This window comes from Stegostoma tigrinum, chromosome 33 (genome assembly GCF_030684315.1).
Source record: "Stegostoma tigrinum isolate sSteTig4 chromosome 33, sSteTig4.hap1, whole genome shotgun sequence".
Classification (NCBI taxonomy): domain Eukaryota; kingdom Metazoa; phylum Chordata; class Chondrichthyes; order Orectolobiformes; family Stegostomatidae; genus Stegostoma; species Stegostoma tigrinum.
This window is the reverse complement of record NC_081386.1, coordinates 32,138,098-32,282,276: the sequence shown is the minus strand read 5'-3', so window position 1 is coordinate 32,282,276 and position 144,179 is coordinate 32,138,098. Positions and strand designations below refer to the sequence as shown.

The 144,179-nt window shown below is 45.4% G+C and overlaps 1 protein-coding gene across 12 annotated transcripts; it reads left to right on the top strand.

The window, feature by feature from the left end:
- The first annotated feature begins 29,773 nt into the window (after positions 1 to 29,773).
- tle3a (TLE family member 3, transcriptional corepressor a) lies at positions 29,774 to 113,816 on the top strand. 12 transcript variants are annotated; one of them, XM_048562730.2, is made up of 21 exons: positions 29,775 to 30,941; positions 31,127 to 31,224; positions 31,570 to 31,633; positions 32,294 to 32,338; positions 56,977 to 57,039; positions 59,319 to 59,393; positions 71,346 to 71,372; positions 73,681 to 73,882; positions 75,516 to 75,532; positions 87,194 to 87,313; positions 88,258 to 88,308; positions 90,531 to 90,683; positions 93,507 to 93,633; positions 96,565 to 96,746; positions 96,880 to 96,956; positions 99,065 to 99,314; positions 102,370 to 102,617; positions 103,505 to 103,652; positions 106,933 to 107,083; positions 110,956 to 111,032; positions 112,005 to 113,816. In XM_048562730.2, exons 1-21 carry the CDS (start codon positions 30,918 to 30,920, stop codon positions 112,110 to 112,112), a joined length of 2,307 nt encoding a protein of 768 aa, XP_048418687.1. In that variant the 5' UTR covers positions 29,775 to 30,917; the 3' UTR covers positions 112,113 to 113,816. The 12 variants fall into 12 exon arrangements, with proteins under 12 accessions (XP_059495304.1, XP_048418687.1, XP_048418686.1 ...); XM_048562729.2 differs by having other exon boundaries at positions 71,343 to 71,372; XM_048562726.2 differs by having other exon boundaries at positions 59,319 to 59,423.
- Positions 113,817 to 144,179: the final 30,363 nt, after the last annotated feature.

Below are 144,179 nucleotides of genomic sequence, written 5' to 3'. Positions count from 1 at the left end.
GGTCTTTTCCCAAGGACAGGGAAGTTTAAAACTAGAGGGTATCGGTCTAAGGTGAGGGGGGAAAGATTTAAAAGGACCTAAGATGCAATTTTTTCACACAGAGGGTGGTGCGTGTATGGAATGAGCTGCCAGAGGAAGTGGTGGAGGCTGGTACAGTTACAACATTTAAAAGGCATCTGGATGAGTAGATGAATAGGAAGCGTTTAGAGAAATATGGGACAAATGCTGGCAAATGGGACTCAATCAATTTGGGATACCTGGTCAGTGTGGGTGATTTGGGCTGAAGGGCCTATTGTATATGCATGAGCATGCAGTGTTTTAGCTTTTATTAATAGAGGGATGAGTTCCGGAACCAAGAGGTTATGGTGAAGCTGTACAAAACTCTGGTGCGGCCACACTTGGAGTATTGCGTACAGTTCTGGTCACCGCATTGTAAGAAGGATGTGGAAGCTTTGGAAAGGGTGCAGAGGAGATTTACGAGGATGTTGCCTGGTATGGAGGGAAGGTCTTACGAGGAAAGGCTGAGGGACTTGAGGCTGTTTTCGATAGCGAGAAGAAGGTTGACAGGTGACTTAACTGAGACATATAAAATAATCAGAGGGTTAGATAGGGTGGATAGGGAGAGCCTTTTTCCTAGGATGGTGACGGCGAGCACGAGGGGGCATAGCATTAAATTGAGGGGTGAAAGATATAGGACAGATGTCAGAGGTAGTTTCTTTACTGAGAGAGTAGTAAGGGAATGGAACGCTTTGCCTGCAACGGTAGTAGATTCGCCAACTTTAAGTACGTTTAAGCCGTCATTGGACAAGCATATGGACGTACATGGAATAGTGTAGGTTAGATGGGCTTGAGATCGGTATGACAGGTCGGCACAACATCGAGGGCCGAAGAGCCTGTACTGTGCTGTAATGTTCTATGTTCTATGTTCTATGTCTGTTTATATGCTGTGTGACTCTATGACTCTAGAACTGACAACTGGTGGAGACCAAGCTCTGATCTGGGATCTCTTAGTCATCCTGAAGAGAATACAGGGTACATGGCCACTCTTGTGATGGTTCACCCAGCCCTACTGCAGGACCAAATCAAGGGCGACAGAGACAGTTCCAGCCCCTGGCCTGCTGCGTTGGATTCACCTGATCTCGATAGCATTTTGCCAGTGAGGATGAAGGAGGCCGGATTAACCAGGATTAGTGATTACCAAACAAATCAGGCATTGCACTGTGAATTGTCTCTATGGCTTCCACTGCAGACAAGACAACTGTGCAACAGGGTTGTGAAGCCTCCCATGGTCATTCAGCCTGTCAGCATTTGGCTGCATGTGGGCTGAATCACAAGAGTGAACTGAAGCTGTATGGTCATCTTTACACTAAACACGAGTCAGTTCCAGCACACCAGGGGTTACAGATAACTGTACAAAGTCCCATGGCCAGCCTTAGAGTGAGCTCAGTATGATTCAACTACATGTGGATTAACAGGAGGAGATGGGTTGCACATACACTCCCACTGCACACGGAACATGTTGGATGGATAACAGACAGACTCAGAATCCAAACAAAACATGAGTTCGTTCACCACTAAATAACCACCAAACTGAGAATGTGCACTGTCTGGATTGCATTTGGGAGAGATTTGATCTCTGTAGCATCGATCTCTAATGTGACACATACAATCTTAACACTGCAAGAAAATACGGCTGTATGCATCATGTAAACAAACTCTATTCAGCTCATCGGAGGAGCGGGGTCAGGACCCTTCATCAGAAATTGAGAGGGGGAAGGAGCTGGGAAATAAACAGAGGGAGGAGGCGTGGGGTGAGGGCGGGTAGATGGGATGGTGATAGGTGAGTGCAGGAAGGCAGTGGTGGGGATTAGTCAGAGGTGGGAGAGCGGATAGGTGGGAGAGAAGGCGGACAGGTCAAGGAGGTGGGGATGAGAGGGAGGGTTTGTCATGGTGAGGACAGGGGTGGGGAGATTTTAAAACAGCTGAATCCCACATTTAGGCCACTGGGCTGTCAGCCCTCCCGACCTGCACTCACCTTTCACCATCCCACCTACCTTCCCCAGCCCCACCCCTTCTCTGTCTGTTATTTCTGACCTCCCTTCCCCCTCCCCCATTTGTGAAGAAGGGTCCCAACCCAAAACATCAGCTTTCCTGCTCCTCTGATGCTGCCTGTCCTGTTATGTTCCTCCAGCTCCACACTGCATTATCTCTGAATCCAGCATCGGCAGTTCTCACTGTCTCTATTCAACTCATCTCAGTTCATCCAGCATCGGCAGTTCTCACTGTCTCTATTCAACTCATCTCAGTTCATTCATCCAGACAGACCTTACAGCAGCAGTAGGAATTTTTAGAGCAGATTTTTATGTGATCGAGCATCCGAAGGTGATTCCTTGGGCTGTATTCAGTGAAAGTCTGACGCTGATACCAAGCGGGAGTAGAGGTGTGAGAAGGAGCTGAAGCAGCATCACAGAGGAGCGATGTTTGTGTGAGTTGGAGATACTTGTGGAGGGAACATCTGAGTTCAGTGCCTAGGGACAAGTACAAATCAACTTCACACAGCCTGCCTTTCAGGCATTCTTGTAGCAAAGTGGAAGTGTCCCTACCTCTGAAGCAGGAGGCCAACATTCAGGACCTACCTGTTCCAGAGCTGTGTAATAATATATCTGAGCAGGACAATTAGAAAATACCTACATAACCAGCCCTCACAATTTAACCCATTAGACTGTGAGGGGTTCAGCTCAATGGGTAACAACCATTCAGAGTTTGACAACTCTTAGATATTTATCTGTAGCTTCCATCACACAACCTCCTGCGCTCATCTGTTTCTTTATGAAGAGGGATTGGATAGACTGCGGTTGTTAACTTTGGAGCAGAGGAAATGTGATTGAGTTCATGAAGGGCACAGACAGGGTTAGACAGGAAGAAATGGATCAAAGTGGCCCAGTGGCGAGCACTACTGCCTCACAGGGTCAGGGACCTGGGTTCAATTCCACCCTCAGCTGACTATCCATGCAGAGATTGTATGTTCTCCTTGCTTCTGTGGAGGCTTCCCCCCATCATCCAAAGATGTGCAGGCTAGGTGGGTTATCCATAGGAAATACAGGGTTACAGACAGAGGGTGGGGGTATTGGTGTGGCTGATATGTGCTTCAGAGAGCCAGGATGGGCCAAATGGCTTGCTTCTACGCCATAGTGACTCTATGATCAATGATTGGGGGAAGATTTAACCCAAGAGGCAGGGGGATGTGAGGAAGAACCTTTATTTCACCCAGAGGGTGGTGGGAATCTGGAACTCACTGCCCATTAGTTAGGGAGAGGCTGAAACCCTCATCACCTTGAGGGAGTATTTGGATGTGTACTCTTGATGGGCCAATTACTGGAAAATAGAGTTAGAACGGTGACACTCGATGGGCCAAAGGGCCTCTTTTTGTGCCGTAGACCTCCATGACTCTATGACTAACAGCTCCAACACAGTTAAAAACTTATTTTCCTCCAGTACCAAGTATTGTGTTTGGTCAGCTGAAGAAACAAAACTGAGAAAACACGATAAAATGTGAGGCTGGATGAACACAGCAGGCCAAGCAGCATCTCAGGAGCACAAAAGCTGACGTTTCGGGCCTAAACCCTTCATCAGAGAGGGGGATGGGGAGAGGGAACTGGAATAAATAGGGAGACAGGGGGAGGTGGACCGAAGATGGAGAGTAAAGAAGATAGGTGGAGAGAGTATAGGTGGGGAGGTAGGGAGGGGATAGGTCAGTCCAGGGAAGACGGACAGGTCAAGGAGGTGGGATGAGGTTAGTAGGTAGATGGGGGTGCGGCTTGGGGTAGGAGGAAGGGATGGGTGAGAGGAAGAACCGGTTAGGGAGGCAGAGACAGGTTGGACTGATTTTGGGATGCAGTGGGTGGGGGGTGGGAAGAGCTGGGCTGGTTGTGTGGTGCAGTGGGGGGAGGGGACAAACTGGGCTGGTTTAGGGATGCAGTTGGGGAAGGGGAGATTTTGAAACTGGTGAAGTCCACATTGATACCATTAGGCTGCAGGGTTCCCAGGCAGAATATGAGTTGCTGTTCCTGCAACCTTCGGGTGGCATCATTGTGGCACTGCAGGAGGCCCATGATGGACATGTCATCTAAAGAATGGGAGGGGGAGTGGAAATGGTTTGCGACAGGGCGGTGCAGTTGTTTGTTGCGAACTGAGCGGAGGTGTTCGGCAAAGCGGTCTCCAAGCCTCCGCATGGTTTCCCCAATGTAGAGGAAGCCACACCGGGTACAGTGGATGCAGTATACCACATTGGCAGATGTGCAGGTGAACCTCTGCTTAATGTGGAATGTCACCTTGGGGCCTGGGATAGGGGTGAGGGAGGAGGTGTGGGAGCAAGTGTAGCATTTCCTGCGGTTGCAGGGGAAGGTGCCGGGTGTGGTGGGGTTGGAGGGCAGTGTGGAGCGAACAAGGGAGTCACGGAGAGAGTGGTCTCTCCGGAAAGCAGACAGGGGTGGGGATGGAAAAAGACATTTTTCCATCCCCACCCCTGTCTGCTTTCCGGAGAGACCACTCTCTCCGTGACTCCCTTGTTCGCTCCACACTGCCCTCCAACCCCACCACACCCGGCACCTTCCCCTGCAACCGCAGGCAATGCTACACTTGCCCCCACACCTCCTCCCTCACCCCTATCCCAGGCCCCAAGATGACATTCCACATTAAGCAGAGGTTCACCTGCACATCTGCCAATGTGGTATACTGCATCCACTGTACCCGGTGTGGCTTCCTCTACATTGGGGAAACCATGCGGAGGCTTGGAGACCGCTTTGCAGAACACCTCCGCTCAGTTCGCAACAAACAACTGCACCTCCCTGTCGCAAACCATTTCCACTCCCCCTCCCATTCTTTAGAATGACATGTCCATCATGGGCCTCCTGCAGTGCCACAATGATGCCACCCGAAGGTTGCAGGAACAGCAACTCATATTCTGCCTGGGAACCCTGCAGCCTAATGGTATCAATGTGGACTTCACCAGTTTCAAAATCTCCCCTTCCCCTACTGCATCCCTAAACCAGCCCAGTTCGTCCCCTCCCCCCACTGCACCACACAACCAGCCCAGCTCTTCCCCCCCACCCACTGCATCCCAAAACCAGTCCAACCTGTCTCTGCCTCCCTTGCCGGTTCTTCCTCTCACCCATCCCTTCCTCCCACCCCAAGCCGCACCCCCATCTACCTACTAACCTCATCCCACCTCCTTGACCTGTCCGTCTTCCCTGGACTGACCTATCCCCTCCCTACCTCCCCACCTATACACTCTCCACCTATCTTCTTTTCTCTCCATCTTCGGTCCACCTCCCCCTCTCTCCCTATTTATTCCAGAACCCTCGCCCCACCCCCTCTCTGATGAAGGGTCTAGGCCCGAAACATCAGCTTTTGTGCTCCTGAGATGCTGCTGGGCCTGCTGTGTTCATCCAGCCTCACATTTTATTGTCTTGGATTCTCCAGCATCTGCAGTTCCCATTATCTCTGAGAAAACACAATGTTCTTCTCAACCGTTTGATGATTTCCCTCCTGTTTTGCTCACATGGAATGAACATCCTGAGGGTCCAGTCCACCCCTGCAGATTTGCCAAACCCTCAACTCCCCACGAATTCCACCCCCCTTCCCCCTCACCCCCCACCCCCGGTGTGGTCACCCTGCTTGTTCTGGTAATCAGTGGCCCAGAGTTGGAATGCCACAGATAGGTTAGCGGCAGGGTACTAGGGTGAACCATTAATACAGCTCAGGCAGATTGTTGTGCCACTAATTGGCTTCATCTCTCACACACGAGAGAGAAAAGAAATCTGATGTGACTGATCAGTTTGTTGCCAGCACCCAGTGATTGTTGGTGACACTGGGGAGGGTGAATAGTCATGGTTTCTACATTCATTCATTCTGCCCGCATTGATTCCAGCCAAGAAACGGCTATTCTGAGGCTTTGGAAGGCATCCAACCCCTTCTGTCAAACACTAGACTTCATTAGTTGTTGGAATGCTTTCCTTTTGAGCTGCTAACCCCAAACATGAAAGCTGCCTTATAAGTTTCAAATTATGCACCCTTTGTTTCTTAATTATATTCATTCTGGAAAAGGGTTCTTTTCATCCCACCATTTCATCTCACTACAGCGAGCGAAAGCAAATGTATGAAGTAGACAGGAGCAAAATGACTCTGATTTACACAAGCCATTTAGCCCAGGCATAGAAAATTAGGCTTTAGACAAAGCCTTTGTTCCTTTATTGCTGCTGCCTTCAAAGGCTGCTTTTCTAGTTCAGTTTTATTTTTTTTTCAACAGGGCTATTGATTCTGTCTAAGGTCAAGAAACTCACTTGGGATCATCTCTTATGTAAAGGTAAGGTCACGAGAGTCCTACTGTCTCATTAGATGGAGAAGACTGCTGGTGGTTTAACCCGAGGGTCACAGCACCTCAGGTGAGGGGAAAGGTTGAGAAGGAGACACCCATGGTAACTTCAGCCGGTGTGGCAATTGAACCCATGCTGTTGGCATCAACCAGCAGTCCAGCCTGCTGAACTAACTAACCCCCATCTCTTAGGTACCCCAGCGATAGTACATTTGGCAATTGCAATGAAAGAAAAAATTACATTTAACTGGCATGTTTTAATCAACCCAGGATGTCCCAAAGTGCTGCAAAAACAATGAAAACGTTGTTTGTTTTAATATAACAGTCACTACAGACAAACAGCAAACTCCCACAAACAATAATGTGATAATGATCAGGTCATTATCTTTTTTTCAATGTTATTAATTGAAGAATAAATATTGGACAGGACTCTAGGGAGAACTCCATTCCTTTTCTTTGAGTCAGGATATTTTATATTCCTGAGAAGGCTTTGGTTTAATGTTTTATCTGAAATACAGCATCTGATAGTGCAGTCCTCCCTCAGCACTCACCCTCCGACAGTACGGCATTCCCTCAGCACTGACCCTCCGACAGTGCAGCATTCCCTCAGCACTGACCCTCCGACAGTGCGGCGATCCCTCAGCACTGACCCTCCAACAGTACGGCATTCCCTTAGTACTGACCCTCCGACAGTACGGTGCTCCGTCAGTACTGACCCTCCAACAGTACGGCATTCCCTCAGTACTGACCCTCCGACAGTACGGCATTCCCTCAGCACTGACCCTCCGACAGTACGGCATTCCCTCAGCACTGACCCTCTGACAGTGCGGCAATCCCTCAGCACTGACCCTCTGACAGTGCGGCAATCCCTCAGCACTGACCCTCCGATAGTGCGGCACTCCCTCAGCACTGACCCTCCAACAGTACGGCATTCCCTTAGTACTGACCCTCCGACAGTACGGCATTCCCTCAGCACTGACCCTCCGACAGCGCGGCACTCCCTCAGCACTGACCCTCCGACAGTACGGCGCTCCCTCAGTACTGACCCTCCAACAGTACGGCATTCCCTCAGTACTGACCCTCCGACAGTACGGCATTCCCTCAGCACTGACCCTCCGACAGTACGGCATTCCCTCAGCACTGACCCTCTGACAGTGCGGCAATCCCTCCGTACTGACCCTCTGACAGTGCGGCAATCCCTCCGTACTGACCCTCTGACAGTGCGACACTCCCTCAGCACTGACCCTCTGACAGTGCGGCACTCCCTCAGCACTGACCCTCCGACAGTGCCCACTCCCTCAGGACTGAACCTCTGACAGTGCGGCGCTCCCTCAGTACTGACCCTCCGACAGTGCGACGCTCCCTCAGTACTGACCCTCCGACAGTGCGGCACTCCCTCAGCACTGACCCTCCGACAGTGCGGCGCTCCCTCAGCACTGACCCTCCGACAGTGCGGCGCTCCCTCAGCACTGACCCTCCGATAGTGCGGAGCTCCCTCAGCACTGACCCTCTGACAGTGCGGCGCTCCCTCAGCACTGACCCTCCGATAGTGCGGCACTCCCTCAGCACTGACCCTCCGACAGTGTGGCACTCCCTCAGTGGAGCATCAGCCTTGATTTTTCACTCAAGTGGTGATTAATAAAGTTTGGCCCAACATGGTTCACAAGATCAAAATACAGTTTGTGAATAGCATATTTTTTTGTGCAGATGCTACCAATAATGAGAGTGCGAAACATGAGGCAACGTAAGCAGGGTGTCTGAGGGTGACCACAATCCACTCACAACAATCCCGCTCAGGCATTAATGGAGATATTATCTGAAAGCATGCTGTCACATTACATCTGATTATCTTCAGATCTTTGTCAATGGTCTTTGAGTGCTGTGTTCAAACTCTGGGTTTCTGTGCTTTGTAAAGCTTACAACTCCCAACTAAAGTTGGCAGTGGGTTCTCTCACATTGCCACATCTAGCAGGGGTGGGCAGGGTAGGAGGGGTGGTTGTAGCTTTGAGGAAGACGACAATGGAGAATGGAACCTACTGGAGGCCTGAAGGTGCTGGTTACATTTCCACTTGAACCTGAGTAAGTTTGAGACCTTTCTGCATTTCATACTGACTTGGTCCTTCGCAAGGAGAAAGGAGAATCAAAACTGAAGAGGTTTTTCTTGAATGGAAATTCATTTTTGGTATAATTAGAAATTACTTTGGCATATGGGAGGACACCTGAATTTGACCGTGTCACACTTTCTGAACAATCTTGGCCATTGTGGAATTTTTATGTGGCTTCCAACCAAACATAATAAAACTCGGATGAATAGTCATTGACCTGGAAAAGACTCTGTTTTCCTCTCTTCCCAGACCCGGTATGAGCAGCTGTAGCATTTTCTGTTTCCATTTCAGATTTCCAGCATCGTGTGAAAGCAAAAGTTCTGGAGGCCTTCCCGAAGGAATGATGAACTGGTCTTGAAAGCAGTCCAGAGAAGGTTGCCTGGGTATAGTCCAGTATCGAGGGACTGTCTTAGGAGGAGTGGTTGAAGAGATTGGGTCCATTCCCATTGGAGTTTAGAAGAATGAGAGGTGACCTTATTGAAACACACAAGATTCTTAGCAGCTTTGACAGGGTATGTACAGGGAGGTTGTTTCCCTTTGTGGGAGGCTCTAGGACCAGGCGTAATCTCAGAATAAACAGTTGCTCATCTAAAACAAAGACCAGGAGAATATTTCTCTCTTTCAGATGAATTTATGGATTTCTTTACACCAAAGGTTCCAAAGGCTGAATTGCTAAGTATAATTAAGGCTGAGATATTTCATTAGTGACAGATTCAAGGATTCTAAGGAAAAGGCAGGAAAGTGGGGTTCAGGATTAGCAGATCAGCCATGATTTCATTGAATGGTGGAGCAGACTCGATGGACCGAATGGTCTAAATCTGTTGTTCTGTATTATGGTTGTGTGGGATAGGCTGGAAGGTGACACAAAGGTAGTTTATTAAATGAGGACTCACTGGGATTTCAGGCAAAACTTGGATAAGCCTGGAATGAGATCTGTTCAGTCGCATACTCATTCCCTTGGCATTTTTCCCAGGAATACAGTGGGCCAGCCTGATCAAAGCCAGCTAACACTTGTTTACTATTTTCAAATCAATCATCGGCACAATGTCCTGGTGTTCATTCTGAATGGCTACATGTAGTGGCTCAGAGGGGTTGCACAGATTCCCCAGACTGATACCAGGGCAAAAGGTGTTAAAGAACAAAGTTGCATCAACTGGACTTGTACTGCCTCGAGGGCAGACAATTAAAGGGTGATCTAAAACCAGGCAAAGGGGAGGGTTGGTTGGGGTTTGGTGGGGGACCAGGGAGAGTATGATGATTAAAATTTCTGATACAGTAGATGGGGAGAAACTATGTTTTCCCTTTGTGGGAGGAGGAGTCTGTAACAAAGGGCAGGCAGGTAATGTTAAAATTACAGCCAGACACTTCGTACAAAAGAAACAATTGAAAATCTGGACTTCTCTCCCATTCCCTAACCTGGAAGGGGCTGCTGATTGTGGCATCAGTTTTCAGGCCGGAGTTTAATCGATTTTTTTGTTGGGTGAAGTTCTCAAATGATTAAGAGCAAAGCTGGAAAAATAGAATTGTGTTTCTGTATTCATTCATGGAATGTGGGTGTCGCTGTCTGTGACAACATTCATTGCTCTTGAATTACAAATCAGCTGTAATCCAATTGAACAGCAGTTCAGGTCCAAGGGACTAAATGCCCTCCTGTTTCTGCCTTCATATTATATTCAACCTTAGAGGTTTTTCTGTGTTTAAAATGTTTTCTTGAATACTGGTTTCTCAACTGAAAGAACACAGACTGGACTTCATGTCACTTCCTGTGTGACCTTATCAACAACAGCAACTTGTATTCATAAATCACCTTTAATATAGCATCAAGGCTTTTCGTGGAATAGATATGAAACAAAATTCATCACCAAGCCACATGAAGTGCTACTGGGCCAGTGATCAATTCGAAAGCTTGGGCAGAGGGGTAAATTTTAATGTTGTTTCGACGGAGGAGGAAACAGAGAGAGAGAGAGAGAGAGGTTTTGGGATGGAATTTCAGAGATTAGAACCAAAAGAGTAGGGATGCCAAAGATGGCATGAGGAAAATTGGAAAAGCACAAGAGGCCAGAGTTGGAGCAGCTCAAAGATTTTGGAGAGATGTAAGGCTGGAGGATGTTACAGAAGTAACAGGGGATATGGAGAATGGGGGTGAAATGGAAACAATGGTGAGAATGTTAAAACTGAGCTGTTGCCTTGTGGAAGCCAAAGAGTGAACAAAGGGGCAATAAGTGAGGGGGAGGTGATGGGGAGTTTAAAGTACAGGCAGAGATCAGCATACAAAAGTAATCAAAAAGATGTGGAATTTAAACAAGGAATTCTTTAGAATTCTTTTAGATCTAATTGTAAGTAGAATTTAGAGTACAACAATGTCTCTTTAAGAACCACATGCCTACCCATAACAGCTCCCAATGGTTAAGCAAATACAATATAATCACTAGTAATCATTAGTTGGGACTGTGTTAAGGCCTGGAGATTTGAGTTTGAATAAACTATTGTTATTTGCTGTAGAGGATTGTACATGAGCTGGTTGGATGTTGGAAGGGTTGGAGACTGCTCTAATGTAAAATGTACATGTCAGCTGAGGCATCAGGAATAGTGCTGAATCATGTGATCATACAGTGAGAGGACTGTACCAGCAATAGGCCCACACAAGGACTGAGGGACTCAAGCCATCTGGTGAATTATGTAGAATTGACTGCACAGGAACAGGTGTCTATGACCATTACAATTACTGTGTTTACAGTAGACATGTAGACCATTCGTGCCAGCTGGTCCAAGCAGCTCCGTGCTGACCTTCTCCCACTTTAGTTCACCTTTTTCCTTCAATTCCTTTCTCCCATATTGGTTCTTGACCAGCTCCCCTTAATGGTATCAATACAACTCAGCTCAATGATATAGTGAGTTGGAAGACTGTTGTTCTGAACTCTTCATTTCTCTATTTTCTAATTTATTCCTACGATGAGTAATACTGGAATTTTATTTCTTTATTTTTTTTCTATATTTTCTTACTAAGAACTTGTAATGAAGAATTGGTACCTTTGTAAACTTTTCACTGTGCTCATTTGCATACGTGTGAGTCCCACATTCAAACCACTCTGCAGATGAATACATCTTTCCTGAATTCGTGGGAGCAGGAGTAGATCATTCAGCCCCTTAAGACTGCTCCTTTTGATAAGGCCATTGATGATCTGATTATAGCCTTAATGCCACATTTCTTTTGCCCCCAGTAGCAATGACTCCCCTGTCAGTGTTTCTGGATTTGTTAGTCACTGTCTTGTATTTACAATACCCTCGTTCTGGACTTGCCCATGTGAAGAAACAGTTTCACTCTTTCTAACCTCTCCAAGTCTTTCATAAGCTTAGGGACCATGGAGAGCTTGCCATTCAGTCTTCTCTCTTCAAGAGGGAAGTGTCCCAATCTGTTCTGTCATACTCTAACACCAGAAGGTCACAGTGAAGATGTGACAGATGTGTGACAAGTTTGCTAGAATGCCATGGTCCTTAAAGGATATTCCTGGATTGAGAATACTATGGGATATGAAAAGAACAGGCATGGTGATCAGAATCATTGAATTTGATTTTAACTCATTCAAAACTTATTCACTTAAAATTATTGACACTACAAACTTTTCTCCCGGATTGGTTTTGCACAGTTACTCTTGGGATCTAATTACACTGAAACCAGTCAGTGAGGATAAAGCAGGGGAGTAGGGCTAACTGAGTTTCTCTGACAGCGTGACAGTGAGGAGAAAGTAAAAATTCCATTACTTTAGTACTGTAAATCAATAACCCAAAATTCAAAAAAATGTTACTAAAACTCACAGTTTTCTTTCACTGAGTTTTTACCAATCAGATTTATTGGAACTAAAAGAACCATAAGGTAGAAGTTACATTTATATTTCGCCTTTTATGACTTCAGACATCCTAAAGGGATTTACTGTCAAGGAAGTACTAATTATTAGGACTTCAAAATGTAGGAAATACAGCAGCCAATTTGCACACAGCAGGCTCCAACAAAAGCAATGTGATAATGACCAATAAATGTGTACAAAATCATGAGGAGTTTAGTTTGAGCAAATTAAGGACACACTGTTTCCGGTGGCAGAGAAGGGTTGGTAACTAAATCAAAAGGAAGGTTGTTATTGAACTGCAAAGGGCATTAAATAGATTTACCAGGATGCTAACTGAGACTGGAAGGTTTGAGTATTAAGGAGAGGCTGGAACTCCTTTCCCTGGAGCATTGGAGTTTGATGTTAGTTGAGTGGCAAATATTGACTCAAACTGTGGGGAAACTATCCTACTTTGAATAAAGTCATGATATCCTTTGGATCGCAGATAGTAACAATTTGAATTTTACCCCTTTAATTGCCAGAGACATTTTGCATCGAGAGAACACCGCAACAGATTGTTCCACACACAATGAATTCCTTCAGAAGTATACAGAGCACTGGGTCTATGGGCAAACACATCAGCGACATCCTGCAGACACGGTGAACTAGAAACAGATCAACCAACTTGTTGGATACTAGCCAAGGCAGGAGATAATTCCCTGTTTCACAGATACCACCTTTGGGGAAATCCTTTCATTCCCACCTCCACTACCAAACAGTTTGCGTTGTATTCAGAATAGAGTTCTGTGTTCCGAGGCAAGGTTTCTCTGTCGACAAGATAACACTTTGGCTGTTGAGAAGGAGTGTGTTGACATTATGGAGCTGGAGTTGAACCTGCAACCTTCTGACCCAAAGGCAAGCGAGCTACTAGTTCACCAAGTGAATAACTGAACTCACAACTGAATGTTTTCTAGCACCTATGTGCACACGTAGGACGGTTATAAAAGAGTTTGCATTGTTCCTAACAGTAACAGATGTTAGGAGTAGCCCTAAAATATTATTTCCATGTTTCTCAAGGTTGCTTGTTTTCTAGCTGGGCATTTTTTTTTACATTGTCAAATAATTTATCTTGGTCCCATACAGCCTGTCGAAGCTGGTTAAGTCAGACACTAAGTTTTCACGAGGAGAGGGTGTGTGCCAGCTTGGCAGGCTATGCAGTCTCATTCAAAGATGGAATCTTGTGACAATTTACTTTCGCATTTTTAAGGAGGAGTTCCACTGTCAGACAAATTGTCTTCACCTTGATAAGACTATCTTTGTAAATGAGATGAGCTTTGTAACTCACATACAGCCCATCGAGGACTGAGGTTGCAATCTCTTTTGATCTGCAACTGTCCATTCATTAGTTCTCGTCCTTTCAATTCAGTATGCTGTTATTTGCTGCTCAGAATCTCCTCCTCACTGGGGCAATCAAATGCTTTGCTGAGCACCGTTGTTCAGCCTGCGAGTGTGACCCTGGGATCTCAGTCACTGGCCATTTAATTCTCATCCCACTCCCATTCTGGTCTGGGTCTCTGTTACTATTTCAAATCAAGCTCAAAGATGAACACTTCATCTTTCGATTAGAGCCAACATTGAGGTCACATAATAACCACTGCTCCCATTCCTTTAGACCACTCACTGCTGATGGTAATGTCACTGTTTTTGACAGCTTCCTCAGACCTATTGCCACCCCACTTTGTCATTAAATCTCTCCCAACTTATCGTAGGTGTTCCCTTTGGTTTTTTTCCCTCTCCCTGCCTCTGCACTTGCTCAAACTTTCTCACACCTTGGGCAGATTCCAATATTGTCAAAATGTGACCAATGCAAAAAGCAAATGGCATGACCAATGCAAAAAGCAAATGGCACATGAGAAGATAGTGGAAGCTGTTGGAAATCAGTCATCTCAGCTCTAAGACAACTCTGCAAGAGTTCCGCAGGATAGTGTCCTGGACCCAGCCACTTTTAATTGCTTCATCAAAGACTTTCCCTCCCACATAACAACAGAAGTGGAAATGCTCACCAATGACAATGTTCAGCACTATCCGTGACTCCTCAGATATGAAGCAGTCCAAGATCAAATGCAACAAGGCCTGGATAATGCCCAGGCTTGGGCTGACAAATGGCAAGTAACATTCACACCATCTCCATCTCCAACAAGAGAAAGTCTGACATCACTCCATATCTATTACAGAAGACCAACAATCAGAATTCTGGGGGTTCCCATTGATCAGAAACTGAACTGGACTAGCCATTTAAATATTGCAGCTGCAAGAGCAGGTCAGAGAATACGAATCCTGCAGTAAGTAACTCATGACTCCCCATCATCTTTGAGGTACAAGTTGGGAGTGTGATGGAATACTCCCCACTTGTCTGGATGGGTGCAGCTCCAAAAACACTCAAGAAGTTTGACACACTGAGGACAAAGCAGCTCTGCTTGATTGGCACTACATCCACTCCCTCCACCACCAATGCTCAGTAGCATTTGTATGTACCATCTACAAGATGCATTGCAGAAATTCACCAAGGATCCTTGCACAGCACTTTACAAACCCACTACCATCCTGAAGGATAAGGACAGCAGATACAAGAGTTCACTACCACGCACAAGCTCCCCTCTGAGCTGCTCACTAGCTCAACTTTGAAATGTATCATCATTCCTTTAGTTCCACTGGATTAAAATCCTGGAATTCCCTATACCTTCACGAAGTGCACTGCAGTGATTCATGAAAGTAGCTCATCACCAACCTTCCCAATGATGGACAATAAACGCTGATCCAGCCAGTGATGTCCACATTCCATGAGTGAATTTTTAAAAATCCTGAAATGCTAACTCTACCTCTCTCTCTCTGAAACTGCTGCTAGACCTGCTGAGTTTTCCCATCATTTTCTGTTCCTTCTCATTTCATTTGTTTTTGATGAACTGTGATTAATAAACAGTCACATACATCATGGGCTCTTACTACTTCTGGATCATGTCAGCCATTGTTCAATGTCCTTCTCTGTTCCAATGACAGAAGCTGTTCCAAAGTGCTTTGTAGCCAATTAATAATTTTTGAAAAAAAAAGTCACTGTTGTACTGTGGAAAATATGGCAGCTCATTTGCACAAGTGAGATCCCACAAGCAACAGCGGCTGAATAATCTGCTTTTGCGATGTTGCTCAAGGGATAAACCATCAAGGACATCCTGTATTTCTTTGAAGTAAAGAGAGAGCTCAGACGAGCCAGGAGAAGACATGAGAAGTTGTTGGCGGATAGGATCAGGGTAAACCCTAAGGCTTTCTATAGGTATTTAAGGAATAAAAGAATGATGAAAGTAAGATTAGGCCCAATCAAGGATAGTAGTGGTAAGTTGTGTGTGGAGTCAGATGAGATGGGGAAGCGCTAAATGAATATTTTTCAACAGTATTCACTCTAGAAAATGACAATGTTGTCAAGGAGAATACTGAGATACAGTCTACCAGACTAGGTGGGATTGATGTTCACAAGGAAGAGGTATTAGAAATCCTACAGAGGGTGAAGATAGATGAGTCCCCTGGGCCGGATGGGATTTATCCTCAGATCCTCTGGGAAGTCAGAGAGGAGATTGCTGAGCCTTTGGCATTGATCTTTAACTCGTCATTGTCTACAGGAATAGTGCCAGATGACTGGAGAATAGCAAATGTGGTTCCCCTGTTCAAGAAGGGGAGTAGAGACAACCCTGGTAATTATAGACCAGTGAGCCTTACCTCAGTTGTTGGTAAAGTGTTGGAAAAGGTTATAAGGGATAGGATTTATAATCATCTAGAAAAGAATAAATTGATTAGGGATAGTCAGCACGGTTTTGTGAAGGGAAGGTCGTGCCTCACAAACCTTATTGAGTTCTTTGAGAAGGTGACCAAACAGGTAGATGAGAGTAAACCGTTTGATGTGGTGTATATGGATTTCAGCAAGGCATTTGATAAGGTTCCCCACAATAGGCTATTGTACAAAATGCGGAGGAATGGAATTGTGGGAGATATAGCAGGTTGGATCGGAAATTGGCTTGCTGAAAGAAGACAGACGGTGGTAGTTGATGGGAAATGTTCATCCTGGAGACCAGTTACTAGTGGTGTACCGCAAGGGTCGGTGTTGGGTCGACTGCTGTTTGTCATTTTTATAAATGACCTGGATGAGGGCGTAGAAGGATGGGTTAGTAAATTTGCAGACGACACTAAGGTCAGTGGAGTTGTGGATAGTGACGAAGGATGCTGTAGGTTGCAGAGAGACATAGATAAGCTGCAGAGCTGGGCTGAGAGGTGGCAAATGGAGTTTAATGCAGACAAGTGTCAGGTGATGCACTTTGGTAGGAGTAACCAGAATGCAAAGTACAGGGCTAATGGTAAGATTCTTAGTAGTGTAGATGAGCAGCGAGATCTCGGTGTCCATGTACACAGATCCTTGAAAGTTGCCACCCAGGTTGACAGGGCTGTTAAGAAGGCGTACAGTGTTTTAGCTTTTATTAATAGAGGGATCGAGTTCCAGAACCAAGATGTTATGGTGAAGCTGTACAAAACTCTGGTGCGGCCGCACTTGGAGTATTGTGTACAGTTCTGGTCACCGCATTATAAGAAGGATGTGGAAGCTTTGGAAAGGGTGCAGAGGAGATTTACTAGGATGTTGCCTGCTATGGAGGGAAGGTCTTACGAGGAAAGGCTGAGGGACTTGAGGCTGTTTTCATTAGAGAGAAGAAAGTTGAGAGGTGACTTAATTGAAACATATAAAATAATCAGAGGGTTAGATAGGGTGGATAGGGAGAGCCTTTTTCCTAGGATGGTGACGGTGAGCACGAGGGGGCATAGCTTTAAATTGAGGGGTGAAAGATATAGGACAGATGTCAGAGGTGGTTTCTTTACTCAGAGAGTAGTAAGGGAATGGAACGCTTTGCCTGCAACGCTAGTAGATTCGCCAACTTTAGGTACATTTAAGTCGTCATTGGATAAGCATATGGACGGACATGGAATAGTGTAGGTTAGATGGGCTTGAGATCGGTATGAGAGGTCGGCACAACATAGAGGGCCGAAGGGCCTGTATTGTGTTGTTATGTTCTATGTTCTAAACTTTTACAGGGTAGGGGAGTCCAAAACTAGAGAGCGTACCTTTAAGGTGTGAGGGGAAAGATATAAAAGGGACCTAAGGGGTAGCTTTTTCACACAGAGGTTGGTGCGTGTATGGAACGAGCTGCCAGAGGAAGTGGTGGAGGCTGGTACTAATACAACATTTAAAAGGCATCTGGATGGGTATATGAATAGGAAGGGTTTAGAGGGATATGGGCCAAATGCTGGCAAATGAGACTAGATTTATGTAGGATATCTGGTCAGAATGGAGGAGTTGGAACGAAAGGTCTATTTCCATGCTGTGCAGCTCAATGACACTATGGCTTTACATCCACCGGAGACAGCATGCGCTTTAATACGTCAGCCGAAAGCTGCCATCTCCAACAGTGCAGCACACCCTCGGCACTGGAGCCTCTGCAGTGTCAGCCTTAGCTTTGTGCTCAAGTCCTGAAGTGGGATTTAAACGTGCAATTTTCCGACTCAGAGGCAAAGTGAAGCCCACTGAGTCACAGCTGTCAGGCAACCTATTCCGCCCCACCCCCCACCCTTAAGGCACTCATAAGCCTATGACTACTTAGCCAGCACATGGCTTCTCATTAACTTAGAGGGGTTATTTGGAACGGAACCCAATCCGCCATTGACACATCTGTGTCTCCAGATCATTCAATGAGTCAGGCTTAGAAAGAAAATAAAGTGCTGGCTTTCATAGCAACCTGCCAACTGCTAAACTAGCTGGATAAGTAGAATTATGGACTCCAATTGATTATGTTTAATGAAAGTGGTAACATTGTGAGACTGTGAACCCATGAAATGACTCAGCTGGTGATTGCACTCCAGAAGCTAAAGGTCAAAAACATTCCTATTGTATAGCCATAGTGCAGCGATCACTACTGGCTATTAGTCCCGGCAGCTTGGGGAAAATTTAACTAGTTACCCTCTTTACGGGTGGGGCCTTTCCCAGCTGCTCAGGAGGGCTTTCTAACCCAAATTGTAAATTTAAATCCTGAGACGTGTCTCTCTGGTTCCAAACCTTTTCAAACTCCTCATCTCTTCCCATTCCTTTAATCTCCCCTAGCCCCATAACCCCCTAAAACCTCTGCGCTCCTTTAATTCTGGCTATTTCAGCATTTCCACTTCTAATTGCTCCAACAATGGCAGCCAGCCCTTTAACTGTCTCAACCCTAACCTCTAGAATTACTTTCCTGGATCTTTCTAACTCTTTATTTTCCTTTCCTCTTTGAAGACACTAACTCCTACCTCTTTGAAAAAGATTTTTGGTCATCTGACTAACTATCTGCTTGAGTGACTCAGTATTTTGGTTTGATAATGTTCCTGTGAAACGATGGTTTATTAGTTCAGGTGATACAAAAATGCAAAGTGCTACTGTTGTAAATGCCAACAGCTCTGTGACACCTAATCTTCATGAGTGTGTTGAGAACTTGGTTTCAGGTGTTCAACCTTGAAAAGCATTACAGACGAACTTAAATTTGTCCTCATAAAAAAACAGAAAAGCAGTTGCATTTATATAGCACCTTTTGAAGCTTCAAAATGTCCCAAAAGTACTTTGCAATCAATGATTGTTTATTTTTACTTAAAGTGTAATCATTTCTGTACGGCACCTCATTTACACACAGCAAGCTCCCACAAACAGCCCTGAAGTAAATGGCCCACCAATCTATTTTGTGATATTGGTAGAGGGGTAATTACTGGCCAGAATGCCAGGGAGAACACTCCCATTTACCTTTGAAATAGAGCCAAGGAATCCCTTGTGTCCTCAATAAAAAAGCAAAGGAACTGCTAGACTTCAGAGGAAGGGTCTTTGGACCTGAAACATTAACTCCAATTTCTATCAACAGACCTCCTGAGCTTTTCCAGCAATTTCTGTTTTTAGTCCCTTATGTCTGTCTGAGAGGACAGCTGTAAAGCTGCTAAGCAGCGTTGCCCTTCAATAAAAAGAGTAGTCATTGAACCTGAAATGTTAAATCTGTTTCAGCCTCCACAGATGCTGCCAGACATGCTGAGTTTCTCCTGCAATTTCTGTTTCTGCTTCCCTCCTGAATTTTACTTGTAAGTCAGACCATGAGTCTCCTCCAGTCCATGGGTGGCGTCCATCCTGAGATGCTGCCATTTGAAAGGGCAAGGGCAGAGGGCCCCAGTTTAAAATTTCATCAAAAGATGGCACCTATGACAGTACGGCACTCTCTCAATGCTGCACCAGGACAGAGGGTCTGGACCATGATCTTGAGGCTCCAGAGTAGAACTGGAAACCATAACCGTCTGACTTAGAGAGGGAGATGTCCCCCACTGAACAAAGGCAGACACACAGAAGATACGAGAAGCATACAGAAAGCGTAAATGCTGTGATGCATTCTCTAGTTGAATATCTGGCCAACACTAAATGGACATTGTTGTACTCCAGTGAGATTATTATTGAAAATGCAGTTGATAAATAAATAATGAACTTTCTGCTTTTGATTCACTCAGCGATGCCAGCTCAGTCGATGGATGCCTAGATAGTCTTTATAGCCTTTTAAAAAGATATTTCTCAATTACCGCATCGGTCAATATGCGGAATATGTTGTAAACTGTTGTAGATACATGGACTTCAGTATCTGAGAGTCTTGGAGACAGATGTCTGGCTCCCGTCAGCCACAACTTTTACAAAAGGTTGGAGCTGTGTGTCTCTGCAGAAAAAGGAATGTGTCTTGGCATCATGTCCACATGCATTCCATGCCCACAAAAAAACTTCTTGGGAATTTTTGCTGAATCAGGGCAGCAAACACTTCTCATCAGCTGAGTCAGAAAGTTGTTGCCATAAGCACCCACTCAGTAGACTTCATCATCCATTCCCCCACTGCCCGCTCTGAGAGAGCAGTGCACTGTCAACAGGTCTGGCCTTTGAATGAAACTATGAGACTGAAACCATGACTAACATCCAGTCTAAATGTAAAAGATCCCATGTAACTAGTTAGGAAGGCAGGCAGGTTCTCTCCCAGTGTTGTGGCCTGCAGGGGTACCTAGTAGTATATATATACACATAGTGGTATTATCACTGGACTGTTGATCCAGAGACCCACAATGTTCTGGGGACCCAGGTTCAAATCCCACCATAGCAGATTGTGGAATTAAGAATCTAACGATAACCATGAGCCCACTGCCGATTGTCAGGAAAAACCCACCTAGTTCATCAGGTCTGGCCTTTTATGTGACCCCAGACCCACAGCAATGTGGTTGACTCTTAACTGCCCTCTGGACAATTAGAGATGGGCAATAAATGCTGCCTGGCCAGCTTCACCCTCATCCTGTGAATGAAGAAAGGAAAATTTGTTCCTTAACTGATATCACTAAAGAGATAGGTTATCATATTACTGAGGAAAGGTCACCTGACCTGAAAAGTTAACTCTGATTTCTCTCCACTGATGCTGCTAGACCTGCTAAGCTTTTCCAGAAATTTCTGTTTTTAATCATATGACAGATTGTGGGAGCTTGCTGTGTCAATATTGGTTGCTGTGTCATTCATTCTCATTTTAGTTCATTGATGGGGCTTGGGCATTGCTAGTTAGGCCAGCATTTATTACCTAGAGGGCAGTTAAGAGTCAACCACTTTACTGTGAGTCTGGAGTCAAATGTAGGCCAGACTGGGTGAGATTTCCTTCCCTGAAGGTCATTGGTGAACCAGATAGGATCCTACAACACATGACAATTGTGCTGCTATTAGTTCAGTTTTCCACAATTCCAATTTCATTGTCTGTTACAGTGAGAATCAAACCCACGTTCCCAGATCATTAGCCTGGGTAAACAAACAGAAGGCTGGAAGAACACAGCCAGCCATGCAGCAACTGGAGGAATGAAGTCAATGTTTCAGGTATTACCCTTCTTCAGGCCTGGGTGTGGGGGTAGGGAGAGCTGCAGAAAAATTAGGGGGTTAGCAGAATGGTGATGATTGGTGGACATGGGTAGTAGGTACGACCTGGTTGGCCGATGGGAGTGATGAATCCGGCAGGTAGCTGGAAGGGACAGTCAGTAAGTGGAATGTAAAGGAGAAGGTGGGGCTGGAAAGGGAATCGGGGGATGGGTAGGAAAGTTATTTGAAATTAGATTTTCAGAGCAATTAGTTGAAGCAATAACCATCGCTTCATTAACGTCTCCCATGACCCAGGAACAAAGAACAAAAAACAGCTTGAGAGATAGAGAGAGAAATCAGCATAGCAGTGGCCCATGAGACTCCAGAAACTGAAGGTCAGGACTAATCACTGATAATGGCTGGGAGATGGATGAACATGAGGGTTGGATGTCTTGGAGAGCTGCAGGGTTGGGGAATCACTTCCAAGGATGAGGGAGAAACTCAGTCAACACTTGACTCTGGTTCATGGAGGTGGGTGAAAGGAAGGCTCTGAAGGGATGTGGAAACAGGACAGTTAAATATGATGCAAACTATTTGGTTATGTGAAGCTGAATGGCTGTTTGTACTCTGTAATGTTGAGGCATGCACTGTAATCTTCCTGACGTCATTATGATACCCTTTCAGATAGAAGAGCAAAATATTACATTTGCATCACAATCTGGGTTCCAAATGGACACAAAAATATTATAAAAATGATAAACTTATAACTCAAATGAGAAAATAGGCCGCAGATGATATATGGAAAGTGCTTGTTCAAAATTCATGTGGGAGCTCTCCTCAGAACAAGGAAGGGTTTAAACCTGAGGCATGAACAACAACAACAATGTACATTTATCTAGCATCTTTCTTATCAAAGCAAATTTTACCCCAAGTTAAGAGGGCAAGTGACCAAACACTTGGTCAAGTTAAGGAGTTAAGTTTTTAAAGCTCAGTTCGTAACAAACAACTCCACCTCCCAGTCACGAACCATTTCAACTACCCCCCAACTCCTTGGACGACATGTCCGTCCTGGGCCTCCTGCAGTGCCACGATGACGCCACCCGAAAGATGCAGGAACAGCAACTCATATTCTGCTTGGGAACCCTGCAGCCCAATGGTATCAATGTGGACTTCACCAGCTTCAAAATCTCCCCTCCCCAGACCAAATCCCAAAACGAGCATCGCCAGTCCCCGCCTCCCTAACTATTCCTCCCACCTCAAACCCCATCCCCATCCCCATCTCCTACCCACTAACCTCATCCCGCCTCCTTGACCTGTCCGTCCTCCCCGAACCAACCTATCCCCTCTCTAACTTCCCATCAACATTCACCTTCACTGGCTCTAACCCCGCCTCTTTGACCTGCCTATCTCCTCTCACCCTATCTACTCCTTTATCCATCTTCTATCCGCCTTCCCCCTCTCCCTATTTATTTCAGAATCCCCTTCCCCTCCCCCATTTCTGAAGAAGGGTCCTGACCCGAAACGTCAACTTTCCTGACCGTCTGATGCTGCTTGGCCCGCTGTGTTCATCGAGCTTCACGCCGTGTTATCTCAGATTCTCCAGCATCAGCAGTTCCTACTATCACTGAAACATTTTAAAGCTTGTTCTGCAGAGAATGGAGGTACAGAGATTTGAGGGTAGAATTCCAAAGTTTTGGGCCCAGGTAACTCGAGGGTTAAATCACACTCAGGCTCCCTACGTTATGGAAGTGAGCCATTCGGTCCATTGAGAGCACACTGACCCTCTGGAGAGCATCCTACCCAGTGTCACCCCATTCCCTGAAAGCCTGCATTTCCAACAGTTAATCCATCTAACCTGCACATCTCTGGACTGTGGGAGGAAACCAGAGCACCCGGAGACAACTCTGCACAGACACAGGGAGAATGTACAGGCTCTGCGCAGACACTCGCCCAAGGCTGGAATCAGACGTCGGTCCTTGGCACTGCAAGGCAGCAGTGCCAACTATTGAGCCACTGGGTCAGTTGCTGCTAGTGACAAAGGTGAAGGGAATCAGTGATGTGCAGAAGACACGACCAGATGGATGGAGAAACCTCAGTTGTTTCTGAGGAGGTTTCAGAGACTGGGAAAGTCAAGGCAATTGAATTTTTTTTAAGTCATAATGTGATCCCTTAATTCACCTCATATACATAAAGGCATTTTTCAGTCTTATAAAAACACTCAATTCCTGAAAAAAGACAGACTTTATCAAAAACTTTTCATTGTGTAACACAGCCAAATGTTTTCCAAGAAAACCAATTAAAGAGGAAAACCAGAGATAACACGGTGTGGAGCTGGATGAACACAGCAGGCCAAGCTGCATCAGAGGAGCAGGAAAGCTGACATTTTGGGCCTAGGCCCTTCATCAGAAAGGTGGTTCTGAAATAAATAGGGAGAGAGAAGGAGGTGGACCGAAGATGGATAGAGGAGAGGATAGGTGGAGAGGAGACAGACAGGTCAAAGAGGCGGGAATGGAGCCGGTAAAGGTGAGTGTAGTTGGGGAGGTAGGGAGGAGGTAGGTCAGTCCAGGGAGGGCAGACAGGTCAAGGGGCGGGATGAGGTTGGTAGGTAGGAAATGGGGGAGCGGCTTGAGGTGAGAGGAGGGGATAGGTGAGAGGAAGAACAGGTTAGGGAGGCAGGAATGAGCTGGGCTGGTTTTGGGATGCAGTTGGGGAAGGGGAGATTTTGAAGCTTGTGAAGTCCACATTGATACCATTGGGCTGCAGGGTTCCCAAGTGGAATATGAGTTGCTGTTCCTGCAACCTTCGGGTGGCATCATTGTGGCACTGTAGGACGCCCAGGATTGACATGTCGTCTGAGGAATTGGAGGAGGTGTTGAAACGGTTCGTGACTGGGAGGTGCAGTTGTTTATTGCGAACCGAGCGGAGGTGTTCTGCAAAGCGGTCCTCAAGCCTCTGCTTGGTTTCCCCAATGTAGAGGAGGCCACACTGTGTACAGTGGATACAGTATACCACATTGGCAGATGTGCAGGTGAACATCTGCTTAATATGGAAAGTCATCTTGGGGCCTGGGATGGGGGTGAGGGAGGAGGTGTGGGGGCAAGTGTACCACGTCCTGTGGTTGCAGGGGAAGGTGTCGGGTGTGGTGGGGTTGGAGGGCAGTGTGGAGCGGATAAGGGATTCAAGGAAAGAGTGGTCTCTCTGGAAGGCAGACAAGGGTGGGGAGGGAAAAATGTCTTTGGTGGTGGGGTCAGATTGTAGATGGCGGAAGTGTCGGAGGATGATGCATTGTATTCGGAGGTTGGGGGGTGGTATGTGAGGACGAGGGGGGTTCTCTTAGGGCGGTTATTGTGGGGGCGGGGTGTGAGGGTTGAGTTACGGGAAATGTGGGAGACCCAGTCCAGGGCGTTCTGAACCACTGCTGGGGGGGAAGTTGCGGTCCTTGAAAAATGACAAAATCTGAGATGTACAGGAGTGGAATGCCTCATCCTGGGAGCAGATGCGGTGGAAACAAAGGAATTAGGAATAGGGGTTGGCCTTTTTGCAGGAAGGTGGGTGGGAGGAGGTGTATTCTAGGTAGCTGTGGGAGTCGGTGTGCTTGAAATGGATATTGGTTTCTTGGTGACAGAGATGGAGACAGAGAGGTCCAGGAAGGAGAGAGAGGTATCAGAGATGGTCTAGGTGAACTTAAGGTTGGGGTGGAAGGTGTTGGTGAAGAAGATGAACTGTTCGAGCTCCTCGTGGGAACACGAGGCGGCACCGATACAGTCATCAAGTGACGGAGGAAGAGGTGGGGTTTAGGGCCAGTGTAGGTACAGAAGAGGGATTGTTCCATGTAACCTACAAAGAGGCAGGCATAGCTTGGGCCCATGCGGCTACCCATGGCCACCCCCTTTGTCTGTAGGAAGTGGGAGGATTTGAAAGAGAAGTTGTTGAGGGCAAGGGCGTGTTTGGCTAAGTGGATCAGGGTGTCAGTGGAGGGGGACTGGTCAGGCCTGTGGGACAGGAAGAAATGGAGGGCCTTTAGGCCATCTGCATGAGGAATGCAGGTATATAGGGACTAGACATCCATAGTAAAAATGAGGTGTTGGGGACAGGGCAATTGGAAGTTCTGGAGGAGGTGGAGGGCGTGGATGGTGTCATAGACATAGGTAAGGAGTTCCTGGACCAAGGAGGAGAAAATGGACTTGAGATAGGTGGAGATAAGTTCAGCGGGCAGGAGCAGGCTGAGACAATGGGTTGACGAGGGCTGTCAGGTTTGTGGATTTTGGGAAGGAGATAGAAACGGGTGGTTTTTGGGAAAGAGGAAAACCTGATTCTGGGTGTGTGAGAGTGAGAGAGTGATAACAAGGTGTGGAACTGGATGAACACAGCAGGCCAAGCAGCATCTTAGGAGCAGGAAAGCTGACGTTTCAGGCCCAGGTCATTCATCACAAAGTCTAGGCCTGAAACGTCAGCTTTCCTGCTCGGCCTGCTGTCTTCATCCAGCTCCACACCTTGTTATCTTGGATTCTCCAGCATCTGCAGCTCCCATTATCTCTGTATGAGAGGAGAGTGCTGATTGGTTGGCCTCTGAAATCTTGATTGGTTGAGGTGGTACCATGGAAAATGCAGCAGTTAGTGATGATTGACACCTAATTGTTACACTTTGTTTAAAATTGCAAACCAGGCAGAAAAGGATGAAATAGGCTTGTAATTACTTACAAAAACAGAAGTTGCTGGAAAAGTTCAGCAGTTTTGACAGCATTTGTGAAGAAAAAAAATTAGAGTTAATGTTTCAGGTCTGGTGACCCTTCCTCAGATTTGATGGTAGCTAGGAAAATGTTTCTTTATATGCCGAAGATAGGGGATAGGTGAAGATAGAGTCTAAAGAGTGAGAAAAACAAATAAAAACAAAGAACAATGGATGTTGTAAATCAGGAACAAAAACAAAGTTGCTGGAAAAGCTCACAGGCCTGGCAGCATCTGTGAAGATTAGACAGAGTTAACATTTTGGGTCCAGTGACCTTTCCTCAGAGTGTGAGTGTGAGTGTGAAAGAAAAGCGTTGGATAGACAAAAAAAAGAGTGGATAACGATCTGGCTAGGAAGGCGAATAGCTATTAATGGGGTTTGCTAGTGGCTCACAATAGGTAGTGTGATATGGCAGACTGTGATAACAAGGCCTCGTGTGATGGGTGGGGGGGCTAGGACATGGGAGAGTTTAGGCCCCAAAATTATTGAACTTGATATTGAGTCCAGAGGGCTGCAGGGTCCTGAAGTGGAAAATGAGGCGTGTTTCTTGCAGCTTGCACTGAGATTTACTGGACCACTGCAGCAACAGAGACAGAGATGTTGGTTAGGGTACAGGGTGGTATGTTAAAGTGGCAGGCAACTGGAAGCTCAGTCTTTTTTTGGCAAGCAGAACATAGATGTTCTGTGAAGCAATCACCCAGCCTATGCTTCATTTCCCCAATATAGAGGAGACCACATTGTGAGCAGTAAATGCATTAGACCAGGTTCTGGGAAGTACTGCTTAAGTGTTGCTTCACCTGGAAGATATGTTTAGGGGTAAGAGATAATGGGAACTGCAGATGCTGGAGAATCCAAGATAACAAAGTGTGGAGCTGGATGAACACAGGAGGCCCAGCAGCATCTCAGGAGCACAAAAGCTGACATTTCGGGCCTCGGCCCTGGATACTGGGGATAGAGGAAATAAAGGGGCAGGTGTTGTACTTTTGCTGGTTGCAGCAGAGGGTGTTGTGGGTGTGTCAGGAGTGAAGGAAGAGTGAACCAGGGTTCCCCTTCGGGAATGGTCCCTGTGCAAGGTGGAAAAGGGAAGGGAGGGAATATGCCTGGTGGTGGCATCTTTGCTGAAATAGCATCCGATGGTCTTCTAGATGTGGATGCTGGTGGGATGGTAGCTAATTACATAGGCTCCCATTACAAACTACCTACTAATAGTGACGAACAGTTCCCATTAACAGCTATTCAGCCTCCTAGCCAGATTGTTATCAGCTCCTCTGTCGAGCCAACTGCTGTTCTCTCTCTTCTTGGCTCTATCCCCACATATCACTTACTCCTTACTCCCTCCCCAGCCTCTGCATATAAACTGACATTTTTCCTGGCTACCATCAATTCTGAGAAAGGGTCATTGAACCCGAAAATGTTAGTTTTGGTTTTTCTTCACTGATGCTGCCAGATCTGCTGAGCTTTTCCAGCAACTTGATTTGTTCCTGATTTACAGTTCTTCTGGTTTTTATTTTAAATGTTTATCTCATCAGGAAATGTCAAACTTTGCTACAGTGCAATATATTTTGTGGAAGATACACAAAAAAAATGAAGACTTATTGTAGAACCAGGCTGTTACTTCAGCTCATCATATTCTATTTTAGAGCACCAAGGTGTTTCTACACTGAGTATATTTTAATTTTAGTTGAGGGGAAAATGATGAAGAAAGCTTGCTTTAGTCTTAATCAATAACTTGGGTTAAATACATAACCTCTGCTCTCACTGTTTTAAATCACAATGTTTCCACATCCTTTTTTTTTAAAAGAAAAGGCAAGTTGACTGGTCAAAACATAACCTTGAGAAATGGAGCCATTGAATGGCTGTCACCTGTTTTGACAAATTGAAGAACTGTGGATGTTTGAAATCTGAAACAAAAACAGAAATTGTTGGAGGATCTCAATGAATCTGTTGGGGGGGGGGGTGTAAAAGAGAGAAACAGAGTTAGCATTTAGAGTCCAGTGACCCTTCTTCACATCTGACAAAACATTCTGAGTTCCATTTTTTGTTTGTGGGAGTTTGCCATGTAACGCTTAGATGGTATAGCGGTAGTGTCCTTATATCTGAGCCTGGAGGCTAAGGTTCAACTCCCATCTGCTCTAGAGGTGTGTATTGACCAAAAAAAAGAGCTTGCTGTTCACAAATTGGTTGCCTGCATGAATGAACACGGCAGGCCGAGGAACAGGAAAGCTGACGTTAGGCCCGAAACGTCAGCCTTCCTGCTCCTCTGATGCTGCTGGTCCTGCTGTGTTCATCCAGCTCCACACCTTGTTATCTCAGATTCTCCAGCATCTGCGGTTCCTACTACGTCTGCCTGCACGACTGCTTGGGGAGGTCCGATCGTGAGAGGCGCTACAATAAATATAAGTCTCCGTTAAAACATTGACGAGGCCCCTGTTGTACTTACGTTGTTTTTGACACGTTAACAGCGTGGACTGCAGAGCTAGAAGCTCCGCTCCTGGATTTCTTTCTTACCGTCATATTTCAGCCAAGCCTTTGCCAGTCAGTTTCAGTCCCACGTGGGATGTTTCCAGCGTTCTCAATTAACCGGCCAATGAAAACTAATCTTTTCAGTAGCAAATGACCCTGACACTTCATGTAATATAAACAGTTGAAACGATTCCAATTAGGATTCGAACACTTTAAAAATAATTGTCAAGCGCTTGAGATTTATGCACTAAGGTCATAATTTATTGCATGGAACAGATCACGACAAGATGCAAACAAAATAAGATATTTTTTCGCTGTTTCAGTACTTGCGCTGATCGAGGAGAGTGAATGGGAAACTAAACAATGACAAGAGTTGGGAGAATAAACTTCACCCCGATTAGAACTTGCAGTCTGGCTTTCAAAATGATCACTCTGCTCTAGATATTATGATAACTGGGAAATTTCCCCAATCAGTCTTCCAATTTTTACCATAGGTTCTTCCTGCGTTGCCACAGCTGCCTTCTTTATGGAAGTATTTACGTGGCTCTTATTGCGGGGGCAAAAGTCTTCGTTTGGGTAGTAAGAAACTGCAAATACTCCGTTTTAAGCTTCTGAATCAGAGATAGCGACTTAAATGTTAAATAGCAGCTTAGCCTTTTTGGAGGGGGTGGAGAGTCCTTTTATTTAACCCCTCCACACATAATCATGCAAGGCTTTTGTACAAATTGGCTGCACTCCCTCTCAAAAAGGCATCTTACCATTAACGTTTGCTAAGTATCCTCTGTCACGGGAGTTGATGGGTTTTGCAGTGATGTGATCATCAGATTTTATTAATGTGTTTTGAAAAGCACACACACATTAAAAAGAATTCAGATTTTCTATTCACTCTTCCCCTCACCTCCTCCAACTCCAGAACAAAAAAAAACCCTCACGCACACACACAGATCCTTCTACCACATGGTACTGACAGATTGTTTGAGCTGTTGGGGGAAAAGACATTCAAAACTAATTAAGCAGCATTCCAGTCGCTATTTGCAAGCAGTAGGCAGAATCAAAGGCATTTGTCAGCGCTACAGCCACGGCGGCCCCTCGTGGGTTTGATTGACAGCTCGGCGAGAGCAGACGGGGAGGCGGAGCCCGGGTCCGGCTTTGATTGACAACGACGGGGGTCGCCGGCCAATGGTAGGGCCCGGTGGATCCGATTGGCCGGTGTATCCTCACCCCCCCCTTCCAGGAGGCGGGCGCACCCCACGTGGGCCTCGGGGGCGTCCGATTGGCTAAGCCCCGGCCCCGCGGAACGTTGGTTACTTTCCACCCAAATATGGTCAGGCTCTCGGGGCAGTTTCGGAGGAGAAGAAAGGAAGGAGAAAGAAAGAAAGAGAGAGAGAGAGCAATAGGAAAGCAAAGGAAGGGGAAGCCGCATGGTGTGGATTGTGGCACTGTTTGTGTGTGGCATTCCGTCTGATCGTTCCCAATTTGCAGAGAAAAAAACCGTCTTTTTTTGCTACAAAACAGCAACAGTAACAAATATTGTTGCAAAATAGAATTGCAATTACAAGGTAATCGGTGGAAGGAGAGAAATCGCCTTGGGATCTTGTCAATTGCAACAATTCGCCGCTGAACTTCATTGAAGATTATTGCGATTTCCTCTTCGCCGCTGTTTCGTTTTATTTGTTTTTGTGTGTGTGTGTTCCCTTCCTCCTCGACCCCCACCCACTCCCCCCTTTCCATCACCCGCGGAAGAAGCGATCATGATCTCTCCGTCGAGGCTTGCGGGTCTGGGATTCGCTGTCGCCCCGTAACTCCGAGCCCGTTTCCTCGGCTGCTGAAGCTTCGATCGTCCAGGAGGAGGAGGTGGAGGAGCAGCAGGAAGGAGCCTGGATCCCGGCTCAAACTTCCCGATTGCCCTGCCGCACCTTCCCAAAGTGGACATACTATTCCCCCCCTGTTTCGCTGCCTTCTCCCTCGGGACCTCGCTGCCATTCTTTTTAGGAAACTGAATCGTGACTTTTCTGTCTGTCTGTGAGGAGAAGCGGTCGCTGTTTTTTTAAACATACATTCTGTGTTTCCACACACGCCCCCCCCCCCGCACCACCAAATCTATGGTTCACCGGAGACGCTGCTGACTGTTGTACCATGATCTGCCTTAATCCAGAGTGTGCTGTTGGAGCTCCCCTCCTCTTATAACACAAAGGGACTTCTTTTTTAAAAAAAGACACAACCCCGTCGCCTGCGGCCCGGGAGGACTTGCTGCTTTGTTGTGGAGCATTGGGAGTGGTTCTGATCCTGAGCGGCGTGGCTGTGGACTCTTTACAGCTTTTCTCTTGTATTGTGGGCTTGCATCTTGTTCATCAATCGCTGGAATCGTATCTGTCTTTCTCTCTCCCACCACCCCCCCTGCAGTGGGGTTCCTTTCCCTCCACTCCCTACCCCCTTCCCCTACCGGGGATACGTTGTTTAAAAGATGTATCCTCAAGGCAGGCACCCGGTAAGTGTCTTTCATTCTCTCTTTATTTGGATACAAACAATCCTCTTAAACTTGAACACCGTGAGTTTTGTTGTGTTGCCATTACACGTAACTACCGCCTGATTGCGTCGGCATCGACTAAGTGATGTTTGTTGATTCTGAGGAGAGGAGGTTTTGTTTTTAAAAAGATGCTGTTGTACTTGCAGGCTCCTCATCAACCTGCTCAACCGTTCAAATTCACCGTGGCCGAGTCCTGCGACCGGATCAAGGAAGAATTTCAGTTTTTGCAAGCTCAGTATCACAGGTGGGTCAAGTCGATGGCGTTTAAACTGAGTTGGTTCAATTGAAGGAGCGATCAGAATCCGGTCCGACTCCCTCCATCTCGTCCAGAATCTATTTTTCTGCCTCCACCCCTTCTATTTACAATTCATTAGATAATAAGCAGGCTGTATTTTAAAGTGATAATATTGAGCAATGAAGCAGTGAGCTATTTATTTGCTTTGTTTAGGTTAGTACACGCCGTGTAAACAAGCTTTTAAATTATTCAGAGCGTGTGATGTCAGCTTATTGTTTGGTTAATGTGTTGACATAGTCTCGGTTCCCTGAACCCCTTGAAATTGATCCTTTTTCCTCTACGATTTCTTTTCAGCTTAAAAATGGAATGTGATAAACTGGCAAACGAAAAGACAGAGATGCAGCGTCATTATGTTATGGTAAGTCTTTCTTTCACCACACCCCCTTCTCCAGTCATTGTCTCTTCCCTTTCTCTCCCCCCCCCCCCCCCCACGGGATGTTCCTGCTTTAATCCCTGTGAACATTTGTCAATAAATTTGTTGGCCCTCATTCAGAGCTGATTAAAATAGGATATGACACAGCCATTGACACACACACACCAATTCAATCAAACTTGTTCAATCGTCTGTTACGCTAATTTCCAGAGATTTTTAAATAATCTGTGTGGGGGATTTGTTGCCGAATTTCATCTGTTTGGAAATGCTTTAAATTACAGTTTAGCGTTGAGCTCTGAGAAGTTAATTTTTTTGTGGTGGAATAACATTGGTTGCTGAACATTCAGCTCTCCTTTTACCTCTGAGTGATCAATATTTGCATGACTTTCCTGGTAAAGGTAAACATGCCGTCCACGTGTGGTCTGTGAGTGAACAATTTATCATTTCCATGACCACAGCTGTTTATTAGAAGGAGGCAGTCAGAAATGGAAGCGGGGATCTTAAAAATAAATCAGGTGGAAACAAATTAATAGTACACAAAGAGAAAACAGACAAGTGGCAAATATGAGGAAGTTTTGATTTGCAGGGAGATTTTCAAACATCCCAGAATGTAAATTAATGCAATGACAACTTCTGTTGTTTCAGTATTACGAGATGTCTTATGGCCTGAATATTGAGATGCATAAGCAGGTAAGAACACTTGGGATTTTTTTTAGGAGGGGGAGACGAATTGCTGTAATTCATGGCTTGGCTGTTCTTCTTAAACTGATCCCCTTAATTCTACAGATGGAGGATCTGATTTGGTCTTTGTGTGCGCTGTTTTTGCAGGGTTGGTGAAATTCGGGGCTTGTTTTGAATAGTTTGGATGCAACGTGTGTTTTGTGAGTTGTGGATGGCAGTTCCACTCTGTGCCACAAGTTGGGGCTGCAATCTGCTTCTGACTGGTACAGCTCCACTTCTTAAAGAGAGCTCACTCTGCACTGTTCCAATTTAAACATCTGTCAGTCCTGCTTTCCCAAGTATCTCTGCAGCATTGTGTGTGACTAATTGGAGGTAATGTGAAACTTGGGTAATCTTAAAGGGACGGTGCTCCTTTGTCTCTCCCAAGCAGGCTTTTGAAGGGATCAGCCCCAACTTCATATATTCTTCACAAAAACTCAATCATCCTTTCAATGTCAAAGCCATTTAAAATTAATGAGAGGATGTTTCATGAATAAAAAGATAAACCAGCTCTTTTTTGGGACAATTGTACTTGTCCTTTACTCTCTCCACTTTAAAAAGGGAATTATACTAGCTTGTTTTTATATCTGGCCAGGCAAAGAGAGGAGGCTTATCGGCCAAAAAAAATGAGGGCAGGAATCCAAAATGAGACTCCTCTCAGTTTGCTTTATAGCTGTGTCTTTATGTGGGGTGTGTTCCTCAGTGGCTCTGTCTAAATAGTCAAGCCTCCAGCAATATTCAAGCACTTGTTCAGCTGCTATCGCTCCTGACCTGCTCAGGCTGCTTTCCTGCTCTCTCACATACATAAGACACAAGCACAGACCCTACAGCAGTGAAAAATTTTGTTTTCACCGTGTAGCCATCTGTAACTATAATTGCAGGGCGGTTATTCCATCAGCTCTGAGTTTGGAGAACCCTTGGCTTTGTTGATAAGGATTATTGATGCAGTGTATTTGAAAACTGGTGGACGTCAAATTAATCTGATGTTTTCAATCTTGAGTGTGTTTCCTGCCCCTTTTGTGTGGCACATTTCTCCTTCTCAACTGTGTTTGTCTCCAGCTTTCTCTGGTATCCTTCTCTTCTTTTTAGCTGTGTTTTTCCTTAATGTTTCTCCCTCTGGCACAGATCTGAAATGACTTCAAGGGAAAAATGCGAGGGCTGTGTTGGAATGTGATGTGTTCAGCAGATAAGATTGTATCAGGATGGGGGTATGTGCCTGTTAGAGTGAAGATCATTGGATCAGTCCAGACTCTTGTTTTGGCTACCATTGTTTTTTTTTGCTAGTATTGCTGTGGCCTTTTTTAAAAGCAGTGGTTCAAGAGTTACCTGGAGAAGTGACTGAACTGACCGCTGATCATTCTTTGAACTGTTGGCTGGAATCTGGACCATTTTGCTGCACCGATGGGAATGTTTTGTTTTGAAGGACAGCATAGTTCTCCCCAGAGCTCTATTTTCCTCAATCAACATTTTTTTTGGGATGGGTGGCAGGGCTGAAAGAGCAGATTATCCAGAGTATTATTACATTTCCTGGGAGCTTGCTTCATGTAAATCAGCTCCTGTGTTTTCTACATTGTGACGATGACTACACTTTGCTGGCTTCACAAGGTCACTGCACCGTGGAGACCACCACAAGAATGCAAGTTCTCAATCCCTGCCGAGCTGCCACTCTGTCAAAGTTCCAACGTCTCCTGCTGTTTGACTTCCTGACCCCATGTGCAGCTGCAAAAGGAGCTCGACAGGGAGTGGACGGTGCAGGGCGGCCTGGGATGCTGAGGCGGATTGTTGGATTCCTGATCGAGGCTCTGCCAACTTGGCACACGGTGTGAATTGAGTGGAATTTGTTCACTGATCACTCACTGCAGCTACCACCTTTGCAACTGTGTGACGACAACAACAGGGAGAAGGCACTACACTTTTAAACAATGTTTTCACAGTCTGCAATGAATTATTTACAAAGTAACCAATTGGAGGTGAACAGCAGTGTGATAAATTACTTGTTAATCTGCCTTCACCAACTTTTTTTTTCTTGTGCAGTCAAGAGATAAACATTTACCTGGACGCCAGGAAGAACTCTGCTTCTCTATGAAAGTAGCACCATGGGATCTTACCATTCACTTCAAAGACAAGCAGGGTTTTTGGTTTGACTTTGCGACTGTAAGTTTGGAATACCTAGCAATACTGCAGGCCCTCGGTCCTGAGCCCGAAACCAGTAGAGTGCAGTAGAAACTCCACCTGGTTCACAATCCTCCTTTCAGAAAGATCTCTGTTTGTTGCCTGGTTTGGCCAACACATGACTCCTCCAGACCCACAGCGAACTGATTTAACTCTGGATTCCCCTCTGTAACGGCCAACCAGGCCCCTTGGTTTTAGGCAGCATGAGGACGTTAAGGGGTGGCCTGTAAAATGCTGGCTTTGCTGACCACAGTCCCAAGGATGAAGCTTCAAAAATAAACTTCCAGCTAAGAATCAAGGATGGTGTTGATTTTATTGTTATGAAGTGTGTAGTTTTGAGGTTCAGATTTCTTTCTTGTGGAATTTTTTCAACGGTAGTCACAGTGAGTTGGAGCCTGGTGTACATGTAGCTGCTCTATCCCAGTGTTATCCCTCTGAACAAGCTCAGTTGGAACTTTGTCACTGGTTTCTCAGTGTTTAGTTTTTGATTTGTAGAGGGGTGGAAGGTGTACATTAAGACCAAGCTCTCTGTGTTGTGATAACTTGTGCACTTGTGATCCATTTGGTTGTAATTATAACTGCAGAATAGGAATCATCCCCCTCCACCTCCTTGTCTATTTCCACGAGCTAGCTTCTGTTAGTTCAAGGTTATTTTTGGCAGTTTTGTGTTAATCATAAACAACCCATGAGAAAGGCTCAGTCTGATGGTCCTATTTTCTCTCATCTTCTTCCCCAGTCCTCCCAATGGCCTTGCTCCCTTCCTATCTCTAACCTCCTTCAGCTCCCACAACCTTCCCTGTCTCTGTTACCTCCACCAGCCTTTACAACTCTCTGAGAACTGGTAGCCTTGCCTTGTCTAAACAAAAGAAGCTTTCTCTGTGAAGATCAAGAAAACAATGAAGCAAGAATGACAAGAATTCTGTTCGTCTTGTTTCTTTAACAGAGCTGAAGGATTTGTTTTGAATAATAATAATAGTTGTATGGTATTTTGGCTTTTGCAATGGCCTTCACTGGTGCTGTTTTGTGTTGGAGTGCAGATTAACTGAGCTAATGAGCATTTTTATGGCTGGAATCTCCCAGCCTGCAACTGGCCTTGTAATATGTTGTTTCCCAGCATGTCGCCATGGTTACTGGTGGAGTGTATGATGGGTGTTGTCTAACAGAAACAGTCACTTTTCTCTCTAAATGCTCCTAGCTCAATGTGAAATCCTGTCATTGTACATAAGTGAAGAATTCTTTGTTAAAGGAGGTCTTGTGTGGACAGTTGTTGAAAGGTCCATTGTTCAGTGTCTCTGGAACCATTCCCTTCCTTTGCCTAAAGCTGGTGTACACCGGTTCGGGTACTTGACTGTTGTGTCCATTGGCCCATGTGCTGATATGGAGAAAGGATGGGTTTGTACTGATATTTCTCTTCCTGTTTTCCCCCACAATACTAGCAGTTGTGGAGCACCTTTTCCTGGCCTTTAGGACATCCAGCCATCGTAGTAAGAAAAGAGCAGACGCCCATTTGATCCCTCAAGCTTGCTCTGCCATTCAGTAAGATTAAGGCTAATCTGTTTGTAGTCACTACTTCACATTCACTCCTGTCTGGGGTTACTTTTTGACTTCTTTGTCAAGAATCCAGCTACTTTGGCCTTCTTAAAAATGTTTAAAGATTCTGGCTCTGTTACTGCCTGAGGCTAAGAGACTTGCACAGTCACAACACTGAGAGAAACATAGTTTTGCCTCCTCTCCAGCTTCAGTGAGAGATCCCCCTTCTTAATCTGTGCCTTCCTTGGTTAGAGGCTTTCTCACAAGTGGAAGGCCTGCCTGTCTGTGTTTCACTTTTTTCTTGCCTCAGCTCTCCCAGATTCCAAAAATGATCCATTGTTCTCTGTATTGAAATATCTCCGTATCCACAGCCCTCTGGGGAACAGAAATCAAAAGATTTCCAACTCTCCACATTTGGTCCAAAATGGTTGATTTTTTTTTCATTCTAAGAAGACGTCCCTTTCTCTTTTTTTTTGAAAATGTTTCGAGCATTTTGAAATTTTTAGTTTATGTAAGCTGACCTAAGCCCAGGCTTCAGGACTGTAATGAGTCAGACTTGACAAATCTAATTGTGTGATGTGTGGGAACGATTAACTTTATTGCCTCACTTTTTGAGAATTTTTTAAAAAGTAACTTGTGTTTTCAATTTTATAATGTACGTTTCAAATATAGTCCCTGGATTGCAGGAATTGTGTCACTTATGTCTCCCAGCATTTACTGATCATTGACATTAGACTGACTGACCGAGTTCCAAAACATGGGAGCTGTGAGATCACCTGGAGTGCCCAAGTGAGCGCTCAGTGTTTTATATCATTTCCAATCACTCAAACAACGTTTTGAAGTTCCCTCTGTACACATTCAGTCGCTGTTAGGAAAATGGGGGCTGCAGTGTCTCTCTCAGCAAGATCCCACAAGTAGTTGTGAACTGACTCTGGGGGGGCAGGAACAACTTTGTCCCCGGGAGGAATGGATGAAATTGAGTGTAGGCGAAAATTAACACTGGACTTGTTAAAATCCTTCGCTCTCTGTCCCTGTCTTCTAACCTAGGAGCATTAAACCAATTTAAATCTGGTAATTGATCTGTTGTTAATCCATGACCTCGAGTGTTCAAACCAATATCTCACCCACCGACAGTTACCAGTGCCTTGGTTTTATGTTCCACGGGAGCTGTGTCCCTAGCAATGCGGTATTCCTTCAGTACTGCAAGGCTGGCTCGGTCTTTAGATGTGATGTTCGTGTTGGGTAAGAAAGTTTCATTCCTATGCCTTAACGTGTGGCAAACAGATGAGCGAAGATGAAAGTGCAATTATATTGCTGAGTGCTATTGCATAGGGTGACCCGGGGGTTGGGTGTGTGCTACTGTTTACTCTCTGGTTTGTGTCGTCGGGGTTTGTTTGTGGGGGGGCGGGGGGTGGGGGGTGGTGGGGGGATGGTGTTGATGCAGAAAATCCTAAACTCCCCTTGGGTGCTGTTACTCTTCAGTTGTTCTTGTTAAATTGGTCCCTCCCAGAGGCCTGAATTTGTGAATCCAGCAGGATTTCTCCACCGTTATCATGGGATAAAAATGGCTTATCCTCGTAAACATCAGCAACTTGCATTTCAGTAGCACCTTTTTTTTTAAAAGTAGTAACAAATCCCAAAGCACTTCACCAGAAGTTGAACCACATGAGGCACTAGCGTGCCTGGCCAAAGGTTTGGTGGATTTAAGGGTGCAGGAGGTAATCCTAGGAGCTTGGATGGCTGAAATCAGAGCCTAATGATTGAATGGTGAAAACTGGAGGTGTGAAAGAGGTTAGGATTGGAACAGCACAGAGATTTAAGAGACAGAGAGAGTTTGAGGGTGGGGGTGACGCTCTGGGATGAGGTTTGCAGTCAGTCCCAGAATCGAAGGAGCTCCGTGTCATGGGGAGTGTGCGGGCTGGGGGTGGTGAATATTTCAAATGGTGTGTTATCTTCCAAACCTGTCTGTCTGAATTTGAGCCAAACATTGTTGGAAAAGCTGAGCAAGCCTGGCAGTATCTGTGGAGAGAAATCCGAGTTTAATGTTTCAGGGCAAGTCACCCTTCCTCAGAGCTGTCTGTCTGTGCTCAACCCTGGCTCTGCCAGGGATGTGCAATACTGCCTGTCTGCTCTTTTCTGTCTTGTGGGATTGTTTCAGTCTGAGCTTCAGGTGGGATTTGAGATCCAGGGTCGACAGGGGGTGCATGTTGGTTTGTGTTAATGGCTATGGGAGAGAACATGAGCTGGTAACAAGAACAGCAAGTGTGAGTGAAACTTGAGACTTTCAAGTGAGGTTGTGCCCAATCGGCTGGTGGCCGCCTTGGAAGTGGCCAGGAATAGTCAATGAAAGACTTGGTGTCCCTCATTCAACGCCAGACCTCTGTCAGTTTGTTCTCTGTCTTTTTCCAACCTTTTGGTTCTCCTGTGTTTAAGCAGCAATTGAGATTCTTTGCATTTCTCACATTACATGTGGATGTTGTAAGATAAAACTGCTGGCAAAGTTACTAACTCTTAAAGGCATCCTGCAATGCTTTAAATAGTAATATCTTGTTCCCATTTTTCAATTCCAATCCCGTCCCTATAAAACAGTTTTTAGCACAATACTTGCCTTTTAATTCACCTTTTTTGAATATAGTAGAGTCATACAGCACGGAAACAGACCCTTTGGTCCATCTAGTTCATGCAACCATGTTCCCAAACTAAACTAGTCCCATTTGCCTGCATTTGGCCCATATCCCTCAAACCTTTTCCTATTCACGTACTTATCCAAATGTCTTTTAAATGTTACAACTGTACCTCCTATCCACTACTTTCTTCAGCAGTTCCTTCCACACACTAACTGCTGTCTGTGTTTTTTGGAAAATTAAAGTTGTCCCTCCTGTGCTTTTTTATTTTTAAATCTTTCTCCTCTCTCACCTTAAAACTAGGGGCATAGTTTTGAAGTCCCCCCCACCCCAGAGAAAAAATCTTTTGCCATTTGCCTTATTTATACACTGCATGATTTTATAAGCTTGTATAAGGTCACCCTTCAACCTGCACCCTCATGGGGTTAGGGGAGAGAGAGTCTCGGCATATCCAGCCTCTCCTCCTTATAGCTCCAACCCTCCATTCCCTGCAACATCCTGGTTTTTCTGAAACCTCTCCAGTTTAATATAGCAGGGTGATCAGAACTGGACACAGTACTCCAGAGCAGGCCATCAAACAAACCGTGACATTGATGCCAAGATGTGGGCACAAACAGCCCATAAAACTCATCCAAGTGATGGAGCTTCCAAAAAAAAGTTGTTTTTGGTTTGAGGTGATGCGTGAGTGGATTCCAGATTTTTGTCCCCAGGCAGCTGAATGCATGGCCACCAGTGGAGGGGCACTGAAAATTGAGGGTCATAGGGCTGGATGTGTCGAGAGATCTCAGGGCTGAAGTTGACGTTACACTTGTATATTTTCAAGAGGCCATTTTCTGGCTACACAGGCCACTTTTGGCTAATTGTGTGCAATTCCGGCCTCCCTCCTATAGGAAGAATGTCGTGAAACTTAAAGTTTTCAGGAAAGACTCACCAGGATGTTGCCAGAATTGAAGGGTTTGAGCCATAGAGAGAGGCTGCATAGGCTGGGGCTATTTTCCCTGGAGTGTCAGAGGCTGAGGGGTGACCTTTATAGAGATTTATAAAACCATGAGGGGCATGGATAGGGTGAACAGACAAGGTCTTTTCCCTGGAGTTGAAGAGTCCAAAACTAGAGGGCTTGGGTTTAAGGTGAGAGGGGAAAGATTTTAAAGGCCTGACTGGCAACTTTTCATGCAGAGGGTGGTGTTCATATGGAATGAGCTGCCAGAGGAAGTGGTGGAGGCTGGTGCAATTACAATATTTAAAAGGCATCTGGATGGGTACATGAATAGGAAGGGTTTAGAGGGATATGGGCCAAATTCTGGCAAATGGGACTAGATTAATTTAGGATACCTGGTCAGCAGGGACGAGTTGGATGGAAGATTCTGTTTCCGTGCTGTACATCTCTGATGAGGAAAATTTCTGGCTATGTAAGTGAGAGTAGGCTTCAATCTGAGCTGTCCAGTCCATCAAATGTGGTGGGAATGGGATGGCATTGTTCCAATGTCTATTCTGTAGATTTGGCTCACACAGTAGGATTTTTTTTTTGACTGTTCTCATCTGACTGTGTATGTTTTGTTTAGAACCTAAAAGTTCATGTGCTCCCAGAGAGGGCAGTGACATACTTAAATGGCACCATTTTGAAGAAGAAATTTGATAAATATTTGATTTGGTATGGGGTATAAAATTGAACAGTGATCTGAAGGGGCAGACTGGGGCTCCAAATCTGGATATCTTTAACAGAAAATGGCCTCAATGAGTAGGACGATTTATATGCTGCAGAAATGTGATAACTTGCCTATCTCGGTGATTTCCGTTCTGTCCAGTGGGTGAGTGACAATCTCTTGGGTTTTGTGCCTGTGGCCTTTTACAGATAAAAATAATTCATGGAATTGGGGCATCTCTGGCTGACTCAGGGTTTATTGCCCAGAGTCAACCACATTGCTGTGGGTCTGGAGTCACCTGTAGGCCAGACTGGGTAAGGATGGCAGATGCCTTTCTCTCACGGATATTTAGTGAACCAGACAGAGTGTGAACCATAGTTGACAGTGGTGATGTGGCCAGCATTAAAACAGTTCTGTCTTCCCGATTCTTACTGAGTCCACGTTTCACCCTCTGCTCTGGTGGGATTTAAACCCCTGTCCTCATACGTTAACCTGGATCTCTGGATTCCTGGTCCATTGATGTTACCGAGACACCATTGCCATCCTCTCACCCTCCCTTTCTTTCTAAGATGGAAAGAGTCACAGTTCTGTGTGTGTTTGGTGGGTGGTGCTGTTTATTATTGATCACACATTGTGTGGCTCTTGGTCTCCAAAGTGATTCCTTTCCTAAAAAATATTCTGACCCTCCTGATGAAAATTGATCAATATTATTAAAGGATTTCTCACAAATTAATTAGTTTTTGAATTGATTTCTAGTCACTGCTGTGAGATGGAAAATCAGTAAGTAGTCTGTGCACAGCAAGCTTCCACAAACAGCAACTTGTCCGGATGGTGTGTTTCGGTGACGCAGTTATTAATGGGAATCCAGGAGCAGTGTGTCTGCTGAGATCTGGTGGGATTTGATGGAGACAGAGCCTGACTTTGGCCTGGCCTCTGAAGGAAAATTACTCCGTGAAGAATGGAATCCCTGCGGTGTGGAAGCAGGCCGTTCGGCCCATTGAGTCCACACTGACCCTTCAAAGAACATTCCAGCCAGGCCCCACCCTATCCCTGTAACCTTACAATTCCCACAGCCGATCCACCTAACCTACACATCTTTGGACTGCAGGAGGAAACTGGAGCACCTGGAGGGAAACCTATTCAGACCGTGGGGAGAATGTGCAAACTCCACACAGACAGTCGCCCGAGGGTGGGTCTCTGGCAAGAGAGGTAGCAGTGCTAACCACTGAACCATAATGATCTCCCGTGACTTGTGTACACAAAGTAGATCATTGCACAAAGTACTTTGACATTTTTTCGGCATGAAAGGATATCGTTTATAGATGCGATTTATGGCTATTAATTGAATTGGCTGTTGGAGTCTCCTTAGCTTTAACAAACAGACCGCTCGCTGCTTTGATTCTTCTCCCTAGTGGCATCATAAACGCCAACGACATAAATGACATGTCTGCAAGAATTATTCCAGTGTATATGTTCGCTTGGGTTGGGGGGGAGCGGGAGTTGGAGGCTGGGCTCATCTCATTTTTCTCCACTTTTCCTATCCCTCCCCCACACCTACATATACTCTGGTTCACTTCGCTGTTCTTAATGAGTGTAAGGGCAGATAGGTTTCAGTGTGCTTTTTGACGGGAGCACTGAAGTGAGCACTTGAAATGGTGCTAGACAGTGGAAAGTGCTGATAATTGTGGAGCAGGAGTGTGACCACCAGCGCTCTGGGGCTTGTTTTTATTCACTTAATGGAGGGTGTAGTGTAATGGGCCTTGCCAGCTCACAGGGTGTTTATCCAACTTTATTTTTAAGCCGTGTCATTCTCCTCGTTCATCTTCTCACTCAGACTGATGTGTCTTTCACTGCACGTGTATTTGCATGTCTGCGACTCTAGTTTCTAGTGAAATGCAAAGTAGTGTGGTGATCCAGGGATGCTCCCAAACCCGCAGGAACTGGGTTGTATTTTAATCTGGATATCTTCCTAGTGATCCTGTCAAATGACGACCTCCTCCATCTGGCAAGTCTGTCTCTTTTTACCCCATCCCAATAAAGACAGAAGTCCTTGAAGAGCATTTTAAAGGGGGGGGGGGGGGGGGGGTAAGATACCCGACTCCAATGCTTCTGTTTCTGTTTGTTGCTCTCACAGCCGGAGATTAATAAAGACCAAGAGACTACAGGGTAAAACTGGTGTTTTAGCAACCTACCTTTTGGAGTGCTTACTGACTTTCCTCTGCTGCACCTTCAGTTTTTAGTTGGCAGGTGTTGGGGGTGCGGTTCTGGATTCTAGCAGCACCTTTTGCTGTCGTTTATCCTTCACTTGAATATTTTTTCACAGCCTGTGGAGCTGATGCTGCTTTACAGAGCACCGTGAAAGAGCTAGCTAGGAACAAATTATTGCAGAGGCCGGAATCCAGAGCGAAAACAAAATGCTGCGGATCAAAGTGGGTCAGACATTATCCATGGAGGGGAATCTAGACTCAAAATGTTAGTTTGCTGACTCTTCAGAGCTGATGTTGAGTCCACCAGACTCAACGTTAGCTTCCTCTTTTTTTTTCCAATGATGCTGTCTGACCCACTTGGATCTCCAGCACTCTTCTGTATATTAGCTCGAAAGGGTTAAGTGTTTGCTGGAGCAGATTCTCATCCTTTATTTCCTCCCCCTGGCCCTGACCCTTTTTTGTTGCATACACGGCATTTCTGGCATCACTGGTGTATCAGCCTTTTCACTCCTCCTGTTTCCTTGATGTTTTGACAACAGTCACCGCAACATTTTAGAGAAAAATGTAACAGTTCCCAACCTTATCTCTCACCTGTTGCTGGCATTTACTTGGAAACTGTTGGGGTTTTATCCCCCCAGCCCCCTCCTTTTGACCATCTGCTGGAAATATCCACCACCCTGGGCAAGAAAATCAGCCCATTTTTGAAGCCACTGTCATTGGCCTTGCAGTTTGGGTGGAATGTTGTTTAAAGTTGTTCCCTGTTCCAGTTCTGCTTCCTTCCTGTTCCAATCATCATCTGGGCAAAGATTTGATCAGTAGGGAGGATTGATGTGCACCCCCCAGGGGCAGTTTGTCACATCCAACAGTGGAAGTTCAATCTGGGAAGCTTGTACACTTTTTGCCTGCATTGCAAAATCTGCTACCAATTGCTGCCCTTTCCCTCACTAACCTGATCTGGAACCAATTTGAATTTTGATTGTGATGCTGTCACTGGAATTATTTCCTCTTGGGGGTCCAGGACAAGGCAGGAAAACTTACAATTGCAAAAGGAGGCTAAATCTATACACAGTGCTCCAAATGTGGTGTTACCAAGACTCTGTACCACGGTGCAACCTTCACTGTGCTTGTGTTTCACTCCCTTGGCAATAAACAGCAAAGTTCCACCTGTCTTCCCGGTTGCACGCTGTATTGACGTCTATTTGTGTTTCATGTACCATGACGCTCATCCTCCTGCACGTTGGAATTCTCCTCTCTCTCTCTCGGTCTCTCTGTCTGTCTTTTGCGCGCTGTCTAATTGGCAGGAAGAATAGAAAAACAGTATACAAAGTGGGTAAATTCATGTTTTTCCACATTCTCCCCCCCCCCCCCCCCCCCCCCCCATTATACGCCATCCGTCAACTTTTTGCCCATATACTTAGCCTCTTAAGGCTCCTTGACACCTTTTTCTTTCCCCCACCTCTCTCTTATTGGTTAATGTAGTGACCATGCATTGAGCCCCTTTATCCTAATCGGGGTGGGGATTGCCCCAGTACTGATTTCAGTGACCCTCCCCAGGTGACAGCTTGGGAACCTGAACACTGTCCCATTCTCCTTACTTGGTGCATTGTGTGAACTAACTAAGCCTTTATCCATCAGTTAGAGCCAGGCAGTTATTGTTATGAAGCACTATTTCATCAGAAAGGGGAGTGGGAATTTGGATATCTGTCTTTGTGCAGTTTGACAGCTTTTCTTCTACTGGGGCTGACTATCTGAACAACAGTGTGCCCTGTTCATGGTACATTTTCCTTTTTGAAAGGAACAAAAGAGCTTGTTTTACTAATCTGTGTATCAGAACATACAGGGCCACAGTTAAAAGATGGCATACTTGTGATCTACAAATCTGAGATTCCTGGGATCTGTCCGTGCTGATCCCCCTCAAACAGGGATCACCTTCCATTCCTTTTGAGCAAATCTTCCAGGATTCCTGTTCCTGATAGGAACATTGTCCTCTCATGGAATGGTTGCTATCCGTGCTTTGTGTTGTTCCCTTCTCGAGTCTACATTATTTTTGTAGAAAATATCCACTTGCCAGGCACTGGAGGACTTCTATGGATCTGTATTTGTCTGTGAGTTGTTACAGTCCATGTCAATGGGAGGTGCTGAGGGGAGAGAGAGGGTGGGCAATGTTTACCATGACCCTGTTGTTTCAACTGAAATTTGAAGAAGGATATTTGTAGCAAAAGATAGGTTTTTTTTTGGCTTCAACAACTTGTCCTCACATATTCCTGTCTGGCCTGCTTTATTACCAAGAGCTTGTCCCAGTCACTTATCATGAAATGTCAGATGATGCCAGACAATGTTGCAGGTTACTGAACTTCATTCTCTGATTGTGGCTTTGCTGTCAAGGCTTGTATTTGTCATCAGTCCCTTTAATTTGCCTTGGGATCAATGTATTAGACCTGCGTTTTGATCTGCATGGACTTTTTGGACTGAAGGGTCTGTGTCTATGGTGTGTGACTCCGATGTAGTTGAAGGAGGTTGTTACAATGGGGTAACTCATGAGGCAACTTGTGCCCCAAGTTTCCTCAACCAACCTTTTTGAGGGTTTTGTGACTGTGACAGCTTAATGACCACTGGGTCATCAAACTATTAGCATCATTGTCACCCACAACATTTTTCAATGCATTATGTTCTAATCGACCCTATCCAGAGATTTTATCGCACGTGTTTTGGAGCAGATGAGGCTTGAACCCTGACCACCTAGCTCAGAGATAGGGACACTACCACTCTGCCACAAGGGTCCTACTCTTGCACTTTGATTCTGAAATTTGTCAGACCCAGATTTAAGACTGTAGCTGATTTAACACAGAAAAAGTAACTGCTTCAAGCTTTTTGCCAGCCCCCAGTATCAGCTCAATGGAGCACTGAGAAATTTTAATGTACTGGGACTGTCTTAGTAGGACGCTGAAAACAATTTTGTGAATTTATTTCAAGCTTAATCTTTCTTTTGAAAGACTGCAGTCTTGGATAATACATGCATGTTTTTGTTACTGAGAGTATTGTGGGATACAGCCTCTGGCGCAATATAAAGGTAAGACTATGTTAGTGAAACACTGCAGCGTTTGCACATTTGATAGCAGGACTTTTCACTGCTAGACGCTCGGGGACTGGTTAGGCTGGAAGCCTATTTTTCTTCACAGCAAGTGTGTTTCTAGGCAGTAGCAAGTTGCAGCTTGCATGTGGAAAGGGAAGAAAAGAATGAACTTGCATTTTTATAGATTCCTCCACAACCTTAAGTCATAAAGAAGTTCACAACTGATGGAGCTTCTTCTATTAGTCATCATTTGTAAGAAACAGCAGCCAGTTTGCACACAACATAAACTTACAAACTCGAATGTAGGATGGGCTAGGTCTATTTTAATTGACATGTGCAGTGACGTTCTAACCCACCTCTGGAGCAGATGGGTCTTGAACCTGGACCTACTGGCTCTGAGGTAGGGAGGTCACCATTGCCCCCACAAAAATCCTGAGTAAACTGATTTGTGATGTTAGTTAACGAGCTTCAGGAAAGATTGTTTTAAACCTGGACCTCCCTCTTTCTCCAACTCTAGCGACCACCTCGTTTTCTACACACCCTGGCTTTCCTTCTGCTTCACTGTAGTGAATAAACGTCCTCAAGATGTAAATGAGCTCCATGACCAAGAGCAGAAGGGAAAATGTGGGGTGAAAGGTAGCCACAAGGATCTTAAAACAAAAGCATGAATTTCCTGATGCGTGGAACCCGAAAGAAAAACACCAAAATGCTGGGAGTATTTAGCTGGCCTGAAAACATTCGTGAGGAGAGAAACAGATCACTTTGTGCCCTCGACTTGGGGGGGGGGGGAGAAGAATATTCCCGTTTCTCAGATTATAGTAGGAACTGCCGATGCTGGAGAATCTGAGAGAACAAGGTGTGAAACTGGATGAACACAGCAGGCCAAGCAGCATCAGAGGAGCAGGAAAGCTGACGTTTCGGGTCTGGGCCCTTCTTCAGAAATTTTCTGAAAGAAATGGTGACCAGAGAACGAGAGGTGACAGTAAACTTCTTTTTACACAGCAAGTTATACTAGTGGATGTAGAGGCCATGGTCACTTTCTGAAGAAAATTGAATGGATTATTTCTGAAGGGAGATGTTTCCTGGAGACTGAAAACAATTGGATTGCAGCTTCTAAGAGCTGGCACAGATCTAGCAGGCCGAATGGCAACAGGCGCCCTGTGCTTTTTGATTCAATGACTGTGTCGCCTGGAATAAGTTTCTTGTTGGGATGTTGGATTTTTCTGCTCTTGAAGGAGTTGACTCCTCCTTGGTCTATAGGTGTGAGGCTGGAAAAGCCCAGCAGGTCAGACAACATCCGAGCAGCAGGGAAGTCAATGTTTCAGGTCAAAACCCTTTGTCTGGACTTCAGCCTAAAACATTGACTTACCTGCTGGCTTCCAGCATCTGTGGACCTTACTGCCTCGGAGTCCATTTCTCAGTGGTGTTACTGACCATGCACTGCCTGTTACTGAGGGAGCTTGTCCCGGGGGAGGGTTGTTTAGGTCTGTCTTCTGAGGATGGTGCAGACAGACTTTGTTCATTGTGATCGCAAAGTCTGATCCTGGTCTAAATCCAACTGCACCCCTCCCTCTGGCCGCCTCACTGCTGTGTCATTGATTGAAGCTGGGAGGCTGAACAACACGTAGGATGACCCTCTGGGATGCAGTTGAGTGAACTAACTCCATAGAGGCCCGTACCCTTTCATCAAGTCACCTCCTTGTTTAATCACTGACAGACCTTTAGTTATATCCGTCTTCAAAGTCAGCTGTGAGTGCCAGCGTCTCTGTTCCCTCTTTTTATCTGTCAACCAGGTCTTCCCAACTGCACCAGATTAACAGTCCCAGTCAGGCCACTGGTGTTCTGATGTCCAGCTGGCTGACCTCCTTACAATCACTGCACATAGGATACTTTGGAGACGCTATATAAATGCAGATAGAGTGCTGAGAACATTGCTGTCCTGATTTTAAATTTTGCTTTGCCACTTTTGTAATTCTGCTCTGAATCTAAACTTTGTGAATTGAGATATATGGGGTTAACTGAGAAACTGAAGCAATTGGTTTGGGAGGTTGGGGGGGGGGGGGGAAATGTGTTGAAGAGCGCAGCGAACAGGAGAGAAAGCTGGAGTTTGGGAGCCTGGTTTCCTGTCTGTTAGCCTGCGGCTGCCCCTCTCTTTATCCACACACTTAATTTGCGAAATGGCTCCGATTGGCAACTTGAACTCAATTGAATGACCTGTGTTGGTGCACATTGTGTGGTTTCACAGACTGTGGTCAAAGAATGGCGCAATTTACATAATGATCTCTGGGACTGGTTCTCATGTCACCGTGGTAACAGGAAAGATGGATTGAGAATTATTCTGGACTGAAATTACCCATTCGTCGTTCTGAGAGGTGTGTGCCTGTGTCTGTGTCACTGAGGCCTCTCTGAACAGTATTGAGGGGTGTCTGGCTTAGTAACATCTGCACTCTGCTAATTGGGACTTCTTGTTCTGTCGCAGATGAATAGACTTAGGCAACTGACAGTTTTTAGATGTGTTTTTGGAGCCTGCGCTTACTCTGCGAGTTGGGTTGAGCTGACAAAATCCTGCGGTTCACCACTGTCTAGTTATGGTGTTTGTAGGTGGTGGGGCAGTGCTCGAATCAAACAAGCACATGGGTCCTGTGGCAAAGGGACCAGGCAATTCAACTGCTTCGTAGCCGACTGATCAGAAACATTTGCCCAGCTCGAAACAACTGTGTACGAGACCCATGTCTAACAAAAATCTATCAATCTCAACTTTGAAATTTTCAAGTGATAATGAAGCAAGGCTGGCTTGAACAGATGCTGCAGAATTTGATGACTCTGAAATAGTATTTGCATCTGTGCTGCAGACTCATTCTGCCTGGCAAGGTATCATTCTTCTCATTTTTTTATTTGATTTTTTTTCATCTTGTGTACATATGCTTGCAATCACATCATTTATGAGGTTCCTTTTTTTGATTTTTAACCTGTTGAGTAGAATACCCTTTTCCACAATAAAAAGAAGGGAAGAGTTGTGGTGGGGTGGGGGGGTTTGTTGGTGGGGAAGAGAGAGAGACCGCTGTCCTTCTGTTTCTGGATAAACAAAATGCAGCCTGACAGTTTTTAAGATGTAAACAAAGGTTTCAAGTTTCTGATACACCACACAGAAGTGTTAAAGACAGATGTCTGGCCAATTGAAAGTAGCTGGACTCTGCTGAATAGGGATTAGCTGTAACTGACTAAGACCTACCTTTTTAACAGGCTAATAATTGTTAATTTTTTGTTCCATCCCACTCAGGGCGATGTGAAGGCATTCCTACCTGTGTAGTTTTCATCGGTCTGCAGATGCTGCTGGTTTTTTTTTGTTTGTTTGTTGTTGGATTTTGGCTCCTGCTACAAAGAGGGCTCATGGTCTGCTGACGCCCTGAACAGAGCTGGGGGGGGGGGGGGGAAGGAGGTGACTGACCGGAGTCTTTGCTTGCTGTAGGAAACAGTGTTATGCCAGCAGTTCCTTTTTCAGCTCGACTACACCCTTGTACTTCCCCATTCCCGCTGCTCTCGGAAGAGCAGAACTTTCTCCTGAATTTTCGACTTGACATTTTATTACTGACCAGTGGAGGTGTTGTGCAGAAGGGGAATGAGCTTGTTTTGACAGTATCTCGCTTTGATCAAATTGGCTGCTGGGTTCTGTGCGCTCTGACAGGTACAATAGTGAATGCATTTGGGTCAGCTGTGAAACACTTTGCCACACCTGACATTATGCAAGATACCATGTAACTGCAAGAGTGGATGGTCTGAGTGTAGGGATCCCATTTCAGGTTCATGCTGTGGACTTGGCTTGGCTTGTTTCCTAGTTCTACCAGGTGGGGCATGCTGTTGGTCCATCAGTGTGGCACAGTGACGTTCCCTCTTTGTGTAGCCTCTGTCCCTGTACAGACAAGATATGTTACATTGTTGAATGTTGTACCGTGGATTTTGTTTTGGGGCTGGGGTGGTGGGGTCTTGAATTTTAAACCACTGGGAAAACTGAGGCCTGTGAACGGGAGAGGCTTGTCAACCATCCATCTGTCTGAAAGTGGCTGGTCGCCTTTGGGAATGCCCACCAAGGTACACCAGGGAGAAAAATAATTCAAAGACAATATATATTATTTTCAACTTTAAAAACACCTCTTTAATTGGGAACTGTAGGGCTCTTAACTTGCAGATTGATCAACAGAAAGACTTCGCCCCATCACTTGATATGTTGGGAGTGTACACAATGTAAAAGTGACAACATTCCCAGAGTGCATCAGTAAATATTGCGGCAAAGGTTTACGGTGTAATTATTTGGAAACTTGGCTTTAAAGCAGAGGTGAATGGGTATTGAAGGGTCAGAAACATTTTTCTTTTCATAGTGAGTCTGAATAACCTTTCCAAGTAAATTCCATGATTTTGAGCTAAATGAGTAGACAAAGCTACTAGTGAGGTAATTCTTCAACACTCTGCCAAGTTGGACAATTTACAACAGCAAGTGCAGTCCTGTTGGACAAGATCCATCCTATTAGCTGTGCTGTTTAGCAGCTTCCAAACTAGCAAATCGGATCAGGTCAGATCGGTATGCCTGATTGGCATGGACGAATTAGACTGAAGAGTCTGTTTGCATGCTGTATAACTGTATGACTCTAGTTGAAGTAACTGGTGGGGTGGGGGGGGGGAGAGGAATATTCACTTCTTGCCAAGGCTCAATGAGATGAGTCAGCGAGTTACCTGTGCCTCATCTTGTGAATCCACAGAAATTTGCCAACAGAAAATGCTTATGACCTTGGTTGAGTAAAAAAACCAGAGTGAAGATAGGAGAGAAACTTCAGTGGGGCTCAGTGTCAGTAAACCATCGAAGCTTTATTTTTGCTCTTAAAAGTTTTTTCAAAATTGTCTCAGAGTTTTTGCTTTTTGTGGAATAAACATTTTGTTTTTTTTTGCTAGAAGTGTATTGGCAGCCTCTTGTGAACATACTCAGTGACTGATTTCCATGATAACCAAACGACGAAGGAGAAAAGGTTTTTCATTTGTCAAGTCTGTTTCCACTCTAGAATCTGACTTATCCAGCATTACCCTCAGCTGGGATGGTAATATCCACAGTACATAATCTCAGTGTGAAATGACACGAAGGAGCACGATAGCAAGTAGATCATAGATTCCCAGAATAATATCAGGACATAGAGTTAAACTTCTGACCATGACTAGATACTATTGAGTATAGAAGGCTTAATGGGTTATCTAATCGAGATGATGTTTAAGAAATCTGGATGGATATAGGGAAACTGCACCCCACTGCTGTTGGGATTGGGGGAAATGTAGAAAATGGGGACACAATCTTAAAACCTAGAGGTAAACTGTTCAGAACTGACAACAATAGCTGACGTTTCGGGTCTAGACCCTCCTCTCTGAAGCGTCAGCTTTTGTGCTCCTGAGATGCTGCTTGGCCTGCTGTGTTCATCCAGCCTCACATTTTGTTGTCATGAATTTACACATGTTCTGCCTCCATTCTGTGTCATTTTTAAATCCTTTCTGTTTGGGCTGTTCAGTGATGCATTATTGAGCATCCAAATGAATTTTCTTTATTAAATGCATCTAAATTAGAAGCAAGAAGGAAAATAAGTACTCTAGTTTTGGAAATCTGAAACCATAAGTGGATCATATGCTCAACCAGGTTGGATTAGCATTGGTAGAGAAGAGGAAAGTGGCTCAGATGTCATTAGGGATCCAGTCTTGTTGAATCTGAGCCTGTGAGTCTACCTTCAGAGTTACCTTTGAATTTGTTTTGGTTGTCCTTTTGAACCAGTGTATTCCAGACCTCTGCAAATCATTTGGTGCTTGAGTTTTTTATATTACTGAGCATTGTTTGGTATTCCAACAGGCAACAGTCATTCAGCAGCAAAGGGTCTACATGAATGCAATTTTTAACGATTTTTTAAGAAACATATTGTATGTTATTCTTAGACATTGACTTTTGTCTTAAGCAGATTTTTCATTATGTCCTTAGCAGGACTGATGTGAGAAAGGGAACAGTGACTTATATAACATGGGGAAAGGTTGCCAATCAGATAGCATGGAGATGAATGAAGCCAGGACACACAACTGCCAGTCTGAGCTGTTTCAACTCTGATCCCAGACTGTTAGCTTTAGGTCAGGCTCTTCACTGGTGCCTGTTACATCTCCATGGTGCAACCTCTCTTCCTGATGTATACATTAGCTTCTAGTTCCTTGCCTCCTGGCCTTAATTTGAGTGCATATGGTAAAAGCGTCAACTTTGTCACTTTTTTAATAGTTTTTAAGTTCTGTACTACTAAACAATGAAATTTTCAGAGTCCGACAGTATAAGACAATTGTATGACTGTGATGGTAGAGAGAAGGTGTTGGATGTTTGGGATTAGAATGAGATGTTGTGGTGACACGGCTCAGTGGTTAGCACTGCTGCGTCAGAACATGAGGGACCCAGGTTTGATTCCAGCCTCTGGCAACTGCCTGTGTGGAGTTTGCTCGTTCTCCCTGTGTCTGTGTGGGTTTCGACCCACAATCTGAAGAGTGCAGTCTCGGTGGATTAGCCATGAGATGTGGAGGGTGAAAGGGATAAGGTAGGCTGTGTGGGGGTGAGTGTGTTGCTCCTCAGAAGGGCAATGTGATTTGATGGGATGAATGGCCTGCATCCACACTAGAGATTCTACAATTAAATTCCATCCATCAAATTTGAGCAATTTTGACCTTCCCTACCACAAGCGGCTCTCTTGGGTTGTTTGAGTATGTTTGGCATTGGTTTTGTTTTTACACTGAAGTGACTCAAGGGATTTGGTGGGGGTGGGGAGTGTTGTTGAGGGAGAAGATCACTCTCTCCATTGCATTGACTGGGTGTAGGTTTGAGGGACTAAATGGCCTGCTCCACCTCTTATTTCTGGACTAATTACAGCCCTCCCACATTGCATTGGGTGCCTGTGAAGGCACATGTTTGGAGGAGCAATGGTCAAGAGCTGGGAGATGTAGGTGGCTTTTTAAGGAAGAGTGAGAATTTGGGAAAAACAGCGCTGAATTTATGGAGCATTTTACAGTCCGAGGGTATAGAGTGGAGTGAAGGCAGGGAGATTCACATTGGTGAAATATTATAAAGATTACCCTAAGTCACATGAGTTAGTTTAAGGGGTTACACATGCAAGTTTGTGTCTTGCATGTTCCTTTATGTTTCTTTATAAGAAACAGGCATTGCTTTTAAAGCTGGTGCAGTTAATGTTTGTTTTGAGGATGGGTAGAGATCCTATCTCATGGCATTGCAGCCGGGTGTTCATTGTGTGACCAAGGAAATGTGACCAAGCGTGGAGAACTTCGCGGTGCTCTTTCACACAGTCCTTTGGATTTTCTTTTGATGCGGGCAGCTAGGACCACTGTTTTCCAATGCATCTCTGACGATGCAGAACCCCCTCTGCCCTGGGAGGGTCAGCCTGGATTCTGCTTCACACTGGACTGAGACCTGAATGCTTGGCCTAGTGGAATCAGCAGACCCTGAATTAAACTTGGGAGACTGTGTGTCATTGGTGGCGATCGCTGTCCTGCTCCGTAGTGCTCCTGGATTTTACCAAAATCCCAAACTTAGTCCTCTTCCTGAAGCAATAGAAAATAACAAAGACAAATGGGAAGCAATGGAATGTTCTAGCATTTGATGTTCATTTGCTGCAACTTTGTTGTACTGAGGGAGTCTGACTGAGGTGTCATAAAGCTTCTCAGGTTCACTTGACTGTCTCTGGCCAACTGTCAGCCACTTTATTAAAACTAAACAGCTGAGAAGCTCCGACCAGTTTGAGAGCATCTGTTCTGTTCGCTGTGGGCTACACTGAGACATGGTGCTGAGGGAGCTTCTCAAAATGGGGCATGGGAAGGTGAAGCTCATTGAATAGTTGGTCAGCTGTTCTTTGAGTACAGCTTTGGTCGTAATCTGCACTCGGCCTACTTTAAGATTCATTCTGGGTGACGTCCTGGTGGAGGTTTACTGAAGAGCCTACATGGAGATGGTTAGGGAGTTCAGTGTTAAATCTATCAATGACCTAAGGACTACGACAGTTTTGGTCTAAAGGTGGACTCCTTGCTCGGCCTCCGACATCCTCTTCCTTCATCTCTAGCTTGTGTTTATTTTTCTTTCTGTCTGTTATGTCTCTCTCCTCCATCACCGCCCTTTTCGCATGGAGCCGGTCTTGTGAACTGATATGTTTACATCTTGTATGTTGGTATAGAACATAGAACATAGAACAGTACAGCACAGAACAGGCCCTTCAGCCCACGATGTTGTGCCGACCATTCGTGTATGCACCCTCAAATTTCTGTGACCATATATATGGTATCAACGTGGACTTCACAAGCTTCAAAATCTCCCCGCCCCCAAACGCATCCCAAAACCAGCCCAGCTTGTCCCTACCTCCCTAACCTGTCCGTCCTATCTCCTCCTACCTCCCAGCCTCATCCCCGCTTCCTTGATCATTTTGTCTTCCCCTGACTGGCCAACCACCACCCTAACTCCCACCTACACTCACCTTTACCGGCTCCATCCCCACCTCCTTGACCCGTCCATCTTCTGTCCACCTATCTGCTCCTTTATCCATGTTCCATCCACCTCTCTCCCTCTATTTATTTCAGAATCTCCTTCCCCACCTCCATTTCTGAAGAAGGGACCAAACCCGAAACGTAAGCTTACCTGCTCCTCTGATGCTGCATTGCCTGCTGTGTTCATCTAGCTCTACGCCTTGTTGTCTCTTTTCCCTGATATGTAATGTGGTTTCAGATGAGTGCATATATCACAATGCACAGGGCCTACATGTCTGAAATGAATGGAACCTGTTGCTGTTTTACTGTATGGCTTTTGTTTGTTGAAACCCAGACTCCACTGTACAAAAGCAGACAAATAATGATCCAATCCACCAGGCAGCCAAGGTTAATTGGTATTAGCTGCCACACACCACCACGTGCACAAATTCCAAAAATGCCTGGAGGTTCCCGTTACATGGGGATGGGTGCTGCATGTGGAGCAAATACTGTGAAATTTTAATACTTATTGATGAAGCTCAAAAGCACAAAGAAAATGTTGAATTCTACATTGGTAATACAATCCTGGTATAAAATCAATTCCTGCTACTAGCAGAAGCTGAAAGAAGACCAAATCACGATTCTTGCAGATTTTTTATTACCCTCAGCTCTTGAACTGCATTCTGAACGTATTGTACACCTAACTATCCCCATCTACTCCCCTCGTTGCCTTCAACTCATCCCATGTCCTACCGAGGTATTCCTCCACCTCAATCTGACCATCAGCCCGCTACCGTCATATGCACACTCATGCAGCACGCAAGCACTTCACTCGCGCCACCACCCAACATGGTATGTTCGAACTGTTTTTGATTACAGAAGTCTACTCTACTCCTGAGCTTGACCCTGGAACTCAGAATGCTGAAGTTTGGAGTCAATGCCATTTTGACAGCTGTTAAACTCCAAAGATTACGTGACAAGGTTTAGTGACAAGGGAATGGGAACAGCTACTGTGATGATTGTCTTAATGAAACTTTAGTAGATGCCTCTGAGCTGCAATGTACAAGAATAATTCTTTTTGAACTGTTTAGTCAGATACCATTCCATTTCATTGCACAAGTACTTGTGAAATTTATGGTGTGTAAAGAATGTGTTCAGCAGTGACCATTTCACATGGTCAGGAATAATGTTTTCTAAGCAAAGGAGCTTTGGATTTGTTGAAGTATTTCTGTTCTTGGCCTTGTTTTCTAAGTGAGGGCTGACCATGAGGGAGATTGTTAATAGAGCTGCTTAAGGTACAACCTGTAATTTGTTTGGATGACAGACTGTGTGCTTGATTGGGCAGCATGGAGAGTTGTGTGCTCAATCAAATGGAACAAGAAGAGCAAACCTCTGGTATTTTAGAGCAATTGGGCTACGCCTGGGGTGTTCTCTAGTGTCATGTTAAAGGGTTGGGCTAAAGTACAATCCTGTTTTGAAAGGTCCTAATTGAGTAAAACAATCTTGAATCCTTACTGAAGGATTGTCTCACCTGGGCCAGGAAGTGCCAGGATCCACCTACAATTGGGGATTGGTTCACAAACTTGTCTTGAGTGAACAAGGCAGAGATGCCAAGCGAATTGATTCACACTGTATCTGCAGTGTCTGATTGTTCCCATGGGAACAATGGCCTATTGGGCCACAGTCAAGGATGCAGGCTCAGAATCTCCCTATGGCTCTGATAGAATATCTATCGTGATTTTTCTGGTGGCGATTGGCAATTCCGGATTTTTACCAAGGATTGATCCTGGTGTGATGGTGAGCTGCCAATATTCATAGCCCTCTGGTGGTGAAATCATACAGGAGTGTGCGGGAAGGCAGCTTGGAGGTTAAATGTTATCCGTGATCTTATTGAAATGTAACAAAGGCTGAAGGTATTTGAATGGTCAGCTCTAGTTTCTGTTTGCAGCTTGAGCAGCAGCTCTTTACGAAAACTCGGTATTGCAACTTTCTTGATCTACTTCTTGCAATTTTGTATAATTGAGATTGGATCAGAGAGGGGATGAACTAATCCTCTGTACGGTTCACATTTGAATTGGTCGAGGTTGGGGGTCCTCTATACCAGCTTGAGCTTTCAGGACCTTTTTTTCTTAATAATCTAATCTAATCTAATCTAATCTAATAGATATCCAATTATTAAAATGTGCCTCCGATCTTCCTGTCTCCAAATGGTCAGACACATGCTGAAAGATACACTCTGTGATAAACTTTGAAGTCCCATGTGGTAGTTGTCAGAAGTTTTAAACCCCAGGTGGGCAATGACCTGGCATCTGGGACTGATTTAAGTCTCTAGCTCAGAATTAGAGTCTAAGCTTTCAAACTCACTTAATTGATTCCGGAAATGTTTTAAAAGAATTTTAAAACTAGTTTTAACTCCTAGACGGGTGTAAAACTGACCCTTCTTATTCTGACACCCTTCTCCCAATAATGATTCACTGACTAACATCACCTCCCTCAGTTTTCTCTCTCTCTCTCTCTCTCTCTCTCTCTCTCTCTCTCTCTCTCTCTCTCTCTCTCTCTCTCTCTCTCTCTTTCTCTCTCTCTGCTGTAAAAAAGGGGCATAATTTTATGCCACAAGTTTCTCATGGAGACTGGCACCTGCTTGGCCATTTCTTGTTGGATACAATAGTATTGTGATATTGGTACAATAAATAATAATTAGCCCATTAATGGGGTTATCTCTCCCTCCCTCCGTTTTTGCTTTGCATCATTATCTGACACTGTGTTTCTGCAAAAAGATTTGTTTCAAATACTAACCAAAGTTTTTTTGTTGTTGTTTATTTTCTCTCCTGCTCAGACTGAAATTGCCAAAAGGCTAAACACGATCTTGGCACAAATCATGCCCTTTCTATCACAAGAGGTAAGTGGTCCTGCTTGATCCTCTAGCTACTAGCCGTTTAATGCTTTGTGTGAGAGTGTAGAAGGTGAAATGTAACCTGTTTGCGTTCTCCAAGTGGCCCATGAGAGAAATCCTTCCTGCCTGTTTTGTTCAAACACCATCCCTTTAATATTTCCCGTACTGACCACCTTATTCTGCCATTGCTGCCTACTCTGTGAAAGACTGTTCTGAGCTGGAGTATTCCAAGTCCCAGGACTCGTGTGGTCTGAATGGGTAATGTTTTTTTAACCCACTTAAGTAATGTAGTCTCACTGGAGGAATGATGTGGGCCTCTCTCAGCCAATGTTCCAACTGTAAAGGCACGAGTAAACCTAAACCCTGGCTGTGAACGAGCTGCGGTTGAAATCTGAGGATGCCTCTGGTGTGTCAATGAGAAACGATCCAACCCAGGGTTCCTGCCATTCTCTTATCCCAGTCCCTGCTGTTCCAGACAGATTGGCCAAGGACTTGGACTTGGACTTGGTTCTGATGGCATACCCAGTTTAACAGCCCATCCGTACTTTTTCTTTATTCATTCATGGGATGTGGGCGGCACTGTCCAGGCAGCATTTATTGCCCATCCCTAATTGCCCAGAGGGCAGTCAAGAGTCAACCACATTACTGTGGGTCTGGAGTCCCATGCAGGCCAGACCAGGTAAGGATGGTAGTTTGCTTCCCTAAAGGACATTAGTGAACCAGATGGGTTCTTCTGACAATCAACAGTGGATTCATGGTCATCATTTGACTCTTAATTCCAGATAGTTATTGAATTCACATTCCACCATCTGCCTATACTGTTACAATGCCCACTCCACTTAGCAATGGGAATGGATCATTCAGTTCCTTGAGTCAGTTTTGACCTCCTTCCATCCTGATGGATCACGCCTCACTTTCGTTTGCATACCATATCCCACGCTACTGATATCCTGGCCATACGAAGGTCAGTCTGTTTCGGTCTACATTTACACACGGAGTAACTAATTCCAAGTTGCCTTATTTTTTTCTGGGTTTTAAATGGAGGCTTTGGTTGACCTTCCATGATTGGCAGTTCAGGACCTTTATTCTCTGGACCACTCCCACCTGATTCCTGACCGAGGTTTGTACATTTCTGATTTGGTGGTGTCCCTATTGATTCCTCAACACATTCCGACTCCAGTGTTGGGAGATGAGCACAGAGGGCAGTCAGTCCCATGTGAGATTTCCAACGTCCCAAACCGCTCCCACCTCCGCAGTATGGGCAGCATTGCTGAGAGAACCTGAATGGTACATGGTCTGCATTTCCCAGACTGTAGGCAGGCGCAGGCTATTCTGAACTGGTAGCTACAACCTTAAAGTTGATGAAAGACCCTGTACTGTACTGTGTGAGTATGTGTGTGTGTGGTAGTTTGGAGGGGATGGAGTCTCCAATAATTGATACTCCCTGATATCCCTGGATTGGAGTGGAAACTGGATGATGTAGTGAAATGAATAGTCAACGAGGCTGGAGGGGAGTGAAACTTACCGATTTACAACAAAGTCTCTCAGTTAAAGCAGGATTGTTTCCCAGTGAAAGTGCAGTCAATGGAGGATAGCTGTATGATGTAAACATGTAAAATCAACCCCAGTCATATCTGTCAATGCAATCTTTAGGCATGATGGAGTAGAGAAATTTCTCTTACATCTCTGTTTGATCAGGATTTGAGATGAGCAGCCCTACAGAGCAGGAAATGGCCATTCTGTCCATCAAGAGCATCCCACCCAGACCTACCACCCCTACAACACTGCATTTCTCATGGCTAACCCACCCAGCTTGCAAATCTTTGGGACGAAAGTGGAGCACCCAGAGCAAGCCCACGCAGACAAAGGGAGAATGTGCAAACTCTATGCAGACAGTTGCCCGAGGGTGGAATTGAACCTGGGTCCCTGGCGCTGTGAGGCAGCAGCGTTAACTGCTGAGCCACGGTACAGCACGGTGGGCTAGGCTGTTCTGAATCAGCCTAGCCCATCTCATGCTGGGTGTCCGATCAGTCTAAGCTGAATCGAATTAGCGTTTGCCATACAGTGACGGTTCAGTGCCTGCTGCTGGTCAACATTTTTATTTTGAAAAAGGGGTTTCTCCTTGTTTGTCCCATAGCTGTTAGAAAGTTTTTTTTTTTTTGAAGCTGCACGTTAATTCTCGGGCCATTTTTGAACGTGTTTCTTCTCTCCACACTGCCCCCTTCCCCCCCCCCCCCCCCCCCCCATTCCCACCCTACTCCCCGATTTCCCCCTCAATCTCACAGCATCAGCAGCAAGTTGCACAAGCTGTCGAACGTGCCAAGCAGGTGACTATGACGGAACTAAATTCGATCATCGGGGTACGTGGAGTTCCCAATCTGCCTCTGACAGTGTGTACACCCTCTTTATTATTACTTGACAGTATTGAAGAGTAAACTATACAGTTGGCCTTTTGAAAGGACGGTGGTGCTTTAATAATCCTTAACAAAGACGATCTTTAATGAATCAACAAAAATCAAAAACTGTTTGCCAGAGGTAAATGTTGGCACAGCAAGTCTGCACAACCATAAACTTAAACCTACTGCTAAATTCATTAATTGTCCAATTAAAAACCTCCCTATCATTGAAAGTCCCTACTTAAAGGAATGGACAGGTTAGATGGAGAGATGTTTCCCCTGCTTGTGGTGTTAAGAGCCAAAGGGCACAAGTAGGACTAAGAGAAATTGTTTTCATTCACTTGTGATTGTTGGAATTCTGTACCCCAGAGGGCTGTGGAAACTCAGTTTTTTGGTCCATTTTAAAGTACACGTTGATAGATTTTTGAAGGCCGCAAATGTAATGGAATGTGGAGATAGTGTAGGGGACTAAAGCATTAAGTATGCCCCCAGTCAGCCATTTCAATGGGCTGAATGGCCTACTCCTGCTTCTTTGTTACAAAAAGCCCCCTGTTCTTCCAGCTGCCCCTGCAACTCTCCTCCTCGCTGTCTCTGTCCAGTACACAACATCAGTCAGATTTTTTTTTGTGAATACGTTTTGACAAAACCTGGTTAATTTGTACAAAGTTTCTTTTGAGACATTTGGTGCAAATCTTTGCCTAATACTGGGCAGTATTTTGTAGATTGGCATTTATAAACAAAATGCATTCAGTAGTGGGTTAGAGATCAGAGGCAGTTCTGCTAGCCTGTGGCTTTTGGGGAACTCTCACAGTGATGCTTAAAGCAGCCAGGTCTGAAAAATGTATCCAGACAACCTCGAACAGAGTGACTCGAATTCCAAGGGACAACTAGGCTTGGGCATTAGCCTCTCAAGTTGCTGCCAACTCCCAAGTACATAAAAATCCAAGACATTGTTTCGTAAATGAGGAGGACACTTTGACTATAGACCAAAGTGATAAATGCCACTATTGTGGCCCCAACACACTGCAATAACTTTGGGGAACGTCCCTTTTCTTGGGTGAATAGCAGGTCGTAGCACTTGTCTTGTGTTCAGTATGTAGTTGAGAGACATGCTCGTAGTTTTGACACCATATTGCAGTGTATGACCTAAGGGTGTATAAGCCTCGTACTCTATATTACCTCTAACCAATTGGAGTATAACATACCAGCAGTATCAGACCTGTACTGGCAACTTTGCTATGACTGTTCAATCTAATTCGAGACCAGGCAGATCTGTCTGACGATGTGATATCTGTGTCGATAGGAGAGCTATCCTAAATGCCTGTTTCAATACCATGTTACTTCCAGTTAGAATTTAGAATTCCTACACTGTGGAAACAGGCCCTTTGGCCCAACAAGTCCACACCAAACCTCAGTGCATCCCCTCCAGGCCCATCTCCGTACAACCCACCTCAGCTGCACATCCCTGAACACTACGGGCAATTTGGCATGGCCAATCCACCTAACCTGCACATCTTGGGACTGTGTGAGGAAACCGGAGCACCCGGAGGACAGAGACACGGGGACAATGTACAAACTCCACACAGACAGAAGCCCGAGGCTGGAATCAAACCCGGATCCCTGGTGCTGTGAGGCAGCAGTGCTAACACTGAGACACCATAAGTTAGTTCCTTATGTTGAAAGGGATAACATGAGCATCAGTTAAAGTGACCCACTGGAGGTAAAATTCAAATGATATTGAGGATTGATGGTTGTCTATAAAGAAAAGATTCCAATATTTTGGATGTGACAGTGTTTGTTATCCCTTGTGATATGAGGAGGTGTAGATAATGTGGTATTGAAAGATCCAAAAGGCATTTATTGCAGCTCACTAACATATACAAATAAATCATTCACGGGCACATCAGTGGCTGAGCTATTAAGCAATTTGGTTACAATGGAGCAGCATGCTTTCAGTAAAGGGTTGGAGTTACGATAGAGCCTCTTTCCTTTAAGCAGCCTTGGGCCGCACGTTCTGATAGAGAGCCATGATCATGTCCCTTTTTTAAAGGTGTATTGCCACGCTGTCTTTTAAAGGTATACCCGTTATCCTGACACCAGTGCTGGTAGCGACTGGAGGAGATCACTGCAGAATGTTAGAGAGACAGGAAGTTCCCTCTATGCTAGTCACTGACTGTATGAAATTAAACTGTGTGAGATAGCAGGGTTGCGATTCCATCTTTGACATTTAGCTGAACTCTAACAATTTGCAGAGACTGAAACTGCAGTGTTTCGGTTTGGGCAGCGGGGTTGGGGGAATTCGAATGTTAAAAACATTGCTTGGCAGCTCGAGCTTTGCCTCGAATCCCGTTCCATTTTCTGAAAACCTGGTCACCAGTCTGGTGCCTTCATTAAAGAGTTGCCGCTCACCCTCCTTTCAAGCTGTGACTGCACAATTGGCTCTGACAACGTTGTATTTTGATGCGAGTCGCTATAGAAATTAATTGGGTTAAATTAGTGTTTAGCACGTCTAATTAATGGTTTCGATGGTGTGTGACATTGCTGCAACTGGAGATATTTGACATGAAAGGACTCTGGTGCCTGTCGGTGAATTTGCTAGAGGGGGTGGAAAGGGGTTTAAAACAACATGATCTGCTAAGTGTTGGAGATGAGAGCAAGGGTGTAATCAGGAAGGAGAAGTCCATTGAAGTTGAGCAAAAGCCTCAGACACACCCTTTGTTTTAACCTTTCCTTCAGATGCATAACTTAATAAACTACCTTCAGACTCTCCACCCAATTGCTGAAGATAAATTGATATGGCCTCCTCCTTGGAGTGTTCTTGATGCTTGATAAAAGTTTTTCTCTTTTTTTCAGCAACGGCAAGATGTATAGGAGGCTTCAGAATAAAGAGGCCACAGTGTCATTAGCTGCCTCCTTTTTTTTGTGTGTGGGAGTTGAGAGGCCAGGAGGTGGGTCACAGCAGCTGGAGGCAGATATTGGAATTCAATTAAAGCAAATGAGTTAGGCCTGTGACCCCCATTTTTGAGGTAATTGCTTCCTTGAATCTGGCTGAATACAAGCAGCCAGCCATTCAATCAGCTAGCCTGTTGAACTGTCGCAATGGTGGAATTATGGGCGATCAGGGAGTACCGCTACTGTAGTTCTGTGCTTGTCGCCACGCACTCTCTCAAACACTGCTGCGTCATTCAGGCATGGAGTCTTTTTTAATTGTCTCTCCCAAAAGGACCAAGACTTTAGGGGGAGGGGTTGGAGAGAAGGAGCAGGGGATGTCGGGTAACAGGTCTCTGTCCCCTTTCCACTGCCCCCAACAAAAGGCCACTGGTGGTTTTTACATTAATGACCGGCCAATCCAGTTATTTTACTGCTTCGGATGTGCTTAGTACTGCCAATGACTGTATGAGCAGGATGATTGGGATGCCCCCTTGTTTAACTTTCCTCCTGTGAATTCTTGGATTGAAGCACATTTTGTTGTTAGAAACATAATCTTGCTTTTGTGATTTACTGCTTCTGACTAATATTCTTTCGCTTCCGATGATTAGTCTCCCCATAGTTGCGAGACGTGTCGGCTGCCCATCATCTTTGGGGAAAGAGGGGGAGCAAGGGTTTAATTTTGCTTCACAGCCTTCGCTTGTGAGTTTGAGTCAGAGTGTTACCTTCTGAAATCCCTTATCTCCACTCCTCTTCAACAGTTTATTTTGTCAGTATCTCCTCCTTCCTGATAAAGTATGTAAACAGCTTGGTCTTTGGAATAGTCTGCTCTAACTGTCTGTTCCTAGTTGTGATTAGTAAGTTATAACATAAACGATCCTCTCAGTCTTTGGCAGTGAAGATGGAAAATATTCAGAACTGGGAGGTTTTTATGTAGGCATTTATCATTTATGTAAGGCGTTGCTTTTTGAATGTAGTCTTTATTATTTAAAAAAAGCATTTTGTTGTGTGTGTGTGTGTGTGTGTTTGAAAAGCTCTGACCTATTTGTGTCTGGGTCAGTAATTTTGCATCTCTGTTCTACAAGGCCAGGCACTGCCTCCTGTCTCAGTGAGATGCTACTGTGTGAAGGATTGTCTTTTGTTTCTGGACCTTGTTAACAAATAAAGGCTCCTGGCTGATATGTAACACCAGTGCAGGCATAAACAGTCTGGACAAGTTGTCCTCAGTGTTTTACTTCCCCCCCTCAAATTTAATCTTCAACCAGCAAAATTCACAGCATAATTTTCCAGCAGAATAAACTGGCATGAATTTGCACTCTCTCATCATGGGTCACTTCACAACGATGCTCATTGATGCATGCTGACCTAACTGAGGCCCCAGTCAAAGGCTATGATTGTGTTTTTTCTCTCTCTCTGTTCCCCCGGTTACTGCAGGACCTTCACCTTCCTATACTTTGTCTCTGCCCATCCAAGGCGATCAGTTTGTTGTGTTAGCAAACCTCCTCTCCTTGTACCTTCCAGGGCCTGTGAGAACAGGCTAGTCAGTCCCTCGCACCTCTACTGCCTTTCAGTTCAGTTGTGGCTGATCTTAACTCCCCTCGTTTTGATTCCCCAACTCTTACCTTTTTTAAAAAAAATGTGTTCCTGTTCAGCAAATTCTGATGTACGTTTGAAATTTTCAGCAGACCCTGGCCTCGGCATCTCACGTTGGGGGTGGGACAAGATTTAATAACTTCCACAGCCTCCAAATGAAGACCTGTTTCCCGTTGTGGCCCTTGACTTTTAGCTTGACACTAAATCTCAAAGTTAGCTTGCTACCCAAACCAGAGCCAGTAGAATAGAGAGGGGCACACCATTGGCTCACTTATCAAAAAAGTAGGAATTCTGTTGCTGTTTTAATTTTCCACACTTCCTGTCTGAAACACTGCCTTCTGTTTAACCCTGTCAGCCTTTGCAGTTTTTGTTGAAACCATTCCAAAGTCTAGACAGAGTCCCCTCTGCATTTCAGTGATGTATAAAAGGCAGCTCCAAACTATGATAGTCACCCGATGTCAGCCCGAGTCTAAAACTGACTGACTGCTCCTGCCGAAGGTGACTCAATTTGTGTTCTGGTGGAGGTGAACATGTGGGATCAGGTACTACTCAGGGTGTTCCCCTCTCTTCAGAAGGTTGTGTATTATACTCTCAGCAAACAGACTAGCAGAGAAGTCCAGCCTGAAAGTCTCAGTGCTGCTGCTGCCCTGTTGGAGGAGCTGTGTTGGAGGCATTAAACAAAGATTCTTCTGTATGTGGATACATAAAAGATTTTGAGGCGCAATATCAAAGAAGAGCAAATGAATTTATCCCTGGTGTCCTGGCTAATAGTTACCCCTCGACTCTATTAAAAGAAAGCTGATTATCATCTTGCTGTGCACAGGTTCACTGAGGTTCTGACATTTTACAAAAACCTCACACTACTGCTTTGGAGTTCAGAAGAGGAATCAATACCAGACTCGAAACATTAACACTACTTCTCTCTCCTGAGATGCTGCCAGACCTGCTGAGTTTCTCCGGCAATTTGTTTTTGTTTAAGATTTCCAGCATCTGTAATTCTCTCTTATTTTAGAGGGTTTATTGTTTTTCTCCTAACATTGAAACACAGAGGGGTGGGGTGGGATGATCAGAGGTAGGCCATTCACCCAACTGAGTGTCCTCCACCATTCAATATGATCATGGCTGCTCATCCAACTTGGTTCCCCCTTCCACTTTCTCCTTACACCCTTTGATCTCTCTGGCCCTAAAAGCCATATCTAACTCCTTTGCGAAAACAGCCAATGTTTTAGCCTCCATTATGTTTTGTAGCAGAAGATCTCTCATTTGTTTGGGTTGTGGGGGAACAGCAGTGGGAATGGTTTGGGCAGACAGGGATCTGACAGTGATATTCAGTTTTATGTGAATCCACTGGCCATTGAAAAGTTCATATTTGAAGATTGAATGTTCATTTGCCTGTCCTCCCCAAACCAACCTCCCTTCGTGCCAGCAGCAGGAGGTATCCTGAGCTGGTTCCATGCTGTGGTTGTTTGAGGTGGTCATTTCTAGATGGCGCCCAGAGTGAGCTGGGTGCAGGATGAGTGTGTCCTGGGGGTTGACCCCTTTCCAATGAAGTAGTGAGGGGACTGTTGCAGCAGTGTCTACTACAAGATCCTACCTGAGCCTCCCCTGCCTTTGGTCACCTACCACCTCCACCCTTGTTTTCCACAGTCAATTGGAAAGTGAATGGAAACTGAAAGAACTGTGGACACTGTAAATTAGGGACAAAAACAAAGTTGCTGGAAAAGCTCAGCAGGTCTGGCAACGTCTGAAGGAAGAACAGAGTTAACACTTCGGGTCCGGTGACCCTTCCTTCAGAACTGGTGAAAGTGAATGGACCCTGCCTGGATGGAGTTTGACTTGGATGGAGTTTTGTTTTAATCAGAAGACTGAAAATTATAAAGTGCCTTTGGAGATTTCATTTTCCACCTCCCCAACCCAACCAAACTCCAGCAGCTTTTAATTTCTGGAGGGCGGGTAGTCCAGGCTATGGTTGATTCTCTGTAATCAGACGTTTCTGTAACCAGTTTGCCGTCCTCATACAGAGCATCAAAATTCGGATAAACATAACCAAAACTAAAAGCACTGTAGCTGCTGGAAGTCAGAAACAAAAACTGAAATTGCTGGGAGAAAACGAGGTGGGTCTGGCCACATCTGTGGCGAGAAGTCAGAGTTGATGACTGGTCCAGTGACCATTCTTCAGAATGTTATCTCTGCTTTCTCTCCACAGATGCTGCCAGGACCTGCTGAGTTTTCCCAGCAATTTCTGTTTGTGCGATCTAAACCTGGCTGCTGTCAGGGGCTTGCAGTGTGTTTCTGATCCGAGTGGCTGTTGGGGAGGGTAGGGGTTAAAACAAAATGCTGTCTCCTTTTTTCAAAAAGTGAGAGTTAAAGAGGCTGGTGAGAGAGATTCAGAGGCTGAGAACTGCCAGCAAACCTCAGGCAAAAGGAAGTGCAGACGTTGCAATCTGTGTGTTGGACAATGAACAAATGCAGCAATGTGTGACCAAGGCGCTGCTCCAGACCTGAGTGCTGCCTCTTTCCATGCTGTTTGATTCTACAGACACAGACCCTTCGGTCCAACCTGTCCATGCTGACCAAACTAAACTAGTCTTACCTGCCTGCACTTGGCCCATATCTTTCCAAACCTTTTCTATTCATGTACCTCTCCAAATGTCTATTAAATATTAAAGTGTACCTGCTTTAAAGTTTTTTGGCCAAGATCTGTAGCTCTAAAATGTACCTTTCATTTTGACACACAACCACTAGCCACAGTAACTTTAAAGGGTCAATGCTGAGGAAACCATTGCTTACCATTGAATTTTTGAGAAGTGGTACATTAGAGTAATTGATCTCCTGTAATGACTTTTCCTTTCACACTGTTTGTGTTTTGAATTGTAGTAATTTTTGTTGATACCACCACAGTACAGGGTGGCTCGGTGGTAGTGCACTTGCCTCTGAATCAGGAGGCCCGAGTTCAAGTCGCTCCAGAGGTATGTCATGACATCTCTGCATGAGTTGATTTAGAAAATTATCTAATATCACCACAGTCTTTTACCAAAAAAAATCCCTTTGCTCCTCCCACACCTCTGCTCCCACCAGTGCCTTGTGGTTATGATGACTGCATCTTCCAGACCCAACAGGAGAATGTAACAGATGGCAGCTGGCATAGGCCGTTCGGCCCTGCTCCAACATTCAACAGGATCATGGTTGACCTTCCACCTCCATTGCACTCCCCCTCATCGACCCCCTACACGTTCCCATAAAATGATTTTAGCAATCCGTTGATTCCTGCCTGGAAGATACTCAACAATGGGGCACTCTCTGGGGTAGCACTTTTTCTTTTCGAGAATTTCAATTGAAGAAAAGTTCTCATTTTGGATCAGCTATGCTGACCTCTTGTTCAGTGCCTGTGAACCCATGTTTGACAGTCCCTGGTGGCAGTAAGATCTGCCGCATCTACTTATCAAGTTGCTTTGATAAGTTTGTATAGCTGAGGGGTAAGACCACAGCAGATTCAAGCTGCCTACCACTTGCCTCTAATCTTGATCTCCTTACCCATGAAAGGAGATACTTGCCATGAGATGGAGTTGAATGAAGGTCTGTTAGCTGGCTTCCTGGGATGAGCAGAGTCGGCTGGTACCCTTGAGTTTTAAAAGATGTGATGTGATCTGAAAGAAACCGATCCTCATGGAGGGAGCGACAGGGTGTGGGCTGAGAAGTTGCTTCCGTCTATCCTGGACATCCTGGAGTTAGGGTGGGAGATTGCAGTCTCCAGATAAGAGGGTGCTCCTTTTGGGAGTGGAGTCGTCACTGAGGATTGGGAATCTTTGGAATCCTCTTGGAGGATGACAGCTGCTCTGTCTTTGAGTAGGTTGTAGAATGAGATTGATGGATTGGATTGAGAGAAATGAGGGAGTGAGCGAGAAAGTGGGGCTGATTTTGAAAGTCATGATGTTGAATTGTGGACCCAAGCTGATGGGGATGAATAGCTTGCATCTTCCCGTTAACATCCAACTGCGGGAAGGAGCAATGAGAGCAGCACAACACTGTTTGAACATGCTGCATTGACTGAGACCGGTTAGAAGGGCTGGTCTGATTGTATAGGCTGTTGGCTGTGGGAGAAGAGAACACCAGTTTTTAAAGATCATTCACAAACGCACCAGAGTTGGAGAAGAGAAGTGCTTTAGCCACGGTGTGTTGGCGAAGCCTGGAATGTGCACCCTGAAAGGATGGTGGAAGCTGACATGAGAGTGACTTCTCAAATGGAATTAGGGCACAACCTTAGGGCGAAGAGAAGACCTACTAGATTGGAGATAAGAAGAAACTTCTTCAGCCAGAGAGTGACGAATCTATGGAATCCACTGCCACAGAAGGCTGTGGAGGCCAGGTCATTGAGTACATTTAAGACTGAAGATAGACAGGTTCTTGATGGTCTATCATCAAGAGTTACAGGGAGAAAGCGGGAGAATGGGGCTGAGGAACTTATCAGCCGTGATTGAATGGCAGAGCAGACTAAATGGGCCGAATGGCCTAATTTCTGCCCGTACGTCTTATGGATAGATACTGTTACAGGACTGTGGGAGATGAATTAAAGAGCTGACATAGGGCAGAATGGCCTCAGTTTAATGGATGGTAGGATTGTCAGATTTGTCTCAAGTGAGAACAGCCCTCCACACAATGTGGTTTTATTTATTGCTGGAATGTGGGTATTGTTGGCTAGCTTGCCATCTCTCACCCATTCTTAGTGCATGTGCAATATGTGATGGTGAGCTGCTTCCCTGAGCAGTTACAATTTTGACCCATTGCCAGCGAAGGAACGGTGAGAATCTTTCCAAATCAGGATGGCAAATGTGTGAGTGAACATCATGTTGGTGTTCCTGTCATTTCTGCCTCCTCCACCCCAGCCTGATTGTTTCAACTTTTTTTTACATAAGCAGCTTCCAATCTCAGTTGCTGAAGCCAAGCTCACTGGCTTCTTCTCCTCCCTAAATGCTTGCTAGCTTGCAACGCACGCCCCCCCCCCCCCCCCCCCCGCCCCGGCCCTGGGAAGTGAGGTTAATATCGAACCCCAGCCGTGTTGCTTTTTGTGGTCAAACAAACTGACCGAGGAGTCAACAGCAAAGTCCACCTCTCATTCACAAACTGTGTGGTATGCACTGCCATTTAGTAAGTCAATTGTAGCTTCTAACCTCTAAACAAACCAAGCACATGATAGCTCTCTCACTAATGGGTTGCCATCTGAATGTTTGATTACACTAGAAAATTAGTGCCAAAGTTCAGCTGACACACAGACCAGGTTTTGGAGGAGTATTTGCTCCATCTCCATGTCCCATGCTCTCGGGTCACTTGTTGGTTGCTGTTACATGTTCGGTGTGGGGGGCGGCGGGGGTGGTTTCTAATTCCCCTGGTGTCAGCAGCCCCTACTGCTGTAACTGGCTAAATGTGAGTTTGTGCAGTGAGCATTTCCTAGCTAATCAACTTTGGGGTTCCTCGAAGCGTCTGTAGACTGGCGCTCTCTCTGTCTGTGTGTGTGTGTGTGTGTGTGTGTGTGCACATTTTCAAACAGACCCATGATCCGGAGCAGATTGAACTCCTGAGAATGATACATAGTTTCCTGTCTTTCTCCTTGGACCATTGCCCCACTCCCTTCCCCCTCCCCCTCTCCCTCTCCCTCTCCTCTTTGTTGGTCAGCTACCCCCCACCCTTGGCAAAAGAGAGCTGTGACTCCCTCCCAAAGACAGAGTCCCTGAATTGAACAGTTAGTGTTTAAATGGTTTGTTTTAGTTTGGGGGTGGTGGGCTGATTTTCGATCTGGGTCTATTATTTACCAATGCTGTGGTTTATACATTTTGACCATTTCTGATTTATGGAGTCGGCTGGTGCAAATTCACCAGCGTGAGCATTTTCACAGTGAATTCTCTCAATCTGTGATTTAAGATTCTGCTTTTAAAGTATAAATACAGTATCTAGAACTCTCACAGTGCGGAAGCAGGCCATTTGTCCCATCGGGTCCAGGCTGGCTCTCTGAAGAGCATCTCACCCAGACCTACCCACCCCCCCGCCCTATCCCTGTAACCCTACATCCAGCGATCTAGATAAATGTCCTAAAGTTCAAATCCCACTGTTTCTTGAGGTACCTGAATTTGATCTGATTTATGATTGTCACATGTACCTGGGTACAGTGAAAAGTTTTGTTTTGCATGCAGTACAGGCAGGCGAAACCGTACAAAGTGCATTAGGGTAGTAGAACAGAGTGAGGAATACAGTGTTACAGCTGCAGAGAAGGCGCACAAAGAGCGAGATCAACATTAAGCTTAAATTTGAGACGTCTAAGTCTAATAACAGCGAGGAAGATGCTGTTCTTGAATTTGTAGGAATGTGTGTTTCATCCACTGCTTGACAGAAGAGGTTGGACAAGATTGCAGACTAGGTGGGAGGGCTCTTTGATGTTGGCTACCTGTTTGAGGCAGTGAGTAGTAAAGATGGAGTCAGTAGATGGGAGTTTGGCTTGTGTGGGCTGGGCTGATCTGCCCTCAGTGAGAACAGCAGCTAGCATAGTCCTGGTTTCAGGCAGACCCAATGGTGCTAGCGTGAGGGAATGCCTCACTGGCGGGGCACTGGGATACTTTAATGTGTGGCCCTATGCATAGTGTGGTTTCAAGCAGGTGATCAATGCTAGGTTATTATGAAACTATAAGAGTGGAGCTTGCAGGATCTCTCCCTTCGAAACTGCTTAAGAGGAAAAGTTGGATGTGTATTCACAGGAGTTTAGAGAAGTGGACCTTCTGCAAGTGCACAAGGTCCTGAGGGAGCTGAAGGGACTAGAGGCTGGAGTTTGAACTTTTGGGATCTTCCTCTTAACACAGAGGTGAAAGGAATAGTTTTATTTTTGAAGGCCATGGGTCTTTATAACTGTATTCCCAGAGAGTACTGTAGATCTAGATGCAGGGATTTTAAGATGGAGGTAGATAGCATCTTCATTAGCAGAGGGCTACGGAGTGCCAGAGATGGCCAGGAATGTGGGGTTGAGACCACCACCTGATCAGCCCTGATTTCTTTTCAATGGCTGAGTGGCCTACATCTCGTTCCTATGATAGTACGTGTGCTGGAGGTGGAAGGAAGACTCTTTCTTTGGAAGGAGGTGGAATGATGACGGGAATGGAATGAGGGGTTGGTGTGATATCTTGTCTTTTGCAGCCTCACCTTGATCTATGTTACACCACATCCTGTGAAACTGCTCATTCTCCTTCAGATGAAAAGATCAAACTGAGTGTCGGCTTTTGCATGAAGTCATTTTTGTTTTAAGGGCTTGTTGTGTTTTTGGTTTTAAGAAGTGGGGTCGCTGGGATGCAAACATTGGGAATTGAGTCTTTATAATTTAACATCTAAAATCTATTTTTTTTCATTTCCCAGCAGCACCATGCTATCTACCCTCCTCTCACGGTTAGTCCCTCCCAGTGGAACTGTTTATATCTCTCTTTTTTTTTTCTGTTAATGTGCCTCAAACATGCTCCCATTGTAACTTCTGCTTCTGTGCCAGTTGTGTGTGCACACAGACCTAGCTGCTTCTGCTGGTGTTGTAGTGACCTTAATGCTAACTGGCAGCGCGCCTGAGCTTTTATGGGAACTGTGCTGGCATCAGCTGCTATCCCTAACCTCCTTCCCATTGCTTCCTTGGGCCACATTTAATTGCGTGTTTCACTCTGCTCAGCAGGGAGTACAGAACAGGACCATCCCCAGCTCTGATTCTGCCTCGGGCACCTATAATCAGCTTCTGCCCTCCGTCCAGGCAGGGCTGGGTACCAGGGCTCAACAAGTGTCCAAACGGCAACTGTGGTTGGAGGGTCCTGGGGATTGGCCAGTGAAGCAGAGAAATAGCTGGAGTGCAAGCTTTCAGGCACCTGAGCTACTGAGTCCTCAATATCAGGTCAGACCGTGAGGATAGAAGTGTGTAGGGCTAGGGGGATAGAGCCAGAGAGCACAGAAACAGACATGTTGGTACTACAGTCCATCCTGACTATGTTCCCAAACCAAACTATTCCCACCTGGCTGCGTTTGGCGCATATTCCTCCAAATATTTCCCATCCATGTATGTATCCAAATGCCTTTTAAACACTGTAACTGTACCTGGATCCACCACTTCCTCAATAAGTTCATTCCACACTCAAACCACTCTTAATAAGAAGAAAAGTTGTCCTGTTTTGAAATTTTTTTTCCTCTCACCTTAAAAATATGCTCCCTAGTTTTGAACTCCCCTACCTTTAAGGAAAAGACCTTTGTCATTCACCTTATCTATGTCCTTCATGATTTTATAAAACTTTATCAGATCACCCTTCAACCTCCTCTGCTCCAGTGAAGAATGTCCCAGCCGAATTTCATAACTCTCACCCTCCGTTCCCAGCAATGGCCTGGTAAATCTTAGTAATTGGGTATGTCTCATGACAAAGCTGCCACAGGTGTGTTGGATCGAATGGCCTCCTCCTGTGCTCTATCACTTTGATTTTTTTTTCCCCAAAAGAAAGTACAATGTGGTCAGAATGAGATCCTCTGGTTCACCTCCCCCCTTCTGTACAGTTCAGATGCCAGCTGCCTCCATGCACAGTCGCCCTATTCCGTAGAATGTTCCCTGTTTGTAATGAATTGTATGTTGATCATCAGTGGAATGGGGGGAAAAAAAGCATGAAGATAAAGAGCAACTCCCCCAAGATGAGAGGACACTGACATCTTTACTTTCTGAATGTCTGTGTTATGAATGCCTTGATTTGTTCAAAGCCAGCCATGGGGTTTCAATTGAAAGTTCTGCCAAGGATGAGAATGATAATCGTAGAGCCACAACCGCTATAAAGCTTGCCCTTGAGCTGAAAGTAATGTGGACTAATAATGCTTGTGTTGACCGGAGCTGTGTCCTGCTGGATGCTATATGTGGCTGTTTGTACTGATGGTATCTGTTTTGGGTGATTTTCCTTGTTTTTTGCTGCACTGTTTTCTGGACTATTTGTTTTTGTTTGTGTGCACATGTATACACTGTAAATAAAGTTTGACATAGTAAATCTCTGTGATATGGCAATGTTGGTACCTCTGCACTTGGGGAAAGAGCCATTCGTTAACGAACACTACATGGGTTCATGCTGATTTACCAGATTTTGGCTGGGGAGTGGCGTGGGGTTGGTATTCATGGGGTGCTGCCCTGTGCAGCTAGACAGTGGGGAAGACCTCAGTACATCAGTGTATGTCAGACCAGCTCCTCCTGTATCCTAAGGCCATTGCTGTCCATAAGATAGCTGCTGCCACTGGTGGTCAAGACAATTAGCCGCCCCCACCCGGCCTTGTATCTCGTGAGTAAGACACTGAAGAGTAACGGAGCTCCATTTGGATGATACCCTAACACTTGGAGGGAGAGGGGGTTTTAAATGAAAAGCTAAAGCTCCGTTGTTGTCTGGCTGAAGTATTTTTGTTGTTTTTGTACAAGTTGGGGCTAAATTAACCATTTTGTTTCTAGAATTTTCTCGCTCCTCTTTAGCAGGAAGCTCTTTTTTTTTGTAAATTTTTGTTTCTGTTTTATTCAAAAAATGTTACTCATGAGATTTTTCCATTTTTTCCCTCTGTCCCTCTCTCCGTCCCTGTCTGCCCCTCTCTCTGCTCTCGCTCTCTGCTCTCGCTCTCGCTCTGTCACTTTCCTCAATTGTCCTCACTGCTCTTCTCCATCTCTGTTTCCTTCCAACACATTCTGCCCTTACTTTGTCGTCAGCAGCAGCAGCTCCAGGCCCAGCATCTCTCCCACACCCACCCGCCCGCCGTCCAAATGCCACCCCATCCTTCCAGCCTGCAGCCACCAGGGATTCCCCCAGTTACTGGCAGCACCTCGGGGCTCCTGGCACTTTCCAGCGCTCTGGGAAGCCAGGCTCACCTGTCAGTGAAGGATGAGAAGAACCACCACGAGTTGGATCACAGAGGTGAGGATTGAGCGGGTTCTCGATGGTCAATTTTTCTTTTCTTTTAAAGGTGAAGGGGCCTTACTGGATGGAAACATCCCATTGGAGAACTGAGTCAGTGGTGTTTGAGCCCCATCTTAGAGTTGGCCATTCTCTTTGGGCGAAGACCCCTCCCCACTATGTGTGACTGACCACCTTGGGCTCTGTTTCTTGCCATTCCCAGCATGCTTTAAATTTCAACAGGAAAAGCATGCAACAGGATTTAAAGAGGGTAAATTGACAGGGTTGCAGAGTATAGGATGGGAAATGAAACTAATTGTGTTTTTTGCTCTAAAGAGCTGACCAACACAAAGCACAATGTGCTATAAAATCACAATTATAACCTTGAAATACAAGTCGTGACAAAGGGAACCATCTAATACTTTCACAGATCAGCCACAATCTTATTGAAGATCAAGGGGCTGAATAGTCTACTTCAGCTCCTGTTGCTTTTGTAGTCATAGGCATTTCTACATATTTTCAGTTCCCTCTTGGGATGGAGGTACTGTGGAAAAACAGGTATTTATTGCCCATTCGTTGTTACCCTCCAAAGGGGTATTTAAGCTGCCTTCCTCACCGAAGCCTCTTGCAGGAGTGTCTGACTCAGTGGGATAGCAGCTGATTGGATATAATGTGGTGGAAGCAGTGGGCAGGTTTGAAACTAACAACTGAACCAGTTCGTGTTGAATTCCAGGTGCAGCTGAGCTTGATTTTTTTTTGTATTTTGGTGCCGATGGAGTTAATCACCATCCAGGTTAGAGGTTTACAAACTCTGCAGAGTTCCTGTTAGAGTCTCCAGGACAGCTGTGCATCTTGCAGTTTAGCCAGTAACTGACTCTGGTCTGACTCCGAGTCCTGGGTTCTGTTCCTGCTGTGTGCCCTGAGAGCACAAACCTGGTGCAGTACTGATGGAACACAGCACTGTTGGAGGTGCAGCCTTTCCGAAAAGACTTGAAACTGAGGCCCTGTACCCCTGCTCTGATGGAGGGTGGGATTGACCTGTGACCCTGTCTTAAAGAAAAGCAGTGCTGTCCTCTCTGGTACCCTTGCTAATATTTATCCCTCAATCAACATCGCAGAACAAACATAAGCTGATTATTGCATTGCTAACTCTGGGAGCTTGCTGTGAATAAATTGGCTGCAACGTTTCCTGTGTTGCAACCGCAAGTGCACACAAGTGGGGGATTGGCTGCAAAGTGCTATGAGCCATCTATTGGTGATGAAAGGTGCTATATAAATGCAGTTCCCTTATTGCACTGGGGAAAAAGCCCAGGAGACAGAGCATCGATGCAGTTGATAGAATAGAAACATTTGGTTTGACGTTTTGTGGGAGCCAATAGTTAAGGATGATCCAAGTGGGTCAATGTGATCCATTTGGCTTGAGGGTGGACTAATGGAGGTCAGGACAGTAGCCACCCTAGGCAAGATCTAGTGAGAGTTTGTGACTTGAATCCTGGTTTGCTGTGCATTATTGGAATGTTGGGGTGAAATTTTTAACCAATGTTTGTTGAGAATTTGGACACTAATTGCTTCTCCTTTCCCTTGTTCATCTTTATCTGTCACTACTTGTTCTCTGATGTCGTTGCTCGTTTGACACCCCATCGCCTTTCCCCAGAGAGAGAATCCAGCGTGGTAAGTACACAATTGGTCTCTCATGATCTCTTGGTGTGGCTTTTTTTGACCTCCTTGTTTCCTTCTTGCGAACTTCATAGCCCATCATTCAGCCTGTCATGTCTCTGCAAGGACAAAGGGCTCAGTATCTTTCGTGTGCCTTAATGCTCCATTCCTCTGAAGATAATGATCCAGCTATGTTTGAATCTACCTCCACCACGTACACTTTCTGTCCACATCCTAATCACTTGTGATGTTTGTTTATAAGGGTTTGTTCCTCATGTTGCTATTGGTTCACTCCTGCCCCCTACCTGAAAACACATTGCCCAATGTGATAATTAACTGCAGACCAGTAAACCCCATGTTGCAAGTTTGCAGACTGAATACATACCACATAGATCAGGTACTTGTCACAACTATCCTTATCTTCTTTCTAACCTGGGTATATTTTATAAAATTTATCGCAGAGCTAGACTGCACACTGTCTTGGTCAGTGACCTAAATTGCTCTCTGATGTTGAAAATCTTTATTTTCTGCTCTTCTTGCTTCTTTGTATCTGTCTATCTGTGCTCGCACATTCTTGCTCACTGTCTGTGTTCCTCTCTCTTTCTTGATGTGCAAGTGCTCAATCTCACACTCATGTTTAATGTTGTATATACCTTGTCTTCTCTGTCTGGGTCAGTGACTTGAGGCGATTAGTTTTCATGAGATGAAGTTTGCTTCTATTCATAATACTTCTGTTGTAGAGTAATCAAAATTCAATCTCCAGAAAGCTCAGACCATTGACACATGCATAGGCTCTGGGTTAATGGATTTTAAATGTCGGGAATGTAAGTAAAACTTTTAATGTTATTGCAGATTTTTCTGGTAGATGATGTGCAAATTGATAATGAGATTTGTAAGTGGAGTGTTGTGAAATAATGATTTTGTGAGGCATTGAACGGAGAAGTGTATTGCTCCGCATTGTTTCTGTTTCCCAGTCTATACAGGATGGGTGAAGAGCCAGGTTCTAGCTTGGTAAAGTGGCCTGATTTATAAATTGTCAGGAACCTTTTCAAGATCGTGACTGTGACTGATGTTTTCTAAACAGGAGTAACTCCCTTCATATTAAGAAAAAAACATTCTTCTGCTGTCCAGGAGCTCAGCTCTGTCACAGATATTGTTTTGGGCTTGGCATTAGGGGGTTTATTGTTGCTTTGAGCGGTCTGACTGACCCAGTGTCTATCAGGGCAGATTCCACCCCCACCCCACCGCCAGCCTCGTTCGAACCATGTTCAGGTGTAAGTCCCTTTGCCCTGTATATTGAGAAGAAGTGATCGAGTATTTCAGGCAAATGGCCTTAAAATATGAACACTGGAACTCTGATCGTGAGAGAGCCAGGCTGGAAACATCCAGGAGGCCACCCTGCCCCACACTGTGGGTGTGGAGAGAGAGCACCTGGGTCAAAACCCCTCAATGGGAAGCTGACTGAGTCAGCCCCCCTCTCCCTCGACACGGCCTGACCCACTCAGTGATATCAGCTCAGTGCATTGGCCCTGACCCTTTGGGGGTATTGACTTCAAGCTGGTCGCTGGGTGGAAGAGGGAGGGCTAAGACAGTAGTTAACTCTGTCCCTGACAGTGCTAGTCACTGATAGCGTCTCATCCTCGACTACCTTCCGTTTTCTTGAATTGCACTTTGCTCACTGAAGACAGCCCATTTTTTTTGTGTAGAGTAGCTTCTTTCCCTTTTTACTTTGGAGCTAATGTTATGACTGTACTCCACAGGGAATTAACCTTCAAGTTAAAGGTTGGTTTGTGGTTTATTTTGGTTCCTTTTTCTCCACTATTTTTACTTCCTACCTCCCCCCACTATGTACCCCCGTGTGTCTGTGTGTGTGTCTGTGTGTGTGTGTGTCTGTCTGCCTCCCACCCTTCGTTTTGCCCCCCACCACCACCCCCCACAAACTCGCCTTCCCAATGCTATGAGCCCGTCTGCTACCTTTGCCTTTAATCTCCTTTGTGAAGAAGCCTGCCCCTTTTTAAAGTGAGGTGACACGAGCCGATTAGCAATTCCTTAATTTTTGTCGGAGTGAGTGCCACCTGGCATCTCCACCCACTTGGTCTGGGTTTCTTTTGTCTGAGGGTGACCCAAGACTATGAGTGGGGAGCTGTGTTCACTCAGACAGCTGGGGCTGCAATAAGCCATTTTATTAGTTGAGTTTAAAGCATTCGGATGCTTCGCACTGCCATCGCAAGTTTATGTTTCATGCAAGTGAGTTCTCTGAATAAGTGCAGTCATGTCTGAAGAACTGAAAATACCCCTGTGATTAAGAAACCATTTTATCCTTGATCAGGTTCCTGTATTATTGCCGAGACAGCTCTGCTCTGTATTTGGCCTGAACTCTTAAACTATCAGTTTATCACACTGTTAACTTTTCGGAAACCACAGGCACGCACACTGTTCTCCTGACCCCTTCCCCCTAAGTCTTTGGTTTGCAATCTTCCTGTGATCTCCACGTAGTTATACCCTTGCCAATGAGACCAGCTTGACTTTAGATTTATGCAGCATGGACACAGAGCCTTCTATCCAACCAGTCTATTTTGAACATAATCCCAAACTATACTAGTCCCACCTGCCTGCTCCTGGGCCATATCCCTCCAAACCTTTCCTACTCACGTATCTATCAAAATGCCTTTTAAACATTGTAACCCACGTCCACCACTTCCTCAGAAGTTCATGCCACGTACAAACTACCCTCTGTGGGGGAGAATCATGATTGCCTCTCATGTCTTTTTAGAATCACTCTCCTCTCATCCATTAAAAATGTGCCCCCTAGTCTTGAAATTCCCCAACCTAGTGAAAAGACAAGTACCACTAACTCTATCTATACCCCACATCTTCTGCTCTATTGAAAACAGTTCCAGCCTTTCCTTATAATGCAAACATTCCACACCCAGCAACATGCCGGTAAATCTCTTCTGAATCTGAACTCTTTCCAGCTTGGTAATATCCTTTCTGTAACTGGGCGGCTAGAACTGGACACTGGTGAAGCCTTTTCTGGAATACAATGTCCTGTACAACCTCAACGCAAGATTCCAACTCCTAAACTCAAGGGAATGAGCAATGAAGGCAAATGTGCCAAATGCGCCAACTGCCTTTTTAACCACTCTCTCTATATGTGGTATAATCTTTAAACATCCCTAGGTCTCTCTGTTCTACAATACTACCCAAGGACCTACCATTAATTATATAAGCCCTATCCTAGTTTGTTGTACCAAATAACAATACCGCCCATTTATCCAGATTGAACTCCATCTTCCATTTTTCAACCCATTGACCCATTTGATCAAGATCCCTCTGTAATCTTAGCATCCAGCAGCTTCTTTTAACGGACTGACTTGCTCCAAGGCGTTTCTCGGAGAGAGCCTTCCATAAAGATCTGGCACTGAGCTCCATGAGAAGATTGTTTTGTGTTTGTTAGCCCAGAGTTGGCAAAAAGGGGTCATTTTCAAGTTGGTGGTCAAACTAATGGAGTTGTATAGGGATCAGTGCCAGGGCCGCGACCCCTCTCCAATCTATGTTCATGGTTTGGATGAAGAGACACATGTCCCTGCAGCTAAATTTGTTGACAGTACAAAGATGGGAGAGCAAATTTTGAGGAGGGTACAAGTCTCGAAGATGACAATAGACACTGCAGATGATGACCATCTTGAAAGGTCAATATTGTCAGTGCCCCTCCCCATGCCAAACCCACTTAACCCAGCCCCCAGCGACCTCACTCTCCCTGTCTAATGTTGAGGAGTGAGGGCATTGGGTGCTATATGTCACCCCTCATGACATAGATCTCTCCGGTCCCCGTAGAATTGGACTGCACCCTATGAGCTGAGTGGGAGTTGCAGTCACCAGGTCTTTTGGGACCTTGAAGTGGAGCCCTTGCCCCATAGTGATTTGTCTCTGCTGAGAGCCGCCTGCTCTGGGTTTGCAGTCAGCGACAATCAGTGGGACCAGTGAATGTTCTGCAGTTGTAGTGAACGAGCTAGGATCTCCATGGCCACTGGCCACTTACAGGAGAAAGATCCCTTTTAAGATGAGGACTCAAGTATCCCTTACACACTCGTGAGGATGGTAATAGGAAGCTGCCTCCTGTGTTCAGTTCCCAAGTCGCGTTGCTCCATGAAACTGAAAATGGGAAAGATCCTGAGAGCAGCTGAGAAGGTCGAATGAGAGATGTGAAGCGAGGACTTTGTCCCAGGCTACAATTTAACAGGAGAAGGAATTCAAAGCCACAAGTCAGCGCAGTTTCAACAATGGGTCTATGCTCATGTCGAATCTACAGTAAAACAACTGTGCAGTTGTCCCAACTGGGCCACTTTTGTACTCCAAACCAGCTATCCCTGCCAGTCCCGCTCCCAGCCAGCACCCTCCTGTCCCCTCCTCCTCACGTGTGTGTGAACTGACTCAGTGTAGTGTGGGTTTGTCACGTACTCATTGGACCAAGGGGTCTGTTTCCGCGCTGTATGACTCTAACGTCCAGTAGTAACACCAGAAACTTGAATATTCAGAAAACATTTAACATTTTTAAAACACAGCTCGGTGTTGTCAGTGGTGATAAATTAATACTCTGACATGCCAACTGTGGTCTAGCGTCCCACACAATCTTCCAGGTTTAAATCTAAACTTGGCCTTTGTGAAATGTGCAATGTGGAATAACATTTACTTTCCACAACCAGTGACTCCGTCACAATTAATTGAGTATTTTGAGGATGCTGAACTTTTTCTCCTGTAAGTATTTTTATTTGAAATAAGCTGCTGTGTTCAGAGTGGATGAGTGAGGCTGATGAGGATGATTGTTATTCAAAAGAGCTAGAAGAGAAATGATGGCCTGAAGGCCTCAGTCTGAGCAGTACTGATTGTGGAACTCACTGTCGTGTACAATTTTTCCATTTTCTTTTGAATTGTGGTTTTAAAAAATCTAAATTAGCTCCATCTGTGTTCAGACTGATTTTCTGCCATCTTGTTCCCAAGATAATGTAGCTGAAAATTAACATCTTTATTTGGGCAAAACTGCAGTCCAAACTAATGTGCCTATTAATGTTTGCATCTGGATTTTCATAAATCCTGACTGTTGTGTACAGACATCACTGGGTCAAGTCCTTACTCTGAGTGTAGAGGAGGAGAATTATTACCTACCCCATTGAATCTTCTCAAAACTTTCCAATTACTGTTGCAAAAGTGATTTAGGGATGGACTCCCTGCCTTTTGATTTCAGAATAGATTGGAGATGCTGAAACTGCTATCGATGGAGGGGAGCAACCAAGAAGCTATTTGGTTAAATTGCTCGGCTTGTGCAGGGTCTCACAACAGCTGGTGGGGAAAAAGTGTTCACCATTGCTGAAGGGCTGAGAGAAGCATGAGGAACAAACTTCTGTTTTTAACACACCAATCAACTTGTGTTCTGGATGTGAACTCACATCCAGAACCTCAACCTGAGCTACAAATCTTCTCAAAACTCGCAATCAACTTGTGTGTGTGCGCGCGTATGTGTGTGTCTGTCTGTCTGTCTATGTGTGTGCATCTGTTGGCAGATTCTGCTGTGGCTTTTGGAAGTGAACGTGATTGCAGGGCCAAGGGGAAAGAGCAGAGCACTGGGACGAGCTATTACAGAGGGCTGGCAATGCCATGATGGGTTGAATGGCCACCATTGGTGTAGTACCTGCTCTGATTCTGTTAAAACCCAGTGGGGAAGGTGGGGTGTGTGTAATTGTTGGTTATGGGGAGGTGAGATCCCCCAGGTGTGAGGTGAGTTTTGTTATTTGGAGATACTGCTTAAGATGGCTGTAAGAAATGGAGAGCAATTTTGAGCTGCATTTACTGGAACCTAGTCTTCTCATTAAAACAAAACCCTGAAAGGAACTTTTTAAATTCCTTAGCTTTTGACGTGGCCCTTGTGTTGAGCCATAGAGAACTTGCCATCTCTTGAAATCTCTGCCTCCTGTGTCTTCTTTTTAAAGAAATGCCTTTGAAACTTCTTGTTCTAGCTGTAAGCCCTTGACCACCTGCTCTCCTGTCTCCAGTGACTCCAGGTTGAACTTTGTCTGTGTGTGTCTGGGATGTGCCTTGTTGTTTTAGGGTGAGTTGCTATTGGTTCTGATAGAGGATGGTCTACTCTGCTGTTGGTGTGACCAAGGGCTGAAATGTTTACATTTGAAGATAGAAACTGAGTGCACCCAGAGCATTTCACCAGGGGGTAATGGAGCAGCTATTCACAGATATCTGGGCTTACAGCATGTGTCCAGTCTGTATCTGCTGCACATGAACAACTTACACTGTGATTTCAAATAGACACTGCGTGGGGGAGTGTGTACTGAGGCAAGGGGTCTATTGCTTTCATTTCTGGGCATCTTTTTGTTTATTAAGCACACTTACTAAAATTAAAGATTTTCATACATGAGCCGTGAGTATTTCCTGACCTTTCCCTTCCCCTACTGCCCCTTCTTTCAGCAGCCTACCTGCAAGACTTTAAGAGTGAAATCTTTAACTTTTAACGCTTTACTTATTTCCTCTTTCTTTGACACAAAGCTCACTTCAGAGTTTGGGGGAAGGGGGGTGTATGTGTTGAGAAGTTGGGGAGTTTGAGCCCTGTCTATTTGAGGCTGGGACATGAAACTTTCATGTGGGTGCGCAAGGGGAAACTAGTGGGGAAGCTGACGCTGTGATTGGCCCTGTCTCCCACATTCCCACTTTGCCAGTGGCCTCTTCATATATTGGTTTTCCAAAATGTCACTTCACACAAAGCCTTTGACAGCAGCAGTGCTGGGGTGAAGGGAGAATTCGGCAGCTCGTTAGAGTCTGAAGCGCCTGCAGATGAAAGAACAGGCACACATTTGATATCACATGCCTGCCTCTCATTTAACTTTGTAAAGAATGCACAACTGCCGAAAGATAGAAAGCTTGTTATTTTTTGCCGTCAAAAAGAAAACTGTGAAATCTTATTGGAAGAAAGCTCCATAAAAGACCTGAACAGGTCATGATTTCCATTCAGAAAATATGTTTCAAAATGCTGTTGACGATATGAATATTATTGTTACTCTGCCACTTTTTAAGGGACCGAACAGATCCTGGAAAATGCTTGAAACATTTCTCCAATACCCCCAGCTTTTTCTCCCCCAGTTTGATTTTTTTTCTGTGTTCTCCCCATTGCCATGAATTAATTCTCCCCTTGAGCCCCCCACTAGTAAATGAAGAAAGGTTGATGATTCTGAAGGAACATTGTTGTTATTTCCCCTTGAGCCCACTGAATAAATGCCCATTTGGGAAATGCAGACAAGGCCCTACGTTTCTCGTCTCTCTCTCTCCCGCCCCCGCCTCTCGCGTCTCCCGCCCCCGCCTCTCGCGTCTCCCGCCCCCGCCTCTCGCGTCTCCCGCCCCCGCCTCTCGCGTCTCCCGCCCCCGCCTCTCGCGTCTCCCGCCCCCGCCTCTCGCGTCTCCCGCCCCCGCCTCTCGCGTCTCCCGCCCCCGCCTCTCGCGTCTCCCGCCCCCGCCTCTCGCGTCTCCCGCCCCCGCCTCTCGCGTCTCCCGCCCCCGCCTCTCTCGTCTCCCGCCCCCGCCTCTCTCGTCTCCCGCCCCCGCCTCTCTCGTCTCCCGCCCCCGCCTCTCTCGTCTCCCGCCCCCGCCTCTCTCGTCTCCCGCCCCCGCCTCTCTCGTCTCCCGCCCCCGCCTCTCTCGTCTCCCGCCCCCGCCTCTCGTCTATCTCCCGCCCCCCCCCTCCTCTCGTCTATCTCCCGCCCCCCCCCCTCCTCTCGTCTATCTCCCGCCCCCCCCTCCTCTCGTCTATCTCCCGCCCCCCCCTCTCCCGCCCCCCCCCTCCTCTCGTCTATCTCCCGCCTCCCCCCTCCTCTCGTCTATCTCCCGCCCCCCCCCTCTCCCGCCCCCCCCCTCCTCTCGTCTATCTCCCGCCCCCCCCTCCTCTCGTCTATCTCCCGCCCCCCCCTCCTCTCGTCTATCTCCCGCCCCCCCCCTCCTCTCGTCCATCCCTCTCTCTCTCTCTCTCTCTTTCTCTCTTCACCAATCAGTCTGATACATTCTTTCCAGCCTCAGTGGTTCACCCAGGCAGCTCACACCACGGGTTCCATTCAGGACTTGCCTCCTTGAAATGCCTTATTCTGTACCTGCAGCAGTTTTGGAAATGAATGAGTTGATGTTGTAAATGTAAAGCATGGCTGATTAACAAGTTGTTGGACCTAGTGTTGGCTTGTGTAACAGTCTCCAGGCTAAATCCCTTCTATTTGTTTCACTGAATGAGTGCGTTTCTGGATGGAGTTGAATAGAGGTTGAAATCTTGCTGGTTTGGCCGCTTGTCTCCTTCCTCCTCTCTTTCTTTCAGCAATGAGGCATCTGTTCAGTCTTCACATTCTGGCCTCGTGTTCTGTAAAGTACTGAAGTACTTTGTGAGTGCTTGTGCTTTGGAAGTGATTGACAGTTTGAAGCTAGCTTTTAATCCCAGGGTAACTTGTCTTTTCCAATAACGCACAAACCAGTTGCACATTTCTATTCATAGTGACATGGGAATGTTCTGCTGTGTGCAATTTCATTTCTTTCTTCTCTGGCTTGTAACAATCTTGAGAGATGTATTTTATACAGGGGCTAACTGAAAGTGATTTGTAACTTGCTCAGGCTGAGGCTCAGTTGCTTTCCTCTTTGCAATAACCTGTTTATTTCATCTCGTCCCTCTCCATGTCCCTGTTTGCCCACTGCTTGGTCCTTCTCCTTGCTCATTGTTCCTGTTACTGCTGAGCAAGGGACAATGGCTGTCTTGAGATTTGGCAGGACTTCAAATTCAGTGAGGTCTGATCTGCCAGTTGAAAGAAAGATCCACCACAGCCTCATGGTATCGCTGTTCCTTCTGCCTTCGGGTCAAAATCCTGGAGCTCCATCACAATACTGTGCGCGGGAGCCTAAACCCCAAAGACCACAGCAATTCAAAAAGGCAGCTCGCACAACTAAGGGTGAGCAGTAAATCTAGCCAGCAGCGCAAGCCTCTCTCAAAAGATTTCGGGAATGGTCGTTGCCTTTTGAAGAGGCAGTGACTGGGAGGAGAATTGACAGAGATGCACAAAGTCATGAGGGGCTTAGACAGAATGAAGAGGGAGGGAAACTGTTCCCACTCGTAAACAGATTGAGAATCAGAGGGCACAGATTTAAAGTCTTTTGCTAAAGAAGCAAATGGGAGGTGGAGAGAAACGTTTTCACACAGTGAGTAGCATTAGGGCCTGGAATGCACTGCCTCCAGGTGTAGTGGAGGTAATTTCAATTTGGGGCATTTGGGAGGGCATCGGATAACTGCTGTTTCTGCTTCAATCATGTTTGTGGTTCCAGGGAAAAGGCAAGAGTGTGGAGATAACTTAAGATACTCTAAGCCAGTGTAGACTTGATGTGCCAGATGGCCTTCTGCGCCATCACAATTGTGATTGTAATACATTTGAAGTAGTTGAGACTAGAGGTAACTATAAGCCTTTTGCTAATATTTTTAATCAACCTGTTCAGATGGGCATGATCCACCTGGAACAGGTATTTGGGATTCATTCACAGGATGAGGGTGTCTCTGTCCAGGCCAGGATTTATTGCCCAGAGGGTCATTGAGAGTTAGCCACATTGCTATGGGTCTGGAGTCTTATGTGGTTCAGACCAGGTAAGTAAAACATTAGTGAATCAGATGGGGTTTTTTCCAACAATTAACAATGGACTTGTGGTTAATATTACACTTTGAATTCAAGATTTTTGTTTTTTTTTTTATTGAATTCAAATTCCACCATCAGCTGTGGTGGGATTTGAACCTGGGACCCCCAAAAACTTACCTGGGTCTCTTGATCAATAGCTCAGCAATTAATAGCACTAGGCCATTGCCTTCCTTGGCCCAGAGGTAAGGACACTATCACTACACTATAAGAGACTCAAACAAAACATTTGCCTCCCTGTGGTATCCTGCCCTCCCTCAGCCAAAGAGGAAGTGAGAAGGATTAGAAAAATAACTAAGATAATAAAGTGTGAAGCTGGATGAACACAGCAGGCCAAGCAGCATCTCAGGAGCCCAAAAGCTGACGTTTCGGGCCTAGACCCTTCATCAGAGAGGGGGATGGGGTGACGGTTCTGGAATAAATAGGGAGAGAGGGGGAGGCGGACCGAAGATGGAGAGAAAAGAAGATCCCGCACATCCCAGATGTCCAAGTTCTTCAAGGACTGCAACTTTCCCCCCACAGTGGTCGAGAACGCCCTTGACCGCGTCTCCTGCATTTCCCGCAACACATCCCTGACACCCCGCCCCCGCCACAACCGCCCAAAGAGGATCCTCCTCACCCCACCAACCTCCGGATACAACGCATCATCCTCTGACACTTCCGCCATCTACAATCCGACCCCACCACCCAAGACATTTTTCCATCCCCACCCTTGTCTGCCTTTCGGAGAGACCACTCTCTCCGTGACTCCCTTGTTCGCTCCACACTGCCGTCCAACCCCACCACACCCGGCACCTTCCCCTGCAACCACAGGAAGTGCTACACTTGCCCCCACACCACCTCCCTCACCCCTATCCCAGGCCCCAAGATGACTTTCCATATTAAGCAGAGGTTCACCTGCACATCTGCCAATGTGGTATACTGTATCCATTGTACCCGGTGTGGCATCCTCTACATTGGGGAAACCAAGCGGAGGCTTGGGGTCCGCTTTGCAGAACACCTCCGCTCGGTTCGCAATAAACAACTGCACCTCCCAGTCGCGAACCATTTCCACTCCCCCTCCCATTCTTTAGATGACATGTCCATCATGGGCCTCCTGCAGTGCCACAATGATGCCACCCGAAGGTTGCAGGAACAGCAACTCGTATTCCGCCTGGGAACCCTGCAGCCTAATGGTATCAATGTGGACTTCACCAGCTTCAAAATCTCCCCTTCTCCCACTGCATCACACAACCAGCCCAGCTCTTCCCCCCCCCCCCACCCACTGCATCCCAAAACCAGCCTAGCCTGTCTCTGCCTCCCTAACCTGTTCTTCCTCTCACCCATCCCTTCCTCCCACCTCAAGCCGCACCTCCATCTCCTACATACTAACCTCATCCCACCTCCTTGACCTGTCCGTCTTCCCTGGGCTGACCTATCCCCTCCCTACCTCCCCACCTATACTCTCTCACCTATCTTCTTTTCTCTCCATCTTCGGTCTGCTTCCCCCTCTCTCCCTATTTATTTCCAGTTCCCTCTCCCCATCCCCTCTCTGATGAAGTGTCTAGGTCCGAAACATCAGCTTTTGTGCTCCTGAGATGCTGCTTGTCCTGCTGTGTTCATCCAGCCTCACACTTTGTTATCTTGGATTCTCCAGCATCTGCAGTTCCCGTTATCTCTAGAAAAATAACTGCTTTACTTTAAAATGTCTACCCCTCCTACTGTCTTTCTTTCTCATCATGTCTACCCCTCCTACTGTCTTTCTTTCTCATCATGTGGCTTAATCTCCGGAATAATTTGAGTAGTGTAGGCAATATTCAATGGCTGTGTATCTTGCTGTGTGCTTTCTGGTTGCATGCCTGTCTTGCAGTATTGTATTGGGTTTGATTTTCCGTGACCTCTGATCAGCTCCATTCTCAGTCATGGGGCTGAGAAGTAACAAAGGCTTTGCTTAACTCTTCACTTAACTTCTCTGGTTCTCCTGCAGAACAACTCCATCTCCCCATCGGACAGCCTGAGGCCCAATGAGAGGAACAGCAGGAGTTCCTCTGAGTATCTGGATGCAAAGAAACGCAAGGTGGAAGAGAAAGAGGCCATGAACAGATATGTAAGTTGGATTGTACTCCTGTTTTTGGAAGGTTGTGGACTTAGTGAGACTGGGTTGGCGGGCTGTGTGTGGATTTAAAATCCTCCCAAAAATTTGATTCTCCAGCTCTGCTGTCACCAGCCATGGCTAAGTTAGGGGGCAGCTCTCTTGTCTTTGAGTCAGAGCCCAGGGTTTGGGGTTTCGGCTCAGAATGCCGAGTGCAGAATCCAGGCTGACCCTCGGTTCCGAGGGAGTGCAGCACTGCTATCTTTCAAAATGTGTAATAAGCTGGCATCCCAGCCACCTCCGTTATGTAAAGCATCCTATGTCGCTATTGGCAGAGGGAGAGCCAGGCTTATTGTACCCCACCCAATGTCATGGGCCAATTTCTCTCCCTTCACCAATAGCTCATGGTGGTTTGTGCAGAAGTTGGCTGCTATACTTCCTCCATTTTAATGGTGAGGTTGCGTCCGAATTGACTTGATTGACTCCGGTGTTCACTCTTTCTGTGCAGCTGTCAGGGGTATGTGTGCACTTGCAACTTCCAAAGTAAGAATGCTGGGAATGGCATTAACGTGCCACTTATCAGTCACTTAGGGGGAGCGTTACTCAGCTGTAACGCACTTTTTGAGATGTTTAGATGTCGTGAAAGGCACTGTCCAATTAAAAGTTTTTTCCTTTATACATTTATTGATCTCCTCCTAATCTCTAGTGTCCATTGAATTCACCTAGCCCCCTTTTTAAAAAGAAATGTTTTTAATTGCTTTACATTGAAGATGCTGTCTGGAGCAGGTGCTGATAGTGTGAGTTGTGAAGTGAACATTAGTCAGTCTTTTAACTGGATGCTGGGTAACTTTAGTTTCTCTCTTTTTTTTCTCCCCCCTCTCCCTCTCTCTCTCTCTCTCTCTCTCTGCCCGTGTGTCTCGCTCTCCCCCCTCCCTCGCTCTCCCGCTCTCTCTCTGTAGGACAGTGATGGTGATAAGAGCGATGACTTGGTTGTAGATGTATCGAATGAGGTAGGAATTAGCGATTGTTGTTTTTCATTACCACCAGGAAATGAGGGGGAGGTGTTGGCCTAGTGCTATCATCGCTGGACTGTTAATCCAGAGGCTCAGGCTCAATTCGCACTAAATTTAAATTTTGGTTTTTAAAAACGGAAATCTGGAATTTACGAGTTAAATTATGACCAGTAATCCGTTGCCAATTGTCAAGAAAAACCCATCTGGCTCACCGGTGTCCTTTTTAGGGGAGGAAACCTGCCATCCTTACCTGGTCTGGGCTCCATGTGACTCCAATGCCACAGCAATGCAATTGCCTATAAGTGCCCTCTGGGGCAGCAAAGTCTGTGACGCCCATACCCTGTGAGTGGATTTTTAAAAAAAGTCCTGATCCTATTGTACTAATTTTTTTTTGCTCTCTTTGAGTGGCTGGAACAGACAAAACTGTGATTTTTAACTCTGCCTTACTGAGGTTCCCTTTTATTCGAGGAACTTTTGACCAAGCCCAGTTTTATGCCTATGGGTATCTTTCCAAATTTAGTGTAGAAATCGACGAAGCGTTCACCTCCTTCTCCCCACTAGTTCTTTTGCACTTTGCGGAAGTTGGGATGAGTCCTAGGATTTGGAAAAGAGTGACATTACTGTCACATTTCCAGGTTTTCTGTTGGATGTTAGTTCTCGTGGGAGATTCCAATCTGTTTATCTGATATGTATTTTTTTTTACTTTCTCTCTCGCCAAGAGAGATTTACAAAATAGCTCCCAGAATGTTAGTCTTTACCCCTAATTCTGAGGATCTGTTTTATTCTGCCTGTTTTATTCTACTTGTTAAGTAACCATTGACAGTGTCCCTGAATAACTCTGTGCAGCTTGTTGCCTGGTGTTGTGTTGGGTTCTGTAAACACAGGCAGCCCCTAATTCTGCAGGAGCTGCTGGTGGTTTTCTGGTAGTGTGACTGGATTTTTGTAACCCACAGACCCAAGCCAATACCCCGTTTCAAACTCCATCACATCAGCTGCTTTAATTTGCTTTCAGTTTTATCAAACAAATCTCTGTGATCACAACCATTTACAATCAGTCTTTTATTGACTTTTTTTTAAAAACCACACAGTCATCTGCTACACTGATGTTGTTGAGGGAAGGTAGTCTGCCACCTTTATCCAGTCTGACCTACATGTGACATTAAATCCACTTTGTTGCAGTTGATTCTTAACTACTGTCTGCACTAGAAATGTAAACAATAGGAGCAGGAGTAGGCTGTTCGGCCCCTGCAGTCCTCCACCATCATTCAAAATGGTCACGCCTTATTATCTAACTCAGTCCCCTGTTCCCACTTTCTCTCTATGCTCCTTGATCCCTTTAGCACTAAGAAGCGTATCTAACTCTTCTATGTTTAAAGTGCAAATAGCTGAGTAAGCCTCTCAGTTGAGGCACATTTGGGGATAAACAACAAATGATGACTTTGCCGATAATGCACGTGTCCCCTGAAACATCCTCACTAGCCAATGCAGACCTTGTCCAGTCGGCATCACTGTCCCTCATGATGAGAGAAGTGTGTATTCACCATTGTTCCCACTTCTGTAGAAACTCGTGAAGCACAGGGCAAGACTATAGAGTCTGTGCCGTCTCTGAGGGAGTGCTCTTATGATTCCTGCCCCTCGGCTTTGTTCACCTGAGCAGAGAATTATCATTTCATGTACATATGCGCTTGTCTTTTTGAGAGTTGCCATTGACTTTGCTTCCCACTGCTTTTTTTTTGTCTTTAGTGAGTGAATTCCAGATCACAATGACTTATTGTGTTTAAACGTTTCCTCCTCTTCCCTTCCACAACAGAGACCTATGCCAAAGGCGTTTTTTTTTGAGTGGAGGCCTGCGCTGTGACTCGCACTGTAAGACTGCTCCTGGCCATGAGTTAGGAGACAGAGCTGCCTGTGTCCACAGCACAGCCTTTTGGAGATACTAGGGTCGGGGTTTAGTGTTGGGGGGAAAGAGGGAGAACTGGCAGGCCCTTCTAGAGGTGCCGCTCCATGGCCTTTTAGAAGCTTTGACCTTTTGAATGTGGTGTGGTATGGGAGGGTTTGGAAGAAATGACAGGCTCATGGGAAAGGAATTTTGCTGCTATTCCTGGAAATCTGGCTCTTTGTCTGAGGGGGACCACACAGGCTCATCTCTAAAAAAATTACACAATCGCTGTTGTCAGTGTCTCATTACAATGTTTTGTGTTTGTGTTTTACAATGGCAGGATCCAGCGACTCCTCGTGTCAGTCCCAGCCACTCACCACGGGAGAATGGCCTGGACAAGGCCCGAGGGATAAAGAAAGATGCACCTAACAGCCCGGCATCCATTGCGTCATCAAGCAGCACCCCCTCATCGAAAACAAAAGATATTGGCCACGTGAGTATAGTCTATGCCAGCCCTTCTGTACCACCCACCCACCAATCCACCGTTCACGCTCCGTGCCTCCCTAAAAAAATGTTGATACCGGACCTGCCCATTGAGGTCAGATGTATCTGGTTCCAAAATTTGGCGATGGGATGGAGAATGCATTGCGGTCAGTGAGATCCTGACCGTAGCCTAGGCAGAGCAACCAGAGGGATCCCTAGTGCTCTCTAATCGTTCAGCATCATCTTCCAGTCTTCCTACTCCTCCAGTGGGAAGGAGTTCAAACAAGGAGGGCAGGTAGATCTGTGAGAGCAACAGTTCGGCAACTGTTCCCTCATTTTACTGGAGGAAATGGCTCAAGGTTAAGTGGGATCCCAATATAGTAGCCACAGTAACATCAACAATTCTTTGATTCCCACTGTGTGTTGGGTTCAAACACCAAAGAACCTCTTGTGCCTGGCAGTCCTCGTTAGACACTGTTGGTCAGTGTGACAATCAGGTCTCCTCTGATTTTGTTGCTACACAACAGGAAACATGCTTGGCCATCCACAAAGGACTCTGAGCTGATAACACCTTAGGGCTCAGGGAAATGACTTAAAGTGAAACATTGATTCTCCGGGGAATATAAGTTGGATTTGGGTTCGATAGAAGCCTTTAAGAATAGAAAATAGTAAACTGTTTTGTTTTGTAAGTGGCAATGCAAAATGCTGCAAATGTGCTGCATTGCTAAATGAATAACTCTGCATAATTTTAAATTCTGAGCAGGTAGTGAGTTACATTATTGTCAAATGCCTGGCACCTTCCTTCTCTGGTATTGTGCCTCCTTGTTTCTTGTTCCACTGTACGGTGGTTACTCCTTCAGCCAGCTGGCTATCATTTGTTGGAACTCTCTCTCCCACTCAACGCATCTGCTCTTGCAAAAAGCTCCAGGGTCATTGTAGCAATCCGGGCTGTTACAATCAGTGATCCTTTTTCCTTTTAATGACTTGCTGGTGTCATGTACTGCAGCAGGATGGGGTAGGGGCTGTGGGACGAGGGAAGGGAGTGGCCTTGAGTCAGAGTTGAAGAGCAGGAGAGGCCCAGAATCACGTGATGACATTATTTTGAAACGAACCTCGCAACACTTGCCGAAGTTACAGACCCATTGTGTCGCCAGTGTTAGACAGGGGAACATTTGAGGACTTACTGTATTGAGCTAGCAAGGGAAGGGTTGGAAGTAATGGAGACTGATTGATTTAGCCGTAGCTGATTTTATTTCAAATCTTCTGTCTGTGTGTGTGTGTGTCTGTCTGTCTGTGAATTCCTACAGGAAGTTAAGGCTGGTGTTAAATGGTTTGATAGAGATATCGACAAGTACACCATGCCCCACCAACCTGATGTCACTGGCTTCTTACCACATCACTACATTTTGTTTATGAAAAACAATCGAAGTATCTGCAGAACTTCGAAATACATCCATTTTTCCACTGCTCTTCAACTCCAGTCATGAAAAGATATTAAATACAAATCCTTCGTAGGAACCTGGATGAGGAATTCTGTGGACACCTCCGGGTGGTAAAGTTGGGGGGAGGGGGCAGAACAAGACAAAGAATGAACTGATTTGTGGAGTGCAGGTGGGATAGGAGGAGAGCTTGAGCTTAAATGTAAGCATGGACCAGATGGGCTGAATAGTCTGGCTATGCGCTGTAAATTCCACGTGAGCATGCTTACCTAGTGAGTGATTAAAGTGTAGTATTTGCTTTTATTGATGTGGCTGCTACAAATTGCTAATGCAGGCGGTGAGATACAAAAGAACCTGTCAGGGGTCTTGTGGCACAGCGGTAGTGTCCTTATCTTTGACCCAGGAAGCCCAGGTTCAAGCGTCACCTTCCCCAGATGTGTTGTAACACATCTGAGCAGGTTGATTTGAAAATAATTGAAAGGACCTCTTGATGCGGTGGGAGGGGGCTAGTATGCAGAATGGCCTGTTCCTGGGCCAAATGCCTGCAGGATTTACTGCTTCTCTGTGGCTTTTTTTAAAACACAAAACCTATCATCCTTGGTGTATGAAGACTACAAACAAGCTCCCTCTAAAGGCTCCCAAACAGGATATGATCAGCTGAAAGTTTACCCACGCTGAACATAGTCAGCTATTCTTGTGATTACAACTTATCTGGTCATTCTAAGGTGAACTCAGTGTTGTTTTAGTAAGCCATGTGCTAAAGGGTTTATGTAAAAATCCCCACTAACAGCCATGCAGTGGAGAAATCTTTATCTCCCACTGACCCATAATCTTCCAAGGCAACCTTTTGCATCTCAGGAACTTATTTGGCTGTAAAATGCTTGGACCATTATAAGGACCTGACAGACTTTATCTACACTCTTCAGGACCTTTATAAGGTCACCCCTCTGCCTCCTATGCTCCACTAAATAAACAGTCCCAGCCTCTCCTTATAATGCAAACCCTCCTTTCCCATTAGGGATTTCAAGGCTAGTGGCATATTTTTAAGGTGAGAGGAGAAAGATTTAAAAAGGACTCTGGGACAAGTTTGTGTTTTTCACAGAGAGTTGTTTGTATGTCCAATGAACTGCCAGAGGAAGTGGTGGATGCAGGTTCAGATACAACATTTAAAAGACATTTTTGGTCAAGTACATGAATAGGAAAGGTTTGAATGGATATGGGCCAAATGCGGGCAGGTGGGACAAGTTTAGTTTGGGAACGTGGTTGGCATGGACTGGTCTGTTTCCATGCTGTGTGACTCTATGATCATGTCTGTTTGCCTTCAACACAAATACTGCTGTTTGTCAAACTCTGTCACATGGGTTCTGAAGATCTTTCCTTTTTTGTTTTTCCAGAATGACAAATCATCGACCCCAGGATTGAAGTCAAATACTCCAACCCCACGAAATGATGCCCCGACCCCAGGTACCAGTTCGACACCAGGGTTGAGAGCAGGGAAACCCCCAGGCGTGGACTCACTAGGTAACTATCTTCATTCCTGTTTCCATTTGCACTCATTTTAGCTCCAGCTGTACTCATGAGCACACTACCCCCAAGGTCTTGGTATGGCTTGTGTTGCAAAGTTGATGGACGTGGCAGACTAACAGCTAACAGTGTGAGATAGTGTGTACCATCTAAAGATGCACTACAGAAATTCACCAAAGATCCTCAGACAGCATCTTCCAAATCCATGACCCCTTCCATCTAGAAGGACGAGGGCAGCAGATACATGGGAACACCACCCCCTGAGATGTCCCCTCCAAGCCAATCTCCGCCCTGACTTGGAACCGTATCACCGTTCCTTCGGAGTTTCTGGGTCAATGTTCCTGGAACTCCCTATCAGCATTGTGGGTCTACCTTCAGCACATGGACTAGAGCAGTTCAAGAAGGCAGCTCGTCACCAATATCTCATGGGCAGCTAGGGACGGGCAATATATGCTAGCCCAGCCAGTGATGGCCACCTCCCAGAATGAATGAATAAAAATCTGCACTGAGTGTCTCTTGGCCCGGTGACCCAAACGGATCTTGGAGAGAATGTAGTAAAGGCTGATCAGAATGAACTGCAGGGGCTAAATCACAAGGAGCGATCTCCCAAAAGTTTATGGTTGGTCTCATCAAAGGGGAAATGATGATGGGCTGGGTTGAGAAAAACATTTTGCTGGTTGTGGAGATTAGTGCAGGGAGTCTGAACATTTGGGCGCAATTGGAAAGCCATTCTACATGCAAAGTTTGGGTTGGAACACCTTCACAGAAAGACCAATCAATTCAACTATTGATTATCTATCTCGAAATGGATTCATTTAAATTTTTTAAAGGATAGAGGCCAAAGGCAGGTCTTTCAGAATTTAGTCATAGATTAACCATAACGTCTTTTGAATGAAACACAAGGGACCAAACATCGTTCTCTCTTCCCTATATGTAACCTTTTTTAATATTCCACTGTTTAAATTATTTAGACACAAATGGGCAGGCTGTGTGAACTACACTTTATAGAAATTAGACCTTTTGGAAATCTATGGTGTTTTTGGTGAATTCTGCCTGATGTGTTTATTTTAGAATTCAAACTCTCAGGGCAAAGCAGGAGCTTTAATAATGTAAGGTGGCAATATTTTCCCCTTTCACTGGTTCACTGGATAAGTGCTGGAGAAGTCAATTGAACTGACCCCATTTTTTTTTTTTGACTCATGATCACTTCACTTGGTGAAGGAGCAGCGCTCCGAAAGCTTGTGTTTTCAAATAAACCTGTTGGATTATGATCCGGTGTCGTGTGACTTCTGACTTTGTCCACGCCAGTCCAACACCAGCCCCTCCACATCATCTCTACGCAAAGTGGTTTGGGTCGGTTTTCCCATTCAAAGATGGTCAATGAGTGTAAATTGGAGATTTTGTGTGTGCCTGTTTGTATATGCTTACTTTTGATGCAGATACAAGTTTACATTCAGCTGTGGTTGAATCATCGGTTTCTTAAGTATTTTATTTAATAACTTGGCCAATGAGGTTTTGCTCCAATACTTGGTTTGCGACAGATTCACACAAATTAATCTTTTGATCCTTGGAAGCTCCAGTCCAATCCTAGAGTGTTGGCAGCTCTAGATCCATGTTGGACATTGGGATGGTTTTGTGTTAAAGTGTGTGTGTGCGTGTGTATACAAACGCAGCTGGCTATCATATTATAGAATCAGAGTCCCTACGGAGTGTGGAAGCAGGCCATTCAGCCTGTCAAGACCGCACTAACCCTCTGAAGAGCATCCCACCCAGACCCAGCCCCCTACCCTCTCCTTGTAAACCTGTACTTCCCATGGCCAGCCCGCCTAACCTGCGCATCTTTGGGTCGAGGGAGGAAACCCTCGCAGACATGAGGAGAATGTGCAAACTCCACACAAACAGCTGCCTGAGGGCGGAATCATACCCGAGCCCCTGATACTGTGAGGCAGCCACGTAACCACTGTACCGCTCATTACGGCCTGCCAGAGAACATAGAACATAACAGCACAGTACAGGCCCTTTGGCCCTCGATGTTGTGCCGACCTGTCATACTGATCTGAAGCCCATCTAACCTACACTATTCCATGTACGTCCACATGCTTGTCCAATGACGACTTAAATGTATCTAAAGTTGGCGAATCTACTACCATTGCAGGCAAAGCGTTCCATTCCCTTACTACTCTCTCAGTAAAGAAACTACCTCTGACATCTGTCCTATATCTTTCACCCCTCAATTTAATGCTATGCCCCCTTGTGCTCGCCGTCACCATCGTCGGAAAAAGACTCTCCCTATCCACCCTATCTAACCCTCTGATTATTTTATGTGTTTCAATTAAGTCACCTCTCAACCTTCTTCTCTCTAATGAAAACAGCCTCAAGTCCCTCAGCCTTTCCTCGTAAGAACTTCCCTCCATACCAGGCAACATCCTAGTAAATCTCCTCTGCAGCCTTTCCAAAGCTTCCACATCCTTCTTATAATGCGGTGACCAGAACTGTACACAATACTCCAAGTGCGGCCGCACCAGAGTTTTGTACAGCTTCACCATAACCTCTTGGTTCCGGAACTCGATCCCTCTATTAATAAAAGCTAAAACACTGTATGCCTTCTTAACAGCCCTGTCAACCTGGGTGGCAACTTTCAAGGATCTGTGTACATGGACACAGAGATCTCTCTGCTCATCTATACTACTAAGAATCTTACCGTTAGCCTACTTTGCATTCCAGTTGCTCCTACCAAAGTGCATCACCTGACACTTGTCTGCATTAAACTCCATTTGCCACCTCTCAGCCCAGTTCTGCAGCTTATCTATGTCTCTCTGCAACCTACAGCATCCTTCGTCATTAAGATTGGTGGAGTTGTGGGTAGTGCCATCTGCAAAGAGGTTACTGACTGGCTCATGTGGATTGTTTGTTTTCTTTTGCTTCCAGCACCAACACTTCGTGCCCCGATCTCTTTGGCTGGCTCGTACGCTCCTTTTGCAATGATGTCTCACCACGAGATGAATGGCGCGCTGACCAGCCCAGGAGCGTACCCTGGTCTCCACAGCATCTCGCCACAGATGAGCGCAGCTGCGGCGGCCTATCGGTCTCCTATGGTGAGCTTTGGAGGTGTACGTAATGAACTTCATTTTCTCATCACAATTCCTTGCATTTTTTTTTTCACTCTGAATTAAAAGTGGGTTGCTACTGACAGCATCTGTTAGTGAATATAAACTCAATAGTACGTTGCGTCTGTCTGAACAGGTCAGCTTCGACCCTCATTCCCATATGCGAGCTCCTGGACTCCCTGCCAGCCTTGCCTCTATACCTGGAGGGAAACCGTAAGTCTTTTCAGCGCCCTTGTGTAGCTTGGGAAATACGGTGAAAGTGAGTTATGACAATGCTCGTTCTGCTGATAGGTATCATAGCCCACAAAGGAAATAAATCTTTCTTTGACATCTTGATTTGTTCGGTAAAAACTGGAGTTTTGTTGCAGCCCAGTTCCAGCGCACAAGCATGCAGAATGCTGGAGAAGTACAGCATCTGTTGGGAGAGTTGGGGGTGTGACTGTGCAGTGATAATGTCACTGGACCAGCTCGGAGGCTGGTGCTCGGAGTTCAGGTCCCACTATGGCAGATGGTGAAATTTGAATTCACTAAAATCTGGAATAAAAAGAAAAGCTGGTCCAATGATGACCGTTAAACCACTGCTGATTGCTGTAAATGACCCACCTGGTTTACTAGTTCCCTTTCCCAGGGAATGAAACTGTCACCCTGACACCTGGTCTGGCCTACACCCTACACCAGACCCACAGCAATGTGGCTGACTCTTAACTGCCCTCCAGGGCAATTAATGCTGGCCTAGCCAGTGATGCCCACACCCCCGAGTGAATTTAAAAGACGGAGTTGATGTTCGAGTCAGAATGGTACTACTTTTTTATCGAAGAGTCGGACTGGACTCAACATTTCTCTCTCCACGGATGTTGCCAGACCTGCTGAGTTTCTCCAGCAACTTCTGTGTGTGTTCCAGATTTCCACGATCTGCAGTATTTTGCCTTTAATCCTGTCATAGTACATACCCAGTTGCTGGATGCTAATATTGCTGTTATACCAAGCAATAGGCTGTTGCTATTCCAAGCCAGCCCTAGAATCGTGAGCTCTGGCAAGTGGGAAAAGGGAAGAAAACATTCCAAATTACTTCCACTGCAGTTTGTGTGGAACGTGGAGTTATTATCCACTGAGCATCCACGCTTCTGAGGAGATCCAATATAGATGCTGAACAATGTTCGAAGTTGGTTTAGTGGATTAAGTAATGGATGATGCTGGGAGAGTGTCGGGGGAGGGGCTTAGATTAGTTCACAGGTCGGCGCAACATCGAGGGCCGAAGGGCCTGTTCTGCGCTGCATTGTTCTATGTTCTATGTACACATTAGAAGGAACAGGAAACCAATGAAGGTGGGTGTAAAGTTGAAGAAGCATCAGCAACCTGTTCCTTTTTTCCTTCTTTTTTTCCTTCCTTTTTTATTAGTCATACAACATGGAATCAGACCCTTCGGCCCAACCAGTCCATGCTGAACATAATCCCAAACTAAACTAGTCCCACCTGCCTGCTGTAGGCCCATATCCCTCCAAACCCTTCCTGTTCATGTACTTCTCCAAATGTGTTCGAAACATTGTAATTGTACCCACCTCCACACTTCCTCAGGAAGCTCATTCCACATGCACATTTTTAAAAGGAATTGTCCCTCGTGTCCTTGTTAAATCTCTCTGCTCTCACCTTAAAACTGTGGCCCCTCATCTCAATCCCTCATCCTCAGGAAAAGCCAACTACCATTAACTCTATCTCATTATTTTAGAAACGTCTATCAGGTCGCTTCTCCATCTCCTACACTTCAGTGAAAAACATCCCAGCCTATCCAGCCTTTCTTTATAACTCAAACCTTCTCCACCCGGCAACATCCTGGTCAATCTCTTCTGAACCCTCTGCAGCTGAATAATATCCTTCCTGTAACTGGGTGACCACAACTGGACACAGTATTCCAGAAGAGGCCGCACCAATGTCTTGTACAGCCTCAACATGACGTCCCAACTCTTCCTCCTCTTTCCTCTCGAACCCACTGCTACCGACAGCACCGCCCCAGCAGCATGTTGTTGGAGCCTGGGGCGTGCTGCTGGAGTGTTGGGAACAGCAATAGATCTCACGAGAGCGTTGGTAAACACCTCGTTTAAAAACGACTGGGCTACTGGAGAGGGATTAATTGGATAGCTCGAGCAAGGGGTCAGAATTGAGCCCAAAGGCTACCGTCTACGCTGTAAGGGTTCAATCTGGAACACTGACCAATTCTTGTAAATGCCCATTTATGCTTCGGAGCTGCTGTGTGCTAGGTGAATGCTGAGTGTTGTGTTTTCTAAGCCTGTTATTTAATTTCTCTCTCTGCCTCTCCTGCCCAGAGCTTACTCCTTCCACGTGAGTGCCGACGGACAGATGCAGCCTGTTCCCTTCCCTCCCGATGCCCTGATAGGGCCCGGTATCCCACGACACGCCCGGCAGATCAACACGCTCAACCACGGGGAAGTGGTGTGCGCCGTCACCATCAGCAACCCCACGCGGCACGTGTACACGGGAGGCAAAGGCTGTGTGAAAATCTGGGACATCAGCCAACCTGGCAGCAAGAGCCCCGTATCGCAGTTAGACTGTCTTGTAAGTGCCGCAGCGGCGGCAGCAGCTGGGCTCTGGACTGGGCAGGAGATGTCGGGGTTGGAGCTTTAAAGCTGCTGTGCAGTTTATGACTGGCTTGTGAAGGGCATGGCGATGGTGGGGGTGGTGTACGGAGGGATTTCTAAATGTTTACACGAGATCGAGCATTCACCTTCATTGAAGGAGCCCAGGGCACCCACTGATGGGCACTGTTGGCTCGAGTGTCAGCATGTTCTATATTCAGAGTGATTTGACGTATGAATGTATTTATTGGCCTTCCCTAGCTGCCCCTTGAGAAGGGTGGGTAGCTGAGCTGCCTTCTTAAACCGTTGTGGTCCATGTGCTCACAATGCACTTCGGGAGGGAATTCCAAAGAGTTGCATTTATTTGTTATCTTTTTGCTGCATCTGAATCATCCCAAACGTTTGCAGCCAATGAAATGAATTGCAAAAAGAAAGAGATTTTTTGTTTCTTTCGCTCCCTTGAAATTTCTGAAAGGCACTTTTTCTTGCTTTCTGAGACTAATCTTTTCATTGTCACTAACTCCTCCTTTAGATGCAAGGCTCTTCCATAGGAACTATAGCCTCTGTATTTGTGGTGATGGATCTGTTCTCCCTCAGATATATAATCTGTAGAATTCACTGTTTTCCTTCTTCTCTCCTCTTCTCAAAGTCATAACTTGCAAGAAACTAATTTCTAGCCATCATAATATCTAGATAGTCACAGCACAACAGAAGTTAGCAATAAAAGATTTTTTTCCTCACTTGATAAAAGATATGTTAATTTTGAAGGAATTTATCACCTTACTGAGCTCCTGATTTCCTGGTCCTAATTAGCTGTGTATTCCTATGTTCTTATTTTTGCTCTCGCTAGCTCTCTGCAGCCAAACGCCTTTTCCGTCCACCCCTTCATAGCCACAGTTCTCCCTCCTGGTCCACACTTCCTTTGATCAGTCACCACCTCCGTTACTTCCCCACTGCGACATGGGCCTGAATGCACCCACGCTCCCTGTTTATTTTGTGTGCTGGTTGCAGTGTAAGAGAAGCAGCGGCCAGTTTGCAGGTTCCGAGGGACATCCGTGAGAAAGCATGAGACGTAAACACTGGCCAGGATGCTGGGGAGATCTCATTTTCCCTGCCAAAAAGTCCTATACTCCCCTGAGGGGGTAGGCACGTTTTGAGTGGTTCAGTGGTTAGCACTACTACCTCACAATGCCAGGGTGTGATTCCAGCCTTGGGTGACTGTGTGGAGTTTGCATGTTCTCCTCATGTCTACATGGGTTTCCTCCAGATGCTGCGGTTTCCTCTCTCAGTCCGAACATGTACAGGTTCAATGGGTTGGCTGTGCTAAATGGCCCATAATGTCCAGGGGTGTGCGGGCGAGGTGGATTAACCATGGTTAATCAGGATTACAGGGATAGAGTAGGGGGCTAGATCTGGGTGGGATTCTCTTCAGAGGGTCAGTGCGGACTTGATGGGCTGATTCCACACTGTAGGGATTCTATAATTTTTACTGCACTGTAGCATTTACCTCTGAAACAGAGCTTGTGGCACAATCTGGAGCTTTGAGGTGAGAGTGTTACCTGTGGAACTGCTATTACCAGCTGGACACTGGGAGTGAAAAGCTATTGAATCATACCCACATTAAACAGGCTCTCTCTGACGTGGTGGGTGTTCAGAGAAAGTTTACAAGAATAATCCTGGAGATGGAGGACATGTCAGAGGAGGAGCAGTTGAGGACTCTGGGTCTGTACTTGGTGGGGCTTAGAAAGACAAAGAGGGGGATCTGACTGAAGCTTGCAGAATACTGAGACGCCTGGATAGAGTGGATGTGGAGAAGATGTTTCCATTAGTAGGAGGGACGAGGACCTGAGGGTAGAGTTTCAGTGAAGGGATAACTCTTTTTGGAACTGAGATGAGGAATTTCTTCAGTCAGAGGGTGGTTAATCTGTGGGACTCCTCAGTGCAGATGGGCGGGGGAAGGTCAACTCATTGACTGTTTTTAACACGAGAGATAGCTGGTTCTTGATTGTTCAGGGGATCAAAGGTTACAGAGAGATGGCAGGAGAATGGGGTTGAGAAACATATCAGCCATGATTGAATCTGCTCCATATTCAATGGGCTGAATGGTCTGACTCTTCTCCTATATCTTATGGTGTACACTGTAGCTTCTTGCTATAAGGGGCTGACCCAGACTGAGCTGAATGGCTGACCTGAACCACATTGATTTTGTGAACAGTAGTTAATTTTCTAAAAGATGACTGCCACTGACCTTTTTTTTTAAAAAAAAAACAGTAAATAAAATAAGTGTTGCTCTAATTGAATGTGGGGGTACTCAAACTCCCTTGATCCTCTGAGCTCTAACATTAATATGACAGTCTTGGGCATTTTGAAAAGAGATTAAATTAATGTTTGACGATGACTGATTTGACCTCCCTGAAGTTTTGCAGGGAAGGCCATTAGAGTGTGTTCAGCAGTGAGATTTATGAAGCTAAAGCACTTGGATGTTCTAATGGAGTTCAGGAGCCCACTGTTTGGAAGTGAGCGCCCACAGCTTTTCCTAGTCAGTCTCAGAGGCCATTCAGCCCATTACACAGTTCTGATACTAAAACAGATTCTGACAGGTCTGTACTTTAACTGGGTCTATTCAGCTGCAGGACTTTACTACTCAATTCTAACCCTAACCAGCCTCTTTATTTTTTTGAAGTTTTTAAGTAACACAATGTCAACAGTTTCCCTTTCGGGGGAAGAAAGTTGCAGATTAGTTGTGATGGAGAGTTTCCATTTACTGCTGCTCTTAATTTGGGGTAATACCCGCTTTGTCCCAGACTCTGTACCTTCCAACCCAGAAGAGCATACCAAGCCTTAGCGCTTGCAAGGGGTGGATTTAATTTAAATTCAGTGATTGACTGTCTGGAGTGAGGCTTGAACCCACAACCCGGTTGTCCTGAGGAGACCATGCTGAGCCATGGGCTATGCACTGATGTGATGCCCTCTGCACTGTTTTGTCTTACATGCTCTTTTTTCTCCCCCTGCCCCTGCTCTGATTTTCCTCACAGAACAGAGATAATTACATCCGTTCCTGCAAACTCCTTCCCGATGGCCGTACGCTGATCGTTGGGGGGGAAGCGAGTACACTGACAATATGGGACCTAGCTTCCCCCACACCAAGAATCAAGGCTGAACTCACCTCCTCAGCGCCTGCCTGCTATGCACTGGCCATCAGTCCTGATGCTAAAGTTTGCTTCTCCTGTTGCAGTGATGGTAACATTGCAGTCTGGGACCTGCACAACCAAACACTTGTCAGGTAAGTCTGTTGGCTCAGAGGCTAGCACTGCTGCCTCGCAGTGCTCAGGACCCAGGTTCGATTCCAGCCTTGTGCAGAGTTTGCACATTCTCCCTGTGTATGTGTGGGTTTCCTCCCACAGTCCAAAGATGCGCAGGTTAGGGTGGACAGGCCATACTAAATTGCCCGTAGTGTCCAGGGGTGTGCAGGCGAGATGGGTTAGCCAAAGGAAATGTGGGATAATAGAGACAGGGTGGAGGGCTAAGTCTGAGTGGCAAGCTATTCAGAGGGTCAGTGCATACTTGATGGGCCAAATGGCCTCTTTTCACCCAGTAGGGATTCTGTGATTCTAACATCACAAGCCTTTTTGTGCTGTTTGATGTTCGTCATTTGTGTCTCGAATTCCCCACTCTGTGTGATAGTCTGTCAGCAAAGAGTAAAGGGCAGGATGTCTGTCCCCTTCTAAGATTCGATTTCACTAACTACCTGCATCATTCCAAAGTGACTGGAACATTAATACCCAGTTTGCCCCTTGGCCTGAGAATCATGGAAATGAGAGGAATAATTGCAGCAAAATTGTTTTTGATGCTATCAAGGGAGTGGGGTGTTGAGGGTTAGGGAATGCCACTTACGATTGATCGCAATATAAACCAGAGAATACTGTGAAACTCAGTGGGTTTGGCAGTATCCATGGAGACAGGAACAGAATTAGCATTTTGAATCCAATATGATTCCTATGTGAGTCATATCAGACTCAAAACACTATTTGTTCTCTGCACAGACACTGCTAGACTGACTGAGTTTCTGCAAGATTCTCTGTGTTTTTGGCTCTTTCTGATCTCAATCATCTACAGTTCTTTGATTTTTTTTGTTCTATAATGGAATGGAATGTCTTGTGTGATTTTTAGGCAATTTCAAGGACATACAGATGGTGCCAGTTGTATTGACATTTCCCACGATGGCACAAAGCTGTGGACAGGCGGCCTCGACAACACAGTGAGATCTTGGGACTTGCGTGAAGGAAGACAGCTCCAGCAGCATGACTTTACCTCACAGGTGAATGTCTGGCCATCAGTGGGGTCAGCTTACTCTTGTTTGTTTTTCAGGGATATTGGTTGGTTCCATCCTATCAACTGTTGAAAGGATCCATCAAATATGTAGAAATGTACTTTCTTGAAATTGCTGTCAATAACATCCTCAGAGTACATAGTGTGCCTGGTCTGATTATTTCACAATCAATGTTCTCACCAGACCTGCAGAGTGCTGTCGTACAGTTGGTGTTATTTCAGTAATACACTGTCATTTGTCCCAATCATACTTGTGTAATAGAGGATTGCCTCCACTATTGTTACTGCCAGGAACTGCCAATGCTTCACCTTTATCACGGTGCTGATCTTTTAAACATCTACTGTTAAAGGATGCATTTATTAATCCTTCAGTTAGCACAGAACCTGGTAGTCTCAGATCAAGGACACTTGGCCCATTGCCCATATTGGTTCTGGGACTCCACTTCCCTATACAATCCCCAACTCCTTTTGCACTTCTCTAATTTGTGTTGATCGGGATGCCAGGGGAAGTTTGGCCTGTCAGAACGCAGTTATCACGAGCACCAGAGATATCCAGGTTTAGACCTGGGTGAACACAGCAACAGAGGAGCAGGAAATCGGACGTTTTGGGCCTAGACACTTCTTCAGAAATTCCTGCTCCTCTGATGCTGCTCAGCCTGCTGTGTTCTTCCAGATCTACACCTTGTTATCTCAGATTCTGCTGCATTTACAGTTCCCACTATCTCTAACACAAGCACCAACCTTATTCTCTATCTGCCCCACTGCCTCCTGCGCTGACCTGTGTTGAATTACATGAGTTAACAACCCAAAAACAGGCATTTGGTTCTGCTGGCCTATCTCAGTGCCTGTGTTCCTCAGGAGCTTCACCTTCTCAGCTTATCGAACACACATCCTTCCATTCCCTTCCTCACCAAATGTTCCTCTGACTTCTCAGATATATCTGTGCTTTTGGCCTTTAGTGATTGCATGTTGTCATGAATCTGGCAGCCCAAATTCCAATCACCTTTCACCTCTTTGGTGCTATGGAAAAGACAGAAAATGTGTGGTCAGACAGTTCCAGCCTTCCGTTCCTCTGCTTCTCTCGGCAGATTACTTGACAATGGAGAGCTGGTTACGTCTGGGTTCAGAAACAGGCGGATGACACCAGTTCAGTTGCCATGCCCGTTCTGACTGAGCTAGCTTTGGACCTGTCTCCTTGCCCTCACCCTGAGGGTTGGAGGGCAATGGGAATCTATCACTGACCAAATGGGCCAAGTGAAACAGCCTCAGATGAGGCATTGTCAGACAATGCGTCCTCAGACCAGGGAATGGAGCGTGTAACGTTCATCTCTCAAAGTACTTCATTGGCTTTGCAGCACTCTGGCAGGCTTTGGAGTTATGAAAAGAACTTAACTTGATATAAGTGGGGGTTTGTTCCTTGTATAATTTTAGAAAACCCCTTTCTGTTGCTTTGTTTAACATTTGAGTTTACTGCATTGAAGCAGGGTCTTCACCCAATTGGTCTATGGCATTTCTGTCCTACACATCCCACACCACTTCTTACCCATCAGCATATGTCTTTAACCTTTTGAGCTTATCTAGATTTTTTTTTTACTATTTCCAGTGAGACTAAAATTGTAGTTTCCAGTTAAAACAGCATGACAAAATTTCACTTCTTCTAAGAACTTTACTGCAACAGAAGACTAAACTAAAAACACCTTTGACTAAATATTTCACACAATTGGAAACATGCTGCAATTTAAATATTCAATATTTTCCTGGAAACAGGCCAAGTTAATTCCTTTGCACCCAAAGCCTTCCTTTTCCTTTCTTAGCTGCGGGAACTTTTAAGTTCCGAGCAGCCATTCATAGTGAGGGCATCCCCCCCCCCCCCCCCCCCCCAAAATCTGACATCCTCATCTGAGCACAAGCCAGAAAAATCTTCGAGCTCTGTTTGAACTCCTTGTGAATTGATCTTTTTAACCCTGCTTGGTGGATCACAGGGTCTCGGTGCCCATGACTGCTCTCCCCTCCTCCGATCCTGACAGACAGACAGACTTGTCTGGGAGTTTCCCGGACATCTTAGAAACTGCGCCCCCGTCCCAACAAAGCCCATCTGCATAGCAACACAAATCACATGGACCTTGTATCCAGATTGAAATGCTGAGTAGTTATCTTGCCACCATTCATTCCAAGATGATGGACAGTTTGAAGCACAACTGTTTACAATCTTTCTCAACACGTTACTGGGGATTTGGAGACTCTAACTATCCACTGTGGTACATAGGCTACTGCTATTGTCTCTAAAATACCTTGCACCTTTCTTCCTAGTAAAAGTCAATCTAGGCTGTCCAATCTCCTATGACTGAATAATCTCCAGGCTTCAGCAAGCAGATCTTAGAATGTGTCCCACGACACTCTTTCCCCCTCCCCCTTCATTTTACCCTCCATTAAAGACAACACCAAAATAATTATCTTTTAAACCTCATGCTAAAATCAATCTCCCCTAGGCTGTATCTACACCCATTCAGTGGGACCTTTCCCTGTGGCAGTGAGTTCGACTTTGTGTAGTGAAGCTTCTCCCGGACTTTCCACTGGATTTTGAAATAACTCCATAGAGGCTGATTATCACCAACTCACCATTTATTTACACGTGCATAGTATTTAACACTGATCCGGCTTTCTCAGAGTGAGCTCTGAGTGAACAGAACCTCTGACACTCCTGTTTGTATCTGTTAGCCAGGGTTCCATGATTGGGGCCATTAGCCTAGTCCAGTCAGGGAACTCATACACTGTGATGTCCACCTGGCTGACCTTGTTAGAATTACTAAAGATTTATTTTTGGTGACAGTACTTTTTTTCTGACACACATTTACAAGTGGAGGCAGTTTCTTTGTCAACCACAACAAATCCTTTATCAGGATCTTATAGACTTTGATAGGCTACTCTACTTTTCTGTAAAAGAGAAAGCTGAACTCTAGCCAGTTTAAACCCTTTATTTCTCCTGTGATGTACATCCTCTCAGTCCTGTGTCATTCTTGAGAATATTTTTCATGCCTTTGCCCATGTTTCAATGTTTTATAATATGGAGTCCAGACTGATTTCAGAGCATAGCCTCAGCAGAGTTCTCTGTGAAGATATCTCTGCTTTTTAATTCTACTTCTCTACAAGTTAACTGCGTTAATGTGATTTTCTTTTTCTTTAATGACTTTTTTAGTCCTCTGTATTGACAAGTTGCAGGCTCCCATTGTTAGTGGATGTCACTGAATTATCTTTGCTCCCCTGTACAGATCTTCTCTCTGGGTTACTGCCCCACTGGGGAGTGGTTAGCAGTGGGGATGGAGAGCAGCAATGTGGAGGTGCTGCATCACACAAAACCTGACAAATATCAGCTTCATTTGCATGAGAGCTGTGTCCTATCACTGAAATTTGCATACTGTGGTAAGTAGAAAGTCGCAGCTTTCTATCATAATCTTAACTGCTACCCTTCTGAATGGCCTCCTGGTTTTAGTGAGTAAAAACTACACAACAGCAGATATGAAGTTAATGTGGCAGGGAGACATCACATGGAAAAAAGTGATCATAACATATATATTCATATACTGAAAGAATATGGAAACAAATTTCTGTGTTACCAAAAAAAAATTAAATGCATACTGTATTGACAAATCTAAACACATTTGTTTTCCAGGCCAGTTTCATATATAATGTGAGTTATGTAACATGTATATAATCCTGGTTGCTGAGTTATAGGAAGGATATTGTTAAGCTGGAGAGGATTCTGAAGAGATTTACCAGGATGTCGCTGGGTGTGGAGGGTTCGAGTTATAAAGAAAGGTGGATAGGCTGGGACTTTCTTCACAGGAGCACAGGAGATTGAAAGGTGCGCTTCTAGAAGTTTATAAAATCATGGGAAGCACAGAAAGGGTTCATGGTCGGCATATTTTCCCTGGGATAGGAGATTTCAAGACCGGGGGCATATTTTTAAGGTGAAAAGAAAGAGATTTTAAAAAAAGACGAGCAGGTTTTTTTTTTTTTACATACAGAGGATGGTTCACATGCGGAATGAACTTCCTGAGGAAGTGGTGGATGTGGGCACCGTTACAATGTTGAAAAGATATTTGTTTAAGTGCATGAATAGGAAGGGTTTGGAGGGATATGGGCCAGGAGCGGGTAGGTGGGACTAGTTTAGTTTGGGATTATGTTTGGCATTGACTAGTTGGAGCGAAGGGTCTGTTTCCATGTTGTATGACTCTTGAGTCTTCATTATATGAATTCTACATTTTAGTTTGAAAATGACATTCTCTGTTCACACACCACAATAATAAACTGAAGAAACCACATGGGTATGAGGGCAGAATTGGCTATTATTGATTGGCTAAGGCAGACTAAGAGGTGAGTTAAATGAGACACCTTTTAAAGAAATAATTCACAATGTTTAAAAATAATTTAATTGAAAAACAAAAATTCAGTGAAAATTAAAAGAGCTGCTGTCTCTGCAGTATTAAAACAGAAAATCTGATGATTGCTTGTCACTCAGTCATTTCCAAAGGACGACCAGACAGTTGATAAAGTGGGGAAACATGGAATGAGATTGAACTAGGCAGTAATGTAAAAACAGACTACAAAACTTATAAACAATGTAGAGTAGCTAAAGTAGGTGTTGATTCCCTTAAAAGCTGGGAAAACTCAAATAATCATAAGGAATAAGGAAATGGCTGAGACAACAAGCAAATCTTTTGTCAGTCACCACAGTAAAAGACAAGTTAGACACCAGAATTAGAAAGTAGCCTCGGAGCTAATGTCAGAGTGGAGATTTGAGGGAATTCAACACCAGCAGAAAAAGTTTACTGGAGGAACCCAAGAGCCTAAAATCTGATAAACCACCCCCACCTGTCACCCCACCCCAACCTCTTCCCTTGATTTCTGAATCTACTGGATAATCAATGCACTGGCTGTGAGTTCCAAAATTCACTAGATACTGGAACAGTTCCAGCAGATTGGAAACGAACATTGTACCACTCCTTAAGAAAAGAAGGGGAGAGGAAGGAAGGAAACTACAGACCACTTGTCCTGGCATAAGCCATTAAGAAAGCGCTGGAATCTCTTATTAAGCTTTCTGAAGTGTAGTGATATAATTTAAACAAGTCAACATAGTTTTATAAAAGGGAAATCCTGTTTGTTTGACAAATGCATTCTTTCTGAGGATGTAACAAGTATGGTAGATTGAGGGAATCCACTAGATGTAGTATACTTAGATTTACAAAACAAATCCACTAAAATGCCATGCAAATAAGATTTTGTGGTGTTTCACAATGTATTAGCTTTTTGGATAATAGATAAGAAGCAGAAGGTAGGGATAAATAAAGCTTTTTCAAGTTGGCAGGTTGTGTGTGATGGAGTATAACAGCATTCTGTTGTAGGGTCTTGGCTACCTGCAGTATATAGTACATTACACTTCATCTCCTTGCAAAATTATCAATGCTCCCTCTGTTTGCTAATGGCATAAAGGTCAGGTCCTTGGATGAGTAAACCAGAGGTTCAGGCTAATTCTGTCTAGGCATCAGTCAAAATCCCATGACAAAAGTATTGAATTTCTATTCCAACAATAAAGCTGACAGAAAAAAGCCAGTGTCCATGATAGTATCATGTAGTTACTGCCACTTTATTGAACCCAATGAATTTTTATGATAATGTCCCTTGGAAGGAAATGGGCTATCCTTACCTGCTCTGGCGTACGTGAACTCCGGGCCAACTGGACTGCAGCAGTGGAAGAGGATGGCTCATCACCACCTTCTTGAGGGCTATTGTGGATGTGCAATAACACACAGTCCAGCAAGTGATGCCCATAGCCTGTAAATGAATTAAACAGTGACCTGCTGCAATCTTGAATATCTCCTTTGTAGGCCAAGTCAGTCACTCAATTGGAGGGCAGTTAGGGACAGGTACTGAAAGCTGGTGCCACACTCCATAAAAGAATAAAGGATACAAAGCCAAATGGGAATGTAAGCTGTGAGGAGGCCAAAGAGGTTGCAGAGGGAGCTAGTTGGGTTCAGTGAATAAACAACGAAGTAGCAAAGGAGTTTAATGTAGGGGGCAATTGAGAGTTCTTCACTTTGGTGTGAGAATTGAAACACTGAACGCTCTTTGAAGGATATGTAAATGTTCAGAAAGACATGGGTGCTCTCATGCAAGGGACTCGCCAGTTAGTATGCAGGTACTATTAGGAAAATAAATGTTGCGTTTGCCTTTATTGCAAGAGAATTGGAGTCCAAGAATGAATTGCTGCTATGGACGTATAAGGCTTTGGTGAGATTATATCTGGAGTGCTAGGCGAAGTTGTAGTGCTCACATTGAGGAAGCATACACTTACATTTGAAATAGATTGAGGGTTCGTATAGACTGCCCTTGGATGACGGGGTTGTTCTGTGGTGACCAGCTGAATAAATGGTCAATATACCCTGGTCAATATTTAAAAGTCTGTGAGGTGACCTCTTGACCCATTAAACTCTGTGGAAGAGCATTATCAGCCAAATGTAAAGACATTTGAATAGGAACAGTTTTGAGGGATACGGGGCAAATACAGGCAAATGGGACTAGTTTGGTTTAGGAAACCTAGTCGACATGAACAAGTTGGGTTGAAGGGTCTGATTCTGTGCTGTGTGACTCTGAGATGCTGAGGAGCTGCTTCCCCTAGCTGGTGAATCTAGAACATAGGCATAATGACACAGTAAGCACCTGGTCAACAGGACAATACCGAACTTCCTGTGCTGGTTGTCCTTTCCCGTAGTGCCTCAGGTCTAAAATGTGGAGACATTTCCTCACTGAAAAGTTGTGAATCTTTAGAATTCTCTGGTGCAGAATGTTCTGGAAGTGCTTTCATTGAATAAATTTAGCGCTAGAACAAGTCAGATTATTGTGCTCTCAAGAATTCAAAGTCGGTGGAAAGTGGAGTTGAACGTGTGCCTTGACATATTCAATTATGAGGAGACCTACAGGTCAATGGTCTACTCTTGCTCCTATTGGTGTTCCTAACAGTGACTACCTTTTTATATTGGTGGCTTCCAGTTTTGCTACATTTCCCCATTAAATAGAAGCATTATCTCTATATCTACTCCATCAAACCCTTTTTACGTATTCATTCGCTCATGTCCTGGCCTTCCCCCTTTTTAAAATGCCCCGGTCTGTCGAGCCTATCCCGATGTGTGTAAACTAGTTTATTTAATCAAGTGGGACACGTGGCATCATTGCAAGTGTAATAGATTCTGATAGCTTGCTGTTGTTTTAAATAAATCACACTTTTTTTTTAACAGGCAAGTGGTTTGTTAGCACTGGCAAGGATAACCTGCTGAATGCCTGGAGGACACCATATGGCGCCAGCATATTCCAGGTGAGCGTGAAGAGTTTCTGACGCGTTCTTCACTCTTAAAGAGAGATGAGTCTTCTGTTCATTCTTTGTGTTTCTTTTGGAAGTCTAGCAGATGTTACAAGGGTTTGAATCTTGTCTTAATGCTCCTGCTCGTGCTTCCCCACCAGGAGCAAGTGGTTAATGAGCTCTCTCTAATTGGCCTTGTGCGATTCAGCAGCTTAAGGGCGTATCTCTGCTTGTGGTTATCCTTCGATGTGTTGCCATGTGACTCCCATCCCCCCGCCCACCGTCACTACACCCACACTCCCGGTCTCCTGTCATTGGCTGTCTGGCACACCCCACCCACCATCCTGCAGCCAATTGGAAGGAGAGCTGTTTCTTTATTGTCCGGGTGATTTCTGCCCTTGTCTCACTCGTTTTAAAACTGGTGAATGAAGAAAAGTTGTCAGTTCCCATTCGGAGGGTTCGGCTGCCACCCAACAATACAATTGTTGAAATTGCAGGGCAAGTCTAGAATGGCCAGAGCGATGGTGATCTGGGAGGGTTGTTTAACTCCTGGGTTTGCTGACACTCACAGCCCAGCTCCCCAATGGGAAACACTTGTCCTCTTCATTTCATATGAGGTGCAGGGAGTTGTGATTGCTCTGTGAGATGCCCCCCTGCAGTTGAATTGCCCTTTGTTACTCCCTGAGGGGATTCATGAATGGAAATGCTCTTTGCAGAAACTCTGGTCTTTTCCAAGTGGATCAATGTGGACAAAAGATCTCCAAACCCCTCTGGGCAATTGACGCTTTGTGGGCTAATGGTGTGGTACCAAAGAACCTCTTCCTGCTGGCCTCCCCAAAAAGGGATGGATCGCGGTGTGGAAAGGGTGGGGCCATACGCGTTGACTGAGTGCAAGTTTGGCTGAGAAAGTTTGAAGGAGGGATGTCATTTGATTTCTTGAACGCTTGCATCTGTTCTCAAACTGTGCGTGTTCTATTCTCTCTCCAGTCAAAGGAATCATCATCTGTTCTAAGTTGTGATATCTCCGCTGATGATAAGTACATTGTCACAGGGTCAGGTGACAAGAAAGCAACAGTCTACGAAGTCATCTACTGATGGCAGTGGGACTGAACGGCACTTTAGATTTTGGAGTTCGGGGACCGAGTCGCTCTGGTTCAAAACGCAGCTTTTAAAAAACACAAACAAATGGGGACGTATTTGGCATTGCCGTCAACCTAATGAGGCCTAGTTAACTGATTTGTTTACTAGGTTACAGACTGTCAGTCTGGAATATGCAGGACTTGTGACTGGAAGCATTACAAAGTCTGCCTCTGAAGAAAAGCTTGTGGTGGCCTGATTGAATCAGAGATGTTTTGAGTTTCATAATTTCTCCGAGGTTTGGTGTTGAAGACTTTCCTTTTCTTCGTTTAACCTGCAGCGATAAATCTATTGAGCACAGAAAGCAGGGTTGTCCTGCTGATAGAGCGTGTGTGTAAGAGACAGAGAGAGAGAGAGAGAGCTTTTTAACTTCTGAGTGAAGCAGTGCTTCATTAGTTCTGGACATATTACACACGTGTACTGTAAATATGTGACAGTGGGCACGCTCTTACACCTGATCCAGGATGTGTCCAAGGACCATCCATCCGATTGTGTTCTCACAGCCCAATGCGAGTGTGGCATCTGTTTCTCATCCGAACTGAGAGAGATTTGAATCTTTTTCACAGAGAAAGGAACTTTCATTTTCAAGAAAAAATGGTGGTTTTGAAATTTGTAACTGGAATCGGAAGAGAATTTGTTGGTTTGAAAAGAATGGGCTGGGGTGGTATTGTGGGAGATGGGTATAGAGAGAGGCAAAACTTAATAGACTTGCAACATCCTCCCAATGGTCCAGCAAATCCTCAAGTGTCTATTTTTGATTTAAGTGCAGCATTGTCGAGCATTTACTATTCTCACCCTCTCCTGGTCTGAAGTAGAGGGGGAGAAGAGACACTTCTGGACAATGCAATGTTGGTGACACAGCTCAGGGAATCTGTGGAACAGATTTTGAGTGTCTTGTTCTTCTTAAAGTTGCCTCTTGAATGCAAACAAAAATTCTTCGGGCCTACTGATGATGAATCTGGACTTTTCTGGTGTGGATTTTGTAAAGTTCGGCCAACAGGTTTTAAACCTTTCCCCTTCCCAAAATGGATATCTCTGCTTTGAACAATCTGAAGCATACATCCTAGATTCTGTTCATAGTTTGGTTCTGGATATGCTCAATTCCCAGGTCATCCATGGTACGGTATTCCCATATTAAAGTGTCTTGGTTATTTTTCATTTTTGAACAGCAAGAGTCAAATCTGGATAGTGTCTCGAAGTAACGTGTGTGTGCACTGTTTCCAATTCCCACTTTCAGTGCCATGTCAGCACACTTTGGTATTTATTGCTCTTACAGCAGCAAAGATCAGCTCGGGCTGTGGTTCCTGGCAAGGGGCATGTGGGTGTGTGGGAAGGGTGTGGAGCTCAGTCTGTGAGGGTATGGGCCTCTGTTCTGTATTGGGTATATGGAGGAGTTGTCAGTGAGTGTATAAAGAGGGTAAGCTCACCTGTGGTGGGCATTTGAGGCTTCAGTGTGGTGGTGAACATGATCGCTGTGTGAGGTGGCAATGTCTGGAGATGGTACATACATGGGCAGAGGTGGTGTCTATGGTGTGTGCATATGGAGGGGCTGGTGCCTGTGCTGGGTGAAAGTGCGGGTGGGAATGGTCGATATATGGGTGGAGGCAGTGTCTATGGGCCGGATGGGTATATGGAGGGGGAGGTGCCTGTGGTGGGTTTATTGGGGAGGTATATAAGTGGGTGGGGAGGGGGGGGGGGTTTGATGGGTATATGGTTGGAGGAGGAGGTCTCTGTGGAATGTGAAAGATGAGGGTGTGGTGCTTGTGATCAGTATATGGTGCAAGGGGTGGGTGGTGGGGTGTATCTGTGGTGGGTATATGGGAGTGGAGTCTTCTTGGCCTGTGTGTGTGTATGTACGTGCGTGTGTGCGAGGGTGGGGGGCTCTGGGCAGTACCGATATTGAACACCACAAGTAGAGGTGTCTATCCCTTCCTGCAACTGTCACTGCCCGAAGTAGGAAAGGGGTCTTTATGAGTCTCCTTGTTTTTTGTTATTCACATTTTTGTTTTTTAATCCCCTTCCAATCCTGTCTCCTTCAACGTAAGTTACTGTGAGGTCACTATCAATCATCCACTTTGCAATATAGAGATTGGGCTCTGCGTGCTGCTCGCTGACCAGCTGCTATCAGAATTCAACCTTTTTGGAGCATTGTGTATGGTAGTTCAGTCCATTCTCCTCCATCTGCATCTTATAAACCAGTGTTCTAGTCACTAACATTACTCGAGAACCCAGTTAGTTTTATTGTGTTTCTAGTTTCTGTGAGCTAATGTTTTGCTGATTCATTTATTTCCCTCCTGGTTACTTTATGATGTAATGAACGATTTTGTATAAATGTTCACTAACTTCCTCCCAGCCAACCCCAGCGCAGAGGTAATACAATTGGCAGGACTTGTTTTGGGTTTAACTTTTTTTCTAATGCTTGTGTCAAAATTTTCTGTTTTTTTTTTAAAATAAACACAAAACTGAGCAAAAATGTACATAAATGTGTAAATGCTGGTGCTGAGTGATCCAGAAACCACTCGATAAATCGGTGAAGTGTTTAAGTCAAAATCTTCAACACCGGAAAATGTAGCAACTTAACTTTGTGATTTCAGAAGATGATGTACAGTTGTTAATAATTCAATAAAAGGTTTTTTTTTAAAAAAACTTATATATAAAGGGAAATCTTGTAGAGGTTCCAGAGATCTTTTGTAGAATTGAAACCACAAGGTTTCGTTCCTGTTGGCACATTTCTGCCAACTGCTGAGCATGTGGATGGATTGTACATTGACATGAAAGACTGGCTAGTCATTTTGTAAAGGACAGACACGACCCCTATCATCTTCCCCCACCCATTCCTCTCTCTCATCCTCCAAACCCTCAGCATCTTCCTGATACCTCAGCCTCACGCTCCACCCTCTCCTCCTCCTCCTTCGTTTTTTTTCTTTTTCTCTCTCTTCCCAACTTCCTTTCCCACCCTCACCTCCTCACGCTCAATCCCCCAACCCCATCAAAACTGCTCGCCCCCATTTCTACTTATTACCCCTCCCACCACCCCCCACCCCCCCACCCAACCACCCATCCACCCAAGCTGACCTGTCCGGTCTTGCCCTGAAAAGTTCCATGGTCAATGGGAGAAAGTTAGTGTTGATAATGATTTCTTACCAGGTTCGACGAACTCCACATTCCTGGAAATTTCACCCCACAGTCTCCCCCGGCAATAGAGTTTTTGGGGTGCGGTATATTGGGTGAGAGGTCAGCTTTTTGACAGGGGGGTGGGAATTGGTAAAGACCAATGGGAACTTTTTTTGGGGATAGGAAGTAGCGAGGTACTGAATGGGTTGAATAGTGAGTTGGAGTGAAGCAGTGGATGGGAATAGAGTTGGAGTGACAGGAAAACTGGCTGGGAGCAGAGGAGGGATTTAGACTTGGTTCGGGGGGTTGTGGGGGGAAACGGTGTGATTGAGGATGTTAGATGAGAGCAGGGGTATGAAGGAATCTGAGTGAGAGCAGCTAGCTTTATCAAAGTTGCATGCCCTGAAGACAAGCAGCTCCAATGAGATGATGGAAGGCTCAGAAACCAATAAGTTAAAGGGTTTTGGGGAACTGACGCAAGGTGGTGGTCTGAGGCAAAAATTGTATCCAGTGTGTGGTAATGACATGAAACTTGCCACCTATGAGGGCGATGGAAATTAAGACGATCAGTTTTAGTTTCAAAGGGGCACTGGAAACAGAGGGGCAACAGGCCTGGCTGGATAATAGAACAACACGTATCATAAGGGCTGAATGGCCACCTCCTGATTCTGTGGCATTGCCCAATGAGTCTTCCTTTGGACAATGCAGGGAAACCTGGAATGACCGCTTGAAGCAGTCACTGGTCAGATCAATGCCTCTAATGTGTTGTAGCAAGTTACTGCACAGTTACCTTACCATATGGTCCCCAGATCCTATTTAACCTGAAATGTTAACAATTTCTCTCTCCACAGATGGTGCCAGTTCAGCTGGCAATTCCTGTTTCACTTTTGGCTTTCCAGTATATCAGTGGTATTTTGCTTTTACCACACAGTGAAACCGTGTGTGAAGTGAGCTGTAAGGGATTAAGTGCTGTATGGCTGTGAAACACTGTTTTATATATGAGCAGACTGTGTGTGTTTCTTCCAAGATGTAATAAAATGCAAAGCCAGTTACTGATGGGATGGCTGCTGTGAAGCTGGAAAAAATGAGAACCAAACAGATCTGGATTAACCAGCTTTCTCCTGGTTTACAACAGACTTTCTCACACGTCAATGTTTTCCGTACGCCTGCAGTGAATTGCACAAAGATTGCAAGCAAAGGCTCTGAGTTTTACTGTGTCTATAATTTGGGATCTATCTGCCGATAAGAAAACCGTTGTTTTCAAGCTGGAGTTCCGCCTCTATACAGCATCTATTGCTACCTTGGGGTGTCCCATTGTACTTTATAGTGAATGGACTAGCTTCGAGCTGCTGTAACACAGGAGATCCTGCTACCAGTTTGCACACGGCAAGAGCTCCCAGACAGCAATGTGAGATTGACCCGTTCAAACTGCTTTGTATCAGAGAACCTGGTAGAATTCTCCCTTGGAATGTTCTAAGTGAGAAGCTCTTTGCTCCCACTGCTCTGCCTGTCTCTGTGTCTGTGTCTTCACTCCAGCCATAGAGATTTACAGCATTGGGAATAGGCCTTTCAGCCCATCGAGTCCGCACCAGGCAAAAGCAAGCACCTAACTATTTGATTCAACTCCAATCTGTGGAATGCCTGTCTAACCCTTCTCCCTCATTTACCCTGTACAATCCTCCTTTAAGACCTACTTGTGGCCAGGAGTTTGGCCACCTGTGCTAAAGTCTCCTTTTGACATTTGCCTGCATTTGTTTGAGCCTCCTGTGCAGATTTTATATTTGAGGCTGTGAGTTGTATGAGGAGGTTTTAGTGAATGGGAAATTCAGACCAATATGCTTTAGGCACGTAATCCACTATGTTGCACAGCATTTTTTCCTTGAGTATAGCGGTGGCTTTCCCTTTCAGTTTAAACGCAAGTTTGTGGAGGCTGTAAAATTGTGTTGACAATGCAGCGTTCAGTAATGTTCCTGAATTAAAAGACCAGATGCCAATCTTTTCCCTGATGAATTGGGTCCACTCTTACATTGCAGTGTTACCCTGGGAGTGGTCTCTCACTTAAGCATTGACTTGGTTCATTGACAGTGTCTGTTTATATGCAATGAGATCCTTCCTTGTCAAACTCCTGGAATAACCCAAGAGTCTACCTCCGTTCTAATGGTGTGATATTTTCTAAATAATAACTTTTAAGTCTATATGTATTTTTTTAAACACTGCATTGAAGTCTGCCCCCAAATTGTCCTGCTTGTTTCTCAACATCGCACAAAGGCTTGCTGGAGGTAACAGCAGTTTATTTAACCTTTGCCACAGAATCTGAATGTAATATCTTTAATAAGCCTGGAACAGGAGGATTCTGGCACATTAGATATCTTTTCCAAACAAGGACACAGGTAATATCCTGGAGGCTTTCCCAGCGATGTATTGAACATGACTGAACCTGGTGGGGAAAAGAATTTTGAAGAGCGGAGAACGGGTGGTTCTGGAAATTCTTCGGTCATGAGTGTTTTTAAATCCATCTACACAGGACCCCTGGCCCTGTGGCCTACTCCTGACACTGTTATAAAACCCTGGATGAGGGGAATTACGGGCTATAACATCTGCTGCCTTAATGTTTTGTATTGTCACTTACTTTCTGCCTTCATATTACATTACCACGTTTGCCCCATTCCAAAGAAAGAACCCTCATTTTATGTTGGAGAAAGCCCCACTGTTTCCAAGCCCTTCATTGTTCCAAACCACTTCAGTGCTAAAAATGAACCTCAGTTGGTTTGCTTGGAGGAAAATCTCACAAGCAGTATTTATCCTTTTTTTTAAAAAAAAGTTGACTGAGGAATTATTATAAATATTGGCCAGAGATCTTTTTACTCTTATGAAGTAGTGCCATGAGACTCTAAGATTTGAAATAAGTTTAGTATTCAAGTGGCTTTGAAGCCTATTGAAAACAAAAAAAGCTGGTGCTATTTGTACTTGAACATGACAAAAGAATGAATCCAACAGTAGAGTCTTGGGATCGATGAAGACACTTTGAGATCAGGTTACAGGCTTCCATAAATGTCCATGAAAATCTCAGATGGAAGTTTTGTGTGGAGAGCAGAGAGAGAAAGCAGCTTGGTGAGCTACCGCAGCTGGCTGCAAACGCGAGAGTGCCTTGAGTTAAAGAGACACTTGCTTCTAGAGATTCCAGGAGATTAGTCCTTGCGTGACTGGGAGCAAAAAGAATGACTGGACAAGGCTTTGTTACTGGCGATTAGATTTAAGGAGATCTCTGAAATGTAGGGAACACCTTAAGATAGTTTCTCAAAATTACTGATCAACAAAACAAAGATGAGGAAACTGATTTGAATCTGCAAGCAAATGTGGAAATTTTTCTGCAAAATTTTGTAATTCTGTCTAGCATGCAATGTGTGATAAGTATAATGTGATAACATCAGTTTCTGTAGTTTGAAATATACAGTGCCTACAGTTGAAACAGTATTAGTCAATAGGTTTTTGTTAGTCATTGGGTACAGTAAAAATTAGAAATGACATTCTTTTAGCTAGTAACTGAAAATTCAAATTTATTTTTAAAATGTTATCAATTTCCACAGAGATCATTTAAAGCTGCAGCAGAAATAATGGAATATATATTTGACTTATTTCTAAATTGTTGAGAGATTTAGTGGGAGGACCTGGCACTGTATGGCATATTTTCTTGCCAGCTGATGTCAGCTATTATTGGAACACTTTGTCCCTTGGAATTGGGTGTATCTTTTCCCCTTATCTTTCCTTAGCCTTGTGTTGTCAGCAGACTGGAGAGAGTTGGCTGTTACTCTGTAGCAGAAGATCGGTGATATGACTTGGCTCATTTCTGTGTTTGCTTCATTAAACTTGCAAACTGAGAACTAATCCCACCAACTACAACCCACTGAGACAGCGAACTCCTCAGATTTCCACCCTCTGGCTGACCAAACTTTTTCCTCGTTTCAGTTCTAATGGTCATCCCTTTACTGTGAGGCTGTATGTTCAGGTCCCAGTCTCTCCTACTAGTGGAAACACCTTCTCCACATTAATTCCATCCAGGCCCCTCAATATTTCAAAGGTTTTAATGAGATACACCCCTCATCCTTCTAAACTCCCTTGCGTACAGACCCAGAGCCCTCAACTGCTCCTCACATGGCAAGCTCTTCATTTCCCAGGATTGTCTTTGTAAACGTCCTCTGGATCCCTTCCAATAACAGTACATCCTTCCCTTAAAGACAGGTAGTTCTCCTGTAACACTATAATTGCGTTCCTGTGCAACCTTGTGCACTAGAAAATCATGCTATAGGGAAATTGCTGTAGGGAGCAGTAGAAAGTTTGCGTTATCCAAACAGTGTCCGCTATTCATCAATTGCATTACAGCCATTTCATGTTAACGAAATATGCGTTATAGCAGAAATACCACGTTTGAGGCCTAAAACTGCTCGCGATACCCCAAATGCAGTCTGGCCAGTGCCTTGTACAGCTTCAGCAATACATCTCTACTCCTGTATTCTAGCTCTCTCGAAATGAATGCTAACATTGCATTTGCCTTCCTAACTGTTAACTGAGCCTGCAAGTTAACCATAAGCGAATGTGAATGAGGATTCCTAAGTATTTTTGTGCTTCACATTTCTGAAGTATTTCTCCATTTAGAAAATACTCAACACCTCTTATGCCTGAAGTGCATAACCTCACACTTTGCACTTTGTATTCCATCTGCCACTTCTTTGCCCTCTCTCTTAGGCTGTCCAAGTCCTTCTGAAACCTCTGCTTCCTCAACACCACATGCCCTTCCACCTATCTACGTGTCATCTGTAAGCTTTGCAATAATGCCCACTATTCCTTCATCCAGATTATTAATGCATAATGTGAATAGTTCTGGTCTCCACTCTGATTCCTACACATCTCCACTAGCCCTCGGCTGTCATTGTGAAGATGACCCCTTTACCCGCACTCTGCCTTCTACCTCTGAACCAATCCTCTATTCGTGCCAGTATCTTGTCCCTAACATCGTTACTCAACTGCTTCCTATGTGGTACATTGTCAATGGCCTTTTGGAAATCCAAAAAGATTATGTCCGCTGACTTGGTCATTATCTCCTCAAAGAATTCTAGTAGATTTGTCAGGTGTGACCTCCCCTTGATGAAGCTGTGCTGAAAACTATTGTTTTGCCTGTTTTATACAGCCAAATCAAACCATACGTTAGCCCATCAAGGTAATAGAACAGAACAGTTCGGAGATCTCATCTATCCATCAGGTATTACCATCCACTGAAATCGTAACAATTTCTATTCCTTATCACTTCCTGTATCTGTGCATTTTGTTTGTAATTCATCCACAACCATATTCCTTATACCTCGGAGTTCTGCAATTTCTACCTATTTATAAATTACTGATTTTCTATTCTTCTGCCTAAGAGTGACAAGCCCTTATTGTCCTATATTATACTCCATCTGCCAAAGTCTTGCCCATTCACTAACCTGCCTAAATCCCTTTGCAGGCTATCTATCTCTTCTGGATAACTTATTTTCCAACCTATCTTGATCTCATCTGTGAATTTGACTACCGTACATGTGATCCTTTTATCCAAATCATTCTTGTAGATTATAAATAATTTAGGCCTCATCACTGTTCCCTGAGGCATTCCATTAGTTACAGCTTGCTTACCTGAAAATGGTTCACTTGTCCTTACTGTCTGCTTCCTGTTAGTTAACCAATCTTTTACCAGCTCAATGTGTTAACCCCGACACAACGTGCTCTTGTTTAGCAAATGTCGTTTGGAAATCCAGGTACGATCCATGCCTACATCTATGTCCCGTCTTATCACTCCCTCAAAGAATTCCAGTAAATTCGTTAAGCACAATTTCCCTTGACTTTGTCTGCTCCTAAAATGATTTTCTAAATATCCTGCGATAACCTCCTTAATAATGGACTCCAGTAATTTCCCCAAGACCTATGTTACATTAATTAGCTGGTAGTTTCCTGCATTCTGCCCCTGCCCTTTCTCATCCTACTGCACGCAAGAGAGACTGATCAAGATATAGCCTACAAGGCCATAGGTCTGCCCTCTCATTGGAGACAGATGACTGCTGGTGGCTTAATCTGAGGATCATGCTTCAGGAAAGGAGAGAGATTGAGAAGGAGAATCCTTCATCACAACCTCAGCTGATGTTGGAATTGGCCAGACAGTCGAGCCAGCAGCTGCTGGCCTGGAGCAGGGGAATCCTGGCATTGGCAAGGTGGCAGCTACAGTAACAGCGTAGCATGCCCGGAGCGAGGACTCCTGATGTCTTTGGCGCAGCAGCAGAACCAGGGACTCCTGGTTGGGGTCTCGGTAGGCACACGGTAGGGACCCCTGGTTATTGATGAGATGATAGCAGCAGGGCCAGGGAATCCTGGTGGCAGGCAAGTGTGGGCTCAGTATGACACTTGGAGACAGCATTGGCAAGGTGGGCCCAGCAACAAGGAGATGATGCGTAAGCAGTGACGACGCTTGCGTTGGTGGGTCTGATGCAGACGGTGGTGAGGCAGTGGAGGCGCAGGTCTTGTGTCGCTGGTGAGCTTGTTCATGCGTCATGGCAGAAGCAGCAAAACAAAGGCTCTCCTTCAATGTTTTTTTTTCTGAAGAAGGGCCCCAACCTGAAACGTCAGCTTTCCTGCTCCTCTGATGCTGCCTGGCCTGCTGTATTCATCCAGCTCTCTCTGCATTATCTTGCTTTTAGAATTGGAGCAGCTGGTCAGCAGCTGTAGGAAAGCCAAGCGTGAGAGGATAAGAGCTAGGAACAGGAGTGGGCCATTCAGTCCCTCAAGCCTGCAATGCTGTTACATCATGACTATGATCATAAGACAGAAGACAGTTGGCAGAAGGAGGTGTTCTCAGCTGTTGATCTGGCAGACTTTTTAAAAAATCTGTATACTTTATCTCTAATCTCACAGAAAGGAGAACATGCAGAGCATGAAGTTTTTGAAAGAGCTAACACTGCCTTAGAGAATTCCAAAGTGCTTTCCAGACCATGCAGAACTTTTTGGCATGTCAGTGCTGTTTTAAATGCAGGAACAGTAGCAGCCAATTTGCACACATTCAGCTCCCACAGTTAGCAATGGGATAATGACAACTCCATACCTTTTGATGATTCTTGTTTCCAGGATATGTGTTGCCCAGGATACAGGGCAGAGGTTAAGGTGGATGATGGGGGCTGGGGGTTACCCCCTGCCCTTCTTCCACTGAGTCCTGTTTTACATCCATGCACCTCTGCTTATGCCGTATTCTTTCAGTGCTAAGTGTCCTTTGTTGATTTTCCTTCATCCGTGCACTATCTGAGCTGGAGTTAAAGATCTAAGGCACAGTTAGGATGATCCTCGAGTGATTTATTCTTGACGGTCACAATCTGTGCCAAATCCTCAAAGGATAGTGGTCTGTTGGCACCAGTCTGCAGTAATGATTACCAAAATATCCACTAGACCAGCAAATCCTCACAGAGCTTCTCATAACAGACACTACAGAGACAGAAAAAATAATTAGCTTACAAGAGGACATGTCTGTAATAAAGTGACTCAAATCTGCCTATATGTAAAAATTTATGATTATATTGTTCTAACTTTACTCAGTGCTCAGAACTGATACCAGAGCATAATGTTTAGTACAAATAAATATCTCTCTGGCAATCCATCCTCTCACGTATTGATATTAATACCGTCATCTACAAAGCACCCTCAACAGCAATGACTTACATTTACATAGCACTATTCACACAGTAAAACACTCCGAGGAGCTTTACAAGAGAGATCATCAAACAGACTTGGCACCGGGCCGCACGATGAGATAGTTGGACAGGCAACCAAAATCTTCCTCAAAGTGGTAGGTTTTAAATTGGGAAAGAAAAATGCAATGTGGCGAAGATTAGTGGGAAAGTTTTACGAGCAAACAAAAGATGGTGGACCAAAAAGAAAAGAAGGACAGGGGACACTAGCAAATGATACGAAGACCGAAAGCACCAGATTCTTCAACTGTGTGAAAAGGAAGGGAAGGGGCAAAGTGAATCCAAGGGGTGTGAATCTGTGGAATTCTCTGCTCAGTGAAGCGATTGGAGCTACCTCACTGTTTTTAAGGTAAGGCTGGATAAATTTTTGAACAGTAAAGGAATTACGGGTTATGGTGAGTGGGTGGGTAAGTGGAGCTGAGCCTCAAAAGATCAGCCATGATCTTATTAAATGGTGGGGCAGGCCTGAAGGGCCTACTCCTGCTCCTAGTTCTTATGCTTTTATGTTCTTAGAAACACAGCATTGGACAATACAGTGCAAAACAGGCCCTTCGGCCCTCGATATTGCGCCCGACCTGTGAACTAATCTAAGCCCCTCCCCTTACACTATACCATCTTCATCCAGCTTGGAGCAATCTGTGTGCAGTGGCAGGCCAGTGTGCCATGAGAACTGTCTAAGTGTGCTGTGAATTTTTGTACCAGGTTCGTGATAATCAATGTGAGACAAAAAACATTTGATCCTTCTTTAACTTGTTATATATACTATGTTGCAAACCTCTCTAGGAAGGCTGTGATGGATCAATTAGCTCAGTGGGCTGGTGAGCTGGTTTGCAATGCACAGGGATGCCAGGACAATGAGGCCAACATGAAGGTCCTACCTCTCAACCTTTGACCATCACCTGAGACATGGTGACCAGAGATAATAGGAACTGCAGATGCTGGAGAATCCAAGATAACAAAGTGTGAAGCTGGATGAACACAGCAGCCAAGCAGCATCTCAGGAGCACAAAAGCTGGCGTTTTAGGCCTAGACCCTTCATCAGAAACGGAGGATGGGGAGAGGGTTCTGACATAAATAGGGAGAGTGGAGGAGGTGGACTGAAGATGGATCGAGGAGAAGATAGGTGGAGAGGAGACTATAGGTGGGGAGGTAGGGAGGGGATAGGTTAGTCTGGGGAGGATGGGCAGGTCAAAGAGGTGGGATGAGGTTGGTAGGTGCGAAATGGAGGTGCGGCTTGAGGTGGGAGGAGGGGATAGGTGAGAGGAGGAACAGGTTAGAGAGGCGGGGACGAGCTGGGCTGGTTTTGGGATGCAGCGGGGGAAGGGGAGATTTTGAAGCTTGTGGAGTCCACATTGATACCATTGGTCAAGGAAAATTTATAAAGTCTACCCCCAAATCCCTCAGGGTGATTTTTCACGCTTCCAGCAGAATTCCAGTAATTCTACATTTGGCGCCACCATTCAAAACTCTTTCTCACTGGGCAATGCCTTGTATAATGAAAGGCTCAAGTCATACTCAGAGATGCTCAGTGTCAATCCACACTAAACACTGCATCTCCTCAGCAACTACCAGCTGATGTGATTTTGCCCGGTGGATGTTTATGTTTCACACATGGTTTAGTGTTGGTGGAGAGCTGCTGCAGTAGCTGGGTTTCTGTAGCGGTAGAGTTCCAGTGGAACACGCTCTGTCTGCTCAGTGAATAAGCTGCTTCCCACATTACTTCATTACCCGGTCAGCCGCGTGCATCTCTTGTGATCTCATCAAAATCTCGTCAAAGCCACGGTTGTAATTGGCAACAAAGCTTTCCTTTTGCTCGTCACATCATCTCAAATGAGGGATCACATTATGATCAACTTAATACGTATCCTTCTAAGGCCGGGAGCTTGTGTTTCCATGGGTACAGACAACCTCCTGTTGGAACATCTGTGCAGTATGTTGTCAAGTGCGAGGCTGAACATAGAGCTGTAATGGGTTATTTGAACAAAGACAGTGGCATCTTACCTGGGTACCCCCTGTACCTGTACCTAGTAGAAAAATGAACACACAGCATGGCCTCGGCTTCCCTCCGACAGCCAATGAAATACTTCCAAACTGTTGTCATTCTAGAAACCAATTTGTGCACAACACGTTCCCACCAACAACAGTGTGACCAGATAATCACCTTTCAGTGATGTTGGTTGAAGGGTGCCAGGGCAATGACTGACGTGCTGTCTATCGAAATATTGCTCTGAGATTTTCATATGTATGCCCAAGAAGACAGGCACACCTCAGACAAGTGAAAGCAGGAATTACGTTCCTGATGACTAGAGAATCCAGAACCAAGGATACAGGGTCGGCCATTTTGGACTGAGATGAGGAGAAACACCTTCACCCAGAGTGTGGTGAGCCTGTGGAATTCTCTGCCCCAGAAAGTAGTTGAGACCGAAACATTGAATATTTTCAAAAAGGAATCAGATATAGCTCTTAGGGTTAAAGGGGTCAAAGGACATCGGGTCACAAGTTGGATCATCAGCCATGATCATGTTGAATAGCGCAGCAAGCTCAAAAGGCCGATTCCTGTTTTCTATAATTCTATGACTTGAAAAGGAAGTCAGAGGTTCTGATGTTTTTTGTCCTCTTTGGCAGTAGATACCTCATGCTTGTTCAGTATTACAGTGTACCTGGTAGTTACATACTAATGCCACTAGGGGAGCCATTATTGGAGGGAGTGATGGCAGATGCAGTGCCATTCAGGTGGGATGCTTTGTCCTGAACAGTGTTAAGTCTGAAGGCTGTTGTTGGAGATGTGCCCATCCAGCCGCGGGGAACTATTCCATCACACCCCTAATTTGTACCTTGTAGATGGTGCATGGGTAATGGGGAGTCAGGATGTGAGCTACTCACTGTAGTATTCAGAATCTGAATTGCTCTTACAGCTTCAGGAATTATATGACCGGTGCAGTTCGTAGAATCGTACAGTACAGAAGAGGCCCTTCAGCCCATTCAGTTCTCTGATATAACTTGAGTAACTGGGCATCAATGTAATTTATTGTGTGTACCGTGCTTTGAGATGTCATGGTAAAGGTCTAAAAAACGCTACCTCTGCAATGTTACAGGGTTCTAATTTGTACATGACATGAGTCACAGAGAACATAAACTGACCCTTCAGTCCAACTTGTCCATGCTGACCAGATATCCTCAACTGGCCTATTCCCATTTGCCAGCATTTGGCCCATATCCCTCTAAACCTTTTCCATTTGCGTACCCATCCAGGTGGTTTTGAAATGATGTAACTGTACCCACCTCCACCACTTCCTCTGGCAGCTCATTTCATACCCACACCACCCTCCATGTGAAAAAATTGCTCCTCATCTTCCTTTTAAATCCCTCTCCTCCCACCTTAAACCTATGCCTTTTAGTTTTGGACTTCCTTACCCTGGGAAAAAGATCTTGGCTATTCACCCTATCCATGCCGCTAATGATTTCATAAATCTCTATAAGGTCACCCCTTAGCCTCTGACGCTTCAGGGAAAATAGCCCCAGTCTATTCAGCCTCTCCTTGTAGCTCAAGCCCTTTAAACCTGGCAACATCCTTGTAAACATTTTCTGAACCCTTTCAAGTTTCACAACATCCTTCCTATAGCAGGGAGACCAAAACTGTGCACAGTATTCTAAAGTGGCCTCATCATTGTCCTGTACAGCTGCAACATGACCTCCTATACTCATTGCACTGACCAATGAAGATGAGCATACCAAATGCCACCCTGTCTATGTATGACTGCAAGGAATTTTGAACCTGTACCATTAGGTCTCTTTGTTCAGCAACACTGCCCAGGACCTCACCATTAACTGTCTAAGTCCTGCCCTGATTTGCCTTTCCAAAATGCAGCATCTCACATTTACCTAAATTAAACTCCATCTGCCACTCCTCGGCCAATTGGCCCATTTGATCAAGGTTTCGTTGTACTCTGAGATAAGCATCTTCACTGTTTACTATACCACCGATTTTAGTGTCATCTGAAAATCAACTAACTGTATCTCCTAAATTCACATCCAAATCATTTATATAAATGACAATGGTAAGTGGACCCTGCACCAATACCTGCGGCACACCTCTACACCACCCTCTGTCCCCTACCTAAAAAGCCAATTTTATATCCTTTTGAACAGCTCCCCTGTATCCTATGTGATCTCGCCTTGCTAACCAACCTATCATGCAGAACCTTTCCAAATGCCTTGCTGAAGTCCATATTGACAATGTCTACTGCTCTGCCTTCTTTGTCACTTCTTCAAAAACCTTAATCAAGTTAGTGAGACATGTTGTCCCACGCACAAAGCCATGTTGACTATCCCTAATCAGCCCTCGCCTTTCTAAATGCATCTCAATCCTGTCCCTCAGGAACCCTTCCACCAACTTACCTGCCACGATAGTTCCTTGGCTTTACTTTCTGACCTTTCTTAAGTAATGACAGCTCATTAACCAACCTCCAGTCTTCCTGCACCTCACCTGTGCCTGTCAGTGATACAAATATCTCGCCACAGAGTCCAGCAATCTCTTCTGCAGCTTCCCACAAAGTTCTGGCATACACCAGATCAGGGGCAGGATATTTTCCAACCTTGTGTGTTTTAAGACATGCAGCACCTTCTCTTCTGTAATTTGGAAACTTTTCAAGATATTGCTATATATTACCCCAAGTTGTTTGGCTTCAACATCCTTCCCCACGATAAATATTGATGTGAAATATTAATTTAGTATCTCACCCATCTCCTGTGGTTCTGCTCATAAATGGCCTTTTTGGTCTTGAAAGGGTCCTACTTCAGTAAAGCCTTTGATAAGGTTCCACATTGTGGGCTATTGGAGAAAATGCGGAGGCACGGGATTGAGGGAGATTTAGCAGTTTGGATTAGAAATTGGCTTTCTGTAAGAAGGCAATGAGTGGTGTTTGATGGAAAATATTCAGCCTGGAGTCCGGTTACTACTGCTGTGCCTCAAGGATCTGTTTTGGGACCACTGCTGTTTGTTATTTTTATAAATGACTTGGACACAGGCATTGGTGGATGGGTTAGTAAATTTGCAGATGGCACTAAAGTCAGTGGAGTGGTGGACAGTGTGGAAGAATGTTGCAGGGAGACTTGGATAAACTGCAGAATTGGGCTGAAAGGTGGCAAATGGAGTTCAATGCAGATAAATGTGAGGTGATTCACTTTGGGAAGAATAATAAGAAGGCAGAATATTGGGTCAATGGAAAGATTCTTGGTAGTGTAGATGTGCAGAGGGATCTTGGTGTCCACGTACAGAGATCCCTGAAAGTTGCCACCCAGGTTGATAGTGCTGTTACGAAGGCTTACGGTGTGTTAGGTTTTACTGGTAGAGGGACTGAGTTCTGGAGCCGTGATATCATGATGTAACTGTACAAAACGCTAGTGCGGCCTCACTTGGAATATTGCGTGCAGTTCTGGTCGCCCCATTACAGGAAGGATGTGGAAGCATTGGAAAAGGTGCAGAGGAGATTTACCAGGATGTTGCCTGGTCTGGAGCAAAGGTCTTATGAGGAAAGGCTGATGGACTTGGGTCTGTTCTCATTGGAGAGAAGGCAGCTAAGAGGGGATTTAATAGAGACATACAAGATGATCAGAGGATTAGATAGGGTGGACAGTGAGAGTTTTTTTCCGAGGATGATGACTTCAGCTTGTACGAGGGGGCATAGCTACAAATTGAGGGTGATAGATTTAAGACAGATTCAGAGGCAGGTTCTTTACTCAGAGAGTGGCAAGTGTGTGGAATGCCTGCTTGCCAATGTAGTTAACTCAGCCACATTAGGGGTATTTAAACAGTCCTTGGATAAGCATATGGATGATGATGGGATAGTGTAGGGGGATGGGCTTAGATTAGTTCACAGGTTGGCGCAACATCGAGGGCCAAAGGGCCTGTTCTGCGCTGTATTGTTCTATGTTCCATGTCTCCTGAGTTATTCTTTTGCCCTTAATGTATTTGTAGAATCACTTTGGATTTTCCTTAACCCCATTTGCCAAAGGTATCAGTGAGATTAGATTAGATTAGATTCCCTACAGTGTGGAAACAGGCCCTTTGGCCCAACAAGTTCACACTGCTCCTTGGTGCATTCCACCCTGACCCATCCCCCTATAACCCACACACCCCTGAACACTACGGGCAATTTAGCATGGCCGATCCACCTAACCTGGACATCTTTGGACTGTGGGAGGAAACTGGAGCACTGGAGGAAGCCCACGCAGACATGGGGAGAATGCACAAACTCCACACAAACAGTTGCCCGAGGTGGGAATTGAACCCGGGTCCCTGGTGCTGACCACTGAGCCACTGTGCTGCCCTATAATGGCCTAATGGTATTATAAATGGAATGATGAGGGTAATATTTTGGGGACCTGGGTTCAAATGCCACCATGGTGATTGGTGGAATTTAAATTCAATAAAAATCTGGAATTAAGGGTTTAATAATGATCATGAAACCATTCATAATTGTCAGGAAGAAAACCCATCTTGTTCACTAATGTCGTTAAAGGAATAAACTCCTGCACTTAGCAGAGTGGCCAAGTGGCTAAGGTGATGGATTAGAAATCAGTTGGAATTTCCCTGTGCAGGTTTGAATCCTGCCCACTATGATTCCTGTTCTTGCACTTTTTACAAGGACTTGCTGCTGGGTTAGTTATCACTCAAACACCAGAAAAGCAGTCCTAACACACCCACATCTTAGGGTGGCACCGTAGCTCAGTGGTTAACGCGGCTACCTCACAGTGCCAGGGAACCTGCGTTCAATTCCACCCTCAGGTGACTGACCGTGTGGAGTTTGCACATTCCCCCCTTGTCTGTGTGGGTTTGCTCTGGTTTCCTCCCACAGTCCAAAGATGTGCAGGATAGGGTGGATTGGCCATGCTGGATTGTCCCACAGTATCCCGGGATGTGCAGGCTGGGTGGGTTAGCCATGGGAAATGCAGGGTTACAGGGATAGTTGGGGGGAGGTCTGCATGGGATGCTCTTTGGAGGTGCAGTATGGATTCAATGGTCTGAAGTCCCCACACTATGGGGATTCTATCTCCTATCCCCTTTTTGCTGTCCTGTTTTCCCTATTAAGAATGCTCCAACTGCTCTTAAATTGATATTTTCCACTTCCCCCAGAGTCTCCCACTATATGTGGCAGGGCCCAGGCTCCCGCGGAAGGCGCTGATCATCAGTAATTCATTACAAGCAGCTGAACAAGGTTGAAAGCTTTCCTTTCATCTTGCAGCCTCTCAGCAAATGTACCAGCCAGTGCTGCTATTCCAGTTCAGCAGATGGTTGTGGGAGGTTATGTGACACCATCAGCTGCTGTTATCAGCATCTGAAGGCACCATGTGCAAATTATGTTGGCCCAGTTTCTGTTCTGTTACCGCATCCCACCAGTTTTAATTACCATAATTAAGCTATAATGAATGTGAAGTTGCCTGTTTGGATTTGCTTGCAGTACAACAGGAAACGCTTACTCCAAAGACAACTTCCTCGTGGATGTTAGTGCCGACATGGTGCTGCCCCTTTCAAACATCCGAGGGGGAACCTTTTCCCCATGTTCTCTGTCCCTTCTTTCCAGCGTGTGAGTGAAGCTCAGCTGTCTGGCAATCTTCCAGGCATGATTTTTGTCCTCCAGGGTGGGCACGATGTGGGCAATGCTGCATTTAAAGTGCTAGCGGCTGCGATGTTCCCCGACTTCAATCCAATCAATGACCAAACAGTCACATAAGCATGAAGGGGGAAATAATGGGACCACCATCCCCTCACACACTCACTCCCCGTATGCCCCTGAGCCTGGGAGCCCAGAATCTTTTGGGGAATAAGGGAAAGGTCATTTAGGACTGAGATGAGGAGAAATGTCTTCACCTACAAAGTGGGGATCCTGTGGAATTCCCTGCCACAGAAAATGATTGAAGCCAAAACATCCAATGTTTTCAAAACTGGTGTAGGCATAGCTGTTAGGACTAAAGGGATCAAAGGATATTGGGAGAAAAGAGGAACAGGGGACTGAGTTGGACTGAATTCCGGCTTGAATCTACTCAATGACTCAATGACCCACTGGCCTCTGGGATACAGAACCCCAACAATGTGTCTCCCTGCAAGTGAATAAATTCCTTCCCAAGCTCAGCCCTTAATGGCTGTGTCCCATCTTGAGACTGTCACCCCGTGGTTATACCCATGAACCAGAGGGCACAGGTCCTGACTTTTGACCCTGCCAGGTCCATGAAGAGGCTTATGTAAATCAATGAGGTCAGTGCTGAGTCATCAAAACTGTAGTGGGGAGGGGGTCAGATCAGGAATGGAGGCATGGGTCAAGAGTATGAATGTGTGTGTGTGAGTATGTTTGTGTGTACGTGTGTGTGTGGAGGGGTGTGTGTTTGTGTGTGTATGTGTTTGTGTGGAGGGGTGTGTGTGTGTGTGTATGTGACTGGGGTGGGTGTGGGGGATTGGGGAGAGGTGAATCTTGTCTTGCTTTTATTGGAGAAGCCTTACATTCTCACCGGTTTAAAAGGACTCATCATAGAATCGCAGAATTGTTACAGTTCAGGAGGAAGCCATTCGGCCCATTTGCGCCTGTATTGGCTCTATACCCTAGTGCTAATCTCCTGCCTTTACCTCATATCCCTGCTCACCATTTCAATCCAAATAATCATCCAACACCCTCTCAAATGCCTCAATTGAACCTGACTCCACCACATTTCCAGATGGTACATTCCACGCCCTAACTAGATGCCAAGAATAAGAAGCTTTTTTCTCACATCACGTTTGCTTCTTTTGCACACCACTTTAAAATATTTTTTTTCTCATCTCCCTATCTATCCCATCCAGCATCCTCCTCATGACTTTGTAAACTTCTAACAGATCTCGATTCAGTTTTCCTCACTCCAAGAACAGCTCAAACCTTTTCAATCAACAGATATGAAGCTGGAAAAGCACAGCAGGCCAGGTAGCATCTCAGAAGCAGTAAGACAAGACAATGTTTTGGGCTGAAACCCTGTGTCAGGACTGACGGGGGTGTGGGGGGGGGGGGGGGTGCGAGGGGGGGTTTGGTGGGGGGAGTCCAGAAATAAATAGAAGGAGGAGGTGGGGCTGAGCGGAGGGTAGGTGGGATGGTAATAGGTGGATGCAGGTTGGGGGTCATTGGGAGGGATGGTGTGGATAGGTGCGTGAAAATATGGACACGTTAGGGAGGCAAGGCGGAGGGGGAGGGCTGGGCACGGGAGAAGAGGGCAGAGGGATATTGAAGCTGGTGAAGTCAATTTTGACGCCATTGGGCTGTAAGCTCCCAAGGTGAGATATGAGGTATTGTTCCTCCAGATTACATTAGGCCTCACTCTGATAGTGGAGGAGGCCAAGGATGGCCATGTCACCAGGGGAGTTGAGGGGGTGTGGAATTAAAATGGATGGCAACCAGAAGGTCAGGTCGGTTGGTGTGTGCAGAGCACAGATGCCTCACAAAACGGTCCCTGAGCCTACGTTTGGTCTCTCCGAGAGACAGGAGGCCACCAAGGGATCAACAGATACAATAGATCAGGTTGGATAAAGCGCAGGTGAATCTCTGCCGGATCTGGAAGGATTGTTTGGGGCCTTGGATGCAGGTGAGAGAGGTGGTGTAGGGGCAGGTGTTACACCTCTTGCAGTTGCTAGGAAAGGTACTGGGTGTGGTGGAGAAGTTGGTGGGGAGTGTGGAGCTGATGAGGGAGTTGAGGAATGAACAGACCCTGCGGAAAGCAGACAGGGAGTGGGGAGGGAAATATCTTTTTGGTGATGGGGTCTGACTGTAGGTGGCGGAAATGTTGGAGGATGATGCGTTGGAGTCGGAGGTTGATGGGTTGGTACGTGAGGGCTAAGGCGACTGTATCCTTATTATTGTTGTGGGGAGGTGGTTTGAGGGCAGAAGAATGGGAAATAGAGTCAATGTGGCTGACGGCATCCTTAATTTCAGAGGAGGGGAGACTACGGTCATTAAAGTGGGAGGCTATCTGGGATGTCCTGAGGTGAAACATCTCATCCTGGGAACAGATACAGCAGAGGCTGAGGAATTGTGAGTATGGGATAGCATTTTCACAGGAGGGTGGGTGAGAGGAGGTGCAGTGGAGATAGCAGCGAGGGTCAGTGGATTTGAAATGCATGATAGTAATGAGTCAGTTACCAGCGATGGAGATGGAGAGGTCCAGGAAGGGGAGGGAGGTCCAGAAATGGTCAGAAATGGTCCAGATGAATTTGAGGGCACAATGGAAGGTGTTGGCGAAGTTGATGAACTGTTCGCACTCCTTGTGAGAGCATGAGGCAGCACCGATACAGTCATCCATATAGCGGAGGACGAGGTGAGGGCTCATGCTGATCTAGTTGTGGAAGAAGTTCTGTGAATCCTGCAAAGAGGCTGGCACAGTTCGGACCCATGTGGGTGCCCATGGTCATCCCTTTGGTTTGGTGGAAGTGGGAAGAATCAAAAGAAAAGTTGTTGAGGGTGGGGACCAAATCCTTTCTCATTACTGACGTTTCTCCTTGTGTTGTGCAAGAAACCCGCCTTTGTGACCAAGCTTTAAGTCAACTGGATAATTCCTTTTGTGGCTTAGTGTTATGGTGCCTTGGAGCAGAGTATGTTAAAGGTGTTATATCAGTGGAAGTTGTCGCTATTGGATATGATATGGATGTGTGGTAAACAACCGGTGAACTGAATTGTACATCGTGCAAACTCATCAGCCTGGCCTAAGGAAAACCACTGTTTAATTAGCTGTCTCTGGCAGGAGAGAAGTGAGCAGCCAGTGTTGGTTAGCACTGTCTATCGCTTGAGCAATCATGTGGGGTGCAGGGGTTGCTTTCACTCAGCAGCTGTTCCAGCCTCCAGCTTGTCAAATAGCTGCTCAGCGTCAACAGTCTCGCAAAGAAATCAGCCAAGGTGTTGTGTTGGAACGCTGGGCAGACTTTGTGAAGCAGTTTGGAGTTTTGTAGGCCCCGGTCCTGTTCTCTAAAACTATTGTGTTGACGGAGACAGAGAGGGGTCTTCAGAGACAGGGGCGCAATTTCATGCTCTTCCCCAGGATCAGGGAATGAACGGATGGGGTCGTTTAACGGATCAGGAGGCAGGGTCTCCGTTGCCTTCTCGCTTCTACCCCAATTCACATCCCTGCCTGGGGGGAGTAAATGATGTCAATTGGGGTCTTCAGCAGGTAATTAATGCCCAAGCATAGAAGAAAGTGTACAGATACTATATTCAGCAACAACCTGCACATGTACAGTACCTTTATCTCAATGATGCAGAATACGCGGCCATTCGGACCAACATGCTCCTGGTACACACAAGCCTGCCTGTGTCCTATCTTTCCTTGTGATTGTCCCCCTAATCCTTGGATTTATTCAATATTGGTGATAGCTTATATTGAGTAAGATATTGTTTTACCAGGATGTTCTCAGGGTTGCAGGGTTTGAGCTATAGGGAGAGGCTGAATAGGCCGGGGCTGGTTTCCCTGAAACGTTGGAGGCTGAGGGGTGACCTTACATAGGTTCATAAATTTGTGAGGTTCTTGTCCCCAGAGTAGAGGAGTCCAAAACTACAGGACATATGTTTAAGGTGAGAGGGATAAGATTTAAAAGGGACCTAAGGTGCAACTTTTTCACAGAGGGTGGTGTGTGTATGGAATGAGCTGCCAGATGAAGTGGTGGAGGCTGGTACAGTTACAACATTTAAAAGGCATCTGGGTGGGTATGTGAATAGGAAGGGTTTAGAAGGATATGGGCCAAATGCTGGGCCCAATGGAAGTAAATTAATTTAGGATATCTGGTCAGCGTGGGCAAGCTGGACCAAAAGATCTGTACAACTCTATGACTCACAAATCATGAAATGTCCCGACACTCATCACAAGAATGTTTCTAACAAAAAACGAGCTCAACACTGAACCACATGAGGGGACATACAAGAAAATGCAGTGGAAGCATTGGCACTAATTCCTTTAGGGAAGGAAATTGCCACCCGTACCTGGACTGGCCTACATGTGACTCCAGACCCACAGCAACGTGGTTGACTCTTAGCTGCAATTAGGAATGGGCAGTAAATGCTGCCTGGCCAAAGGTGCCCCTCAATCCCGTGAATGAATAAAAGAAAAAATTGCCCTCAACTCCAAAAATTGCTCATCTTTCATTGGGAAGAATCACATCAAGGAATATTACAGAAATGTCTCTCTCGACAAGATGAATTGAGAACTTTCCTGAGAGGAGCTGTGAGTATCAGAGGTAAGTAATGATTTGCTCCAGCATCTGCTACGTACTCAGCTGTAACTCACATCAAGACAAACACTGCTGTGGGTTTGTATTAAGGAACGCTCTTCTCATGTCTTGCCATCCATTACAAACTGAATGACTTCATAGCATGTACCCTCCCTGATTAGTGCTAATTAAAACACGTATTAAATATTGAAATCTATGCTAATATATGTTAATAATGCAATTCTATATGACACAACTAATGTAATTAAAGGAAAGTTGTCATGCAATTGATACAAGTGCTTGTGCAATTTTACGGCTATTAATTCCAAATTAGTTGCAGAGAAAAATGCTGTTGTAATCGTTGTGAGTCTTGTCTCACTCAGTGTTGTTTTGCTGACTGTAAGGGTGTAGTCGTTGCCTTTTCACTATGAATCCATTGGGATTCCTGGCGGAATTCAGCCTGAGCCCCTGTTTTACTCTGCAGTGTGCATGTGAATAAAAGGAAACATGAGGGTATGTGAATAGGTGCGTGCATGTAAGAGTATGAGTGTGTGTGTCTGTGTCTTAGTGTGAGTGCAAGAGCATGTGTGAGACAGCATGTGTGTGTACATGTCAATGTATCTAAATACTGTATATGTGTGACTCTATGTGTGAGTGCACGAATATGTGTATGAGTGTGAAAATGTGTGTTTGCTTATGTGTGCAAGTGTGTGTTCATCATGTCTGTGTTTGTGTGCAGTAGTGTGTCAGCTTATGTTACTGTGTTGTTGGCTGAAAGTACCAATTGGGTTCTTTAAGGTCTGATCAAAGTTAATACAAGAGGACATGTGCACTTTAATGCATAACAAATTTATTAGCTTAATCTACTTAACATGTTATCCAAACCTGTGCCTGAATCCATTAGCTTAAAATAAATAGCATACATATATGTACAAGCAGGTGAGTCTCCCACTGCCTTCCCTCCACTGGGGAGTTTGGGGATGGTGCTACTTGGAGCTCCATCTCAGATTCCACGGCACCGGTCTCACTCACCCCAACCCGATGGTGCAAAGTGCAATGAATGGGAAAAATCCCTGATATTAATAACTATTCTGAAACTAAGGTTACGTTCGGAATCCCATCCTGTAGCACCTTTAGTACTTTACCAACACTCAAACGTTGGAGAGTAAACAAGTAAAGGTGGTCCCACTGCCCTTGAAGGACCACGGCTTCCCTCCACCCTCACCCTCAACACCCCCATCCTGGCCAAAACAGGCCGTTTTTGCAGAAGCCCTGTTTTCATATGCTTTTCCACTTGACTTCAATCATTGGCGTGTCCAATTAATTCTGAACTGTCTGGTTCCAAGATATCATTTTTAAGCCCAGTACAACAGCAACCCTATAGCATCCTCACCGATGGCCCCTCCTTGACCCAGCTGCTGAACCAGGGGGTAACTTGGCTGTGATTGGCTGGTCCAAGATTGGATAACTAGACCAGCTAATCATCAAAACACAGAGCAGTGTGTGAGGGGGTTACTGTGAATTTAACCACTTCTCTGCTTTCCTGGGTGGAATTTATAGAGATCTGACTTTCATCAGAGGTGTGAAGAATGATTCAGAGCGTTGTGAACATAGAACATAGAACATTACAGCACAGTACAGGCCCTTCAGCCCTCGACGTTGTGCCGACCTGTCATACCGATCTCAAGCCCACCTAACCTACACTATTCCATGTACGTCCATATGCTTGTCCAATGATGACTTAAATGTACCTAAAGTTGGCGAATCTACTACCGTTGCAGGCAAAGCGTTCCATTCCCTCACTACTCTCTGAGCAGAATTTGTGAGCAAAGACTATTGAAGTGTCTTGCCAGCTTCATCACTTAATCTGTGTGTTTTTGGTTTTGTTAGTGTGCATGTGTGATGGGGAGTTGTGTTTCCAATCAAGCAGTGGGAGTATCTGGAGAATGATGACTGAAGCAATGTGCTGACTGGAAGAAGAGTCCTTGAGATCATCTCAACAAGAAAATCCAGTCTTTCCAAATTTCCTCTTCTGAACATAACTTACTTCATTCTGTCTGTTTGTCTGCCTCTGTTTAAACGAGAATTTATAAGGACATTAGACCGGCCATGTTATATATTGATAGCTTATGACTTTTTGTCTGTAGCTACAGTCCAATTACTTATAACAAAATGTGATTCTTGTTCCATACTGAACTTTAGTTGGGTCTGAAAGTCAGGCTAATCAGGGAATTTTGTGTATTTATTTTAAAATCATTAACTTTTATGATGATTCCAGGAATAGTAGACCTTGATTTCCAGCATGTTACCCATGTGAGGTGTTTCACTTGGCATTACACTAGGAAGCGTTGGCCTCTAATTTGTATCAGAGATCCTGAGTCTCTATCAGAAAATGGATTCCAAACAGATTCACCCAATGGAGAGAATTCTTCCCTGCAAGTTGGGGAGGTGAGGAAAGGATTAACTTTGGCCAGCATAGCACTGAGGATTTCCACTGAATGATTAGGAGATGTTGGTTAATTCTTCACCCTGGATTAGCTGCAAGGTGGTGTCGCTCTCTGATCCGAGAAATATTTCCAACACCTGAGGAATACTCTGAGTAAGTGATTGCAGAGAGCTTACATGGCAGTTCAATTACACTGGCAATGAAGCATGATGAACAACAATCTACATTAAGTACACAGGGTATGACAGCCTCATACAATGTTTAGAGCTCAGCTGTGACTGGCTAGTTTCGAGATACACCTCCTCAGATGCTATGTTTAATTACCACTGTCGCACTGATTGCACATTAATCTCAAACAACCACATCGAGCTTCAGGAGCAGTACATGCTATTCTGTCAAATCATGTGATGGCTTTTGGGGATATTGGAGAGCCAGTCACCTGATGGTGTAGGTGAATGCAACCTGGCTCAAGCCCAGTTTGTGGCTATGGAGTGGACCTTCATGTAGTGGTGGTGTGAATTAGCACTGCCTAGAAACCTGTCTGGCTACACAACCATTTCCAGAGCAGTGCACTGTGAGATTATTCAGCCCTTATACCTGTGCAAACCTCCACACACAGGGAACACATTCATTCATTCATTCATTCATTCCATTTCATAGAACCCCTACAGTGTAGAAGCAGGCCATTCAGCCGAATGAGTCCACACTCATACCCACCTTCCCTAACCTACCCTATCCCTGGAATACTGCATTTCCATGGCTAACCCACACAACCTGCAAATCCTTGGATTGTGGGAGGAAACCGGAGCACCTGGAGGAAACCCACACAGACACGGGGAGAATGTGCAAACTCCACACAGACAGTCGCCCGAGGGTACTTGGCACTGTGAGGCTGCAGTGCTAATCACTGAGCCACCATGTCACCCCCAACCCTGGCTTTACCCTTTCCTCAGAACCTTGCAAATTTTCTTCCTTGCAATTATTTATCCAATTGCTTTTGGAAAGTTGCAAATGAATCTGCTTCTGCCCGCATTTCCAGAAAATGCCTCCCAGATTAAAGTAACTCACTACATAAAAGAATGAATCTTATCCTCCTCATCCCGCTGTCTTTAATCTGTGTCCGTTAGGTTGCCAACACTTTTAGTACCAGCTTAAGCTCCTCCTGGCATGCTTTATCCAAAACTGTTATCAGTTTCAATGCTGTGAATAATCCCTTAAGCTTCTCCGCTCCAAGGAGAACAACCCCAGCTTCTCCAGGAAATTATAGTCCTTCATTCCTGATACCATATCCAGCAAATCTCAATTCTGCACCCAGAATTCCAAACAGTACTCCAGATCATGTCCAATCTGTGGTTTCTGAAGATTTATCCTTTGGCTGGCATGTATCTTTTTACTGTAGTTTTCAATGGGATATTTTCCCTGTTTTCTGAAAGACACTACAAGGAAATGTCAGATAATAAAATGTGAGGCTGGATGAACACAGCAGGCCCAGCAGCATCTCAGGAGCACAGATGCTGCTGGGCTTGCTGTGTTCATCCAGCCTCACATTTTATTATCTTGGATTCTCCAGCATCTGCAGTTCCCATTATCACTGATACAAGGAAATGTCAGTTTGTTATGACATTGTTGAGACAGGACCCATGGTTCTGTTAATAAGTACATCCCCTTGTCTGTTACAGAAACATGCATGGTCAGAAATTCCACTTGTGCGGTCTCCTAAAGCCTCCACTTTCAGTGGCCTTGTTAACTCTGTGCATACCTCTCAATGATGACATCTCCTCTTGTACCTGGTATAACTGCACACCTCTCCCCCCACTCCTTTACAGTGTGCCTCTAAAGAAAAACTTGCATTTATATAGCACCTTTTTCAACTTCAGAACATCCCAAACTACTTTGTAACAAATGAAGCACAATTCTTGTTGTGATGTCTGAATTGCAGCAGGCAATTTGTGCACGGCAAACTCCCAAAACCAGCAATCTCATCATGATCGAATAACTTTCTGCCAATGGTTATTCCCAACTGAGAGGGAAGGCAGGGCCTCAGTTTAACACCACCTTAAATGTGACCCTTCCAGCACTGCAGTGCAGCGTCACTGGGCTGGTCATCTAGAGGTTCAGGTTAATCCTCTGGGGACAAAGATTTGAATCCCACCAAGGCAGCTGGTAGAAGTTAAATTCAATGAATAAAGATTGAATACAAAACAAGTTTCAGTGATGATAACCCATGAAACTCTCACCTGTCACAGATGGCCTTTAGGGAAGGAAATCTGGCCTACATGTGAATCCAGACTCCAGCAATGTAAACAATCCTCTGCAATGGCTGAGAGAGCCATTCAGTTCACGGGCAATTAGAGATGGGTAACAAAAGCAGACTTTGTCAATGGTTCCCACATTCCACAAAAACATAAAGGAATCCCTCAGTGCCATACTGGGAGTATTGCTTTTTAGGACTACATTCCCGAGGTGAGACTTGAGCTAACACTCACTTGACTCCATACCAACAGTGCTCCCCACGGAGGGTGGTGGGATTAGAAAGCTTAGCTACAAAAGGAGCTGGGTTAATCAGAACAATATTATACACACAAGTAAAAACTGAAAGAACTGCGGATGCTGTAAATCAGGAACAAAAACAAAACTGCTGGAAAAGCTCAGGAGGTCTGGCAGCATCTGTGAAGGGAAAAACAGAGTTAATGTTTCGGGTCTGGTGACAGAGCCTGAGATGTTAACACTGTTTTTTCCTTCACAGATGCTGATGAAACAGGCAAACTACATTGGCACCAGAGATAATGGGAACTGCAGATGCTGGAGAATCTGAGATAATAAAATGTGAGGCTGGATGAACACAGTAGGCCAAGCAGCATCTCAGGAGCACAAAAGCTGACGTTTCGGGCCTAGACCCTTCATCAGAAAAGGGGGATGGGGTGAGGGTTCTGGAATAAATAGGGAGAGAGGGGGAGGCGGACTGAAGATGGAGAGAAAGGAGGCTAGGTGGAGAGGAGAGTATAGGTGGGGAGGTAGGGAGGGGATAGGTCAGTCCAGGGAAGATGGACAGGTCAAGGAGGTGGGATGAGGTTAGTAGGTAGGAGATGGTGGATCCCCTCCTACAGGCAAAGGGGGTGGCCATGGGTACCCGCATGGGCCCCAGCTGTGCCTGCCTCTTTGTAGGTTACGTGGAACAGTCCCTCTTCCGCACCTACACAGGCCCCAAACCCCACCTCTTCCTCCGTTACATTGATGACTGTATCGGCGCCGCCTCTTGCTACCCAGCGGAGCTCAAACAGTTCATCCACTTCACCAACACCTTCCACCCCAACCTCCAGTTCACTTGGGCCATCTCCAGCACATCCCTCACCTTCCTGGACCTCTCAGTCTCCATCTCAGGCAACCAGCTTGTAACTGATGTCCATTTCAAGCCCACCGACTCCCACCCACCCTCCTGCAAAAATTCCATCCCCTATCCCCAATTCCTCCGCCTCCGCCGCATCTGCTCCCACAATGAGGCATTCCACTCCCGCACATCCCAGATGTCCAAGTTCTTCCAGGACCGCAGCTTTCCCCCCAAAGCGGTCGAGAACACCCTTGACCGCGTCTCCCGCATTTCCCGCAACACATCCCTCACACCCCGTCCCCGCCAAAACCGCCCAAAGAGGATCCCCCTCGTTCTCACACACCACCCCACCAACCTCCAGATACAACGCATCATCCTCTGACACTTCCGCCATCTACAATCCGACCCCACCACCCAAGACATTTTTCCATCCCCACCCTTGTCTGCTTTCCGGAGAGACCACTCTCTCCGTGACTCCCTTGTTCGCTCCACACTGTCCTCCAACCCCACCACACCCGGCACCTTCCCCTGCAACCGCAGGAAATGCTACACTTGCCCCCACACCTCCTCCCTCACCCCCATCCCAGGCCCCAAGATGACTTTCCACATTAAGCAGAGGTTCACCTGCACATCTGTCAATGTGGTATACTGCATCCATTGTACCCGGTGTGGCTTCCTCTACATTGGGGAAATCAAGCGGAGGCTTAGGGACCGCTTTGCAGAACACCTCCACTCAGTTCGCAATAAACAGCTGCACCTCCCAGTCGCAAACCATTTTCACTCCCCCTCCCATTCTTTAGATGACATGTCCATCATGGGCCTCCTGCAGTGCCACAATGATGCCACCCGAAGTTTGCAGGAACAGCAACTCATATTCCGCTTGGGAACCCTGCAGCCCAATGGTATCAATGTGGACTTCACCAGCTTCAAAATCTCCCCTTCCCCCACCGCATCCCAAAACCAGCCCAGTTCATCCCCTCCCCCCACTGCACCACACAACCAGCCCAGCTCTTCCCCTCCACCCACTGCATCCCAAAACCAGCCCACCCTGTCTCTGCCTCCCTAACCGGTTCTTCCTCTCACCCATCCCTTCCTCCCACCCCAAGCTGCACCTCCATCTCCTACCTACTAACCTCATCCCACCTCCTTGATCTGTCCGTCTTCCCTGGACTGACCTATCCCCTCCCTACCTCCCCACCTATACTCTCTCCACCTATCTTCTTTTCTCTCCATCTTTGGTCCGCCTCCCCCTCTCTCCCTATTTATTCCAGAACCCTCACCCCATCCCCCTCTCTGATGAAGGGTCTAGGCCAGAAACGTCAGCTTTAGTGCCCCTGAGATGCTGCTTGGCCTGCTGTGTTCATCCAGCCTCACATTTTATTATCTTAAACTACATTGCACCTTTGCTTTGTTGTTCCTGTGACCGTTTTCTTCAACTAGAGCATAGAACATAGAACAATACAATGTTGGAACAGGCCCTTTGGTCCATCATGCTGTACCAATGTGACACCAAGTTAAATGAATCCCTTCTGCCTGCCCCGATCCATATCACTCCATTCCTTGCATATTCATGTGCTTATCTAAAAACCCCTTAAGCAGCCCTCTTTTTGTGCAGCTCCCCCACCTCCAACATCCAGTCCTGAAGAAGGGTTATACCCAAAATGTTGACTGCTCCTTTCCTCCAGATGCTGCCTGTTCTTCCAGCTTCCTGTTTGTCTGCCTTGGATTTCAGCATTCATAGTTTTTTGGGCTCTAATGTTCTGGAGACTCAGGTTTAAATCCTGCCGTTATGCAATTTGAATTCAATAACGATTAGGAGTTAAGAGTATCATGATGACCTCCAAACCATTGTTGATTGTTGGAAAGACCCATTTGGTTCACTAATGCCCTTTAGGGAAAGAAACCTGCCATTCTTGCCTGGTCTGGCCTGCATGTGACTCCAGACCCACAGCAATGTGGTTGACTCTGAACTGCCCTCTGGGCAATTAGGGTTGGGCACTAAACGCTGGCCTGGCCAGAAATACCAAATCCCATAAGTGAATAAAATGAAACATAAGAACATTAAGATCTTGAGGATTTGGTGATATCATGTGGCACAGAACATTGATAGGACTGGGACCCTGCAGCGTGGAAATGGCATCAGGATGCCTCTGAGGGAACGTGTGTGGATTGTGTTGCTAATATTGTAGCATTTTTATGAATGGAGGTGTGGGGAATGATCCTGGCCTGTGCATGCTTTACCAAACTGAATCTGACAGTTGTTGTTTCACTTGGCTACCAGCCAAAGCTCTGGGAAATGACAAGCTGGTGAGAAATGTTGAGGTGGCTTTTCAATGCAGGCAAAGTAATTATTTGAAAAAATAAAATCAATGGCAAGTGGGTCAGTAAGCAAAGTTTTACTGAGGGTGTGTTTCTTAAAGTCGCTGCCCCAACAACATGAAAGAACAAAAATAATTTATTAAACGCTGAAGGTACTGCAGATTTGAAATGAAACAATAATGTTGGAAACTTTCAGAAGGTCTGGCAGTTTCTGTGAATGGGAGAACAGACCATATTTTCGGGTGCTAGCTATTATCAAACTTAAATACGGCCCATGTTAGTGTGTTACCAGTGGAGTTTTATTTGTTCCAGCAAGTCCTATACATTTAGACCTTTATCAAGTCATGAAGCAGTCTGAATGCCTGCTATGGAGGGGTGGAGCGGTGGTTCAGTCGTTAGCACTGCTGCCTCATGGTACCAGGGACCCAGGTTCAATTCCACCCTCAGGTGACTGTCTGTGCGGAGTTTGCACATTCTCCTCGTGTCTGCCTAGGTTTCCTCCGGGTGCTCCGGTTTCCTCCCACAGTCCAAAAGATGTGAGGTTAGGTGGATTGGCCATGGAAAATTGCCCATATTGTCCAGGGACATGCAAGCTAAGTGGGAAATGCAGGATTATGTGCATAGGGTGCAGGTCTCAGTGGGATTGCTGTTCAATGGGTTAGTATAGACACAGTGGACTGAATGACCTCTTTCCACAGTGTGTGATCCTAACCCTCTCCCCAAAACAGACCATGCACACTGGAAGCACTGGGAGTCCGCTGTCAAGTTTCATGTCTTTTTTTAAATAAGGTTAGAATATCGAAGGATTTTGGAACCAAGGTGGTGTAAGTGGGCTGAGTTCCTTATC

What these genes read in the sequence shown, in the direction of transcription:
- tle3a (XM_048562725.2), top strand. Translation starts at nt 30,918, where the DNA reads ATGTATCCTCAAGGCAGGCACCCG. An exon ending in CTATCTACCCTCCTCTCACG is followed by an intron (nt 71,373 to 73,680) that starts GTTAGTCCCTCC and finishes TGTCGTCAGCAG; the next exon opens with CAGCAGCTCCAGGCCCAGCA. An exon ending in TTGTAGATGTATCGAATGAG is followed by an intron (nt 88,309 to 90,530) that starts GTAGGAATTAGC and finishes TTACAATGGCAG; the next exon opens with GATCCAGCGACTCCTCGTGT.